General features: G+C 54.0%; 7 protein-coding genes and 1 long non-coding RNA gene across 24 annotated transcripts in view; 2 read left to right on the top strand and 6 right to left on the bottom strand.

Moving 5' to 3' along the window:
* Nucleotides 1-2,272: 2,272 nt before the first annotated feature.
* CDC42BPG (CDC42 binding protein kinase gamma) lies at nt 2,273-21,249 on the bottom strand. 6 transcript variants are annotated; one of them, XM_016157566.2, is made up of 37 exons: nt 20,992-21,248; nt 18,350-18,441; nt 18,186-18,269; nt 17,710-17,805; nt 17,228-17,376; nt 16,621-16,714; nt 16,160-16,360; nt 15,784-16,032; nt 15,309-15,388; nt 14,417-14,514; nt 14,247-14,327; nt 13,850-13,956; nt 13,568-13,747; nt 13,182-13,274; nt 12,919-13,040; nt 12,770-12,842; nt 12,432-12,538; nt 12,232-12,346; nt 11,865-12,013; nt 11,693-11,781; nt 11,336-11,385; nt 11,148-11,243; nt 11,007-11,066; nt 10,662-10,767; nt 10,318-10,451; nt 10,100-10,239; nt 9,917-9,998; nt 8,702-8,918; nt 7,634-7,696; nt 6,911-7,510; nt 5,706-5,803; nt 5,541-5,625; nt 5,319-5,439; nt 5,040-5,157; nt 4,724-4,841; nt 4,521-4,606; nt 2,273-3,481 (listed from the first exon to the last, which is right to left on the bottom strand). In XM_016157566.2, exons 1-37 carry the CDS (start codon nt 21,149-21,151, stop codon nt 3,425-3,427), a joined length of 4,650 nt encoding a protein of 1,549 aa, XP_016013052.2. In that variant the 5' UTR covers nt 21,152-21,248; the 3' UTR covers nt 2,273-3,424. The 6 variants fall into 6 exon arrangements, with proteins under 6 accessions (XP_016013052.2, XP_016013044.2, XP_016013035.2 ...); XM_016157558.2 differs by having other exon boundaries at nt 4,724-4,838; nt 11,148-11,246; XM_016157549.2 differs by having other exon boundaries at nt 11,148-11,246.
* Nucleotides 21,250-21,519: 270 nt separating this feature from the next.
* On the top strand, nt 21,520-26,183 carry LOC118602793. Of its 4 annotated transcripts, XR_004950780.1 has the most exons (4): nt 21,520-21,763; nt 22,570-22,801; nt 23,117-23,350; nt 25,402-26,183. It is a non-coding gene; the product is annotated as an uncharacterized LOC118602793 (long non-coding RNA). The 4 variants fall into 4 exon arrangements; XR_004950778.1 differs by lacking the exon at nt 22,570-22,801 and having other exon boundaries at nt 21,520-21,815; XR_004950777.1 differs by lacking the exon at nt 22,570-22,801.
* A 1,375-nt stretch (nt 26,184-27,558) lies between these two features.
* EHD1 (EH domain containing 1) lies at nt 27,559-46,239 on the bottom strand. Its single transcript, XM_016157489.2, has 5 exons — nt 45,748-46,239; nt 42,397-42,494; nt 31,453-31,865; nt 28,799-28,963; nt 27,559-28,342 (listed from the first exon to the last, which is right to left on the bottom strand). Exons 1-5 carry the CDS (start codon nt 46,149-46,151, stop codon nt 27,818-27,820), a joined length of 1,605 nt encoding a protein of 534 aa, XP_016012975.1. The 5' UTR covers nt 46,152-46,239; the 3' UTR covers nt 27,559-27,817.
* Nucleotides 46,240-59,344: 13,105 nt separating this feature from the next.
* ATG2A (autophagy related 2A) lies at nt 59,345-78,354 on the bottom strand. Of its 3 annotated transcripts, none has more exons than XM_016157476.2 (41): nt 78,074-78,354; nt 75,852-76,014; nt 75,603-75,755; nt 75,346-75,448; nt 74,862-74,997; nt 74,628-74,726; nt 74,222-74,318; nt 73,967-74,131; nt 73,725-73,865; nt 72,970-73,207; nt 72,742-72,886; nt 72,557-72,649; nt 71,958-72,116; nt 71,610-71,853; nt 71,249-71,345; nt 70,969-71,128; nt 70,158-70,300; nt 69,930-70,069; nt 69,658-69,818; nt 69,090-69,240; nt 68,764-68,963; nt 68,605-68,685; nt 68,354-68,460; nt 68,175-68,267; nt 67,186-67,256; nt 66,877-66,953; nt 66,153-66,323; nt 65,882-66,008; nt 65,582-65,748; nt 64,823-65,031; nt 64,464-64,599; nt 63,094-63,300; nt 62,746-62,847; nt 62,575-62,656; nt 62,357-62,486; nt 62,203-62,275; nt 61,917-61,999; nt 61,556-61,677; nt 61,254-61,408; nt 60,101-60,253; nt 59,345-60,019 (listed from the first exon to the last, which is right to left on the bottom strand). In XM_016157476.2, the coding sequence occupies exons 1-41, from the start codon at nt 78,242-78,244 to the stop codon at nt 59,783-59,785; spliced, it is 5,742 nt and encodes a 1,913-aa protein (XP_016012962.2). In that variant the 5' UTR covers nt 78,245-78,354; the 3' UTR covers nt 59,345-59,782. The 3 variants fall into 3 exon arrangements, with proteins under 3 accessions (XP_016012962.2, XP_016012958.2, XP_016012950.2); XM_016157472.2 differs by having other exon boundaries at nt 65,582-65,796; nt 66,159-66,323; nt 78,074-78,353; XM_016157464.2 differs by having other exon boundaries at nt 65,582-65,796; nt 78,074-78,353.
* Nucleotides 78,355-82,468: 4,114 nt separating this feature from the next.
* On the top strand, nt 82,469-91,195 carry PPP2R5B (protein phosphatase 2 regulatory subunit B'beta). 2 transcript variants are annotated; one of them, XM_016157358.2, is made up of 14 exons: nt 82,469-83,213; nt 83,696-84,145; nt 84,887-85,083; nt 85,696-85,797; nt 85,958-86,050; nt 86,177-86,307; nt 87,485-87,544; nt 87,637-87,745; nt 88,213-88,266; nt 88,355-88,405; nt 88,530-88,649; nt 89,496-89,623; nt 89,894-89,995; nt 90,421-91,195. In XM_016157358.2, the coding sequence occupies exons 2-14, from the start codon at nt 83,947-83,949 to the stop codon at nt 90,566-90,568; spliced, it is 1,494 nt and encodes a 497-aa protein (XP_016012844.1). In that variant the 5' UTR covers nt 82,469-83,213; nt 83,696-83,946; the 3' UTR covers nt 90,569-91,195. The 2 variants fall into 2 exon arrangements, with proteins under 2 accessions (XP_016012844.1, XP_036077108.1); XM_036221215.1 differs by having other exon boundaries at nt 82,472-83,213; nt 84,060-84,145.
* Nucleotides 91,196-91,282: 87 nt separating this feature from the next.
* On the bottom strand, nt 91,283-92,741 carry GPHA2 (glycoprotein hormone subunit alpha 2). 2 transcript variants are annotated; one of them, XM_036221219.1, is made up of 4 exons: nt 92,489-92,741; nt 91,977-92,079; nt 91,638-91,822; nt 91,283-91,526 (listed from the first exon to the last, which is right to left on the bottom strand). In XM_036221219.1, the coding sequence occupies exons 2-4, from the start codon at nt 92,077-92,079 to the stop codon at nt 91,425-91,427; spliced, it is 390 nt and encodes a 129-aa protein (XP_036077112.1). In that variant the 5' UTR covers nt 92,489-92,741; the 3' UTR covers nt 91,283-91,424. The 2 variants fall into 2 exon arrangements, with proteins under 2 accessions (XP_036077112.1, XP_016012929.1); XM_016157443.2 differs by having other exon boundaries at nt 91,283-91,822.
* A 1,643-nt stretch (nt 92,742-94,384) lies between these two features.
* MAJIN (membrane anchored junction protein) lies at nt 94,385-117,926 on the bottom strand. 4 transcript variants are annotated; one of them, XM_036221216.1, is made up of 9 exons: nt 117,060-117,926; nt 111,027-111,141; nt 105,514-105,559; nt 105,143-105,265; nt 101,180-101,310; nt 99,986-100,049; nt 96,369-96,441; nt 95,428-95,545; nt 94,385-94,831 (listed from the first exon to the last, which is right to left on the bottom strand). In XM_036221216.1, the coding sequence occupies exons 2-9, from the start codon at nt 111,125-111,127 to the stop codon at nt 94,786-94,788; spliced, it is 702 nt and encodes a 233-aa protein (XP_036077109.1). In that variant the 5' UTR covers nt 111,128-111,141; nt 117,060-117,926; the 3' UTR covers nt 94,385-94,785. The 4 variants fall into 4 exon arrangements, with proteins under 4 accessions (XP_036077109.1, XP_036077110.1, XP_016012916.2 ...); XM_036221217.1 differs by lacking the exon at nt 117,060-117,926 and having other exon boundaries at nt 105,143-105,262; nt 111,027-115,981; XM_016157430.2 differs by lacking the exons at nt 105,143-105,265; nt 117,060-117,926 and having other exon boundaries at nt 111,027-115,981.
* Nucleotides 117,927-134,141: 16,215 nt separating this feature from the next.
* Nucleotides 134,142-136,218, bottom strand: part of BATF2 (basic leucine zipper ATF-like transcription factor 2) — a 6,228-nt gene continuing 4,151 nt past the window's right edge. Inside the window, exon 3 of one of the 2 annotated variants that reach the window (XM_036221425.1) lies at nt 134,142-136,029. In XM_036221425.1, the coding sequence (XP_036077318.1) occupies nt 135,355-136,029 (675 nt within the window). In that variant the 3' untranslated portion in view covers nt 134,142-135,354. Of the gene's footprint in view, nt 136,033-136,218 lie in introns of both variants that reach the window. The other variant, XM_016157342.2, reaches the window with a different exon arrangement.

The following is a 136,218-nucleotide window of genomic DNA, read 5'->3' on the forward strand; positions in this document are numbered from 1 at the left end:
CCCCTGATCTATGGATGTTGCCGTCTCCCTTTTTAACAACTGGATCCCTGAAGGCGGGGCGTCTCCTCCCACACGCTTGCAGTAGGCACCTAGGGCCTGGTACACCTGGGGTATGGTCCATGGTTCCACTGGGGCGTGAACCCAGGACCTTCTGCATGTAAAGCAGATGGGCTAACCACTACTCTATGGAACCAGTCCAGCCTTCTGGTAATATTCTTGACAAAAAAAGAGTTAAATCTGAATTTAATGAGGAAACAAACAGACAAATGCAAATATCAGGTCATTCTACAAAAGAACTGGCCCAGACCCTTCAAAAATATTAACATGATGAAAGACAACAAAAAGGGTGTGTGTGTGTGTGTGTGTGTGTGTGTGTGTGTGCACGTGTGCGCATTGGGGGAGAATTGTTCCAAATTAGAGACTAAAGAGGCATGGCACCAAACACGTGATCCAGAAGTGGATACTTAACCTTTAAAAAATTCTGTAAGGAACATTTTTGACACAGTTGCACCACAAACTGGGTGGCTTAACAGAATATATTGTCTCACAGCCCTGGAGGCTGGAAGTCTGAGATTGGGGTGTTGGCAGAGCTGGTTCCTCCTGAGGCCGTGAGGAAGAATCTCTTCCAGGGCCCTCCGCCAGCTTCTGGTGGTTTGCTGGTCATCTCTGGCATTCCTTAGCTTTTAGACACATGACCCCGATCTCCGCCTTCATAGTTACATGAACCCCTCCCTGTGCGTGTGTCTAAATTTCCCTTTCTAAAGGACACCAGCCGTACTGGATTAGGGTGCACCCCAATGACCTAACGTTAATTACATCTGCAACGATTCTATTTCCAAATAAGGTCACATACTGCAATATGTGGGGTTAGGATTTCAAGATATGATTTTGGGAGGATCACAGTTAAACCCATAACAGACTGTACATTAGACGATATTGTATCGATGATAAATCTCTCAAGACAGTTGTCCTCTGGTGGCTCCTTATTAAGAGATGCGTGTGAAGGATTTAGGTACAAGATTCGAGATGTCTGCAACTTATTTGCAAAAGGTAGCAGAATCCATGTCATGCACACGTAGGTATGGGTGGATATAAAGCAAGAGCTGCATGGTGAATCTGGGTGAAGAGTACAGGGAGTTCATATTCTTTTGATCTTTCTGTAGGTTTGAGATTTGTCAACATAAAATGTTGGGAGAAAGTTGATTCTTAAAAAATGTAAATAATTGCTGGGTGCTGCGGAAGCAGCTATTCTCCAGTTCGGTGAGGGTGACGGGAGGTCTCGGTTTGCCAGAGGCCTCAGCATCCCTGGACCTCTGCTCTGAGCTTGTGCATCGCAAGAGGCAGAGCAAACATTTCTTGAGTGGGCCGAAGGCGTTTACACTCTTTATCTCACCAAATCTCACCAGAACCACCCACAAGATGGGTTTTATGATCCCCACTTACCAAAGGGGAAACTGAGGCTTAGAGAGGTCAGGTGACTTGCCTATGACTGCACAGCTAGACTAGAATCCAGGTCTGACTCTCGAGATTGGGTCCTAACCAGGCCCTGACATCCCATGGGCACCCTCCACCCCCCATCCCCAACCAGCAGTAGAGCCAGCCACGAGCCTCAGGGCATAGTCATCGGTCTCCCAGGCCTGCCTCGATCCCAGGACAGCCAGCGAAGCACTGGAGACCCCTCCAGGACCTCGGGTCCTCCTCCCCTCTCAGCAGCCTCCCCTGAATGGGGCAGCAGGATGGCGATCTAGATCCACTCCCACCCTTCCCCGCCTAGCTCTGTGGCCCCGAGGCTGCCTTCTAGGACCAGCAGTGAACTGAACTTAGGGTCCTCCGGCTGCTGTTTGGATTTGGACAAAAGGAAGCAGGAAACAGAGGAAGGAGTAGAGTGAGGTGGAGGAATTTATTTCCTGGGCAGCCTCTCTGCTTGGCCACAGCCGGATTCTCCTACTGAGCCACAGCTCCTGTCGGGTCACAGCACTGCCTCTCCCTGGCCAGCCAGCTTGGGCGGCTTGGGCGTGGTAAGAGCTCCCCACCGTGCCCGGCCTTGTGGGGACTGCCACCTCTCGATGAGTTCCCTTAAAGCTGACCGCTTTTGAAAACACCATCCCTTCGCTGTCTAACTCTTACCCCTACTTGAATGTGTCATCTGATGCCTACAAATACGGGGACGGTAACCTGGTCTTTAACTTTCCCTGATAGCCCCCCTCCTTCCTCCTTCTCTGATGCTCCATTTTCTGAACCCTAGGAAGACAGATTCAGGTGGGGAGGCCGATAGCTTACAAAGTTGTCTTTATTGGTTTCTTACTGCCTCGCAGAGTGTCGGAGTTGACCCCTCCCAGAAATAGGGCATTTGAGGAGATAAATACTTAGTTTGCCCCCCACTTCTCAGTAGGGGGAAGTTTAATAAAAATAGTAATATAATAACAATAATAATAACTGTGATCAATAATAAAATGTCCCCTATGATCCCCTAATACATAGTTGGTTGAAGCTTTGAGAAAAGGACCCTACCCCCCCATTTCTGGGAAGGGCCAGAGTATGCCTGGAGACCTCCAGTGGCCCTGTTGGGTACCCATCTCCCACCAAGTAGCCCTTATAAATACCCTCCCCATCCCCTCCCTGTCTAGGAATTATCTTCTCCTCTGGACGGATTGGATGACAATGTCAGTTGGCTCATGGAGCCCCTCCCTGTTCCCAAACGCATCAAGCTCCTCCCCAGAGGGAAAGGACCCACCGGTACATATTTCTCCAGCTCCCTCTCCCCTCCACCCCTCTCCTCTTCATTGTCCCTCCTTTATCCCTCTCTGTCTCCTCTGGAAGGCTTTCTCCGCCTTCCAATCACTATCACCTCCTCCTCCACTTCCTTTCCTCTGACTTGCCTCTCTCACCTCCTTCACCTACATCCTTTCCTCTGCTTCTTTACCTTCCTTCCCTCTGGATCGGAGCCTGACCTTCCCAACCTAACCCTGAGCAGAAACTGGGATATGCCCCAATTGGCCTCGCTGGGGGCTAGACGGTCTGCAGCCAAGATCGCAGACTGCCCCGAGGGACCTGGCGCTTCTTCATCCCTCATCCCAAGTCTCGCTTACAAGCCTCCTGGGGCTTGGCCCTGGAAATGACAGCTTTGGCACAATCGCCCCTGGACACCAGGACAGTGGGGCCCCTAGGGGCAGGAGGGGACCATTCTATTCCCAGCGGCTAGCACACGTTGCGCTAGAGCAGAGGGGAAAGGTGGGACAAGGGCTGGGAGTCGGGTTCCCCTGGGAACCTGGGCCAGCCTCCCAGTGCTGCCCGGCCCAGCCCAGCTTCTCCCTGAGTCCAAATTTCCGCACGTCCCGGACCAGCCGGCATATGGCATTCCTCAAGATCTTCGCTCCCTCATGTCTCTCAGTCCTGGGGTTTGGGTGGGCCCTGCCAGAGGGTGTCAAGGGGAGCTCTCCGATTCAGGGGCTAGGGGGAGGCTCCGGGGCCTTTCTGAGACCTGGAGGGGAAAGAGAAGGAAGTCAGAGTGGAAAGAGGACTCTTTCCCCGCTAGGCCTCCAGAGGCCTGCCCGGGACCCATCGCCTGCTGCGGCAGGGCCCTCAGAGGAGGCCAGATGTGAGGTGGGGGTGGGGGTGCGTGAGGAGAACCTGGGAAACTCCTACTTAACGCCACAGCCCAAATCGACGTCCCTTCGTTCATTCACCCCATTCTTCATTCAATCAACAAACATGCTTTTCTTTGGGCAGAAGACAAACTTGACCCCCATCCATCAAAGGGCCCACAGTACGGGGGGACTGCATCGGAGGAGGACTGGCACCCAGACACCAACCACGGCACGGAAGAACTGACAAAGAATGGGTGCAGAGAGGAGGGCACCGGAGGTGGCGGCAACTGCAGGGGAGCAGCGATCGCCTGACCAGCCCGTCAGGTGGTCTCTGGAGAAGGGGATGTTGGTGCAGAGCCTTGAGGTGGCCTGGGCGTTAATCAGGTGGAGGACAGGAAAGGACATTCAAAGCGGTGGGGACAGCTGACGAGACGGAAGAACGCAGCAAGTGTCTGGGCTCCGAGTGGCCTCGTGTGGCTGGAGTGGGGGTGGTGCTTGGCGACAAGCCTGGATGAGTGGGAGCCTTCCCATCTCCTCTTGGGCCTTCTCCAGGCCCCGCCCACGGCGGATTGCTCCCTCCCGCAGGCTGGGCCTCTGTTAAGAATCCCGCACGCACTGCCCCCATGCGCCAGGCACCATGCTGAGGTATCATCAACTCATGCGGGTCTCACAATAATAACCTCGTTTTACACACACGACGAGTTCAGGGAGGCTGGGCACCTAGCTGGGGGCCACACTGCTGGGACAGTCAGAGCCAAGATACCCTCTTCCAGGCCTCTGCTGGGGCCAGCTGTGGGGTGAGACAGCTAAGAGTCTGAATCTCTCAGGACCCAGGGAAGGGATGGGCTCAGCTTATTCTTTGGCCTCAGGTCCCGAGAAGGGCCTAATACAGGACAGCTTTGAGTGGGGAAGAGAAAAGCCCCCCCGGCTCACCTGTATCAGGGAGGCTGTGGGGCTCAGAGATCCCTGGGGGCAGGACACGGACTCGCTGGACAGAGAGGTCCAAGGCTTCCTCTTCACTGTGCCAGGAGCAGGATGAGAGGACAAAAATTCAAGGTCAGATTTCAGGGGTCCAAAGTGGGTGGAAACTTGGGGGAGGCACATGGAAGTACTGTGGGCAGTGGGGCCATCCTTACTGGGGTCCGCGTTCCCGTCGCTGCCCGTGGAGGCTGGGCGCCGCGAGGCCTCTGAGAAGCTGTGGGGCCGCTGTGGGCCAGAGCCGCGGGCACCTCGGCCTTTCACTTCAGAAGCCTGCTGGGGGACAGTGTGAAGGGCTCGAGCAGGCGCAACACAGCAGGTTACAACTAACCACGGCCAGCCGCCAGCCCTGGACGCGCTGAGGGCCAGGGTCCCAGGTAAGCAGAGATCTCCGATTAGCTCAAACGCACTGGAGAGGCCAGTGATTGGCTCAGCCTCACCCAGGAGGCTTGTGATTAGCTCCAGAGGACTCACCGGGGGCTGGTCCCTGGCATTGGGCCTCTTGTCCTTAGGGCCCACGTGCACCAGGTGGTTGAAGTTTGTGGGCGGTGAGATGAGCTTGGAGCGCACAATGGGGTCCTTCAGCATCTCCCTGCAGGCAGAGAGGGTGTAGCAAGGGAGGTGGCGAAAGTGACGCATCCCCACGTTCTCTGCGGAAGGAAGCTGACTCCCTGTCCCCCGCCTCCGTGCGCCTGTGCTGTGCCCCGCCCCCAAGAACGCGAGGCCCGCCCAGCCGATGCACGGCGCACGCACCTGCGCTGCTGCTGCCGCTGCTCCTCCGACACGCGGAAAAAGAAGTGGCGCTTGCTCTTGGTGCGGAAGAGCTGGCGCCGGCTGTTGTCGGTGAGGTCGGGGATGTTGAACTCGTCCTTCTCTGTGGGAGAAGCAGAGAGCTGGGCCGTGCGCACAAGTCCCCCATACGTGTGCACCGGTGAGCGCACACACGCACATACACGTGCACACACACTGCCTCACCTGCCAGCGGGTTCCTGAGGTAGGTCAGGCGGATCTTCTCGGTGCCATAGAGGAATAGGGAGCCCTCTGGATTCAGGGGTCGCACCTGAGGCAGCGGGCACAGAGGTCATGCCATGCTACCCCACCCCAACCCAGTCCAGCCCCAGGGTCTGGACAGCCCCTCACCTTCTTGAGTGGTACCGTCTGGACCCATTCTGCTTTCCTCACATCAAACACATCGATGGAGTTCTCACTGAACACTGTCAGGTAGGGAGCTGTATACCCTGCAGGATGGGGAACGGCCTGTGTGTGCCGTGCAGCCCTGGGCAAGTCAAGCCCTTCCCTGGGCTTGTTCCCTCCTCAGTACCTCGGGGAACACCCTGCGCCCTGCCACACCGCAAACTTCCCCGCCCACCAAAGGCCCTTCTTCTGAAGACTCTCCTGGCCGCCCCACCCGGCCTCTGAAGCAAATCTGAGCTCAAACTGTGGAGCGCCACTCTGCGCCATGTCAGGCATAGTTCTAGCCACTTCGCATAGTTTTTCCTCCTTTAATTCTCCCAACAACTGTGGGCAGGTAGTATTATCACCCTACCTTGCAGATGAGGGACCAGAAACCCCAGAGCTAAGTAATGGGCAAGGCCACCTAATGGTGAGTGAGAGCTGGGAACTGGCCCCGGGCTGTCTGGGCCCAACTCCTACATGCTGAATGTCTGCGCCACACCCAACCCACAGGTCCCACCCCAGAAGGGCCACTGCTCATGACGGGGGCTCTGTCCCTTTCTTTAAGCCTGAACTCCATTACGCCAGTTACCTATGAATGTGCCACACTCCCTCCTTCATTCACTCATTCATTCAGTCGTTCATTCATTTCTCCAAACGGTCAGAGCCCCTGGGGTGTGCTGCCCCGGACGGGCGCTGAATGTGATGAAGAAATCAGCCCCAGCCCATACGCAGGCGTGGTGTGCCACACCAGTCATTGCAAGCAGGTGCTAAGAAGCAAGGCAGAGAGGTGGGGGAGCAAAAAGGAGCAAAGGACCAACCATGGGGGAGGAAAGGCAGGGAGCCTGAAAGCATAATGACAATGACAGCAATCATGCCGGTCATTTATGGAGGGCCTACCAGCTCCAGGCCCTGCGCAGACATTGGCTGGACCTGGTTAAGAGTTTGCCAGGTACAAAAAAGGAGAGCAGTTCAGGCAAGGGAAGGATGTGAGTGAAGGCAGAGGAAGAGCCCCTGCTGGCCACCCAGGGGAGCAGGGCGTGGTCAGGCAGGGTGGTACACACTGGCTTCCAGCGCCAAGCTCAGGAGTTGGGGCGGGACCCTGTCTTCTTCTGACGTGAGATCCACCGCAGGTTCCTGGCTCCACCCAGCCTGCTCTCCATCCGCCTTACCCCAGCCGGTGGGCACTGCGGGCCATAGCAGCTCGTGGATGCGAGACTTGCGGCCAGTGCTGTCCACGTAGACTCCGGCAGCGGTGAAGAGCAGCAGGAACTCGCTGAGGCTGAGCTCCACGGCACCCAGTGCCTCTCCCAGGCCCCCTCGGGATGGTGGCAGCTCTTCAGGCACCAGACCGGCTCCCAGCGCTAAGGGCACGGCCTCGTTGAGCAGCGGGTAGAGCACGAAGGCGCCGGCTGCACCCACGCATAGCCGATCGCCTAGCAGCTCCAGGCTCTGCACGGCCGCTGGTGCCTGCAGCTCACGGATGCGGTGCTGCCAGGGCCCCGGGCCTGGGCCCAGCTGGTAGCAGAGCACTTGGCGTTTGACAGCAATACAGAGCACAGGGGTGCGGGCCTGCAGGATGCGTCCGGCTGTCAGTGCCTGGCAGCCCCGAGACTCGGTGATCTTGGCGCCTGCCACCTCCGCGTTCTCCAGCTCGGCCAGCGCGAAGAGGCGCACGCTGGGGCCACGCCCACACAGCGCGGCCAGGAGGCCCGCAGTGGGGCTCACGGCCAGCCGCTGCACCCGCCGGCACTCGCCCACCTGGAAGATGTCTGCGGGGTGGGTGAGGGAGAGTGTCACCATCGGATGGGTAAGGAGCAGCCCAGGGCCCATCCTCCTCTGTCCCCCAGGGCTGAGCCCCACCCATGCCAGGCCTGGTCCTGACAGGCAAGTACCATTGCTGTGTAGGTGGATCACAAACAGCCCCTCCTCGGTGCCCAGAGCAAGCCGGTCTTGGTCTGGGAGAAGGAAGGAGAGGGTCAGGGGTCAGAGAGCCCGACCGGAGGCGGAGACTGGGCAGTGTGCCTGCCCTCGCTGAGCCTCAGTTTCTGCTGAGGACATGAAGATGGCGATCCCACTGTCCCTGTGTCACTGAACCCCTCTGTCCCAGAGTCCAGGCTGGAGCTAATGGGTAAGGGCTATGGGGCAGGTGAGAAGATTCCCCTCACCCCAAGCTGTGGGATTTTGGATAAGTCATATCACATCTCAGAGCCTCAATTTCCCCTAATGTAAAGTGGGGACAGTAATGGTACCTGTCTCATAGAGCTGCTGTGAGGCTGTGGAGATGAAGCGATATAAAATGAGTGTTAAGCTCATGGCAACCCCTGCTTGATAAATGTCCCTGTGTCCCCGATTCCCGACTGACACAGGGGACCTGCAGGACCCACACAGTCTTCCCCATGGCTCTCGCCCTGAGTGACTACGAGGAGAGCGCCCAGCTCGCCAGGGCAGGGGCTGGCTCAGGGCCCCGGCCGCCGGGCGGACCCAGCAAGCACTGCTTCCTCGCCTCCCGCCCAGCTGTCTGCCACGGAGGCCCTGGCTCCTGGCTGAACACGGCAGCCCCACAGGAGACGATGTGAGGCTCCGGTGTACCCAGACTCCCCGTGGTCACCCAGCTGCTGGTAAGAGAGCAGGGAGCAAAACCCTTATTTCTCTCTTACTAAAGCCTTTGCTCTGTTCGCTTGGTTGAGATTCTTTTGGGAAAAGCAGAAATGAGGCATGGAGGAGTGGAGCAGTGGAAGCCGGCCCCCCACCCTCTAGCCGGGGCTCCTCACACAGCCAGGCTCAGGGGACAGTCAAGGATGACACGTGGGCAAGGCAGAGAGCCCACAGCTCATGGCTGCAGAGACGGGGCAGCGACAGCAGCCCTCATGACTGTGGCTGGGCCTGCACATCCCTACGGGCCCGGACTCCTCCCCCGAGGCTGCCCTGGGCGGGCGACGCCTCCTCAGCACGAGGCTTACCAATGATGGCGGCGCAGAGCGTGTGGGGCAGCAGCGGCAGCCCGTTGTCGTAGGCCTCCTTGAGCGTGTACACGGGCCGGGGCCTTGGCCGCGCATCTAGCAGCAGCCGCTGCAGCTCGCCCAGCACCTGCAGCCAGCGCTCCCGCTCGCCCTCGCTCTCTGCCAGCAGCAGCACCTTGCACGTGACAGGCGGCACTGTCAGCTGGGAGGCCGTCACCTGTGAGCAGAGACCCAGGCTGGAAGGACTCAGGCTGGAGGACCACAGGCTGATCGCCAGCCGTCCTTTCTCCCTTCTCTCGTTCCAGCAGTTGAGGCTCATTAGCCCTGACGTGCGCTTGCAAGGCACAAAGCTAGGTGCTGCCTTTCGACAGGCGATGAGCCGGACAGGGTGGTCAGACAAGCACATGGACAGAGCCCCGACCCATGTCACCGTAGGAAAGAATGGAGTCTTGTGGGAACATAGGGCAGGGCCCCCGACCCCAGCTAAGCGGGGAAGGACGCCCTCCCGCGGGAAGAGGCATCTCTTTTGGAGCCTGGGGAACAAGTGGAATGACCGGGAACGGTCGAGGTGGGAGAAAGGCTGGGGGCCGGCGGGGGGCCGACCGGAAGGAACAGATGTGAAGGGGTCCACGGCCACAGGGCACTTTTGGAACTGGTCAGAGCAGAGGCTCGAGGGAGAGGCCAGGGAGGCCTGCGGGGTCAGAATTTTGGGGCCTCAAGGCCGCAATCAGGAGCACGTGGAGGGAGCATGATCAGGGAGCCACAGAAGAGTCCTGAACGAGGCAGGACGTAGCCAGCTTCACGCATGGAAAATTCAGTGCGCTGCAGCGGCGGTCCCCAACCTTTCTGGCACCAGGGACTGCTGCTCCCATGAGAGCTAACGCCTGACGACCTGAGGCGGGGGTGCCGGCACCGGGGAGCGGCTGCAAATACAGAAGATGCAGCTTCGCTCGCTCGCCTGCCGCTCACCTCCTGCTGTGTGGCCTGGTTCCGAACCGGCCACGAACCAGTAGTGGTCCACGCCTGGGGGTTGGGCAACCCTGCACTGCTGGATGGAGCGTGGGTACATGGACCAGAACGGAAGCTGGGTGGCTATCCATTGGAGGGGAGGGGAGAGGGATGAAGGGGGCAGCCGTGGAGAGGGAGAAATGTGGCTGGAAGGGGGTCAGCGTGGAGGCGGATGATGGCCCGGGCCATCCCACCCTAGGTGCTTACCCTGAAGATGCGTGGTAGGTCCTTGGACTGGGCGTGGATAACATCGGAGGCCAGGACAGGGGTGGCTGAGAACTGGGGATCCCTGGGGGGTTCATGGAACAGGTCAGAGGTCGCACTGCCACTGGCGGCTCCCCACCCACCCACCTGTCCCTTGTCTCATGCCACTCATTGCCCAGCACCCACCTCAGATCCAGTGCCTGCAGGAGGGCCCCACAGGCCGGGCTGGGCCGAGGGTCTGGAGCATCAAACAGCAGCAGGCGAGAGTCACTGAGGGCGGCAAACACCCGCTGCCAGCCCCGCCGGACGCCCGAGGGCCGCGGCACCTGGGGAAGGCAGGCATGGGAGGGCCCGCCAGGCCAAAGCCACCCACACCCATCTCTCCCTCTCTGGCCCCAGCTCACCGACAGGAAGCCCTCGTAGGCAGTGCCTGTGCCTGTTTCGGGGTGCACTCCCAGGGCTGTGCAGAGGAGGTCAGGGGGCGCAGGGCAGGGTGGGGCCTGTGAGGCACAAGTTGAGTGACAGTAGTAGCCACAGGCTGTGGGGAAAGCAGGAGACGGTGTGAAGAGGTGTGGGGACAGCCCGGAGCCAGGACTCTGGGCATTCCCAGCCCTAGCTTCCCTGAGGCCGTGGTGGCCTCTGAGCCGGCATCAGCTGGGGTCGCTTTTGTTCCAGACACTTAGGGGCTGGGGCGGGTGCCCGGGAGGCAGGTGAATGGGTGTGTGTGTGTGTGGGGGGGTGGTCTCACCGTCACAGCCCAGGCCCTGGCGGCTCAGGCCCAGCATCAGCGAGGTGCAGCGCGGGCACTTGGTGGGGGTTGGGAAGCTCCGGGGGCGCAACACGTGTGAGCCGGGCTGGGGATCGGGGGGACATGGCCATTACTCACGTCTGACCGCAGCCTCCCAGGGCCCCAGGCCCCACCCCCGAGGCCACCTGGAAGTGACAGGTGGAACCAGGGAATGAGCGTTGCCACCACTGCCACCCCCAGTGTGGTCTGCCAGCCACAATGCACGTGGAGGAGCCAAGAGGGCCCTTGGAAACCAAGCAGGATGGCATGGCGCCCCCGCCCCGCGCCGCCCTGCTAGGCACTGACCTTTGCAGGAGGACCTTCTGCAGGGGCTGTGGGAGCAGCAGGTGCTCTGGGGAACACAGCCTGCAGGGGAGGGCGAGCGAACAGGTAAGAAGCACGTGGGCAGAGGGTGCCCCCAGCGGCAGGTCTCCCACGGGTCCTTACCCCCAGGCGCAGGCTGCGGCGGCCCTCTGGCCTCAGCTGTGGCTCCACCCCAGGCCTCGGGGCCTCTCCTGAGATGCCGGGGTCCTTGGAGGAATCCTTCTGGGGACCAGGCTGGGGAGTAAAGACAAGGCCCCTGTGCTTCTCCCCAGAATTCCCCCCCCCAAACAGCCCCTGTACCCAGTTCTTACCTCTAAGCTCCGGAGGGACAGGAAGGGAATCAGAGAGTTTGAGGGCTTGTCTGCAAACAGAGCGCATGGGTCACTGGGGTTGGCGTCCCTGGCCTGGTCCTAACACTTATTCCTGAGGCACCGAGGAGCTTTAGTTTCCATCTCAGTAAAACAGAGCAATGACTGCAGTGTTTGGTGGGTGGGGGGGACGTGGCATGCAGCAGGTGCTCAGCAGCGCCGGCTAACAGATGGCGAAGTAAGTGGCAGTCTGGAACGAACTCCTGTCTCCACCGCCCTGCGAGGCTGCGTGCTACCCTCTTGGTAACTGAGGCTGGACTGGGGGTCCGCTCCCGGACAGGCATGCAGACAGCCACTCACCTCCTGGCCCACGGGCCCGCAGCTCCTCCCGAAGTGCAGCCAGCTCCTGCCGCAGGCCCTGATTCTGCTTCTCGGCCTCCTGCAGACGGCTGGGAGAGAACCAGGTGAGGGCCTGCTGCAGGCCTCTGCACAGGTCCCGGATCCCCACTGCAGCACCTGCTCCTGGTCTCACCTCTCAGCCTGCAGCTGGGCCTCCTGCACCTGCGTCAACTGCTCCTGCAGTCCCTGCTTGGCCCGGATCTCGGCCTCCAGTGCCGACTGAAGCTCCAGCCTGGCTGAGGCCTCCATCTTCTGCAGACGCCTTGCCTTCCACTGGTGGTCCTGGTGGCCAGTGGGCACCTAGGTAAGACGGCCCCTCCCACCGGAGCGCTCCCCTACCCACGCCACCTGCCCAGGCTCAAAGCCCCAGCTCTGCCACTGTCCCACTGTGAGCTTTGGTAAGTCACTCATCTTCTGTGAGCTGTGTCCTCCCTCACCTGCGGAGTGAGGCTACTGGCACCGCCCCCACCCCCGCCCCCACCGTGGGGATCTGGGCTCACCAGTGGCCGGGCAGGGAGCATTTGGGTGCCCGCGTTCCTCAAGGACTCTAGCTCTTCGGCCATCTTGGTGGCCAGGGCCTGCAGGTAGCCTCTGGAGACCTTCTCATCATTTACCCTGATTGGGAAGGGGCCTCAGAGTCATGGGCTGGGCCCTCGGTGCTACGTGGGCCCCTTCCGGCCCCCGGCCCATCAGCGCCCACCAGCTGAGGATGTCGGTTATCTGGGCCTCCCAGTTGCCTTCCGTCTCGTGCCGCTCGCCTTCCAGCTGCTGCCTGCTCTGCTGCTCCCGCTCCAGCTCTTCCAGCAGCTGGGGGCCGGGTGGGAGGCGGGGTCAGTCCCCAGGCGCTCCAGCACCCGGAACCCTTCCTGTGTCCACCCTTGCTCGTCCGCTACAGCTTGCCTGCCTGCTGCGAGCGCTGCAGAGTCAGGGAGACAGCCAGCCCCAGGGCCTGGCCGTCCCGCCCGGCCGCCCTGCCGTCCCCCCTGCTCTGTCCCGCTGCCTGGCCATCTGTCCTGCCCTCCTGTCCGCCCTGCTCACCCGCTCTTGCTCTCGGCTCAGCCGCCGGTTCTCCTCCTGGAGCCGGCACAGGGCCTCCTCCTTCCCACTGAGCCTAGGGAGAAGAGGGTGGCTCAGTGACTCCTGGCTTGGGCCCTCACCCTGTCCCCCACCCGAGCTGCCCAGCTCACCCGTGGCCACGGGCCTGCTCCAGCTGTACACGCAGGGCAGCCACCTCCTTCCTCAGCTGGGCTTCCTGAGGCCCACCCTCAGGCAATCCTGTACCATTGGTCTCAGAGGCAGAGTGGACGGTCTTGGGGACATGGAGAGGGGTCATGCAGGAGTCCGAAAAGCCATGGCCCGCCCTACCCCTGGGACACAAGCCTGGACCTGAGGGCCCTGGGTGGGGTCAGGCCGAAGGATGTGCCACTTGGCAGGGGGTAGACCTCACTACCTTGGCCCAGGGAGACTCTTTCTTGAGGTTTTGCTCCTGCTGTCTCTGAAGCTGTGTCACCTCCTGGCTCAGGGTGGCCACCTGGCTCTCCAGCTGTGATGGCGTACAGAGGCAGCCAGTGTTGACTTCATTCACCCCAACCCTCTCCCTGGCCTTCCTGCAGACTCCTGGGCTGTCGGCCACAGGAGGAATGGAGGCAGTGAGCCCCTCAGCCCGCCCCGCCCTAACCATCATCCTGCTGCTCAGGCCTCTGCCAACTGCAGTGGGGGGCACAAAGGCATGTGGTGTTCCCAGAACTCTTAATTGAGCTCCCTGGAATCCCTCTAGCCATGCCAGGGTTCATGTGCCGGGCCCTATTGCTGTCCCCACCTACCCCCATCACTCACCTCCCTCTGGGCAGCCTGGGCTTCTTCCAGCTGGGAGCTCAGGGCCTGGGTCTGGCTGGCTGTGGCCACCTCCCTCTCCTGGGCCTCCTGCAGCCTTTGGAGCAGCTCCTCCTGCCGCCCCTGGACTCTGTGTAGCTCCTTCTCCTGAGCCTGCAGCCCTGCCTGAGCCTCAGCCAGCTCCTGGGGGTCGGGGTGGGAGTAGGGAGGACAAGGCCAAAAGTCAGGGCAAGGACCTCTTTCGCATTGAGCCCTGGGCCACCCACCACCTCACCAGGCCCTCACCTGGAGGAGTCGGTCTCTCTCCTGTTGTAGATCACTGTCCTGGCCTGGGCTACCAGCAGGAGGGCCATCCGTCTGGGACAATGGGGCCTTGCTGTCCATCAGCGCCTCTGCCAGGAATTGTCACTGAGACCCACACATACTGACTGCCCCAGCCTCCTCAGCCAGGCACTGCACGAGCAGTGTCTCACAAAACCCTCATCGCAGCCTGAGAGGTGGGTCTCCCGGGTCCGTTTTCTACGTGCAGGCTCAGAGTTTAAGACAATTCCCTAAGCTCGCACAGCATGTGTACAGCAGGAGCAGGACTGGAACCCAGGCTGGACTCAGGTGTGCTGGGAAGGCAGGCCGGCCTCCAAGGTGAGGGCAGCGGGAAGATGTGGGGCAGGGTGGGTGGGGATACCTGACAGCCTGTCCTGTAGAGTCTGCACTTCCTTCTGCAGCTGCTCCAGCTCCCGACGGTCTGAGGAGATCTGCAGGGCCTCTGCAGTGGGGGGACCCACACGTGAGCAGTTAGTCCTGAGGCAGCAGCCCCTGGGTCGGACGCGCCCTGGCCCAGCTGGCTCTCCTTACCTTGAAGCTTTCGGTTCAAGTCCATCTTCTCCTGCTCTAGACAACGGAGCTTCCGCTCCAGGGCGGCCAGCTGCTCAGAGCTGCTTTCAGGGCCCGGACTGGGGAAAGCAGGTCAACGCAGGTTGGCAGAGACCCCACCCCCAAAGCCACCTCCATTGTCCTGCATCTAAGCATTCAGTCACCCAAGAAACGCCCACTGTGTGCCGGCTCTGTCCCCAGCCCTGGGCTCCGTGTTGAGAAGGGAAACAAATCAGACCAGACAGGGCCCCTGGAAGGCCCCAGGCTGGTACCAAGGGCAGCTACCCAGGGTTCTCCAGGCCCAGGTTTGAGCACCAGCCCTGGCCCTTACAAGCTGTGTGACCATGAACAGTCACCTGACATATCTGAGCCTCAGTTTCATCACAGGAAAATGGAGGTGACAACAGGCCCTGCTGGCCCCCCACCCAGTGGGCAGTCCTGAGTGCTGGTCAGATGTGTTTGCCTGTACTTCAGAGCGCCTCCCCTCAGGACCTCGCTGCATTTCAGGCCAGCCCCACAGGTGGAACTGGATCATGCCGCGCACTTTACAGAGGCACAAGGTGAAGCTCAGGGAGCAGCAGGAGCCCTTTCAGGCTAGTCTCTGGCTCCGAGTCCAGTGCACTCCCAGCCTGCCACAGAGGCTCCTATGAGGGCCAAAGTCTGGGGTGGGACCCAAAGGGGGCATGGGTGTGGCATTACTAGGACACTGAGGACGTGGGGAGCTGTCCTTAGAGCTCAGAGCATACTTCCTGAGCACCTGCCACATGTGGGGATCAGATGGGATCCCAGGGTCCTTCCTGCAGGTTACATCTCCAGCACCCTCCAGGCCAGGCAGCCCCTAGCTTCCTACCAGGTGTGTGAGGACTAGACTTACCTGCCAGAGGTGTAGGTGAAGCCCACAAATGGCAGGTGGTGGCCTGAGAAAGTCCCGTGGCAGGGTGGTGGCAGGGTTCCCTGCAGGAGGGAAGGAGAGTCAGAGTCAACAGGCGTGGGACCCAGGAGACGCTCTGGGACGGAGAGTGCCAGCCTCCTCCTGCTCAGTGGGAACCCAGGTGGGTAACGTGGCCCTCACCGACCTGGGCGTTTCCCATGAGTCCTTGAGGTTATGGCCTCCCAGGCACCGCTGGGAGTCCTCTTCCTCATACGACTCTGGTTAATAGGATGATACGAGGGCAAAGGACCCTTGCTTGGTACAACCCACCTCTGGACAGGTGAACCACAACTCCAACAAGACTCTAGGGTTTGAAGACCTCACCCCTAGTCCAGTAACTACTTTGGGGAACTTCTCGGGAGCAACTTCCCACAGCCAGGGGGTGCCAAGGAAGCTTTCCTACTGCAGTGGGACGCACCGGATGGTTGAGGGTGTCATCGTCCACGTCAAAGTTGGAGGTGTCCAGGGGCCCGCGAAGCTCAGGGATATAGGGGGCGGTACTGGTCGCCAGCCGCTCCCAGTCCACGCCCTCGAAGAAGGGGTGGTTCCGGAAGTCGTCCAGCCCCCCGCGACCCAGCCGCTCCTCCTGGCGGCACAGCAGCTGGCGGATCAGGTCCTGGGCGCTGGCTGGCACATCAGGCACATCTGGGGGGAACTGCAGGTGGTCCTGCAGGCCCGGGGGAGGGGTGCAGGTGGGTATCCGGGATCCCGCCGCCCCACCTTCAGGCATCATCAACCTCTCGGGCTCAGGAGTCCTGCTCCCCTCCCAGAACCCTGGATCCGGGCGGCCAGACCTCATGGTTCATGATCTTGCCGTAGGTTTCCACCAGGGATTCAGCGTAGAAGGGGGTCTCCCCGAAGAGCAGCTCATAGGCACAGACACCTAGCGACCACCAGTCACACTGCGGGCCATAGTGGCCCTTGCCCTCCTCCATGGCCTGTAGGATCTCGGGGGAGATGTAGTCGGGCGTCCCCACTGCCACCGACGAGTCCACCTGTGGGTGGTGGTATTGATGACGCCATGAGGACAGCCTCGGACCTCGCTGGGCCTGCTGCTAGCCCATCGCCAGAGCCTGGGTCCGGGCCTGGCACCCCCACTCCCGAGGGCTTGGCTGGCCTGGAGTTCCCACCTGGGGCCTGGGCTTACTCTTTACTTTCTCTGGGAGCTGATGCACTAGGCCCGGTGCCTTCCAGGTTTCCGGGAGCCATCCTGGCTCAGTGTCCCCTGCCCCCATCCTGGGGTGGGAGTCCTTACCATGCCGCTGTTGTTGAGACGTAGACAGGAGCCAAAGTCAGCCAGGCGGATGTGCCCGTTCATGTCTAGCAGGACATTATCTGGCTTGACATCCCTGGGGGGGGGGGACAGGGAACGTGAGGGGTCTGGCTCGTGCACATGGATGTGGTTGGGGCACATGCCTAGGTGTGTGTGCATGAGCATGTGCACGCACAAGCAATACGTGTGCATGCGTGTGGGAGGGGGAAGTCTGGTGGCCAGGAAGGAAGAAGGTGGTTAGACTGGGGAGAGGGATCCATGAGGACAACCTTTGGAGGCAGCAGGGTGTGCTGTGGGGGATGCAAGAGTCAGCCTTCCCTAGTGCAAACCATGGCTCAGCCACCCACCAGCCGTCACCTTGAGCCAGGCAGGTGCTTACCTGTGCTAAGCCCTGACTTCCTCATCTGCAAAATGGGACTATATCAGCCCCCATCACATAAGGTTTTTGGTGTGAGGATTCAAAGGCATCATCATGCATATGAAGCACTCAGGACAGGCCTGGCACATGGTGAGTGCTCAGCAAATGTCGACTGTGCCCAGAGCTGTCAGCAGGGGCTAGTCGGGGCAGAGGGGGCTTTGCAGGCCGCACCTGTGGACGTAACCCAGCTGGTGCAGAGAGTGGATGGCCAGCACCATCTCGGCCAGGTAGAACTGGGCCAGCTCGGGCGGGAGGCGGTCTTCAAAGCGGCTCAGGAGAGTGAGGAGGTCCCCACCGGCGTAGTAGTCCATCACCAGGTACTGGACGGTGGTGGGTGGGGGTAAGAATTAGACGGAAAAGCGGGGCACCTGCCCCAGGGCCCCACCTCCCAGTGGTCCCTCAGGGTTTGGGGAGGCAGCAGGGTCGTGCCTCCCTGCAGCTCCCAGCCAGAGATCGAGCAGGAGGCTCCAGGCCCTCGAGCCAGTGGGGAGGGCAAGCCTATTGGTCCCAGGAGAGATCTCTCTCTCTCTCTCTCTCTCTCTCTCTCTCTCTCTCCCCCCTCACTCTCTCTCCTTGGACTCAAGGCCTCTGGCACCCAAGGGCTTTTTCTGTGTCCCCAGGCAACCCCCTCCAACCTGGCCCAGGATCCTCACCAGGTACTCCTCATCCTGGAAGGCGTAATGCAGAGCGGTGACCCAGCGGCTGTCCCCCTTCACCAGAACGTCCCGCTCCTCCCGGAAACAGGCTGTCTATAGCAGGTTTGGGGAGCAGAGGGTGGGGGTGGGATTGGAGCCCAGGAAAGCCCCCACACCGGCTCCGGGCCTGGAGTGCGACTCTGTAAGTCTAGAAGCTCGGATCGTGTGAGCTCAGACCTGTGTGACGCCGAGCCCATGCTTTATGGCTCTGGGCCTCAGTATGATCACAAGAAAGATGGGAAAAACTCTGCGTGCTTCTAAGAAAGGCTTATTGCGAGGAAGGGATGGGGGGAGCGGGCGGCTACTGAGCGCGGATCCTCTGCCTGTCCGGCAACCACGCCAGTCCCTTCTTCTGCATGCCCTACAGCCTCACAGGCAACAACCCCCCTTGCCCATGAGTAGGGTGCCGAAGTCCCACCGGGCCCCAAACTGACCTCGGCCCTCTTCAGCATCTCCCATTTGTGTAGCATTTTCATGGCAAAAATCTGCCCACTGTCCCTCTGCCTCACGACGGCAACCTGCGGCCACAGGGGAAACTGCGGTCAGCCCGCCTGGGTGTGAACATCCTCCTCCCACCTACCCCAGGGCCTCTGCTCACCTCCCCGAAGGCCCCTCGGCCGATCACCTTCAAGATCTCAAAGTCATCTCTCTGCAGCCGCAGTTCTTTCACTTTTGTGACGAAGGGGCTGGCTGAGGGGACACAGAGTGGGGCTCAGGGAACCTGCGAGGCGGGCCCCCGCTTCTTCTCACCTGGGAAAGCCAGGAGCTGCAACTCCCACGATGCCAAGGATGGCCTCCCCAGGGACGGTCTCTGGCCAAAGGCTTGACAGGCACTGCAGCCCATTCAGCCATGATCAGGAAGCATGCAAGGTGGATTCCTGATTCTGCTGACCACCTTGTCCCTGGACCTCCCTGGACTCCTGTCTCCAGACTCCAGGCAGCCTAGATCCCAGGTGCTGATGGAACTTGTAGTCCTCCCCAGCCTGAGGGCTGACCCTGGCTGGCCAGGTCACCCTGGGGCCTATGGGGATACCATTTCCACCCCCAGCTCACAGTTCTTGGCCACCTAGCAAGACCAGGCCAGGGCCTGTCTTGGGAAACTGGACAGGCAACATTCCTTGTCCCCAGAGAGGCTTCTCTGCCATTGAGGAGCTATGGGCCCTGGTCCTGGGACCCTGTAGGCACAGAGGTACCTGGCTGGAGGTGAGGCCTGGGGCCGCCCTAGAAGACAGGTAGGACGATGGTTCTGCAGGGCCCTGTGTGGAGCCTCCTCTTTGGCAGGCATAGGTAGGTCTGCCCAGGTTCTCACAAGACTCAAAAACAGGGCCAAAAAGCCTTTCCCTGGCGCCTGACGCTGGCACCAGAGCGTGTGAGCGCTTGGGACCTCCTCCAGGCCTGACCAGCCCTACAACTCCGAGCCCTGCCTTCCTCTCTGGACTTGGCCTTCACCGGGCCAAGAACCTCCTCCCTCCTCACAGTGCCTCATACTTTCATGAGGGGCATCTCTAGCCACTCCCAGGCCCTTTGCAGGCCTGAAGGAGAAAATCGGGGCCTGGAAACTTAGGGAGGCAAGAGTGACCCGTAGGGGTTGGGGGTGGCTGCAATCTGGCTCCCTGCCTCAGTTTCCCCCACCAGGAGGTAAACTCCCTGCCAGCTGGGCAGGTCTGTGGGTGGGACGGAGAGCTGTTCCACAGGTTTATCAGGCAGAACCCCCACAGCAGGGGTGGAAACCTTATTACAGAAATTAATTGTCTTTCCCAGGTCTGTGTGTGCGGCTGAGAGGAGCAGCCACAGGCTTCCAAAGGGGGACTGAGGCTAAGGCAGCTGCCCATCAGCCAGGCAGCAGCCAAACCTAGGGCCCCCGGCTGGAGGATCCAGAGCCCCAGGACAGGTGGGCCAGTCCCCTCACCCTGCCCCAGGGGACGGGGACTCTGGGCAGGAGTGGGGACAAGTTGGGGCAGGGAGTGAGTCAACGCCCTGCAAGTTACCTCGGGAGATGTCAACAGACAGGCCCCCACGCTGGGGTCCCAGGCAAAGGTGCCGGAGGAAGGCAGGGAGGCACACGTGTGTGCAAACACTCACACGTGGGTGTGGGTGTCACAGGGGGTGATGACAACACAGTCAGATACACACACAGGGTGCAGGAGTCCGGGGAGATGGGCTGGCAGCAGAGGCAGGGGCCTCTGACTGCCCTCACTGTGGAAAGAAGGGCTGGGGCTGGGGGCCAACTCACTGGCATGTCTCAGGTGCCCAACTGTGCCAGGCTGGGCCTTGCGCCTGCCCAGAGCTCAGGAGTGCCAGGAACGCTAGTCGCCCACTGGGCAAACACCTGCCTCACCCACCCTCCAGGCCAGGCCCCGTGCCTTTCCTCCATGGCCTGGCCGGGTGTGACCAGGGAGCCCTGGGGCTGGCGCCAGTGCCCACACTGAATTCAGGGTCACCCCGGGCCAGCCACTCCCAGTGACTCAGATGAGTCAACCAGGAAGGGGTGCAGACCCACCTCCAGCCAGGCCCCCCTCCCTGGCCCTGGGAACAGCCCTCAGGAAGCCCGGCCAGTAGCCTGCATAAAGGGGCTGAGTTTGGTTCCTATATCCAACCTGGGGGGGTCTTAGATGCAGGGAAATGGAAGTGTGTGTGTGTGGGGGGAAGTGTGCAATAATTACAGATACGTGAGTGGAAACAGATGAGCGTGTAACAGCGGTGTGTTTGGGGTGGTCTGCAGGGTGAAGTGTGGGGCTCCCCGGGAATCTCCATGAGTTGTATATTAGTGTCTCAGTGCATCGGTGTGGTATGTGGGAGACTGAGAAAGCATGTGTGTCAGTGTGTGACATGCATGGGAGTCTGCGTGTGTGAGAGTGTGTTCTCATGTGTCACGAGGTGTGTGATGTGTGAGCAAGGAATCCTGGACGTGACTTTGTGTGGAGCATGTATTGTGTACCTGTTTCTGGGATCTGTACCTGGGACCAAGTTTCCGTGAGTCTGTGTGAGATGTGTGTTGCGTACACGTGCCAGGGTCTGCGAGTGGGAAGGAGAGGAGCGTGTGTGTGAATCTGAGTGGGGGTAAGGTGTGCAGGTGACTGAGAGGCCCGCGGGGTCCGGTGGCACATCAGGGTCATTTCAAGGCGTTTGGGGGGTGTGGCTCCGGATGGAGGGTCTGTGGGCGTGAAGCACAGAGGGACAGGGTCCAGGGGGGTGTCCTTCAGTTAGTCCCCCTCCCTCGGTCCTGTCGGAGTCACTCACCCCAGCTCAGGAACTGCGCCACGTTGCGCTCTCGCCGCAGGGGGGCGCAGCTGAGCTCGTGGTGCAGCCCCAGCAGCAGATCCAGGAGGCCGTCGAGTCCCGGGCCGCCGCCGGCCTCGCCCCGCGCCAGCCGCTCCAGCGCACGCAGCCGCTGCTCCATGGCTGCGGCCGGAGCCTCGCGCCTGGGCTAGAGCCAGGCTGCCCGCATGCCCACCTGTCGGTCTGTTCGTCTGTCGGTCCGCCAGTCCTCCGCGCGTCCTCCCCCCACCCTCCCGCCCTCCCCGCTGTCACCTTTCTCCGCCGCCGCCTGCACGCCCTCACCTGGGCGCTACGCCACGCCCCCCACTCCCCGCCCTCGACGGACGGGCAGGTGCGTGCCGGCCAATGGGAGACGCGACTGTAGGTGAGGGTGGGAGGGCGGAGACGTGCAGGGGCGGGGCCAACCCTCAGCCAGGAAGTGGGGGGGCGGGCCCCGAACGACACTAACTCCTGAGCAGGGCGGGGCAAGGGGTGGGGTCCCAAGGGGACCGGAAAGACCACCTAGATCCCCGCGCAGCCCTAAATTCAGCCCTACCCGGGTCCTGGCCGGCCCCTAACCTAGATGGGGATGCCCGGGGTACTGCAGCTTCCCTCGCCCCCTGGGTCAGCGGCGCTTCTCCCTCAGTTCAGGAAGAGGGGCTGAGTACGCCCGCGGCCCCGGAGCCGGATGGGAGTTGTAGTCCTCTCCCTCCCCGCGAAGCCGACCGTTCTTGGCACCCTCCTCAAAAAACAAGTTAGTTTCTGATTTCATTTTATTTGTATGTTACAGCCGACCTGGGAGACAGGTAGGTGAGGCGGGGATGGTTACACCCATTTGGCCGCTGCATACACTGAGAACTGGGGAGGACAAAGGTGAATTAGGGGGCTGAGGGTGAGGAAGCCGTGCAGCTGGACCCTGCATTGGTGCTGGCTGTTAACTCCACCACAGGCTTTTAACGCCTAGGCGGGAGCAGGGCCTGCAGCCGGCCTGGAACATAAAGGCGGAGGAGAGGTCCGAGCCGGGCTGGAGAAGGTCGGGGGAGGGGAGGGGCTGGCCCTGTCCAGTGTTATTTATGATCTGCCCAGCTGTCTCCAGCTGGACTGGACCAGACGCCATGAGACTGTGGATCTGCCCAAAAAAAGAGCTCAAAGGGTGGGGTTTTTAGTAACTTTAGACAACAAATTCTTCCATTAAATAAGATTTCTTTGGGGTTTGCCCCCTCCCTCAGGCGGGGACCTCCTTGAGTCCCAACAGGGTCAGGTTGTCGGCCCTGAGGGAGGAGGCGCTCTATAAGTGTCCGTGAAGCTGAACTGAGCAGCCCTGACAGCCCTGGGGCTCGCCCAGGGGCCTTGCATGTGATCCCCTCTGAGACTTGCCTGGGGTCTGTGACATGGGGAAACCGAGATAGGCCGTCTCACCCACATAAGGTGGGGGAAGGGAGTCAGGCTCCAAACTCAAATCTGGGGATCCCGTCACTGCCTCTGTGTCTTCTGGGAGGGAGCTGGGATGTTGTGGTTGGGCTCTCGAAGTTCTCACCTGAAGAAGGTCCCTCCTTTTAGGGGCGGGGCAGGAGTAGAGCCCACAGGACTGTTCGAGCTCTCGGAGGCCACAGGGGGGCGCCAGAGACCAGAGGAGGACGGGGTGCTCAGCTCAGGCCCAAGTTCCCATCTCCCGGGAAAGTAGGAGGGAAAGGCTGCTGGGTGAGATGGGCCGTTTCTCCTGCCCCTTTTGGACACGCTGATCCCCCGCACACACCACGGCCCCAAGGGGTCAGCAGTCAGGGATCAACTGGTGAGATCTTTAGGTCCTGGCTCACTCCCTATGCGACATTGGGCAAGTCCCTTACTTAGCTTCTCTGAATTCTGAGTTCTCAGACAAGTCAATACCCCTGCACTTCAGGCTCCATCCTCACATAGTACAGCAGAGGGGGAACTGAGTCCCAGGTAGCAAAAACGGACCCACCGAGGTCTGCATGGGACAGAGCTGGGACTGGCAGTTGGCATTTCCTACCCATCTGGTACTTGTATTTGTTTTGTCATATCCCGTTTCAAGCCTCAGTTTCCTTATCTCTAAAAAGGGGTCGGCTCCCTGTCTACTCCTTTGCAGGGTCAGAAAGCCCCTCACAACTCAGTCTGTGCCTGAGCCCTGCTTCAGCCTCAACAAGCAGCCAGCCCTCCAGCCCTGTGGTCAGAAACAACAGCTCCTGCACTTGGCCCTGCTCCGTGCCCAGCAGATCTGTTCTCTGCTGCTGTGTGAGCCAGATGGCCAGAGATGCACAGGCCTCGCCCCAGGGAGCCTTGGTGTGGCAGACCCTGGCCCAGCCCAGTGGGTGTTCAGCAGGTGAGTGAGTCTAAGTAGACGTCCACCACCCACTCTCCCGTGGCCTTCTCATTCACAGCTGCACCTGTGGCTCCCCTGCCCCACGGTGGAGATTCAGCCCCAATGCCTGAGGTGAGCCTCTCGCAGTCCTGCCTCGGGAAGCCACTCAGCAGAGGAGCCTCAGAGCTGCTTAGAATGGCAGGCTGCCCTGGCCCTTGGCTACACCAGGGAGCCAGGGAGCAAGGAGAGGCTGGCCGTGGGGCCCTACAGCACTGCCTGCTGCGCACAATAGAGAACTGCCCCAGCTCAGGTGTGAGGGGCAAAAGGTGCGCGGAATGGCCACCAGTGGTCACTGGAGCTGTTTCCAGGAAGAGCGAGTGGTTGGAGGGCGGGGGAGTCGCATTGCTGCCCAGGCTCCAGGTCTTATTTAAATGCGTATCTATTGGGGTGGCTTTTGGGGAGGGGCTGGTGGAGATGATGGGGTCGAGGGTCCCCACTCCCTGAGCTAGGCCTGGGTAGCCATACTCCCCCACTCCCCCACCCGCATCAGCACACCGGCGAGGGGCGGGGGGGTATCCGTCGAAAAGTCCAAAGCCCCAAATGGGTGGACATATGGTGATTTCATCACCCTGGTTTTTCATCCAAAAACCTTCTCTGTGCTGTTCCAACACGCCGTAGGGCTCCCACACTCCACAGAGGCTGCCGCTCCATGTGGTTTTATAATTAGCAATCCCTCTGGGCTCACAGGAAGCCAGGCCCAAGCCCCCTCTGCCACCACCCCTCTGGCCCATGGATGCCACCAAGTCTGTGAGCTGCTGCAGGGAAGGGTGGGTCCTGCCTGCTTTGTTCTAGGAGCAGGGTGGGGTGCTGGACTCCTGGCACTGACCCTTACCCCCATCCTGGCTGGCCGCCCTGGGGTGCTCTGCAAAGGTGGCCACTCGAGTCTGGCACCCTAGGGGCCCGGTCCCTATGAGGCAGGGGTTCCTGCCTGCACTTGGCGAGGAAAGAAACACTCAGGAGGAGCGAGGACAGCAGTCCCAGTGAGTGACGGAGTTGGAGTTTGAACCCCCGCCTGTCTACCTGAGGCCCGTCCTCTGTCTGTGTGCTTTGAATGCTGAGAGGCAGACCTGGTGGCTGGGTGTCCTAACCCGTCACAGCCTGGTTGCCTTGGGTAGGTTCAGTGACCACCCCATTGGAATAAGAACAGGACAGGGGGTCGGATGTGTGGTAACATTTTTGTTTCCTAAGTAGCAAAAGAAATGTTTATTCCGATGAGATCTCACATGGAGCCTCGGTGATAAAACAGGGCTGCCCTGTGAGGGCCGCCTTGCTTCCTGGGTCCTGGGCTCTGAGAAGACGCTTAGGCAGATGGCCTCGAGGGCCTCTTACTGCACAAATTCTGGGTGCTGGGTTTAGAATCAGCCCTTCTGTGCCCAGCCTCTGAAGGGGGTGCCTTTTACCCAGGATCCTGGCCAGCTAGGGTGCTGGGGAAGAGGTAGGAACAGGTGCTCCCTGCCCCCAAGGGTGGCCACACCTTTGTGCACACACACACTGGCCCGCCCTGAATTCTCATTACAGCTGGGAGACCACGAACTATAAAACTCAAACCAGGGGCCTGAGCTCTGGGGCAGCACCGGCCGGAGGGGGCAGACACCTGCCCTCAGCCGCTCGCTTCTTCCGGTCTCAGGTCAACCCTTGCTTTCTGGGACAGACTTAGGGGGTTCACCCCACACTCCCCGCCATCTCATGCCGGTGGGCGGTGCAGAGAGTGCGGGATGTTCTAGAAAGCCCCCAGGGGGAAGGCTCATCAAAAGGGGTGGCGTGGGCCGGGCTGCGCTTCCCTCTCATTCCAGAACTTGGAGTTCTGTGTTTTCTCTACGCTCCAACAGCTTGAACGAGCATGTTCCACCACTCGGGTGACCCCTGGAAATGGAGGGGCTGCACCGAGCCTTCGGGGCCCTGTGCTGGAGGGACAGCACTTAATCTTCCATGTGGGTTTCTCAAATCTGAGTCTATACCACAAACTTCGGTGGGCGAGGTGTGAGCTGGAAACTTCGTTTTTCCTTTGAAAGGATCCTCTGGATTCGAGACCCAGCAGGGCTCACAGCCTGGCCGGGCAGACCGGATGCGAACCTCATCCTGTGTACCTGCTCTTCCTGTCTCGGGTTCTTGGCTGTGAAATGGGAAGAGCACCAACCTTCTCGGTCATGAGGGTCAAGGTGAACCCAGCACCAGGCACCAGAGTGGTGCCAGGAGGGGTGGCGATCAGGGACTGGCCTTCAGACCAGAGGCTGGCACGCACACCCCGGCCCTCGGAGCCCGCGGGCACCTGCCTGCCTGTTCATATACTGTCTTTTGCCATAAGTGCCTGGAGCACGCTCCACCCCGATTACACAAGTCTAAATCCTTCCATGGCACTGCAGTTCCCAATTCGTCACCCTTCCCTCTGTGTGCTGGTACACACAGTCCCCCACCCCCATCTGTGGCATGACTGGCCCCACCCTCAGTAATTGTATTTTTGTCAGTCCATCTGCTCATCCGAGTACCAGCTTCACTGTAACTCACCCTGGGGCCAGCACTCCTTTGTCTGCCTGACCCCTCCCAGTGCCAAGAGCCCCGTAGGCGCCCACATGTCTGTCCCCAGTGAGGGCAGGGCCCGGGCTGGAGATACTGTTAAGGTGTCGGGTGCCTACTCCCTGACCCCAGGGCAGGAGCCCCGTCCTGTCATCAGAGGTTCTCCCAACGTCTTCACCCCATCCCCTCTGCACACTACTGCTCAGCTCCCACCGAGCACGAGCCCCGCTTGCAGGCCTCACTCTGTTACGTGGAGGTGGTAGCTGCCACAGAGTGTGGCTGGGTAGGGTCCGCCACCTCACCCTGGCCGTCTTGCCAATCCGTTCCTGCAGGCGCTGTGGGGAACAGCCTCCTGGGAGAGACAACAAGGGACCGGAGCCAACTTTGGCACAATTAAACTTTTTAATGTAAGAAAAAAAGTCTCGTTTTAGTTGCTTTTTCTTCCCATAGGTTAAGCGTGGATAAGCCACTGCACCTGATACTGAATTCTTGTCGACGCGTCTCCATCCTCGCTTGATACCATATGGAACGTTGGGCCGAGGCTGGCTGGACGGGACCAGGCCAGTTCCTGGCCACCCAGATCCAGTCGAGAGAGGCCTGGAGACAGCACTGGGAGGTACGTGGGGGTTCAAGAGGTCAGCAGAGGAGTCCCTGCCACAGTGGCTCTGTGACGACTCCAGGCCTCGGCAGTAACCACTGGCCAGCAAGTACGCCCAGGCCCGAGGCTGCGCTTGGACAGCTTGGCTGAGGCAAAACTGAGGCGGCCTGAGCTGGCTGCTTGCTGGCTCGTGTTTATCGCTCTGCTTGGGGAGGGGGTTGTTCCAAGGACAGCCAAGTCACATGCTGCCCTTTGCTCAACAGGAGGAAAGCAGGAGAGGGCTTCCATGGGAAATGGGGGGATGACAGAGGGAGGCGGCTGGGTTGTCCCTGGTCTCCGTCTGGCTACTAGGCTGGGCCTGGAGCACCACGCCATACCAGGTTCATGAGGACCTCCTGCCCACTCAAAGGTGGGGCAGAGATGCACCAGAATGTTCCAGGAAAGTGAGGGGGTGCGGCAGGAAACACCACCTCTGGGGTCCCCGGCTGGGTGAGCTCTGCATGCACCCATGTCTAACGGCTCCTGGGTAGAGCTGCCCTTTGGGTGGAGTGTGGGAAGAGAGACAAAAATCACAGCTTCAGAAGAAGTGGTAGGGAAGTTACTGGAAAATTCGGTCAAGTATAAAAGGTGTCACTTTACAGAACCAAAACTAGCTTATATATTTTTCTGGAAGATGTTCTCTCGCACCCGCGCACCCCCCTAAACCACCCCGAAACAGGTAGCTGGGCCTTGCTTCTGTGACTGCCGAATGAGGGCCGGGGGACGTGAGAGCGGAGCAGGGCCTGTGTGCAGGGCCCAGGGCAGGGGAGGCACAAGAACCAGCTGGCTCTGGGAGCACGGGGAGGAAGCCCCTGGCCCGGTGGAGCGACTCGGCTTACAAACATACGTGGCCAGGCGTTCCCGTCCGCACGGCCCCAGGGCCTGGCAGCTGCCAGGAGGGGCGAGCCAGGAGTGGTCACGGTGGCAGGATGTGCTGCACAGAGCGGGGCAAGGACAGAGGACAGAGGCTGTGTGCGTGTGGGCGAGGGGCCACCAGACGGAGGAGGAGGCAAGAAAGAAGGCTGCCTCTAACGTTATATATTAAAAATATCCATAGTTCTTGTGCATAAAATTCCATCATTCACATATGAGCATTACCCCTGCCTCCCTTACTGGGCCCAGGAACAGCCTTAAAAGAAAGATGGTGGTTTTCCTTTTCAAGAACTGAGGAAACAGCCACTCAGTCTTTATGGACCTTGAGAACTGGTGACCCTTCCCCTCCCCCCAGTCTCTGCCTGGCTGGGCACTGAGATGGCTGGGCAGGTGGGGGCTGGTGGTCACTCGAGCCTCCGCTTCGAGGGCGGGATCAGGTGTGGGGGCAGGTCGGTGGGCAGCTCGTGGCCCTCCAGCTTGACTTTGATGAGGTGGTTGGCCAGGGCAAACTCCTCATCGTCCAGCAGCCCGTCCTTGTCCACATCGGCCAGCTTCCAGATCTTCCCCAGAACCGTGTTGGGCAGCTTGGACTTCACCATCTCCTTCTTGGCATTGGCACCCGTGATCTTGCCGTTGACAGGTGACAGCGTGTAGAAGATCTCGTCATAGGTGGGCTTGTCCTTGCCCACCACCCACTCGATGTCATCGATGCCTTCGCCGGCCCCCTCGCCGTAGCCATGCCCAAAGGGCCCGTTCATGGTGCCATCAAAGGCGCCACCCTTCACGGCCTGGGAGGGCATCAGGGACTCCTCCTGACGAACCATCACCATCAGCCGGGCGATGTCATTGGCCAGCATGTCATCCACCGTGTCCAGCAGCTTGGGTTTCAAGGCCTGGAACTTGCTGAAGTCCTGGGTCTGCAGCAGTTCCTGTGGTGGGTGGAGAGGAAGAAGGGTAGGTCTTCCTCCTAGGAGACCGGAGAGCATGGGGTTTCCCTCCCAGACTCCGGGAGGGGTAGGCAAAGCAAGGGTTCTCGTGAGAGCGCGTTCTGAGTCACTGCCCCAACCACTAAGCAGCTTGGGTGACTTGTTAACCGCTCTGGGCCTTGCTCCCCGGTCTGTAAATTGGGAGGTAAAAACGGTCCCTTCCTCAGAAGGCTGTGGCGAGGATTAATTGGGATGAGGCCAGAGGCCCTGGCACGGCCTCTCCCCACCGCCCAGGCTGAGTCACCACATTCCCCTCTCAGCGTCAGGACATGGGTCAACATCTCTGATTTGGGTGGAGTGCTGGTGATTAACCCAGCAGCTTCCATTTTGGGAGGCCCCACCCCACGGAAAACCACTCCTGACTGCCGCCAGCCAGCGGAGGGCGCCGGACGGCTGTACCTGCATCTTCCGGAGGCTTGGGAAGTCTCCGGCGGAGATCTGATGCTCCCGCTCGATCTTCGCGTAGATCTCTCCCAGGTTGTTCACCAGCTCTTTCTTTTTGCTCTCTTTACCGAAGACGTTGGGCATCTCCTTCTTGAGGGAGCTGATGATGTAGGCGTGGACCTGTGCAGACGGGGACAGAGCGGACGTCAGGGGCCACCTGGACACCTTGTCAGGAGCAAGGCCTGTGCCTGGGCTCACCCAGAAAGCTGCGATCATAACCCAGGAGGCCGAAAGCCACCCAAAGCCCACGTTCCTTGCTTCTCCACGCAGCCCCTTCCACGTGGCAGAGGAGCAGGGCTCCACCATCCTGCGTATGCAAACATGTGGACGCTGATGTTGAGGCCACAGAACTCCAACACGGCCTGAGTTATACTACATTTTATTATCATGACAGCCTCAGGGATGACTAAGGGCTAGAAAAATCCTACAAGGTTTTCCCCAGATGTTCCAAGCTGTATCTTAGCTTCAATACCTTGCTCAGAAGTTTTCCAATTCAGGGGCAGCACACCCTTCATTTCCCCACATCGGGCTGAAAATGCTGGCACCCTCCAAGGGCATCGGCCCTCCGGTCTTGCCCCTCTTCCCCCAGACTCGGGCCTATCCAGTCCCCTCCACTGGCCTGACTCCGTCTGCCCTGGGCCAGAAGCCCGGCTGAGAATGGCTCGAGGAGAGAAGGCCTGTCAGAGTCGCAGTCACTGCTCTGCCAGCACAGGCCAGCGCAAGCTGGCGCAGAGAGAGCTACTCACTCCAGGAAAAGGAAATGGTCTTGGACCAGCAGGCGGGGGACAAGATGGGAGAGCAAGGGGTTTCCCAGGCATGGTGACTCAATGAGCCCGCAGGCCAGACGATTACACACCATTTCTGTAAATGAACGGGCACGGACAGAGGTCCACCCGTTGTTCTGTCCTGGAAGGGGGCCGGGCCAGAGCACGGCAGCCCTGCTGGGAGGGGGGTGGGCAGGGAGAAGGGGGCGCTGCCCTTCCCTGCGGCCTGAGCAGAGGGCAGGACCCGTTTCTTCTCTATTCGCTGCCTGTCCCCCTTCGGCTCAGGATGTGCCCCAGTCCTCTGAGGCCAGGAGCCAGTTACTCAGGTTTTCTCATGGGATCTTTTCTTAGAACCAGCTTCACTCACCAGGAAGGTTCTAGAAGTGAGATACCTAGAAAAACGTGAAGCCCTGTTTGCTCCAGAGCAGGCTTCTGCAACTTCACTATGCCCACGATCGCCAGGGGATTATGTTCAAATGCAGACTCTGGTTTAGCGGGGCAGAGGTGGGGCCTGAGAACCTCCCTTCTAGCAAGCTCCAATCTGCTGGTCCAGGAGCATGCTGGGTAACCAGGGTGGAGACACAGCCCAGTGGTCAAAGATGAAGGGTCAGTTCTTATTACTAAGGCTAAGCACTGTAGGACTCCGGGCCTCAAGACAGTGTGGGGCGCCCTGGGCCACTGTGTTCTGTCCACAGCATTCTCAACGCCTCAAGGCTACACACAGGCAGCCAGCTCCCTGGAGGAATGGCTCTTGGGGCTCCTCCTGGGTGTCCCAGGACAGAGACTGCTGCCTGAAGAGAAGTGCCTGCCGTTCCTCAGTCCTGTGACACTCGGGAGCCCAGGGTGATTATTTCACTGGCCACAGGACTGCCTCTGCTGAAGCCGTAACCCCGACACAATGCCTTCCCACTCCTCTGCACACCACCCCTGCTCTCCAGTGGCCACTTTGCCACTAGATAGGTGACGCACGAGGGCCTCTGCCAGCCACCATGACCGTCCGGCCCAGGCTGGCGGCTGAGCTCTGTGCCATGAGGGTCTGTGACCCTCACATGTGCACTGACCTGCGCTGAAGACTTACCCCAGCAGGCTCAGACTCAGGAGTATTTAAAATCAGGTGTCCTGTTCTGTTCCTGTGTCTGAAGGGTCCACTGGTGGCATTAAGCTTCGTTTTCCAGCCCCAGGCACCCCAGGGTCTCACTGAAGTACATAGCGAGGCACTGAGATCCCAAACTCTTAAGCAATTCAGACGCTGCCGGCAGGTGCCAGCAGGACCCGAGCTTCCACAGAGGGCTAGGGACGGGTTTACGAGGCCTCTGGGGACTGAAGCCACCCAGCGTTCTCTCTGGGCCCACAGGCTCACACCACGTCTCTCCACTAGCTCCCTCCTGTCCTGGCTTAAGCTTCAGCTCCCACCGGAAGCCCCCCCGGCCTGGCCCGCCCCACCCGGATAGCTCCCCAGTCGTCTGCTTCTGCGGCAGCTCGTGCTCACCTTACAACAATACAAATAAATCGTGCGGTATTTTCCTTACGTGTTCTGCTCTTCCCCACACGGCCACCAGTGCTCAACAGAACTGGGAATGAGCCCGCGAGGCCTCGGGCCACACTCCACCCACTTCCACTCCCCAGGCTGCACACGGGTTGGGTGGTACCTTCCGCTTTGAGGTTTATGTGCATTAAGAAGAATCTCAGTTAAAGGCCGCACCCATGGGTGCAGACAGAGGACTGGTTCATACATCGTGCAATGCGGGAACGGCCAGGAGTCTGCAGGGTGGATTCTGCACATCCCAATCCCGAGGCCCCAGTGGCAGACCCAGCAACCCCCCCGCGCCCCACCCACCATTCTACCTTGGCCAGACGCGCCCTCTTGATCAGGTCATTGAGCTTCCTAAGGGCGGCGTTCCGGGGCAGAGACTGGATGTCTTTGAAGAGGTCCTGCTCCTCGGCCTCAAAGAGCTTGCGGTTGTCGGGGATCAGGAGCGGGTGTGACCAGAAGGAGCCGATGTAGACCCGGACCACCTCGGGAGTGTTGATGATCTTCCCCAGGGACCACATGAGGGCCCCGTACACCCGCATCAGCTGCTGGGTTTCGATCTGGTCAGCCTTGTTCAGCACCACACGGATCTTGTCCTCGTGGTTCTTGAGGGCCTTGATGACTTCCGAGAACTCATCGGAGATGTCCAGCTTGTGGGCGTCAAAGAGCAGGATGATGCGGTCCACCCGCTCGGCGAACCACTCCAGGACGGCCGCGAAGTCGTACCCTGTGGGACGGGAAGGGTGAGCTCAGGGGCCCCAGGGGCCAGGCGGCCCTGACTTGGCCTGGTACCTCTCCACATGGAGGCATTTCCATTTCCAGAATGTACTCACAAGGGCGGCAGGGTCACCGGGTCCCCCCATTTCTGTGCCCTCACTCACGCAGCGCCTGGCATTAGAGAGGCGCTTAGAAAACAAACGATGCGAAAGAAGTCACAAAGCCCAAGCTCTGAGCCGGGTCGGACCAGGGCAGGAGCGAGAAGACCCAGCGGCAAGGCTCAGCACCGCGCGGCGAGGACGGGCCTCGGCGCCGGCAGCCGCCACCGGGGTGCCCCGGCACAGCGGTGACAAGGAATACTGCGACACCACCTGCGGCTGCTACGGCTCCAGGCTCCCCGTTCTGTAGGAATCTCATCTATTCTCTATGACAGGCTGGCAAACTACAGCTCGGGGGCCAAATCTGACCCGCCACCTGCTTCCATAAATAAAGTTACACCGGCCCGCCGCCGCCGCCCCCGGCTGTACCGCCTGGAGCTGCTTTTGTCTACAATGGCAGAGTTCAGTTGTTGCGACAGAGACCGTAGGGCTTGCAAAGCCAAAAATGTTAACTCTCTGGCCCCCACAGAAAGTCTGCTGACCTCTGCTCCACAACGAGCCCATGAAGTTCAGCAAACCACTTCTCCCCTCTAGGTCTCAAAAACTTCTCTGAAGCGAAGCAGCTGCACGGAACTCCAGCTCTTTGCTCCCCTCGCTGCTGGTTCCCACCAGCCAATTAAGGCCCACCGGTGGCGGAGACTGCTAAAGGAATGCTTCCTTTCACAACACACCTGCCTGGTTTCAGCTCAATTCACGACCCCCCAGCTTTTTGGTAGCAGAAACGAACAAGGAGTATGAGCCCTCTGTCCGTTCTCTTCCTGAAGGATGCGCGCGTGCTGACAAGGGCTGGGGCGGCCACCTCGGGCTCAGAGATGAAGCCGGCCCGTCCGAGGTGGCCGTGGACTGTTATTTTTCACAGAAACCACCTGATGTCTTATTTAAGCCAGTAGAGTTTGAGGATTCTGTTTTGGTGGGTTAATTTGTATCCTATTTTACAATTATGCTTCTTCGAAATGTTTCCAGTTCTTCCACTGCCCCCAAAGAAGTGAAAACTGTTCCTTACCTTTTAGGATTCCTAAGAAGAGGGTAAGAACCCACCGCCTGAGAGTCCCTGGGCCTCGAGCCTAGGTCCCGGCCCCTGTGCTGCCGTCTCCTCTCTGTGTGATTCTGGGCAAGGCTCCCCGTCTCCTCGGTTTCCGCCTGCCAGCCCCCCGCCAGCCACCCGCCAGCCGCCCGCCTGCCACCCGCCTGCCACCCACCAGCCACCCACCAGCCACCCGCCAGCTACCCAAACGTAGCCGACCCTCTAAAGAACCACTAAGTGCTTGCCAGAGGGCAGTCCAGCCCCCGAGAATAAGCCAAAGAAGCCACTCCAGAAAGAAGAGCCAGGGATCCAGGAACTGGCCAAACTGACCTTGCCTACACTCCCCACCCTGGCCAGGGGTCCCCAACACCTGGCCTGTTAGGAACCGGGCCGCACAGCAGGAGGTGAGCAGCAGGTGAGCGAGCAAAGCCCCCTGTTTGCAGCCGCTCCCCAGCGCCAGCATCACCCCTCAGTTCCGCCTCAGATAAACAGGCATTAGATTCTCCTAAGAGCCCCGGTCCCTGGTGCCAAAGAGGTTGGGGACCACTGCTTTAGACTGTGGGAACAGAAAAGTAGGTGGAGATGGAGACCAAGGAAAAGGACAAACTGTAAAGAGAAAGCCCGGGGCAACCTATGGTGCCTGGAGGAGGGGAGGGCAGCCCGCTCGACCCTCTCAAAAGGAGCCTGCAGAGCACTTCACACAGTGGGACTCGCCTGGGCTGCTCCTCAGCCCACCCCGGGGCTGAATGCAAGTCCACAGTCCTCTGCTTCCTCCATCTCCCATCCCTGGCCCCTCACCAGGGCTTTAAGGTAAACAGTTAACGATGTGGGACGTGCCTGGGGCAAAGCCCTGCCTAGTTATATAAACGTTCTGGCTGCCAGGCCCCCCATGTTCAAGTGTGCTTCAGAGTTGCCTGAGTGCCTGAAGCCACAGGGTTCTCAGCCTCTCCCCGCCCTTGGGCACTCAAAGAACACAGGCTTTTAAATAAGATAGCTCTGGATTCAACTCCTGGCTCCAGCCACTGACTCTGTGACCTTAAGTGCTTAACTTCTGAGTTACACATTCCTCATCTATAAAATTTAAAAACCAGTCCCTCCCCATAAGATCGTGGGAGGGTCTAACGAGGTGACACGCAGACTCCCAGCACAGGGCAGGGCACTGCAATGACTCCCGTGAGTGGGACAGGCACAGGCGAGTGGAGAAGTGACAGGGCCCACTGGAACAAGGGACAAATGTTGGGCCTGGCTCTCAGGCCAGAGGCAAGACCCAGAAACTTAAGAACACCCTAAATCCACTGCTCTGTCCGCTTGGCATGGCAGCCTCTCCAGGGCAGCAATGAGCAACCCTCTCCCACCCACCACACTGGGGAAGCAGCCCTCGGACCAGCCAGGGTCTCTGAGCGGGGTGGAGGCGAGGTGGAGCTGCAGGAAGCAAAGCCTCTGCGACTCTGAACTTCAGCCTGAGCAAAGAGCAATCGGCCTTCCGGAGGTCGGGGCAGCTGTTTGGAAATGGCCGGCTACCCGGTTCCCCACGCTCAGTGTGGCAGGGCAAGAGCAAGTGCCAGGCCATTCCTGTGACAGTCACCAGCCACCCTCACAAGCTGCTGGTTCTGAAGTACAAGCCCCCGAGGCCCCTGGACACCATGCAGCTGGCTCCTAGAGCCCCAAAGAGACCACCCAGGACAAAGCCATCATCGGGACACCAGAAAGGAGGGCTGAGGAGCAGGCTGAGGGAAGAAGGGCAGGGCGCGGTGGCCCGTGCCTGGCTTCGCGGTCTGCAGGGCCTGGCAGGGCCTGCCGGGGGCCACCCCGCCTCTGCCTTTTATGGCCGGCTCTAGGAACGGCAGGTCAGCGCTGAAAAAGCGATGACTCAGACGGAACGGCGACGGCTCCCTCTCAGCAAAAACGAAGCCCAACATCTCGTCAAACTGTTCGTCCTCAGACTGACAAAAGTTCAAATGACCACAGAGTCACACAGCTGGAGAGGCAGCGATGCCAAACCAAGGCGCTGGGAACCGGGGCGCCCCGATGGGCTGGGCTCGAGCCCAAGTTAGCTTTGGCCCAGGAGCGAGGACAACGTGGGGAGCTGAGGTCGCCCCGCCCAGCATGGCCTCGCTCCCCCCTCGCCCAGTGGTGGGGGCCAAGAGCACCACGGGGAAAGCGGAATGTGGCCCAGAGTCACTGCCTGCAGCGCCCCAGGCCCCAGCCAGAGCCCGGTGCCCCCACCCCTCCCGCACACTCAGTCAGTCACTCGCCAACACCTCAACTCCGAGCCAATAGAGCTAAGGCCTTTTTTTTTTTTTTTTGCAGGTGAATGAAATTTCCTGTTTATTAGGGAAAACGCTCACACTTTTGGTGAAGGAGACACAATGGCTGGCCAAGTCCACCCACAGGTCACGAAAAAGGTCCCCAACACTCAGGCATGTGTGATATCATTGTAGGTGTGTGACCATGTACAACTAGGCGGCAGTAGCCACCGCCAGGCCCACCCACTGTCCTAACCCATCAATGCCTCGTTCGGCCTGAGAGATGGTCTCTCAACAGGCACCAAAGGCTAGACCCACAGCTGCAGCAGCGAGAGCATCGATCAAGTCCACGCAGGCAGCCACAGGCACCATTCAGCCTGGAGCTCTGCGGCAGGTGACAGACAAGTACAGGGACGAGCTTGCCAACCCCCCGCCCCCTAGCCCCCAGTGCTGCCCAAGGCAGTGAACCTTCAGGCTTTGGAACGCACGAGAGGTCAGCCTCAGTGACAGGTGCACTTAGCCACGGAGTCAGGTATCGGACACCCCACCTAACGCACAGCAGTTCTGCAGAAGTGGGAAGTCACGGTGTCCTTGGCGAAAAAGAAAATTGTGCCCCCACCCAGAGGTGGGAGTGTCGAGCGGTAGCTTCGTCCGCCTCGGGCTGGGTGGTAGTGAGCACTGGCGTGGTCACGCATGAAGGACACAGGCGACGGGGTGAGGGGTCAGCTGGAAAGACGAGGCTGGCCCTGCAGTGCGAGTGCACGCCAGGCCATCTCTGATAAGGAACAAGCCCTGGCTGAGAAAGCTCTGGGACCTTGAAGATATTAGGAAAAAATGAAAATGAGCCAGTCTCAAAGGACATTTAAATACTGCAGGATTCCACTTACAGGAGGTCCCTAGACAAGTCGAATCCACAGAGAGAGAAAGCAGAATGGGGGGTCATCAGAGGCTGGACGACGGGGAACGGGAGGTCACCAGTGTTCCACGGGGACAGAGTTTCAGTTTGGGAAGACGGAACCGGCTGTGGAGATGGACGGTAGTGATCACTGTACAATGTGACGCACTTAATGCTACAGAAACGCACACTTAAAATGGTCGAGTCTTACGTGCATTGGACACACGCCCCCCGCCCCCCACCTCTGCCACACACAGCCCCGGGCTGCGGGGAGACAGCAGGAGGCTGAGCCCATCAGGCTGTGCTCAGCCCCTGGGAAGCGAGCGCGGCAAGGCCAAGCGAGCCTCCCACACTGGCTCCGCGGGCTCCCTTTCCGAGCCCCTCTGGGCGCCTTCTGCCTCTCAGGTGCTGCCTCACGGGGTCTGGCTTCCTGCCACCCGGCACCGAGGTGCAGAGGCAGCAGGTACGATGCCTCCTCGCCCTACCCTAGCATCCTGCAGACACAGGTAGTTCCGCCAGCTGGGGGGAAAGCTGCTTCATACTTTCCAAATGTTTCTAGAACACGAACAATAGAGGGTTTGTCTCCAATCGACTTCTGTTTCCTGCCATTCAAGCTGTGTGGGCCCGGGTATTTCTTGCCATAGTTCTCCATCGCATGCGCTTCCAGCTCATACTGGGCCCAGGCGGGCAAAGCCGAGGTCGGAGAGCTGAGAATGGACACCGTGAGGACTCGCTCCGAGCAACCTTCAGCTAAAGTTCTTAGGGAAGGGAAGGCTCCCCCGCGCAGCACGGCGGTTAGAGGAAGGGGGTCCTGACGCCCCGGTGTTTGTCCCGGAGACATTAAGAAATCAAATTTGCACTGTACAAAAACGTTTATAGCAGCTTTACTCAAAACTGCCCAAAGTGGAACCCCAAACATCCTCCAACAGGTGAACGGATAACAAATGATGCATCCACAGGACGGGAGAGCGCAGCCACTAAAGGAACGAACCAATGACACTCTCAGTACGTGATGAACCGCGAAAGCACAAGCTACGGGAAAACGGGCACAACAGGCTCGCACTGTGGTTCCATCCGGGACGCTCTGACGAAGGCGAAACTTTAGGGACAAGTATCAGATCCACGGGTCGTCTGGGACCAGGAGTGACTACCAGGGGGTGCAGGGAACTCTCCCGGGTGATGGAAAGACACTGTATCTTGGCTGTGGAGGTGGTCACATGACTGCTTCAGAGCGCTGCACACTGGAAAAGGTGAGTTTCACTACACATCACTAGACCTCAATAAATCTGACCTAAGGAGCAACGAAACAAAGGGCAGGAGGGCCCACAGAGAAGACAGATGGCTTCTGGACTCAGGCTCCCATTTAAATCCTCAACCTACTCAACAAGCAGCGGTGTGACCCTGGCAAGCCACGTGCCCTCTCTGAGCCTGTTTCTTCCTCACAGAGCTGCCACGAGCATCAAGTAAGCACCTGGCACTCTGTGAGCACTGGGTGAACGTTAACTAGTATTTACGCACAAGATCTGTAGTCTGGACTCAAGAAGCTCAGATTCGGATGGGCATGTAGGCAACGACCACTTCTAACGGGTGAAGAATGCATCGTACCCCAAATTAAACCAAACATTTGCAGGCGCTTGGGCCAGCTGCTACCCAGCTGGCCGCCGGGAAACAGGTGCCAAGCACCCGCACCAGCTGGTACCAACTCTCCGAGGGAGGAGCCGCCCACGCCCCTCGGCATAGCTGGCAGCCCTCCCATGAGGGAGCTGCTGGCTGGACTGGGGGGCGGAGCGGGGGGCAGCAGAGGGCGGTGGTGAGAGGAAGGCTTTCGGGAGGTGGCTATGCCCACAGGAGGAGCTGGAATCCGAAGGGAAACCCCGGCTGCTGAGTCAGTGCTTCCCCATCCTCCAGCTCCTTGGGATGCTATTTAGAAAAAGGTCTTCCTCATTAAAGTCTGGGAATTCCTGGATTTTCCAGTGTCTTCATTTTCGGTCAGCTGACGTTTGCAGAATACTTAACTGTGCACCAGGCGCCGGGGCAAGAGCTTTCCACATGGCACCCCGTGACCCTTGGCAAGAACAGGAGGATGTCCCGCCACCCTGTTTGACCGGTGTGGCTCCTGAGGGCTGCAGCAGTTCCTGAGGGCCCCCGGCCCCTAAAGTGCTGGCCTGGAACTGGGAACTTCCGCCATTAGCTGAGCTCTGGATGCTGGGAAGCCAGGAGGCACACAGCACTCAGCCTGCGCAAGGCTTTCGGGCAACCTCACCGAGCATTCTATGGGCTGAATAACCCTGGTGAAACACTGGCCTGGAGACTTTTATGCATGGGGCATTTCAGGAGGTGGTCAGCATAAGGATCAGCCAGAAGGGACACCCCTAGGTCAGAGGGGTCCTGGTCTGGGCCAGGGATGCCCTGCCTCTTAGAGATCAGGCCAGCACCTGGTCCTCAGTGGAGCCTAGGAACCCGGGACAGTCAGCTGCAGGGCGAGTGAGAACCCACGAGACCAGCCAGCCTTGGCCAGGGCCCCCAGTACCTCTCCCTGGACAGCCGGAGGGGCAGATTCTGTCTGGAAGCAGAGAACAAGGAAAAGGAAGAAGATCCCAGCATTGTTCAAAGCCCCAGACCTCGGTCCATTTCTGAGCTCTGGCCAACAGAGAAGCATTCCAGAAAAGCTGAGAAGCCCTGCACAGTAATGGCTACGACTTGTCTGACCCGAGGCCTCGGGGGCTCCTTCACCCCAGGGCGCCCTCGCGCAGCACAGTGCGGTCTGAGTGCTGCCCCTTCTGGGCGCTAACCCTAGTGCCAGCACGTGCTCGCCCGCCTGTGTCATCTTGGGCTAATCGCTTAACTTTGCTAAGCCTCTACTTCCTCATCTGAAAAGCAGTAGCTTCCTCGGGGGTGCAGCTGCTGTGACAATGACATGGAGCGGGTTCCGATGGCACTGGTCAGAAGCAAGCCAGGCACGAGGCTGGCCGGGCTCCAGTCTCCTCGTCCAAGTTTAAAGGACCCTTCCCTGCTGCCGTGACTTCCAAGGGAGAAACAGACACAAAAGTTCCAGCTCGGCTCACACAGGGTCACTGGCCGGGCTCCTGCCTCCCGGGCTGGGGCTTCCGCCTGAGTGCGCCTCCTGTCGCGGCTGCTGAGGACTCGGCATGGAAGACCCTGACGTGACAGTGTAGGCAGCCAGCAGCCTGTGAGCCCGGGGCACCAGACCTGCCGGCCCCAGATGCCCTTTGGATCACCCTTTGTCACACAGGTGGCACCCAGGAATGAACGCTGCATGCGCAAGTCACTTCCTCTGCTGACGCAGGAGAACTGTTATCTTTAAAGTCACTTGGGAGATTAGCACAACAGGGAAGTGCAGCCCGAGACCCCTGCAGTGATTCCCAGGGGTCTCTGGCGGGGAGGGGGGGGGGGCTTCACAGGTCCTTCCTTATCTTTCCTGCATGCATTAGGGACAGTGGCATTAGGGACAGTGGGGAAAAAGTAGGAGGGGCCAGGCCTGCGGGGGTGGGGAGTGGGGGTGGGGTGGGTGGTGGACCGATGTAATTAGCAACTCTAATGCACATGCGCCTCCAGAGGCGGCTGCGGGGACCCAGGGACCCGGGGAACTGGGGACCCATGGTTTCTGATGGCTCCGTCTCTCCGAGAGGGAAACACCTGCTTTCCACATGGTCAGTAAAGGGCGTGGAGAGAAGTGGCGGGGAGCCTGGAACGTACTGCCCTGCTCCGACTTCCGGTGCTGGACAGGGAGACATGGGACCTTGGCAGTGACAGATGGGTGGGACCTCGAGGAGGACAAGTCCACTCCTTTTCCATATACCCCGCAGCCACCACCCTTGGAGCCCACGCCCAGCACAGCTGACGGGAACCTCATGACGGCCTTCCTACTGCTGATAACACACTAATACCAAACATATTCCACAGCGAGTCCCGACTCGGTAACTTAGTAAAATGCTTTAAACCTATTCCTCTGGGGATATGGAGGGGAAGAAATGATCTGGTAAAATCAGTCTGATGTCTCGCTGTCTCACAGGAGGAAAACCCTTCTCTATTTAGAACACCTGGCTTACCTTTAAGCCCCCCTCCTTCTTCCTGCCCATGGGGGGCGGGGGTGAGGGGAGGCTTTCTGTGGCTGCCCAGGGACCCAGAGGGGCCACACCTTGCACCTGGGGAGGCACAGGCAGGAGCCACAAGGCGGAGCCGGGCGGAGCACTAGCGAGCCCGTGTCTCCAGCAGGCTTCCTCTCTCAGGTAACTGCCATCTGCTCAGGCATCTTGAAGACTGGGACTGCCTTGCACGCTGTGTCCTCCTCGGCCCTGTCAAATGACTGGAAGGCACGCTGAGACCCTGATCTGGTGACTGTCCCAGAGAGAGCAAGTTGGGACACCACTGCCCACCTCTTAGCTGATGCAGAAAGGAAACAGAGAGAAGGAGAGAGGCAGGGGAGGGCGACATCCCAGTGGGCAGTGCCAGGGCACCTCGTGTCTCAAGACATGTATGCCCACCTTCTCAGCTGGCTGAACTCCTCGGAGGTGCCCAGCACGAGAACCTTCCAGCCTGGTGGAAACCAGCTGCTTCTGAGTTCCCGTTTACGTGACAACAGAGGCCACAAGAACCCCGAACCATTTCTCTCAAATAGCTTGAATCTCAGCTCTGAAGGCCGTACTGAGCCCGCGTTCCTGGAAGATAAGCTGCTTTTTGTAAGCGAATGTCCCTTATCTGAACAAGTGTACACATCCACTGGGGCTGGGAGCATAGCGTGAAGCCCAGAGTTGGCCTCCAGAGGCAGCCTTCCTGCCTATTCCTCCAGGTCATTCAAAAGGCAGCTCTACAGAGCCTCAAAGAAAGTCCCTCTAGGACAGCTTGGCCCTGGAGGTAGACTGAGAATCCCCCTTTGTGGGTCTTTCCCTTTAAGAGAAAACAATTCAAATTTTCTAGCCTGGCTCTGGCAAACAACAATTTGCTCATCAGGCATTTTCTTAAAACCAGGTAGGAATAATAACAGCAGTAAGAAAGAAAAAACTGGCCCTCAGTCTTTCAGAAAGGGTCCCTAAATTTCCTCCTTTGAACTCCTGAGAGTGTCACTATCTGGTGGAAAACCTAAAAATTTAAGGCAGATTTGGAGACGGAGCAGGCTCGGTGCGCTCTAATGCAAGTCGACATGGGCAGGGGACCCCGGGTCTGAAAAGCAAGGTTTGACAGCACTGAGAACAGGTCTCCCCACCACGACCACCTCACAGCCACAGCAAAGACACACTACCCCCCACATCTCAGGTTGCTGGCTTCATCTGCAAAGCTCACAAACGCTGAGCTGCCCGGAGGGAGAGGGGTGCGGGAAAGATCTAGATCTACAAGCTGACTTTAACCGTCACTTGTCTTCAACTGTCTCTGTGTCTGATCTCGTTTCATTTGCACTTTTGCAGCTGCAGGCACCACTCCTGGCCGGCCAGATGTCACTGCCCTTGCCCTCCTGCTCCTCCAGGACCCGAGGCTCCCCTCCCTTCTACAAAAGGGGGTGGGCAGGAGAAACAGGATCTGGTTCGGGCACATTCTGAACCAAAGCCTGGCAGAATCCAGCCAGTTTACACAATTGGAATGGGCCTGGTGCTAATACTCCATAGGAAAACCTGCCCCTCCTCGCACAGCACCCAGGGCGGCCACTGCTTACCAACATTTACGCAAATTTAAACACATTTCCCCAACATTTACGCAAATTTAAACACATTTCCACTAGCTCGTAAATAGTTAACAAATTCTTGCCAGCAACTCCTTATGGGGCTTGTTCAAGTCAAACTGTTCTCCCCTAAGCTGCTGGACTTACTAGGAATGTATGTGGCTTTGGGAGGCAAAGGTTTTAAACACAAACTAAGGTGAGTGAGCCCCAGGGAGCCAGGGGCTCATTCGCAGTCAGCAGTGCCGGCTGAGGTGCCTTGCAGCCCACATACTGAGCAATTTCCTGTGGCCTCACAGCCAGTCCTGTCCCTTCAAGCATGCCCTAGCAGCTGAAAAGCATGACAGTCACACAACTTCGGCTGTTTGCAACCTTAGCAAAGGGAACCAAGGAAGAAAGCAGCTTCTGCCTCTCAGGGCTTGGAGCACTGATGCCAGACAAGGTTGATGGGAAATGGGTTCTCACTCGGCGCCATCTGGTCTGCGTCACCAACAACATCCTAGTCTGACCACCCCAGGAGCCCTCGGCAGTGTCGCAGCCTGTTTACCTCTGCTGATTCGCTGTTTCTCCCCAGACAGGATCCCAGGAGTGTCGATGATGCTTATGCTGTCCAAGACCGGGCTGGGCAGCTGGGCGCACATGAACCTGCGTAGGAGCGAGAGCCAGGGAGAGAGGTCAAGGTTCAGTGATCGCTGCCCTGGAGGGCACGGCAGCACCTTCTGCCACCTCCGCTTCCTTCCCAGAAATGAGGAACTTAAAAGAGGTTTCCTATCACCTTAGTTTCCCAGGGGTGGCCAGCAGACTACGTAGTCTCCTCATGGGCATCCAACCAGCAGGCTCCACCGACCATCGGCACTTCCCTCAACTGACCGTGGGGTACTTCCCTCGCATTAGCTTTTCCCCCAGAGTTCAAAAGTTCAGCTTTCAAGTTGCTGATGTGTTAGTGAAAACTGCACGAGCCTAGGTCACCATCACAATCCAGAAGAGAAGCAGAAGCGTGACAATGAAACCTTGGGATTCTACAGTAAAATTTTCAACCACTTGGTGACATTGCCGCACGTAGAAGAGAGATGGTTCTTTCCTGCTGGGGCTGGGCCCAGCGCTCCCCTTCCACCCAGCTGCTCGGGGAGAGGGGCTGAGTGGGCAGCCAGTAAAAGCTGGGGGACCACACAGGCTAGGTGGTGGGGCAGGGAGGTCCTGACACCATTCTCTGAAAGTCAAATCTGGTCCAGGAAGACTGAAGCCACAAAGAGGCTGGCAACGTAGTGAGGGCTTAGCTGTGCGTGCCTGAGTTCCTGCTGGACTGAGAACAGCCCAGGACAGCAAGGGGCTTTCCCAGCTGAGAGCAGAGGTTCTTGATGGCACAGAGTAAAGGAGCCTTTGAAAACGTCTCTGAAAAAGGTATTGTGAGCAAAGAAAATACTGACCCATTGTCCATAGGACACAGGCTTAAAGCTGCCTGTCCGACCGTGGGGAGAGAAATCTGAGCTGCTCAGCTTTCCCGCTGGCACCACCCCCCAGCTGACCAGTGGCCCACAGGCCGGGGCGGCTGGCCAGAGGTGAGAGGTGCTGCCTGCAACACAACACAGCAAAACCAGCTGACCCACGGGCCGAGCAAACCTTGGACCTCATCCTCCCCGCAGAGCCCGAGTGCTGTAAATAAGTGTGAGTCGCTGGGGTTCCTGCTCGGGAAAGGAGTCACTTGAGAGACAAACTAAAAGGATTTGAAGCAGAATGGGCTCTGGGAATAACATACATGATAAGGCCTGTGAATGAGCCTGGTGAACAGTCAACATCTGGAGGACTCAAATGACTGCTCTGCAAAGCCCAGGCATGTGGTGGGAACCGAGAGGCCCGGGCGGGTTTCACCTCGCACTGCAAGTGGGCGGTACTGGTTAGGCAATGAGGATACCCTGACTGTGCCCTGCCTCGCTCAGCTTGCTCCATCGGATTTCAGTCTCAGAGCGGCCACTTAGGGGGCAAAAGCTGGAAAGTCAAGTTCATGACTCAATGAGTCTCTTTAAGAGCGCTGGGAGAGGCTGTGTCCGCCAGAGAAGCGCCCCCTTTGTGTGCCCTGGCTAGAGGGGAGGCACAAGCTGACACCGCTCGGGGCGCGGGGGGCGGGGGGGGGCCCTCTGCAAAAGTGCAAACCCCTGGCCTTTCCCTTCCCCACCATCCTCGGCTGATAAGGCCTCTTTCGACAGGGATATTAGCGTTTGGGGACTCTCTGGAGATGAGATGGTGGCAAGAAAGAAACAAGTGTGGTTGTCACATCCTGTGGCACCAACATCATCAAAGCGCCCGTCTGGGACCCGGCACTCCTGAATTGCTCTTTGTGTGGTAAAAGCAATAGAACAGTAACTGGCTACACAGTCGGCGTTGCATCCACACACTGGGTGAGCTCCACAAATCGACCTGGCTCAGGCTGCAGTTTCTTGAACCAATGAGGTGAGGTTGCCTAGATGTCTAAGGTCTGCTCTCACAAGCTGAAGTGGAGACCCAAGGACAGCCGAGATACCTTTGTTCTAGCTTCCCAAAGTTCTGCGTGAAAGTAGACACCTAATGATGCTTGGAATTCCCAGCATAGCAGCGAAACTTTCCATAAGATCACACTGCGCCCACCAGCTAACAGTGGGAGCCAATCCCCTATCTATAGGCACAATAATTCTAAAACACTAGCATACTCCAGAGGAAGGCTTCAGGTTAAGAGGGGCCGTGCCTCTTCAGGAGTCTCACCAAAGGGCCCTAATGCGCAAATAGTATAAAAAAATAAGAGAACAGGCTTAAAGCCCTGAAAAGAGCAAAAAGACAAGAGTAGCCTGCCTGTCTTCTCTGTTAAAGGTCAGCTCTGTTCCTGGAGGTAAGGCCTGTCCCTGAGCTTGGACTAGGGGCAAGCTGGTCCACCCTGTGGGGCTGGACAGTGTCTGGAAAGGAATGTGATCACACAGGGCGGAGACCTGGAAGGCAAGAGTCAAGGATTCTTTCCTAGGCTCTTACTCAGATCCAGACTTCAAAAGGCATGTGCAGTCAGTCACTCCTTGAATGGAGGGTAGCAGGGAGGGCAGATCTGTGTACATGCCATGGGGGTGGGGGTAGAGATTTTAAGAACACTGACTAGCACCTCCGAGTTCCTTTAGGGAAAAGTGAGCTTAGTGGCTGCACTGCTTAGAAGAGGTGACTGCCTTTCACTCATAGCATCATAGTTAGAATCTTATCCTCATAAGAAGGCAGGTTTTGCCCATTTAACTAGAGAAAAAGAGGCCCAAGTAGGTTAAGGAACCTCCCAGAAAATCTATATAGGGACTCAGGGCCCGAATTTCATTCCAGGGCTCCCAGGGCTACGGCCTGAGGCTCCTTGCTGAAACTCCTTAACACAGCACAGTCCCTGGGAGGAGTGTTCTAACCTCAGCTGTCTACTGCCCCAAACTCACCAGACCACAGCAGATCCTCCCTGTACCTCCTACACAAAACCACTGGCCCCAGGGGAGGCACAACACATCACACTAGCTAAGGGAATGGCTAATTCTCCCACACACTTAAAAAACAGACCATTGAAGGAAGGGGGGTGGTGGTGGTGGTTTGAATGAATTAGGTGCGTCCAGTCTGGGTGAAGAAGGTGGAGACAAGACCAACTCCTGGTTCTGGGAGAAGTGGGGTTAGGACCTTTGGGAGTTAAACTGATATCCTAGAAAATTCTAGGGTAGCCAACGACGCCCACTCCCAGACCCATGGGTGGGATTTCTGTGCGAAGCGGCAGGGGACCCTGTCCCAAAGACTGGTCGCTGAGGGATCTCGCCCGGGCCTCGTAGACAAAGGACGGCGGGGCGGCGGCCGCGGGAGGGTCGGGACCCGCGCCCGGGTCGTCCCCCCCAAGACCCCCAAGGCAAGGGACGGGTACCTGTTGAGGAAGGCGTTACCGAAGGCGTTGAGCTTCCGGAAGGGGCGCCGCGGGTCGACGACCAGCGCGTTGCCAGGCACCATGCCCTCGGTGGGGCCGTGCATGACCGCGATGAAGGAGTCGGTGGTGGGCTCGGGCCCGATGCGCATCCCAGGGAAGTCCTGCTCGATCAAGTGCCGGATGAAGGTGGTCTTGCCCGTGCTGTACTGGCCCACAAGCAGCACCATGGGCTTGTTGTCGAAGTCAGCGTCCTCCAGCGCCGGCGAGTGGAACTCGTGGAAGCGGTAGTGCTCCTCCAGGGGCAGCAGCTTCTGCGCGTACAGCTGCCGCAGTCCCTCTGCCACCGTCTGGAAGAGCTCCGGCTCCTTCTTGCGGCGGGCATCCTTGCTGACCCAGCTGAACATGCTGCCGGAGACGCGGCTGGCTGCTGCGGGGCAGAGCGGCGGCTGAGAGCTGGGCGACGGCGCGCAGCCGAGGCGGGGCCGGGCCGGCAGGCGGAGGGGCGGAGGGGCGGAGGGGCAGGGGGCGGGCAGCGGCCCGCACTGCGCACGCGCACGGCACGGCCCGCGAAGCGCCCTCCGCGGAGTGGAGCGCGCGCCTCGTTGAGAGCCCTTTATAAGGCCCGGCTCCTCCGTCCGGGCACGCGCGCGCGCCGCCGCCGCGGGGACGCAGGGGATTGGGAGGGGGAAGAGCCCCGCCTGTGGACTCCGTGCCACGTCTTCCCTCCCCCGCCTCCCATTGGCCGATTCCAAATCTCGCGAGCGCACTTGCTCCGTTCCCCGCCCCTGGCCCGGGTGCCGTGGCAACCACGCCTGTTTGGCCTCGCCCCAGTGGGCCGGCTCGCGGAAGTGCTGCGGTTCGGGAGGCGGGAATCGGGACACGGGCGTGAGGAGGTCTCGGGGCCTGCGTGCCGTCCAGCCTCCGCGAGACGCCCAGTTAGAAACCCCAGCTTCTTGAATTCGCGTCCCACTCGCAGTTCCGTCACGAACAGTCTTCCTCCCACGGGCTCCGAATCTCTGGAAGCTTAGGAGGACCCTGGGGGCCTTGTGCCCCCCATCAGCACTGCCTTTCCTTGTCTCCTGTGGCCCCTGCTTCCCAGACACTCCCTCTGATCCCCGCATCTTTGTCTGCTCTGGGAGAGGGAGAGGCAAGAAATAGGAGGTAGAGGAAGCTGAACATCCAAGGAGGGGCTGTGACTGGGGAAAGAAAAATGAGGAGGGAGAGGAGACCAATTGGGAAAGTCTGGCCAGCAGCAAGGGGTGAGCTGCCCTCAGGCCAGAGGGGCTGGGAATTGGGAGATGGACACAAGCAGTGGAGGACGCTTTTGCCATATGGCTTGGGGGAGAAAAGATGGCCTCGGTAAAGAGACCGTATCTGTGGGAGGGTGGGAAGGGGTAAAGAGGAAGTTGAGACCCTTTGGCCACATGAGTTTTGAGGAAGTGAAATAGGAAATTCCCTCTGTAGAAGGAGGGGACATGTGAGGCAACAGTGAAATTTTGTGGGAAATTAGAGGGAATTAAAAAACCCAAATACTTCCGCTTCCTCTCGGGGTCACCACCAGTTACCAGTTATTTACTCTGACCTGTCCCCCTGCCCTCCTTACCAGTTCCTGGCTGTTCCATTTGGCTTATTCACCCGCCATCATCCTGGGCCACATGTAGGTCCCCTGGGCTGTCCAGGCCGGTGAGAATCTTCAGTGAGTGATGTCAGAGCTTTGGGAACTGTGATTGTTATGTAACCAGTACTAGACACTGAAGCGTGGGAGGGGGGTCCCAGGAGGCTCCTGGACAGATCTAAAATGTATTTGGAAACTTGGAGGTCTCATGTCCAGCTGTTTGGCTTCTGGGAGGTGTGAGAGCCTGGAGGGCTGGATACCTACATCAGGGAAGAAAGCAGGCTAAGAGGACAGAGGCAAGAACTGAGATCTGAGAACAAGCAGAATATTAGGGAAGCTGAGTCAACTGGGAGCCAGAGGGCAAGATGGCAGCTTTGGTCTCCCACCCCTCGTAGCGTCAGGCCTCAGTGCCTCCTGAGGGAATAAGTAAAGTTAAATCGATTGCCTTCTCTCGCTCTCTAAGCATTGGAGAGCTCAGCCTTCAGTCTTAGGTCCCTGATTTACTGCTTTTGTTTGGATTTTATTAGCATTCTTTTCATCAATCACAGTAAAATATGTGAAAAGAAGCCATGAGACTCTTTGGCATTCTCAAAAGAGGATATTGAGGCTGTCACCATAGGCCATGTGCCAGCTGGTGACCAGAAGCCTCCCAGAGGCTCCAGACTTCCTGGGCCAGCCTTCCAGCCAAAGGACTTGCTTCCTACGTGGTGCTTTGAGGGGTCCACCCCGGAGACGCAACTTCTGGGCTGTTCCAGGGTAGGGCCCCAGGCTGAGGATTCTGAAAGAGGTGGTTGTTCAGTGGCCTGAATGCGATTTTGAAGAGTTAGGTCTCTAGCAACTCTCATACTGACCCGCCATGGGCCATGGTTTGCGCATCTCCCCAGAGCCCTGTGTGCTGGGAAAACTTAGCCTTATAAAACTGAAAACAACAAAATGTTCCTGGGTTATTTATAAATGAACCCCAGCCCTCGTTGGTTCTGTACGGCTGTTTGACTTTCTCCAAGGAGCCCAAAGGACTAGAAGAGGGGATCTTTCTTCCTCATGGGGCTCAAGCGGGCAGATGTTAGTTTCCCCCATTTCACAGCGTTGGTGCCCAAGTCCTGGGCAGCCTCCTTGTCTAGTGTTTCCCCAGACTGAGAAAATGCCCCAACATCCTTTCCTTTTGTTTTTTGAATAGCTTTTGTTTTGTGAAATGTGAATGAACCATTTCACTTTTGGTTTCTTCCCTGTTTCACTTTCTTTCTGTCTTTGCCAAGGTCCCCGGGAAAAGAGTGAGAGGGAGGGATCAGATGTTTCCTGTTATCTCGGAAATGATGTCCATCCCTCACTCCCAGTTTCTTTCAAATTTACAAATACAGAACTGCCCAGCCCAGCCCCGGGGGATTGCTAGGGCTCCCCAGAGACTGTGCCCAGCCAGCGGAAAGGGGCCACCTGCTTCCCCTCAGAGCAGTCTGCCTAGTCCCCTGATAGCCTGGTCTAGAGAAGTGTCTACAGGGCCCCTAAAAACAACAACTCGGTGGTGACACAGTGTTAGGGCTGCCCAGGAGCTCTGCTTCCAAATGTCATGAGCAGACACGGGAGGCCCAGGGATATTGAGTGGCTTCCTCGAAGACACCTGGAGAGAATGAGAAGCTGGACCTTTGGAATGTTAACACTGTGCTCTTTCCAGGCTCAAACCCTTTGAAGTCTGAATTCTCAAGGTCAGGCTGGAGGCAAAGCAGAGGAGGAGGGTTTCAAGAGCTGCTTAGGTACAGGCTGGGGTAAACTCTGCTCTCAAGCGGCAGCCCCTGCTTTCAGCCTGGAAGCCCAGCCTGCGATTAACCTGGGTGCTGTGGACATGCAACCACACCGTGCTTTGCAGAGCTGAGCTGCACAGACCTCTGAGCATTTTTGATAAAAACTATATGCCGGACTGGAGGAGGCCGCCCACTGCCTGGCTTACAAATAGTGTCTCTGTCCCGGTGGCCTCCGGCACCGTCTAGTAGCGGCTGTGGCAGCGGGAGCTGCAGCTGAGCGCAGGGTGCAGAGTTTAACCCAAACTCCCTGCAGAACGCACGCACCACCCCAGCCCCGCCCTCCAGGCCTTTGCTGTGGACACGCAGCATTTGGGGATTCCACAGGAAGTTGTTTATCATTTGGCACAGGAGAATTCTGTCTTCTACAGTGACACCACCAGGGATCCCGTGGCAGGGTCTTGGGGGTCCTCTTATCCTACGCTGATGGAAATGGGTGTAACCCTCATGTCCCATGCTCTTGGCAGCCTGAGAGTACACGAGTGTGTGGATGTAGCTCCCTGAGTGGTGGCCATCTCAGCCCCACCTGTGCGAGAGCAGCCGCTGGCCCTCGTCGGGTCCCCTCCGAGCGTGTTCTCCCTCATTATGGCTTCTTGTCTCCTATTCCTCCATGGTTGGGAAACAGCCTGAGCCTCACCATGGACCTCACAGGCTGGAGGCTGGAGACTAATTCTGTCACATTTGGTCTACATGGCACAGAGCCCAGCTTATCTTTAATGAGCCCTTCCTCTGGCCTCTGACCCAGTCTCTCACATCCACACCTCAGTGAGGGTCCCACGACATGCCCAAAGCCACACTCCAGTCCCCCTCCACTGGCTTAACCCCTCCCTCCTCCCCCCAAATCAGTCTCCACACGGCGGCACCCTGAGCTGGTGGTGCATGCGGAAGTCCCAGCCAGCCTCTCACACCTCCTCTCCGCCCAGCTGGAACATTCCTACGACCTTTGTCTTCTCTGTCCTTCTCTTAAGTACAGGCTGTGGGGGTGGGTCATCTGAAAAGGGACTGGAAACCGAGGAGACCAGAGGGCCAGCCACGTGTGCCTAAGCTCTGTGTTTGCCCCCTAGAAGTCCATGTAGGGACTTCTCCAAGGGCAGGAATGCAGCAAGGCCCTTCCAGAGCTGGCGTCAAGCCTCTGTCTGCTCCTCTGTCTGCTCCTCTGGCCTCCTGCCCCTTGGTTCCAAGAGCCCTCCACCCCGAAACACCCCTCCTACCCTTTGGTAATTTTTGGCAGGCAGAATTCTACGAGGTGTACCCTAGTGTACACACCTGGTATAATGCCTGGGACTGTGAATCTGATAGGTCACATTCAATGGCAGACTCGACTTTAGAGAGGGGATTATCCTAGTGACCTGACCTCATCACAGGAACTCTGAAAGTAGAGAGTTTACTTGTGCTGGTGGCAGAAGGAGGAAGTCAGAGATTCAAAGCACGAGGAAGATCCAAGGTGCTCTTGTCGGCTGAAAGATGGAGGGGTGACGTGAAGAGGAACGTGTGTGGCCTCGGGGAGCAGAAAGCAGCCGCCAGCTGACAACCAGCAAGGAAGTGGGGGTCTCAGTCCTACAACTGCAAGGACCCGATTCTGCCAACCCTGGCCAACCAACAATCAGAACGGATGTGGAAGCAGGTTCCTCCCGGAGCCCCCGACGAGAGCTGAGCCTGGCCCACACCCCATTTCAGCACCTGAGACTCTGGACTTCTGACCTACAGACCAGACAGAGAGCTGATAAATGGCCATTGTTTCAAGCCATTAAGTTTGTGGTACAGGCACCTCTCCCACATGCACACACACTTTTTGAAAGTTCTCATTATGTAACTTCCCGTTTACAAAAGACCCATTTTCGTTAACCAAAAGAAATCCGAAGAGAACGTTCACCTTCACGAAAAAAGGTGATAATAGCGTTCGGTGCTTGTTTCTCAGGAAGCCCTTACAGAGGCAGCGAGCATGGCACTCCTGCGACTGCGTGTCCGCGTGAGTTTAGGTGTCGGGTGTTATTTGGTATTATTGTTAGGTTATTCTGGGGGTCTGGGAACTGCTCAAAAACTTTTTCATAGAAATTAATGGTAATTGCTGCTTCCCTTTACGCCATTTCGGCGTGTGAAAAGTTTCACAGGAATGCTACTTTCAGCTAGCGGAGGGAACCTACAATTTGTTGCACAGCAAAAGGTAACTATAGCCATGGATTTGTCCTTTTGTCAATCAACAATTTTCTTGATTGGCAACACCTGGCAGACATTCACCAGGCGACGAGAAAGAGATGGAAGGGAACTGAGGTGGTCGTGGTATAGGGATACTGGGAAAGCGGATTTCAAAACTGAATGCAATGTGACCTGGCTTGATACGCGCACACGCACACACAAGGGGTTCCCAACCGGAGGTGATTTTGCTCCCCAGGGATCATTTGTCATTCTCGGTGGTCACGACTTGGGGGGTGCTGCGGGCCTCTAGTGGGTAGAGCCCAAGGATGCTGCTAACATCCTACAGTGCTCAGGACAGTCCCCACAACCAAGAATTGTCCAGCCGAACAGTAAGGGTGCACACACACACACACACACACACACTACCAGCCACGATCAAGAGGCAGTGCAACATAAGGGCCATCACACAGTCAGGTTCAGGGCCCAAGGACTGCATCATCGTTAGCAAGAATCTGGGACCAGCTGCGAAATGGGATAAGCACAGCCCCTAGCATGCAGGATGACAGGCACACGGAGCGCACAGAACAGAGAAGTCGCCTAACTCGAGCGTTTACAGGAAATGTCTACAGGGCGCTATCCTTGTGTCATAGGAGCTGACGCAATTTTTGTTGACTTGCCTGTATTGTCCAAATTTTACATTACGGACATATTCGAAGAAAGCTGAGTGAGATTCTACACAACAACCAGCCTGTACTCTTCCAAAGTGTCCAGGTCTTGGAAAGGGCTGAGGGTGGTTCAGATTGAAGAAGACCGAAGAGACCTGCCCACCAAATACGAGGCGTCATCCCAGTTTACCAGGACAACCAGAGACTTCCGGAAGTGGGCGGCATATCAGATGACGGTGTTGCGACAGTGTGACTATGCCGAAACATGGTAACTATTGTGGTTGTGTAAGAGACGTCATTTTTCTTAGGAGCGACATGTTTATTTAAGTGTGAAGGGTTATGACCTATGTAACTTACTCTCAAATGATTCAGAAAAAAACTTGCGTGCGTGTGTTTATACACACATGAGAGAGAGTAGAGTGAGAGCAAATATGGCAAAATGTTAACTATTGGTGAATCTGAAGGAAGGGTATATGTGAGTGTTCATTGTACTTTTCTTGTGAGTATTCTGAAGCTTCCATTGTCAAAAACAAAAAGAAAAAGGCTACGAACAAGATATCCCTTTCTCAGACACCACGTGGCCTGGCCCGATATTACATTCATGGCCTCATGACCCGGCAGTACCGAAGTCCATGCGTAGTAAGTGGATAGATCCATGGTATTCTGTTCATACAGTGGAACACCGCGGGGCAGCAGTGAGTGACCGTGGACAGCTGTGGGCTCCAGCAGCCAGGAGACAGCGGGACACAGCAGCAGGGTTCATTCACATAATGAACAAACAGCAGCCACCCAGGCAGCGCCAAAACACTGTTTTGGGCTGCGAACGCGGGCGGTTGCCCGCAGAGACAGGCAAGGAAGTGGTTACCGCAAAGGTGGACGTCGTGCTTACCTGGGGTGGGGTCACCTGGACTCATTTTATAAATAATCCCACAAATATACAGTGTACCTTTTGTGTTTTACACACATGGCAGCTGTAAACATCCTACCAGGATTCCCACTCTGTGTGAGGTGAGCACTGAGTGTCTGGGCCCCGCCCCTGTGTGTGGCACTGACAGTGTCCAGGCCGCCTGGAAGGGCCTGGGGGTCTGTTAGGGGAAGGGCTGGGGAGCGGTGGGGAGGGAAAATGGGGAAGACGCCCTCATAGCTTCGCGAGATCGGCCTGGGGCGCCCTCTGGTGGTGGCCGCCGGGAGTAAGGCTGGCAGAAGTGCAGGCTCTCCCCGGCTCACCGGTGCCTCCTTCCGCTTTCTACATCTCCGACCCTGTCGTTCATGCTTCCTCCAATGCTCACGACCTCTTCCTGGGCTTCGCCTCAGTAAAAGCTGAACACAGACTCCCGTCTCTCAGGGAGGCTTTCCCCATCAAGGCCGCCCACCTCTGACCGCTCCCCCCATTGGCCTTTCTTTGCAGTTGGAACACAGTTAATCAGTACATACTCTCGGTCAGCGTCAGGTTGTTTCACGTGTGTGGTGACGGTGATGGTGACGAAGAGCGATGGCCGCCATTTACAAGGGCCTCTTACCTGCTGGCACTGTGCTACTGGCTCCAGGCGACTGATACTTCCCCCCCCCCACCCCCCACCTAAGCACTTCATTCATGTATGTGGTCGGTCCTTCAGCAGGCATTTATTTATGCATTTATCTATATTCTAATATCACCTTCCTCTCTTTGCCCCTGCGGCTCTAAGGACTCATTGGTGCCCAATGTCCTTGAATAGACCCCTCTCTGAAATGCCTGGAGTGGTTGCGGATTGTCTGTTAAGCCATCATAAGCAGGTAGCATGATTGGACAAAAGGTGTTGAGGAAACTGATCGACTATTATGTAAATTGTAGGAAGATTTCAACAGCACGCGGCATAATAACGAATTGTAACGTCACTTTCCTGACGCCATTCCAGTTAGTCCTCTGTTTTAAGGGCTCTTTCACCAGTCCACGCATCCCGAGGAGAGACAGAGGACCCCCTCACGTCCTTACCTTCAACTCTCTCGTCAGATCCGGCTGCCCAGCATTCCTCTCTCTAACCCCTCACAAGCGCTCCTTCCTTGACTCCTCCTCAACCACCTTATTGTGTTTCCCAGAAACTGAAAACGGTGCCCTCGCTGGCCCGTCACGGGACTCGCTCTCCCACAATCCATCTCCAAATGCGCCCCAGCATGTGTCATCTGGATACTCTTCTGCTTAAACTTCCTAGGGATTCTCTGTGGCATAGAGAACAAGGACGTATTCTGGAACGTGAGATGGAAACGCCCCAGATACGGTCCCTGCCGCGCGCTCTCTCTCAGATGAGAAAGGGAGTAGAGTACATGTCCCATAAATCAGACGCCACCCACCAGGCCGGAGGCAGACGCCGCCATTCCAACATGTTTATATTCCTGTGGCGACGTGTACGTCAAAAGACAACGTAGTAAGAGTTATAGATCAGTTCCCGTCGGGTGAGGTCCAACATGCATTTATTAAGCACCTGCCCTGGGTCAGTCTCCGAGGCAACGGGAAACAAAGTCAGTGGCTGCTGCTCCCAGGGGTTCACGGGTGATGGGGAATGGCCGGGTGTGGTGTGTAGGGACTCTAAGTGAGGTCGCAGAGCATCATGGGAGTCAGTGGGTCGGGGAGGGGTCTCGAGAGGGAGTGGGAGCAGGATCCAATCTAGGCAAGAAGTACACAGGCCCAGGGCCCACTAGGAAAAGGTCAGGGAAGATCAAAGAGCCGGTCAGAGGGAGAGGAGTTGGCCTTGCTCGTGAGTTGTGACACAGCCTGTGAGACCCATCAGAGGCTCCGCAGGGGCAGACGGAGGAGGAAACCCAGGCAGGGCGGCTGCCTGCCACCCCCTCCACCTCGAGCCAGCACTCTGGGGCCTGACAACCCCAAGAGAGTCTGAGTTCAGGTCCCTGCCATTCAGCCAGCATATCCTGCTATGTGGATCTGGGAGGATGAGTGACTCATGGACTTTACCCTCAAGGAGTTTAGGACCAGCCTGAGGATAAGATAAGCAGAGAGCCTGGCTCGTGCTGGCTCTCTCTCCTTTGGGAATGAGATAAGAGGCCGGTAGGAGAGGTCCAGAGCGGCTGCCGGTAGAGGTGGGGGAGCAGATGCTTCAGAATCATAGGAGGGGCATCTGGGCCGGTTCTCAGCAGCTGGGCAAAGCTGCATGTGGGAAGGGACAAGTGAGAATGCTGTAGGGACTAGAGCAGCAGGCAGGAGGCTCGTCAGCTGCATAGAGTCCTCAGAGAGAGAAGGCCTGACTTACACCGTGACTTTAGCAAAACGCTCACCCCCTCGGAGCCTGAATCCTCATCTCCCAAACAGGTCCGCAAGAGTTACCTTGCAAGGTGGCCAGGATGATTCCAGGCGACTGATGTATGCCAGTGCCCGGCACGCAGAAAGGGCTCGAGGACCATTTCCTGTGATGAAGCGATCTGGACTTTATTCCTAGGTCCATGTTTCCAATTTAAAAGTTTTTATTTCTTTTCGCAGCAGAAACCTCTTTGTTCAGGGGAAATTTCCCCCAGAATGGCACTGTCTAAAAGCCCAGCAGGAGTGAGGCCCCCGTGGGGCCACGGTCTCGTGCACTCGGCTGCCGCCCCCACCACCACCAACCAGAACTGGGCCGGGGGACCCGGGAGTCGGGGAACAAGACTGACAGGAGAGAGGGCCGAGGGGCGAGCAGAGCGGGAGGCTGGCTCAGGCTCCCTGTGTTGGGCAGGGAGCCTCCGGCACAGACCGGGGCCAGACTCCTTGGCCGCACTGGATGTTGGTGGCGCTTTCTCAGAGTGGAAGATGGAGGCTGAGCATCTGGTTGAACATTCATTGAGCACACACACCTGGGCTTCGCCTGGGCTGGGGCTGAGCTCGCAGCGGGTGGGGAGGACGGAAACCCTGGGTGACTGCAGCGCTCGGGGGAAGCACAGGGTGCTAGGGGTGCCCGGGCAGGCACTTAGGATCAAGTGGGCTTCCAGAAGCCTTCCTGGAGGTCGTAAAGGCTTAGATAAAGCTTGGAATGGTTAGTAAGCGTGAGCCTGGCGGAAAAGCTGGGAAGGGTGTTCCAGGCAGAGGGAACAGCATGGGCAAAGCACAGAGGCTTGCGGCAGCGCAGTCAGTACAGGTGGGACCTAACGATGGGGAATGGAAAGGCAGGAATGAGATAGGCGGGCGTCGGGCCTTGAGCGATACACTGGGGTAGCCACTCCTCATTGCCCACGGGACACCCCCCAATGCCGGCCTTCCCCAACAGGTCCTGGTGGCTGGCATTGAGGCGACATACCTGTGACCTATGGAATTGGCAGCCAGAGGGGAGACGAGAGCACTGGCTGTCAACTCATAGGTCAGAGCCCTGTGCACTCGGTCTCGGCAGGCTGCCCACGGCCCACCACCCGTCGCCATCCTGAGCCTGGGAGCACGGCCGGGGAGGTTGCTGCTGGCCTGCTGGGCGGCGGCTGCCTCTGCTTCTCCGTGGGGACTGGCCCGCACCCCAGATAACAGCAGCCCCACTGGAATGAGTGGGCACTTCCACATGGAGTTGCTGTTACAGGGGGTGGGAGCCATTTGGAGGCCTGGGCCCTGCCCACCTGGTCTCTCCCTTCGGGCAGAGGTCTAGGGAGTACTTCGTGCCCAGCCACCTGGGCCTCATGGCCCCGGGTCCGTGGGCTTTTTATTGAGACTCCTTATCATCCAGAGCCCACTCCTCCTGTGGGCGAAGTCCAGCCGCAACCCCCATGAGCTCATAAAGCCGGGAGTGGCTCTCATTTACAGCTCCGGGGCAGCCTTTGCCCCATCTGACACCCACACCCTTTGTCCCCAAGTTCCTGGTTTCCTCCTTTCTTTCCCAACCAGAGCCAGGCTCCAGTTACAGTTTTGGCTGCTGCGGCCTCCGTCCTCTGCCCTTTGCCCATCCTTCCTGCCGCAGCCCCAGGGCAGAGGGACAGAGAGGGACGGCAGGGCTCCTGCTGTCTCCAGGGACCTCCGAATGCCCAGAGTCCTGAGGATGGCCCCATAGAAGATGAGACTGAGAGAGAAGGGTGGGGGCGCAGGGGAGACAGAGAAAGGGGGAGACTGGGGCAGAGAGGCCAAAAGAGAAGCAGATGGGAAGGGCGGGTGGAAAACCGGAAAGGGGCAGAGCAGACAGAGAAGGGCGAGGTGGAGGGAAACCGGGGGAACAGGGGACTTGAGAAGATGCGGATGCACAGACCTGTGCGCAGAACGCTAGGAACAGGGCTGGAAGTAGCCACCCGTCCGGAAGAGCACTCAGCACCTCGTGACCTGAAAGCTGGGTGACCTTGAGCATGTGGCTTAACCTCTCTGAGCTGCTGCTGTTGGTTCCTCATATGGACATTAGGGTTTGTGATGCCACCATCCTACTGGCCTAGGTTGGTGGGAAGCCACCCTCACGTCGACCTTTGGGTCTGTCCCTGCTGTGGAGAGAGCGGGGAGCTGCTGGCTGGGGTCCGTGAGCTGGCCCAAGGCCCCTGGGAGCAGACCTTTTCTCCTGCAAAGTGTGTCCTCATACCCCCAGACAGGCGCTGGCCCAAAAAGATTCAGTGACAGGTTCCAGTGCTGGTCCTGCCAAAGGGACATTTCAGAAAGAGGAGCTTTTAGAGTGGACGTGGGCCATGGCCCCCTCCCTTTCCTGGCAGTGGACACACTGGCTCAGAGAGGCACAGTAGGCTGCCCAAGGTCACAGAGCGGGGCTTCGAGGTCTGTCCCGCCTGGTAACCTCCCTGAAGTGACGTCCTCCCAGGACGCAGTCAAGGTGGGATGGTGGGGGGACCCTGGGCAGTAGTCCTCCACCTGGGAGGACAGGCCTGTGAATGAAGACACCAGAGCTGGTGACGCCCCCTCCCCCAATCCCAAAGCCCAGCAGGTCCTCCCGAGGATGCCCAGGTGAGAACGAGTGCTCGTCCTGGCAGAGGCAGTGGTACGGGGATGCCATGGCCCATCAGGAGTCCTGCTCCCTCGTCCCGAGGTGGAAACTGAGGCCCAGGCCACGGGTCGCCCAGTGGTTGCCTAGGCACCTTCCTTTTTTCCTCAGAAAGGCTGGGGACCCTGGCAGAGAGGCAGCTGGGCTCAGGAGTACCTGGGGCAGCGGGGTGGCAGGGGTCTGGCCGCCTGGGCAGGCTCTTACCTGGATTCCTGGCTGGCCCTCGGGCACAAGGAGGAAGTGAGGACGCCCTGCGCCCAGCGCCTTTTGAGCCGTTGGCCCAGCCCCTGGCGGCAGTTAATGATTATCCTGCCGTCTGTCAATATCGATCACAAGTGCGGTTCGAAGGGCAGGAAGCCCTGGACTGTGCCCGGGCAGGGTGGGGCGGCTCCAGGAAGCATCAGGCTGAGTTCCTGTCTGGCTTTCCCGGGGGCATCAAACCCCAGCCTTCCAGAGTCTGTCGCCTTCCTGGCCCTTTTCCCCTCAGCTCAACCTGCTGCCCCCATGACCTCAGGGAAAGTGAGGACCCCAGGTCCACCAGCTTAAAACTTCTGCCTTCTTCCCTCAGTGCCCAAATCCCTTACTGAGGATGGGACACACCAGGGACACAATGGGCTCACCGCAGAGGGGTCTGCAGATGGCCGAGCAAAGCAAGGGTTCTCTAAGTCTGTTCCTCAGTTTCTCCGCGGGCCCAGCGGCCTTGGTGCGGTGCTCCTGGGGTGCAGGGCAGGGCGGGACACCACCTGAGCGGCCCTTCTTCCTTGTTCTCAGCCAGGCGCGTGTGTGGAGTGAGTGGGACAATGGGCATTTTCCTGATCCCGTATAATTCTGTGCAAATGCCACTGTCAGGACCCCTTTTAGTCACAGCATGACCCCCCTCCAGTGCCCTGGATCTAGGACCTCAGGGCAGAGGCTCTGTCACCTGCAAGGCCTTCTGCTAGCGATGGTGCACACACCTCCAGAGGGCCCGGCTTTCCAGGAAGGGCCCGGGGCACCCTGGTCCCCGTCAGTTGGGCAGGGATCATCAGGAGGGATCTGAGACTCAGATGCCAAGGGTGTAGCCTCAGGTCACACAGTCAGGGTCTGAGACTCGCTAGGGTACCCCACGGCCCCACCCTTCGCTCTGGTCCAGCATTCTCACAGCCATCACATCACACCTGGTGCCAGGTAAGGCTCTTGCAGGAATAGAACCAAGAAACGTAGTCTGGGCAAGTGCTGGGCAAGAGCCATTCCTCCTCCCCACTCCACTCGGCTCCTGCCACATCAGAAGTGAGGCCAGGGTGGGGGCCCCACTGGGAGGGTGGCGAGAAGGAGCCCAGGGCGTCGGCAGGACAGCCAAGGGAGGGAGTTCAGGGATGGACAGGTGACAGGCTGAGGCTAGGGCCCAGGACCCCGTCCTGCTGGGCGCCATGGGTGTGGCGACCCCTGGTGGTGACTCGGGAGGCACCAGGGCAGTCCAGGTACACAGGAAGACGGGGCTGGCGGTGGGCAGTTTATTCCACTTCATGCAGACACCGACCCACACATTCGGGAGCTTAAAAATAATACACTGAACCACACGGCGTCTGTCCCCCACCTCCTCCAGAGACACAGAAAGACACTTGGCTGAGTGGGGTCGGGGGTCTGAGGGTCCAAAGCCTCCATCCTGGGGCGAGGCAGTAGTGTGGGCCCAGGTGTGGGGGCGGCGTCCTTTCGCCCCAGAGAAAAAGTGCAGAGACAGGGCCGAGGCCCCAGCAGGGCGGCCCCACTCCCACGGCGACTGGCCGCAGGCGGCTGCGCAGGGTCCTCCCAGTCCTTCCCGAGGGCCTGGCCCGCCCAGCTGGGGGCCACAGCCCTGGGGCTTCCAGGAGCCGAGGTGGCCCTGGGCTGCTGGGCGTGGTGGGCAGGCGGCGCCCTGGAGTCCTGGGCACTTGGTGCTCAGTCCTGGGCCTCATCCGAACGCCACTTGAGCGTGTGGTCCTTGTGAGCATCGGGGAGGATCTGGTTGCGCATGCCCCCGAGCAGGTTGGACGTGGCCTCTGTGGCCAGGATGAGGGGCTTCACCACCGTTGGGGGCAGCTGGCGGATCACGCCCCCCACAGCACCCGTCAGCCCCTTCTGCTCATGGCCCCGGGACGCCACATCGCAGATGGTCTGGGCCGTGTCCAGAAGGCCCTGTGGAGGACAGAGGTCAGCGCGGGGGTCTGGTGGGGAGGCAGGTGTAGGGTGATGGGCAGCAAGGCCGGGGGACGTTACCTCTCGAACCGTGTCGTAGGCCTTGGCCACGCCCTCCCGCAGGTCAGCAGGCTGCTGGCCTTTGCGCGACCTTCGCACAGAGCGCTTGTCCTGCAGGGAGCGGGAGATGGGTGCCGCCGGGGACAGGATGTCATACACCGTCTCAGCTGTGGCCTGGGGAGCACGGGGAGCAGCGTGTGAGGAGCGCTGGCCCAGGCCACAGCCCGGGGCGCCCCTGCCCCACAGCCGTGCTTTCCTGGGGTCCTGACAAGGCTCCTGCCAGCCAGACCAGGGGGCCTCAGGGGGACTGCACGCCTCCTCAGGGGCTGCTTCCAACATCTTCCGGACCCGAACCCCTCGTTCCTGACCACCACGACCGTGTGCCCTGTGCCATGGGTACCCCAAAGCAGCTTGCCCGAGCTGGGCACATGGCCTCCTCCACACTGCGCCTTGCCTGGCCTCGTCAGCCCTTCGGGGCAGCCCTGCAGACTGGGGGTTTCCCCTTTGCACACCCCCATGGCTCAGTGAGTCCGTCACGGAGTCTGACCTGCCTTCTGTCCGAGGCTCCTCTATCCTCTACCCTCACGCTTGCCCAGCGGCATTCCCTCCCACCCAACCTCCTCACCTGGCAGTGCCACACCCCCGCTTAACACCCTTGGGGCGCCCTCAGATGCTTGCTTATCCCTCCTGCCTCTTCCCTAGAGACCTGCACCCGCCTCCATGGCGCTGAGCTTGCAGGGGAAAGTACCATGTTCCCCACGAGTCTGCATGCTCGCCCCACACCAGCTATGACCGCCCACAAACGCCCACCCATTCCATCACCCCACTGCAGGACAACTCCCTGGGGGTCCGCCTGGGCCAGGCAGAGCTCAGGGCCTCAATGAACCAGGGCCTGCCTCAGCCTGGTTCCTGTCTGTAAACAAAGACCCCCCCTCTTCAAAACAGGGTCATGGGCGGAGACCCAGTGAAGCCTGGGGGCACTCGCCCACCGCAAGGGAGCCACTGTGCGCCCCAGGGCCGCCCCTTGGCCTTTCCTCTCCATGACTTTCCTGATAAAATGTTTGGCAGATTCAGACTACCCACCCTCAGAGCTTTGGGGATGGCAATGCGGTGCCATGGCGGACCGGCCCTGTCCGCCCTGCCCTGCACGGCTGGACGCCAGGCCCTCCCTCACCTGGATGGCCTGCACCAGCCGGTTGCTGAGTTCCAGGGCAGCAGAGGCTGTGGATGAGCCGAAGGAGGCGGCCCCCCGCTGCAGCCCCCGCATGAGGCGCCCATCCTTCCTGTACTGCTCGATGGGCAGCCACAGCAGGTCCCGGAACCCTTGGACTGCGGGAATGGGGTTGTGAGAGGTGCCCAAGGCTGTTCTGCCCCCACCGCCCTGCTTTAGGACCTCCCCTACCTATTCCCAATGGCAGCTTCTAGGCTGCCCTAGAGAACGGGCAGTTTCAAGGGCCCCCAAAGTCAGACACTCACAGAGCTGGACAACTGAGTGCATGGGGCCCACGCCTCCCAACAGGCCAGGCAGCTGGTTCTTGCGGATGTCCTGCAGCCACTCGTTGAGAGCATAGCCCAGCACCTTGTCCACACCCAGGAGCCTGGGAAGAGGAAGGGAAGGGTGGGGTGGAGCCACACGCTGAGCTGTCATAGGGCCAGGAGAACCTGAGGCACCCCAACACCCCCCACAGCCCCACCCGGCCCGGTGCAGAGAGGTGACTGCACCCATTTCACAGAGGCGAAACTGAGGCCCCAGGGGGGGTGACGTCTTGGCCGGGGCCACGCAGCGGCCAGGGACAGGGTGGAGGGCCGACCAGGGCCCGGGGCGCGGAGGGCTCACCCGTGCCGGCAGCACAGCCGCTTTAGCTTCAGCTCGGAGCAGTTGAGCTGGGCCAGGCCGATGAGGAGGCCGGCGAACGTGCCCTGGGGCAGGAAAGGGAATGTGGGTTTACGTGATGGGCACAGGGACCAGCTCAGCCGCTGGGAGCCACTGGAGGCCAACGCAGCTGCCGGTGGCGCCCGGAGGCAAGCCCTGGCCTCCTGGCCCCCACAGACCAGGCCACGCCTGAGCAGATTGGGGAGCTCAGAGGCTCTGGCTCGCGGGGCCACCCTGTGGCCCCACTTACCACTTGGTCCATGGTGACGTGCTTGCCGTGGTAATCCAGCCAGATGGGCACCTCAGATGTGAAGCGGAACTCCCTGGGGGTAAGGAGGAGGGGGCCTTTAGACCCTGACCTGGGCCCTGCAGCCTGGCCCAGGGCCCCCCGCCTGAGGCCCTACCTGAAGTAGATGGGTTGCTGCTCCGAGGGGCCTTGTCCACCGCCTGCAGCCTCCTGGGTGCCACTTGTCTCTACGCCCTCAGCCTGCCCTTCCTGGGGGCTGCCGGGCTGGACTTGGGCCTCAGGGTGAGCTGGGGATAGGGACAGACCAGAGATGGGCTCAGGGGTGGCTGGGAGGCAGGAGGCCAAGACCTTCCCCTCCCTGGCCCAGACTCTCACCCTCCGTGGTCTCTGCTGGGACCATGGGGTTGATGCCAGCTGCCAGGCTGGTAAAGAAGTCCTTGAGGAAGAGCAGGGCATCCTGTAGGGGGAAGGTGCAGGGGTGTAGGTCGGCTTGGGGGCTCAAGCTGCTCAGCTCGCCTCAGGCCTGCCCTGGCCCAGCTCACTCACCTGGTCTACGTTGAGCCGCAGGGGCATCAGTGAGACCCGGAGACAGCACTCAGGCCCGCCCAGGTTGGTCGTGGGGGCCACGTGCAGAGCTTTGATGGTAAGCTAAAGGCAGAGGGCAAGCTCTGGGTCCCTGCCCCCACCTCCCACCCCCAACCCCTTGCCCGGTCAATCCTGTACCTACTCAGGCTGTTCCCTCAGCTAAACTGGCCCAAGCTCCTCCGTCCTCCCCGGCCCCTTGGCGCCAGGACCCGGGCTCGCCAAAGACCCAGGGGCGTGTGTGCGTGTGAGCGCGTGCGTGGCATGTGAGCCCGCCCCCTGACCGGGCGGCCGGCGGCACCGCCTCAGTACCATGTTGGAGTGCGCGCGCCGCGGCATGCGCTCGCTCGTGTGCAGGTACAGGAACTTGTTGATCCGGGACGAGGCGAGCCGGTCGCGGATCTCAAGCTCCTGCACGATGAACACCTGGCGGGACAGCGGCTGCTCCTCCAGCTCCTCTCCTGGGGCAACGGGGCCTGGGGCTGGCTCCACTGGGTACACCTCGTGCTGGAAGCTCACCTTTGGGATGGACGGAGGCCTGAGCCAGGGAGGCGGGGCCCAGACAGGAAGGGCGGGGCTCACTCCAGCCCCTTCCTCTTCCAGCCACCCTGCTGGCCCCAACCCCATCTCAGAGCCACTCACCCCAAGCGCAAACCCTCGTGCGGCCCTCGCCCTACAGTCTCTCCGTCCCCGGAGCTGCTGGTTTTGTTTCCTCAAAATGTCTCTGACATCTCTCTGCACTTCCGTTATCTCCACAGCTGCCATCTTCTCCCTCCTCCCTGGATGGCCCCCTTGCTTGTCCCCTCTGACCCCCACACACCCGGAGGGCTCTGCCCTGGCTCCCCTCTCCGGTCTCAGAGGGGCGCCCGCGCTAAGTTCTCAGCACAGCAGCCCTGCGAGCCGAGGGCTGGGTCCGGGCCGGCTCGCTCAGCACGCGGCACCGCCACCCGCCACTGCCCAGGGCAGCCTGGCCGGCGCTACCCACTGCACCCCCCCCCCCCCCCGCAGCCCCGCCTGCATTCCTCCCACACCAAAATCTCTCCAGAATCTGACTACCGTCGCACGCTCTGCTGCTGCCACCCTGCACGGCCACTGTCTCACGCCACCTGCATCTCACTCCAGTGAAAAGCAAAGCCATGCCTTGGTCTGCAGGGCCCTGCGCAGCCTGGTCCCAGCTGGAGCTCTGGCCGTGTCCCCTGCTCCTCTCTCTGCTCAGCCTCAGTCTCACTGGCCTCCTTGGTGCCCCTGGAACACGCCCGGAGGCTCCCGGCTTGCAGCCTTCTCACCGCCCCCTCTGCCTGAAACCTCCTCCCGGCTCACCTCCTCTTTGCGCAAAGGGCATCTTTTCATGAGGACTTTCCTGTTCCTCCCAGCACATCCCGCCTTTCCTCTCTGCTCTAATTCCTCGGAGCATTTATCGCATTGAACACTCTGTATGTATCTTCCTTGCCTCCCTCCACGACCAGACAAGGGACAGGAAAGCAGGGCTTCCGTCTGCTTCGCTCAGCGCCACATCCAGCATCTAGAACGGTACCTGGTGTGCAGCCCGGCAGCCGTTCCGTGAACACTAGGGCCGCAGGAAGCTCCCACGCACTGAAGTGCTGGCTGAGAAGCAGGAATGGGAAGGCCTGCTGCTGTCCCCCACCCCGGCTGGCCTTCTGCACCCCGTGTCCCCAGCTCACCTTGCTGAGCTGGATCTCCATGAGGACATGGTGCTGCCTCCCGCTGCCTCCCTGTGTACGCCAGGAGTTCTGGGGCCGGTTGGGGCCAGAGCAGCGGGAAGGGGAGCCCCTGGGGCCCGCGAGGCCAACTCTTGCCCTGGGAAGAGGGACAGGGGACAAGCTGACTCAGGGAAATCCCCTTCCCTCGCACCCTCCCTTCACAGCACGCCTCTCAGTCTGGGGCAGGAGATCTCCAGGAAGGCGGATGGGGCAAGAGAGGAGGAACTGAGGACCGAGCTCAAGGTTACCGGCCCAGGCCCCATCTCCTGGGTGGGTGAGCCCCGTTGCCACAGCCGCCACCTGCACTCTCTCCTCCTCACCGGTGGCCTGGGTGGGGGCCAAAGTCTCGGCCCCCGTAGAGGTGCCAGATGAGGGAGACCTCGCGCAGCACCACCCGAGTGCTGGGCACCGGGAAGTGGGCGGGTGCCCGCAGCAGGTCCGTGCTGCCCAGCGGCCGTGAGAAGTGTCCGTCCTGCACGATGATGGGACCTGGATGCAGCTGCGTGACCACGGGCTCCCCGTCGCGGGGCTGCAGGGAGGGGGTCAAGTGAACGGGCGGCGCAGACGCTGTCGCCAGTCCGCACCGTTTCCCTGTCCTCACATCTTCCCGTTTTTGACATAAGATGACCCTCGTGGGTCACTGTCCCTGCGACCTGTGTCTGAGTGTTCTGCGCAGGAGGGTGCTGAGTGCCCCTTGCTCCTGCCGGCTTTGTCTCCCTAGGACCTGACTCTTGCGTGCATGTGACACTCTCACTGGCACTTGGGGGCCAGGGGGCCAGCAGCCTTGCAGCCAAATGGTTCTCCTCGCCCCTCCCCCGCTAACCACCTGCTTCTCTTCCTCCCTGCTCTGATGCCAGTCCCCCTGCCCAGGATGCCGTGCCTTCTCGCTTCCTGGGGAAACCCACGTGCTCCTTCGAAGCCCAGAGTCAGGGCTGCCTCCCGAGGGGGACCCTCCCAGCCCCAGCCCCAGGGACAGAGACCGCCTCCCACCTCTCTCACAGTAGGAACTCCAGAAGGGCCGGGGACTGAGCTCCCCCTCCCACCGCTCCCTGTCCCTGCCCAGCCTGCCCCCCACATACTGGGATGCCGAGGCCAGGAGCGTCAAGGATGCAGAATTCGTCACTATCTAGAGTGTCTCCATCCCCCTCCTCTTCCTTTTCATCTTCCTTGGCCTCTGAGCAGGACCCCAAGCTGCCATCAGGGGCCCCAACAGGGGGCGAGGGAGGCTGGGCCCCACTCCGTTCACCTGGGAATAGGTAGACCGACACGGGCGAGGCCTGAGGGAGGGGGCCACCTGTGGGAGAGAGAGGCTGGTTTAGGGGGAATGTGGGATGTGGGTGCTGATAGTGTCGGCTGGCCCCTAAGCCCCTGGACCCTACCTGAAGGCTGGGCCAGCTCCCGCAGGCTGCGCTCCGTGTCCAGGAGGGCGTCGGTCAGGTCCCGCTGGTTGATGAGGGCCGTCTCCACTGGGGGGCATGAGGGCAGGGAGGCGGGGCTCTCGGAGAGCTGGGCCAGGCAGGGGAGGAGTGGTGAATGAGTGACAGGAGGGAGGGGCGGGCCCTAGGGCTCCCCAGTGGCCAGGCCGCTGGGGGCCATGGCAGGAGAGGGAGCTGGGGCGGAGCTCTGGTAGCCTGCGCGGCCTGGCCTCACCTGTACCTTCTGGCCGGCGATCTCCGTGGGGCTGGGGGGCCGGGGAGGGGGGTGCAGGTCGCCTGCGCTCGTTATGTACTGCAGCAGGTTGACCAGTAGGGCGCAGGAGTCGGCGCAGGTGTGCATGTGCACCACGTTGTTGGAGCAGCGCAGCTCGAACAGCGGCTGGCTCTGCGGGGGCGGGGGACGCCATCAGCCCCAGCCCCACCAGGCCACGCGTAGGTAGGCCCGGCTGCATCTTCCCTGGGGTGGTCAGCCTGCCCGCCAACCCCGAAAACTCCCGCCGAGTGGATGAGTACACTGAGTTCCGAGAGCAGAGCGGAAGGGGCTTGGCCCTGGGCCACCTGAGGAAGCACAGCGCTGTCTCCCAAGTAAAGGGCTCCTTTTGCCCCGTCTCCTTTTCCCCTGACCTTGGCCCAGCCAGACCGGGCCCACGACCTCCATTTTACAGATGAGGAAGCTGACTCCCGAGGCCCTGCTTTTTCCCTGGCCGCAGCTCCTCTCTAGTGGCAGGGCTCAGGCAGAGGGTCACCCACAGTAGGCCTGGCTCTGCCCAATCACCACAGCCCAGCAGGGCAAGGGCAGGCAGTGCCCATGCCCGTGCCCTGAGCCTGGGCAGCAGCAGCAAGGCGATGGTGCGCGGGGCAAGGGTGAGTCCTCTGCAGGCTCCCCTGGCCCCTGCTCTGCTCTGGCTCCGGGGACCCTGGGCAGCAGCCACACTCACCAGTTTGCCCTCGGTGCTCCCCTTCCAGGTTTTGATCACGAGCTCCAGGAGGTCAACATCCAAGACACAGACATAATCTGAAGCAGAGAGCAGGAGACACTCCTATGGCTCCCGCACACCCAGCCCTGGGCCCCCCACCAGCGGGGACGACCAGCGTCCATTTGTCTGGGTGCAGCCACCATGTGCACGCACACACGTGTGGGTGCGGAGAACCCAGCCAGCAGCTAGAGGAGGACGCTGGCTGCGCTGGCAGTGGCCCGGGGCCGTGCTCCCTCAGAGGTGAGGGAACCCGATCAGGGCCCTGCCCACCTCGCCGCAGATCTAGGGTCTCCACTTCACACTTGTCGGACAGGTACAGGGCCGAGTCGTCGAGGATGAACCTGGCAGGGAACAGGGCTGAGAAGGGCCCGGAGCTGCTGCAGGCGGCAGCCGCACGGGAGCCAGCAGGGGCGGGGCACCCACGGCAGGTCCCAAGCCCACAGGACACTAGCACTGGGCCCTCTCTGGCCTCGGTGTTCTTGTCTGTACAATGGGGAAAACGCTGCCGCAAGCCCGGGTTTGTGGTTTTGCAAGTACTTCCTGCTCCTCCGCCTCACTCGGGCCTCACAGCAGCCCAATAGGAGGGGTCCTATTTTCCCCACCAGCATTCACTCTTCTAAAACGTCCTTACTTTAATGGCAACATAACACAAGCTCCTGTAAGAGATCTTAAAACATGGCAATGAAAAAAAAACGATTCCTAATCGTAACCCCTGACCCTAAATTTTATATCCATCTCCTTCCAGTCTTTTCTATAAAGCCAGAGGTGTACATAAACACCTCTTTGCCAGTCTTTGTTTTAAACATATATAGTTTTATATCTTACTTTTTTTCGGTAAACGTTCTATAGCGCTTCCCCACCTTTTTTGATGTTGTTTTCGACTTGACTTCAAAGGTTGGGTGGGCCGTGTTTACTGACTCAGGTTATAATTTGGGAGCATTTGAATTATTTGCAAGTTCCGACTGTTATAAAGTGTACTACAGAGGCGTTGTGTTCCACCTGCCTTATCCTATATGCTAAGACAACCACCAGAAGTGGTTATCATCGGGTCTGAGATCACAGGCTGTATGGCTCTCATTCTGAAGCCTGACTGCCTTCCAGGAAGGAGGAATCAATTGTGAGAGAAGCTTCATTACCTGAATGTACAGAAAGGCTCAGAGAGTGGCCTGAGGGGACACGGCAGGCAGGTAGCACCCTGGAGGGGTGTCAGCTGCAGCCCAGCTTGGGCGGGAAGGACGTGAGGGGAGGGGGCTGCATACCTAAGCAGGAAGGTGGAGGTGTCCATGATGATGTTACTGGAGAGGGTGAAGGTCTCGGCGGTGACGAGGACACGCACAGGGAGGTACAGGGGCCTGGGAGTCACAATCGGGCTGGGCCAGGCTCCTTACGGAGGAAAGCCTGCCCGCCGCCCTGGCCCTGGCCTGCCCAGCCTGGGTACCTGTAGTCCACGGCGCAGGAAAACAGGTGTGTGTGTAGGATGGTAATGACCGTAGGGGGCAGGTAGCCCAGTACGGGGTCATCCAGCACGTCTAAGAACTCCAGCAGCTTTGGGGGCAGAGCGGGAGAGGCGGTGAGGATAAGGTGCTTCTTCCTTCCTCCAGCCTCCCGCCCCAGCCCCGCCCAGCTATGCCCCTGGCCTTGGCCTCCTCCCAGCCTAGAGATCTGCCCATCCACACCACCTTCACTCACCTGCGAGTGCCAGCTCTGTTCTGGTAGAGTTATGTAGTGGCGCAGGGTGGCTCTATGCAGCCGTAGTGTCACTAGGAACTCCTGGGGGTGGGACAGAGTCAGCACCAGGCAGGCAGTCACCCGGGCCAAGGAGCTGGGCAGAAGCAGGCGTGGCTATACCTTGACATTCTTGTGGGGGTCCAGGTGGATGCGCACAGCGGTGGACAGCATGTGTGAGCTCTGGCCTTGGCCTTTGCGTCCTGAGGCTCCCCGCTCTGTCATTCCTTCCTCTGATGGGTAGATGGTTGGGACCAGCTGGGCTGGAGGAGCAAAGCTGGGCAGCTCCAGGTGACTGGGCAGCAGGTAGTCATCCACGGCCGCTGAGGAGGCATCTGGTGAGCCCCCTGCCAAGCCCACTCCAGCCAGGCCCGTGTCCCTCCAAGAAGCCCCAGCCCCTGTCCGTGGACCCTAGAGACCCCTCAGTGACTGGCCCCCAGCCCTCACACCTCGGTGGTAGAGTGTTGCCTTTTCGGCCTCCAGGCAAAAGTAGCCGAGTCCCGGCTGGCCTCGGTACTGGGAGACACTGAAGATGGTGCCTTGCTCCACGTCCAACACCAACTCCCCGTGCACGGCCTCTGGCTGCTTCCCAGCCTCGTCCTGCGGACAGAGCATGTGGCTTGGCCTCACCAGCTGCAGCCAGCAGTCTCCACGCCCACAGAAACACTGGGCAGACTAGGATCAGCCCCAGCGTCTACCCAGACTCCGCTGGAGCCCTGGGGCCACACTCGTCTCTTTTATCAGAAGGGAACCTCCGTCCTGTCTGCTTCTTAGCAAAAGACGGTGCCCATTTCAGACTGTTAGCACGGTGCCTTACACACAGCAGGTGCTAGGAAGTGGCTGACAGGGTGTGATGGGACGGGTGGGGTGGCAGGTGGGTGTTGTTGGCTGGATGGGCCACACTCGGCCCTCACCGGGGCCTGTTCTCCACATTCCCTACTTGGCACTGCCCGCCCTGGTCCTGTCCTGCTGTGGGGGCTCTGAAGGCGGGGGCTCACCTCCCCCGGCTGCCCTCACCTTAGTCTCACAGAGGGCCGTGATCCGACCCTTCAGCACCGTCACCAGTGTAGAGAAGGTACTCTGGGAGTGAGGGCTCGGGGACTCGGGGGCGGGGGCCTGGGGGGCACTTGATGCCCCCACCGAGAAGAAGCGGGCATCCTCATCGTCTGAGTCTGAGTCTGGGGTGAGATCAAGGAGCCGAGTGGGAAGCAGACCTGGGGTGGCTGCCCCAGCCCTGCCCAGCTCTGGGGGCTCCGGGGCCCTGGGACCCCGCCGGGTGCTCCTCCTACCCAGCTTGAAGGCTGACTTGCACATCTTGAAGTTGTCATGCCAGAAGCCCGAGGGGCCCGGGAAGCCAGGGGGCTGAGCGGCAGGGGTGGGGGCGGGAAGCAGGTCCGCGGGCTCCCACAGGAGCAGGCCGTTGTTGATCCTAAGACAGGCGGATGGGTAAATGGTGGCAGGAGGGAGGCCGAGCCCAGCCCCTTGCCACCCCGCCACCAGCCTGCCCGCATCGCCACCTGTTATAGAGGCTCTCGTAGACCTCCTTGCTGGGCAGGAAGACGTGGGCACTGGGCAGGACCACCTCCAGGCTGCAGCGTGACAGGGCCAGGGCCCGGCTCTGGAAGGTCCTCATCTCTTCAGGGTCTCCAGGAATCACCATCTGGATGGCAGGGAGGGGGGCAGGGGGGGGGCAGGGAAAGGCCTCTGAGAGATGTTGGGACCTGCCGCTGGCTCGGGTCCGCATCCCAACCTCCCATCATTCATTCACATGAGCACTTCTCGGCCAGGCTGTATGACAGCGAGTTCGTGCGAAGCACGTGCCAACCCCGCTCTGAGGACCTCGTATATGTCAACTCCTTTGTCCTCGTGACAGGCCTATGAGACAGGTCGCCATGCCCACTTTCCAGAGAACACTCATCTGTCTGTAACTCTCCAAGAAATTAGGCAACAACCTGAGATGACGTGGCCATTGAGAAGCAGAGCCTGGATTCAAACCAGAGTGTTCGGCCCAGAGGCCAGGCCCTCAACTGCCTCCTACTCAACCCTCATCGCCTTCAGAGAAGAGGATCCCAAGGCCCAGATATTACTTACTGCCAGCAAATATATACTGCCAGCCCCCCACCCCCCCGCCACGGGGCCTGCCCTGGCCAGTGCCCTCACTCCTGGGCCCCATGACCTGGGGTGCTCCCAACTCCCCACTGACACGAGATGGGAGGGACGGAATTCTCGCTGGTGCTGGGTCACATTACCTGGCGCCCCAAGCAGTCCTTTCCCCACGGCCCGCAGCCGCCAAGGGGCTTCCACAGACGCCCGGGTCCCAGGCCTCACCTCCTCCGTCTCGTACATGGTCCTCTTGGAGGAGAAGGGCGAGGGCTCCGGCTCCCGCAGTTCGCACGGACTCTCGACCGACAGCTCCAGATCCTCCCCCTTCTCTGGTGCCACCTCCCACTGTGCGCTGCTGCTCTGGGGGTTCAGGGTCACCACTACCCTGCCGGGGCACGGGCCTGTCACCGGCCTGCAGGGGCCCCCGGCCCCTGGTCCCAAGTGGCCTCCTAATGCCTTCAGTAGCGAAGCCCTCCCCTCCTGCCCTTTCCAGAGCCCCGCTTACTGGGGCAAGAAGTGTCTGCGCCCGGGGCTCCTGGGATCCAGGGCTTTGGAGACCCGCAGGCAGGGGACGGGTGGCTTTTCACCATCTTCGAAGGTGCCTGGAGAGGATCGGGGAGGGGTGGGGGTGGTCACTGCTGCCCTTCCCCACTTCTTCCCAACTGCCAGGTGGAGTCCGTCCTCTGCCGTTCAGACCTGCACCCTCTCTTGTGCCCACGGTCTGATAAAGAGTCCACTTTGCCCGCTGCTCAGAGCTGGGGAGGCCTAGGCCCGGGTTTGCCCCCACTGGGACCCACCCAGCCCCAAGCCCACCTCTCCCAGAGGCCTAGTCCCTGCCCCAGGCTCCACCTTTTGGGGGCTCTCACCATGTAGGTCGGAGCAGGTGAGTTCCAAGCGGGTGGGGGCTGGGGGACCAGGCCCGCTGCTCAACTCTGACCTGAACTGGGGCTCGCTCAGCTCCAGCCGCAGCTGCTCGGCCCGCACAGCCCTGCCGGCCCAGGGGTCTCGCTCGGGCCGCAGGTCGGCGATGGGGAAGAGCAGCCGCAGCGTGGCCTGAGGTGCCGACAGCCGCACCACGGTCTGCTGCTCGGCAGCTGGCGGGGGCTCCATCTGCGGGAGGGTGTGGGGGTCACGGCTGCAGCCAGGGCCCCTGCCACTGTGATCACGAGCCAGAGGACCTGTGCCCCACTCCCAGCCCTGGCGAGGCGCCTTACCAGCAAGCCGGAGGGCGGCTCGGGAGGGGGTACGGTGGCCAGGCGCAGCAGGGCAGTGAGCCGGTCCAGGGCCCCCAGCTCCACGTCTGCCTGGAAGTCGGCCAGGTCCAGGGCCAGCTCTGAGTGGCAATGGCAGGTAGCTGGGTGCCGGGACCGGCTCTAAGGATGCGAGTATTCAGGTCAGTGAGGACTGTGGTGGGCGGGAAGCGAGGGAAGGATGGAAAGGGCAAATCTAGAGCACAGAGGCCTCCTGGGTAGCGATGAGCAAAGCTTGGGCAGGGAACCAGGAGGCCCTCACCACCTGGCCCGAGGCAGACGGCCACGGCTGTTTAATAAAAGCCACCTAACACGTGCCACTTCCGGCCCATGGCCAGCGGGGGAGGCCATGATGAACCCGGGAAGGGCAACCAGGCTAAGACAGCAGCACGTACAGGCCCAGACATGTTCAAGGGCCCCCAGACGGGAGGCGGGCTCTGCGTGGAGCACAGGGTGGCGGGTGGGAGAGGGGAGGCACCAAGGGAGGCTGGGGTAGAAGGGGTGGTGTCGATACACCGTGGGAAGCAGCCAAGGGCCGTCAGGCCTAGAGTAGGGTGGGTTACCTTGGGTACACGGCGCAGGGTCTGTGTGAGGCGCAGGTGGGCACAGGGACGAGCTGAGGCCTGGGAGCCCGGGCTGCTGGGGAAGCTCAGGATCTGGGATGGGACACAGGTGAGAGGGTCAGCCTGAACCCCTACACCCACCCGACCTCCAGGCCTGACTGCACACACTCGTCCTTGGCCCTCACCTCTGTGTACTCAGGCTCTGATGCGCCCCTGGGCCACAGACACTCCAGCACCTCGAGCAGCCCGAAGCGTACTTCCGAGCTGGTAGTCCACCGGCCCCTGCCTGTCCGCAGCTCCCAGGACAGCTGCACAGCCGCACCGGTGAGCCTGCGGGGAAGAAGCTGGGCATGAGATGGGGGGTTTGGCGGACTCAGCAGGTCACTCCTCGGGCCCCCGCCTTGGGCTTGTACCGGACATGGCTACAGGGACAGGCCCTCTGGAAGCGCGGTCGGAGATGGTGGAAGTCACGAGAGCCGAAGGGCCCATCCTTGGCAGCATCAAACTCAGCAAAAAAGTGGGTGGTGAGGTCAGGCGGTCCGGAAGACGGGGCAGATGTCTGAAGCAAGGTCAGGGTCATGCCCCCCAAGGTCATCTTCAGCAGTGAGTCAGGGCGTAAGGTGTCCGGGAGGGGTGTGGGGGCCGTCTTGCCTAAGGGGACAGAGGCTTCACCAGGGGCTCTCCAGAGCTCACAGGCACCCTAGGTAGGGTGATGGTCAGACATGAGGCTGGGGGCTGGGAGAAGCCCTAGCCCAGGTGGACTGTGGCTCTGGTAGGAGGCTTGGCCAGGCGGGAGTGACACAGAGCTTTGTAATGCCAGGCACTAAGCCCAGGCTCAATTCAACGCTCAAGGGAGGTGACAAAGCACTCAGCCCAGTACCCAACACACAAGCTCTCAATAAGCATCAATTAAAACACACAGTCCGGGAAGGTCGGAGCCTATTACTCCCATCTAATGGAAGGGAAAATCGAGTCTTGGGGAGCTGAAGTGCTCACCCAAGATCACTAACTCTGAAACCCAGGCTCTCTCCATTGCACCACCAGCCTCCCCAGGGAACCAAGTCACCCACGGTGGACTTCTAGGTGTCACTGGAGGCCTCCCATGTACCCGCGACATGACACCAGCACCGAGGCCCCATCCAGTTCTTCCCGATCCCCAAGCACTCACCAGCGGGGTGGCCCTGGACAGAGAGCCGGCGGGGGTTCCTGTCACAGTGCACAGACGAGCCCAGGTCTACGTCCGACAGAGAGAGCTCAGAGACGCCTGAGGCCACACTGCTCGTGAGGCCCGCCATGGAGAAGAAGAGGTCTGTGGGCCAGGGCAGGGGGTCAGGGATAGCCGGGCTCAGCCCCAACTGCTGCACACACACGAGCCACGCCGCCAACCGCCGGGTCTGGCCCCGCACCCACCAGTGCTGTCCAAGTTGACAAGGGGGTTGGTAAGGGAGTCTGGGCTGGTAGGTTCGGCCACAGCCCCTGCCTGCAGCTGCTGGTTCAGGTCCTGCTCAATCAGCCACAGGTCTTCAGCACCTAGTGGGCGGCTCTTGTTCAGCTTGTCGATCAAGCCCTTGGAGTCTACAGGAGAGGATATACTTCCTTGTGTCAGTCTAGCCTGGCCGGCCCCTCCCCAGCCATCCTACCCCCTGGACCACGCAGAGGCCTCACCTGAAAGGCTCATGGCACTGAGCAGTTCCTGAAGCTGCTGGAGCTGCCGTGGGGTCAGGAGTAGGTGCAGGGAGCCCAGCTGTCCAGCCACTTCCAGCTGGGATGAGAGGGGGCAACCGTGGAGCCTACTATACCAGCCACCTGGGCCCCCAGGGAGCCACTACCTGCCTGCCGTCACCCTGAGGAAGTAAGATGCTAGTTGCCAAGCTAAGCCCTCTCACCAACCAGCTCTGTGACCCTGGCTACAACTTGACCTCTCTAAGCCTCAGTTTCTCCACTTGCCAAGAAGGCAGTCATTTCCCCTAGTCGACAACCCCGCTTTGTCCCAGGAAGATAAGCATTGCTGAAGATTCTGAGAAGGCACACACTCCCCACTGCCCAGGGGCCCAGGGACCCGCAGACCCACCTTGGGACCTGGGAAGGCCTCATTCTGCTTCAATTTCACTGTCAGCTCCATGTACCCTGAGCAGCTGCCGATCTGCAAGGGAGGCTTTGGGGGTTCTTCCTGGGAGGCGAGAAGATACAGGAGGAGAGGGGTCAAGAAGATGACACCGGAGATGGCCAGGGACAGAGTGGGGCAGAGGCGTCAAGGGCCAGGGGGGCAGGGGTTGGAAGTGACTGGGGATCCGCGTCGGCCCACCTGTGGGGGGAGCTCTTCGAAGCGCAGGCGGACGCCCGCCAGCTGCAGCAGCTTGTGCAGGAAGGCAGGAGGCTGGTGCACATCCACGGGGGGCGCCTGGCTCGGGTCCCGCACTGCCTCGTCACAGTATTCCAGTCTGGGGGTGGAGGGTCAGCCATTGCCCCGGGCCCACAGGCCTGGAGCCCTCTCCCCGCACAGCAGTCCGTCCTAGCCAGGCCAGCCTGGACCTCCAGAGCCAGGCCTTGCTCCTCAGACCCTCAGCATGTGACCTGATCCTTGGGATCCCCTGCCACTCCAAGTCTGCACCCTGGTCCCTGGATACTACTCTAGGCCCACAGCATATCCCGCCTCCTTCTTGCTGTGGCCACCGCCATGCCACTTCCCAGGAGTCTGGGCTGGGGGTAAGGACAGTGCCAGGGCCATGTGACTGCCCCTCATTCCCCCTCTCCCTCATGCCAGCCCAGCCTGCCCGGCCTGCCCCTACCTCTGTACATCGATTTCCACAGCCACGCCGTGCTCCCCGCCACCCGGAGAGTGCTCCACCCTCACAACAGTGTCCAGGAAGGTCACCTTGATCCTTCGCAGCACTGTGAGGTGAGAAGGGGTCTCAAGTCAGGCAGAGATGCAGGGACAGGCGAATTCCCCAGCAGGGTAACAGGGTGACCATGCTGCTGTCTAGGGTCCCTGTCCTGTGGCCCACAGAGGGGTGGGGGGCAGGGTGGCCAGGAGGGGTCTGTGTACCAGTCTCGATGGTCTGGGCAAACATCTCCAGGCCCTCCAGGGGCTGCGGCGGCTCAGAGGGCTCAGGCAGCCCATCCCGCAGGCACTCCTGAGCCAGCTGCAGGCTCGTGGTCATGCATGAGGTCCAGGTCTGAGAGTCGGCAGTCCCCAGCCCTGTGGGTAGGAAGAAGGTCTCGAGGTAGGCAGGCCCAGTCAGCTCCGGGGTGCCCAGGCCCGCTCTCCCCCACCACATCCTTACCCTGCCCTCACCTGGGCCCTGGCGGGGCTGCAGGGTGAGCTGGAGGCCTGACACACGCACGGTGCAGTGGTCGGTGAGCAGCGCAGCCCAGGGCACGGCCACCTCGATGGAACCCACAAAGCCTTCCACTAGCTCCAGTGGTGAATCCATGGACTCCAGCACCTCGTTCACAGACTGTGAGCAGGCAGGGGACAAAGTTGGCTCGGGGAAACCCCGAACCCAGCTGTCTCCCCGGCTGCCGCGCCCCTCATCTGTGTGCTCCACCTTGCAGAGTACCCTCGCTCTCCCCGATCCAACCTCTGCTCACGCTGCTCACTACACTTGGCTGTGATGCCCCATCACTGCATCACTCAGATGTGCCCAGTCTTTCAGGCCAGAGGAACAGAGAGCTGAAGGATGAAGAGGAGGAGGCCAGGTGGAGGTGATGGAAGGTGGTGTGTCCCCGGCACGCGAACAGCACATGCAAAGGCCCGGCAGAGGGTGCAGCAGCACCCCACATTCGCTCTGGGCAAGCAGAGTTCATGGCGAGTATCCAGGAGTGGCAGCCAGGGGCTTGGCCTGAGCCGGAGGGGAGCCCCCCAACTCCAAACACTTGGTGTAGCTGTGTACCCTCTCTCTGAGGCACACTGTTGACCCTCCGGTTACAGATGGGGGGAGATCACCCCCACCAGCCAGGGAGCTCCTTGAGGGTAGGAGCCCACCTTTCTCCATGTGACCACAGGAGCTCTGTGTGGCGCCGCCCAGACAGGGCCTCAGTAAACACTTGTTGGATCCATGAATAAACAAACACATGGCAGAACTAGAAGGTTCACAGAGATCAAGTCCAAATTCCTCACCCAGAGGTCCACAGACAGGGAAACTGAGGCCTAGAGAGGAGAAGGGACTGGTCTACAGTGTACAGGAACCCAGTCCTCTCTCCTCACTCCATCCCATGGTCCTGAGGCGCTCAGCTTCTTCTGGGGTCCTTGAGGTAGGGGCTATAGGCCGAGCAGCTGGGAGGTGGCGGGGCTATATGGAAAGCACCTGCATCCCACCAGGGCCCTGCTCCTCCCTGGAGGCCATTCCAAAGCAGCCTAACTGGGAGTCAATTCAATCCCAACAGAAGAACAGGTCCGGGAGGGGTAGGGACGTGTCCTGGGACTGGAGGTAAGAAGCAGCAGCCTAAAAGGCTGAAAAGGCTTCCTGCACTGGAGCCCACAGGCAAGAGGCTACTCCTAGGAGGTGACCCCAATTCTGGGCTCAGGGGTCTCCCCTTACCTCACGTTTGCTCAGGAAGTTCTGGCCTACCCCTAATGCCCAATTTTTCCTGCCCAGATTGCACTGAGGCCAGGCACGCCGTCTTCCCAGAAAACTGAGAAGCCCCTGCCCCTATGCCCACCTCTGCTGCTTTGGACTAGAGGGTTGACCCACTGCCAGCCCTGGGCTGGTGCCCCTAATTGGTGGCTCCTTTGCAACTTTCCAGGTCAGCTGTGCTGTGAGTCACCACCCCTCACCATCCCAAGCCACAGGTCTGATCTAGACCTTACGTCTCTCAGCCTTCCCAGCATCTCCCCCAACTTCTCCCTGCCTGAGGCCAGACCTCTCAGCCCTTCTCCCAGAGCTTCCCTCCAGGTGGGGATGATGACCTCAAGTCCCTCCCCAAACTGCCTGTTTGGTTCATCCCACTCTCCCAAAAGCAGGAAGTAAGCAACAGCAGCCACACAAGGTGTTGATCAACACGGGTGCTGACGCGGTTGTTGACATCCACATCCGGAGGCGAACCTCACCCACTGGGCCCAAGATCAGAGGGTCAGGAGGTCAGGACGCCTTTCCCACAGGTGCCCTCACCAGGGTTCCGGACCCCTACCTGCCTTGCCTGACCAGCTGCATGACCGGAACCCTATAACTGCCCTGGCCTGGTCCTACTGGAACCCCCTAGTTTCTGTTCCCTCCTCACCCTCTCCTTAGCCCGTTCATGCCACGCTCCTCAACTCAGGCCCCAAACTCAATGAGCTTATTCTGGCATTCTCCAGACGAGTGTCATCCCCCTCCCCAGCCTCAGTTTCTCCTCCTGTGAAGTGGAGGCTGGCTCTGGAGGCGATCAGCTGGGTCCCTCTGACTCTAGGAAAGGGTTGGACATCCACGGCCTCAACACGCCCGGTATCTGGTCTCTTGGCCCGACCCTTTCGCCGGGAGCCTCAGGTCGCAGTGGCCCCGTCCCCTTCCCGGTTCGGACTCGGGCCCAGTTCCTCACCCATATCTCCAGGTGGATATCCCGCAGGGCAACGCTGCCCTTGTACAAATCGAGGCTGAGCTGGTCCAGGCTGAGGTGCTCCTGGAAGAAGTGACCCAAGTAGTGGTGCAGCAAGTAGCGGCAGACCCGCTCTTTCACACATTTCGACCATGGCCATAGCCATCGTGACATCTCGGAGACCGCCGGGCCGGGCCGCCTCCGCTCGCCGCCCGCCGGCGATCCCCGCCCGGTTGCGCGGTTCACTAGAGCCCCCGGCTCGCCCCGCCGCTTCTCCCAGTTCCAGGCCGCGCCCCCGGCGCTCAGCCACGCCCCTACGCTTACTGCCATTGGTCATTGCAAAGGGCGAGGCCTACTGATTGGCCAAGGGGGCGGGGCCTTCAGGCACGAAAAAGGGACCGGGCTCTCTGCATGATATAATGCTCCCAGTCTTGATTTACGCTTGCGTATAAATTCTGTGTGGGAGGACCTTTAACCTCCCTTCTAGAGGCTCTGGAAAGGCTGTTGCTTGAGGTGCTAGCCCCGCAAAAGAACGCGCATGTGCTGACTCGTCCAATTACTTGAAGTAGTTGGAGAAGACTTAAAGGGACAGTGTCTCACAAAACTTCGTAGAAAGCTCCCCAGAGGAATAAAGTCGGTATGTGAGCCCCAGCACGCATCTGTAGAAAGAAGTGAATAAATATTTGCATTTTACAAAAACGCTTTGCCATCCTTTATCTTTTTCAACCCTCACAACAATAGTCTAAGCTACAGCTTATCGTCAACATTTTACAGATAAGAAAACAGATTTATAAAGGTGGCTGTGACTGTATCACCAAGGTCTTTTTTTTTTTTTTTTTCCACTCCTCGCCTGGAAAGCTTGGCAGATTTACTGACCTTTCCTTGTCTCCTCACTTGGTTAGGCCTCCAGCCCTTCTCTGGAATAATAATAATAGTTTTTTCATATTTCTAACTCTAAAATTAATAAAGAATGGATTCTAACTCCCTTGAGTAGGGGTCTATTGTTTTTGTATAGCCAGTGAGCTAAGAATGGTTTTTAGATTTTTAAATAGTTGGAAAAAATCAAAAGAAGAATAAGATTTCATGACATGTGAAAAGCATATGAAATTCACATGTCAGTATCCAAAAATAAGGTTTTAGTGGAACGCAGCCACACTCATTTATCAAGTACTGTCTACGGCTGCTTTCTTGCTGCAGCAGCAGAATTGAGTACCTGAGACAGAGGCCTGCAAAGCCTAAAAAATTTATTTTCTGGCCTTTTGCAGAAAAAGTTTGCCAACTCCTGTTCTTCAGGGTTGGTTGCATGAGCCCTGTTAGATCACAGGTGACTTAAGAGATGCCTACAGGCAATTATAATTTTTTTTTTTAGTCTTGCTAGGGAGATGGACTCAACTACAGTCTAAAGGCAAAAGGCAGTTTGAAGCAAGGGCAACTGTCCTGGCCAAGGGGCAGATACCTAGATATCAGTCCGAGCTCTGTGTGGCCTCAGACAAGTCACTGCTCCTCTGTGAGCTTGCGAGCCTGTTTTATCCCCCTATAATGAAGAGGTGGGGGGTTGAGTTAGTAGGCAGGACCACTCATTTACTTGGAAGGGATTAAGGAATGGCCTCTGGGAGGATTTTGGTTGACTCTGGGAAGGCAGGCTAGTAGGATGGCCACTCCGAAAATGCTATGGAATGAATCAAGAGATCTGCCTCTCCCCCAGGGCAGGCCAGGGGCACTATTGTGTTCATCAATTTTTTATTAAATTAATAAAAATATTAGACATTATGAATCGAGCCTGTGTGACGTCCTAGGTCCTGGGCTTGTCGCTTTACTTGCATTACCTCATCTGCTCTTCACCACTGCTCATAGGGAGACACTGTTAATACCCCCGTTTCGTGGCAGAGGAAAAACTTGGGCTATGTGCCCAAGTGCCTGTGGAGTGAGTGAACGAACAAGCATCACGTCTCCCAGAGGCAGTGAGAATAGAAGGGTTTATCCTGGAGACTAGGAAATGTTGTCTTTGTATCCAGTATAGGAGGGGGTGACCATCCCCCGCAGTGTGAATACAGCGTACCCTGTGCAAAGGTTGGGGACACAGGGCCATTCCCAACATTCAGGCCCCCAATCTGCAGAGGCTGCTTCCAGACATGAGTGCAGCTTCTCTCCAATGAGGCTGCACTCATGTCTGTCTCTCATTGTAACTTGACTGGGAGCCACGTCTGTCTCTTAGGAATGGGTGCCAGTGAGTCCACCTCTGAGTCTGATCTCTCTGTATCCGGGATGCAGTGCAGCGTCTGCACCATAGCAGAGGACTAGACAGGACTCAGAGGGGCATGGAGACCCTCTTGCCACCTCCACCAGACAAAGCACTGTGAACTCCGTAGAAATCCGACTCCAAGACACAGTCATCTCATAGTCCGGCCCGAGCCTACAGCAGGAGCTGAACAAGAGAATGAAAAATACAGGGTAAAGGGGATGATATTCTCTTAGTAGGAAAGGTGGCATTGGGGACCCCATAAGGATGTTTCTGGGATGAAGTCCCAGGCCCTACTTTAAGTTCAGCAGCCCCAACAAATACGCTGGCTCTGGACACTGTGTTAGAGAGATTTTACTGGACAACCGGATCCCAGAGAACTCAAGGTGTCTGGCAAAAGATAAGGCTGGGGTTTCTCCCCATAGAAAGAAAAGGGGAAGGTTCAGGCTTTGTGGGGTTCCTTAGGGACCTTCCCACATTAGGTTAGGTGGGAACTCATCAGACAAAACAAGAGTTCTAGGCCTCTCCCTTCCCCAGGGATGGGCCACCTAGAAGAAGCCCCTCTGAGAATTCCCTAGATGGGGTCAGGATGGGTGTGGAAGAGATCACAGAAGACAGCCAGGGGCTGTGGCTTTTGACTTGGTCCAAGGTGGAGGGCCTGAATTTTGCATTTTATTTAAATTATGATAAAATACACATAACAAACATTTTACCATCTTAATCATTTCGAAGTATACAATTCAGTAGTACTGAGTATATTCACATTGCTGTGCGACCAATCTCTAGAACTTCTTCATCTTGCAAAACTGACACTCTATACCCATTAAACAACAACCAAATGGGTGAATTTTATAGAAAATAAATGATATCTCAAAAAACATGATACAGGATTTTCATCTGTATCTCCCAGGTGACATTTTGTCTATCCTGAGACCCAGTTCAAACGCCACTTCTCACAGGAAGTCTTAAGTCTGCCCTCCACTCTTCAGTCCTCCAGTCCCCCAATCCTGAGCACCCAATTTGTACAAAGCACCAACTCACTGACTCTCCACTGCCAGCCTGGTCTTGAGACCTTTGGAGTCGGAGCACGAGCCCCCAGGGTTCCTGGAGTTGGTATTCTCCTGAGTTAGGCTGAGAGCTGGGGGTCTGACCCCTGTTTCTAGCTTTTGATGGTATTCTGTGGGACTTTGGGCAAAACTTTGTCCTCTCTGGGCCTTGGGATCCTCACCTGGCTGTAGGTGGCTCCACGGACCTGCCCTTCCCCAGTTTTTCTGCAGGGGCATGGGAGGGACTTTATCTCCTGAGCCTGGGAGGTGGGCAAGGAGGTGATTATGGGTTTCCATTGACAGATGAGGACACCAAGGACCAAATGAACAAGGAAGGCGTGGTGAAGATTTCTGAGCAAGGGAATTGCTTTCCAGTAGTATGGTCCTGGATCCCAACCTGGCTCACCTAGGGCACCTTTGGGCACCCAGGCTCTCTCTGCAACAGGAAGAATGGCAGGGTAGTTCCTCTGTAGCACTGAGTAGCCACCAAGGCCCAAAGCATGGAGGGGAAGACTCTAAAACGGGCTCCAGCCCCCAGCCCACTCCCTGACCTCTTTGTCTGGTCTCATTGCCCACTCCTCCTGCTCACGTGGACCAGTTGTTCATCCAGGCAAAACCTCTAGGTGGAGATTTCACAGTGTAGGGTAGGGGGATAGAGATCAGAGGTATAATGGGTGTTGGGGTCCAGGGTCCTAGGAAGGGGCCTAGGGAACTACAAGCCAGGAACTTCTGGCTGGAATGCCCACCTCCTGGACTCCCAACTGTGCCTTGGATACTCCGCATAGGTTTTGAACAAGCACATCTACCCCTCTAGCACATCTTAGGGCCCAGAGGGGCTGGGAAGTCCGTCCAAGGAGGCCAGCTGGCCCGGAGTGGGGGAGGTGGCAGTGCCAGGGAGCACCTCCTGCTCTGATGCTTTGCCACTCCAAGACTGGCCCTTTAAACCCAGCCCATGACGTCACCTTAGACAGCAAGAGATGGGAGGGGGACTGCAGGCTTGAGAACGGACTGCATTTCCCAGCAGCCTCCGGTGCACCACACCCCTCCCAGCAGGCACTGGCTCACCGCAAGCTATTAACCAGCCCAGTGCCGGTTTCCAAGGGGATTCTAAAGTGTCCAGCCACTCTGGGGTGAGGGTAGGGTTCCCATGGGAGTGGAATAGCTGGGGCGCGGACGAAGCAGTCCAACTCTTAGGGCCTGGTATAGGATCGAGCCTCTTTCTGCCAGTGTCCTGGCATCGCCCCCGCTTCGTGGTGCAAACTCCTGAGTCCTGTTTGCTCTCCTTTCCAGAACCTAGGCGCCCAGCACCATTCGGACCCCATCCCGCTCTGTTTCGGCCTTGGCCCTGGGCGCCTGCAGGGGTTTCCACTTCGGTCTGGCGGTCAGCCCCCTTTAAGCGGTGCGGGGACTACATCTCCCAGCGGCACCGGGAACTTCCTGACGCAGCCCCCACACCCCCAACACCCCTCCTCGCCGCCAGCCCGCGGGGAGGTGCGGGGCTGGAGGGGGGAGGTGACTTGATGTCATCCTGAGCAGCTGGGCGGCGGGTGCCGGTGCGCACAGAGCCGGGGCTCCCGCCGCGCCGCGCTGCGCGGGGTCGCATCCCAAGACTTGAGGAGAGGTCTGCGCGCTGCCCAGGCCAGCCCAGAGCCCGCCGGGCGCCCGCACCCCGACCCGGGTCTGAGCTTGGGGTATGCTCCAGCCCCCCCCACCCCGGGGCCCGAGAGAGAACCCAGGAGCGCCGCCGCCCAGCTCCAGCGCCCGGAGCGTTACCGCTGTGAAAGAGCCCTGACCAGCCACCCCCTTCCCCCCACCGGCAGCTCCCGGGTCCGGGGACCAAAGTCTGGGCTTCTGAGAAGTGAGTGTCCCCACTACCGGGAGGCAGATGAGATTTGGGGGGTGATAAGAAGGAGCTGAGTGAGGTAGGAGAGTGTGCCAGGTTCTAGGAGGAGGGTGGCATGGGGACAGGGCCCCCATTCTTAGGGCTAAGTTCCTGGTGGCTCAGATTAGTGGGGCATAAAGGGGACCCTATTCTGTTAGGGGCCAGGGATGAGGACCAGGGGCTCCATTCTAGGTAGGGGCTGGCTTGGGGGATAGGCCCTGTTCTGAGAAGAGTTATTCTGGAGCTGGGCCCTTTCAGGCTGGGAGAAGGGAGGAGCATGTGTCCTATGTGAGGGGGGCTGCACCTCAATTTAGGGTCAGGGCCAGGGTAGGAGGGAAGAGAGGACTTGGGCACTCGGCAGCGGCCCCACATGCTGTCTCTCCCAGGAGAACTGACAGGCTCTCTCGCTCTCTCTCTCTCTCTCACCAACCTCTCTGCCCTAACTTCATTTTCAAAAGAGCCAGGGTGGGAACCCTAAGGACTCCTCGTGATCCCTGAGAAGGACCTGAAGCCTGAGCTATCCTCCTCTCTACCCTGCCTGCCCCCCAGGACTGGGCAGTTGCCGGAGGCCCTGGGGGGGGCCAGGACTATGGTTGTGCCCCCCCCCTTCCAGGATGGGCCCAAGTTAGTCAGCCCAGCCTCGCTCAGCATCCCCCAGGCCCAGAAGGAACTCCAAGGTCTCTGAAGCCTTGACCACTGCCTAGCCATCATGGAGACGAAGCTGCCCCCGGCAAGCACCCCCACCAGCCCCTCTTCTCCAGGGCTGTCGCCTGTGCCCCCACCCGACAAGGTGGATGGTTTCTCCCGCCGTTCCCTCCGCAGGGCCCGGCCCAGGCGCTCCCATAGTTCCTCTCAGTTCCGCTATCAGAGCAACCAGCAGGAGCTCACTCCACTGCCCCTGCTCAAAGGTGAGCCCGGCTGCTGGCTGTGAGGGTACCCGGGTCCCAGAGTGGGCACGCTGGGCATCAGGGGGTGGCGAGAAGCAACTGGCAGCTGTGATCAGACAGAGTTTGGACAGCCCCTTCCAGGAGAGGGACTCCACCATCAGAGCTGACCCCCACCCCCAGCCCTCTCTGCTGACGCATGGCCTGACTGGCCTGTCATCCTTGGAGGTGGGGCATCTGGAGGTGGCGCCACCCTGGGGGGCAGACCAGGGCCAAGGGTGGGGCCTACAGCCTGGGTGCCAGGAGGCCACTAGCAGCCCAGCCGCTGCCAGGGTCTTGGAGCAGGTGTTTGGCATGGCTCCCTGCAGTCACCCTACCTCTGGGCCACAGGGCATGACCGGCTGGGCCAGACGCACCCCAGAGATTCTCAGCTCTGACCCTCTTCCTCACTTCTGCTCTTAGAACAGAGTGCCACCAATGAGGGGGAGCCAGTGGCAGTTTTGGGCACCTGTGGAAAGCCCAGGCGTCCAGGGTCTTGATTTAAATCAGGCCGTTGTGCCCTCTGAGTCTGCTAGAGGGAAGAGACGAAGCTCCCTTACTCCGCAGAATGGAGAATGAGACAGGAATCCTCTGCTCTCTGCAAGGAGTAGTAGCGATGCCACAGGAGCATGGGGTCTGGGGCCTGGGGAGGCTGCCCTGGATTTCGGCGGGTCCCCACAGCTGTGGCAGCCGGGGCCCAGGCTCAAGCCCCTCCCTCCTTCCCAGATGTGCCAGCTTCTGAGCTGCATGAGCTGCTGAGCAGGAAGCTGGCCCAGTGCGGGGTGATGTTTGACTTCTTGGACTGTGTGGCCGACCTTAAGGGGAAGGAGGTGAAGCGGGCAGCCCTCAATGAGCTAGTGGAGTGCGTGGGGAGCACCCGCGGGGTCCTCATTGAGCCCGTCTACCCAGACATCATCCGCATGGTGAGCACTTGGCACCCAGCCTCGGGGGGAGGGCTTGGAGGGCATGGGACCCTTACTGACTTGCTCACATTCTTCTGCTGGGCCCCAAGTCCCAGAGCTTCCTTCCCCACTCTGCCCTCGAGCCCCACTGCTGCCCGCCCCTGGCCAGAGTAGGTAACTCAGCGCCCCCCAGGCCTGTGCCATTCTTTCGTTTATGCTCCTCGGAGGCCTGCTGTGCACGACCTTCCCACCCTCAGCCCCAAGTCCCTTACTGCCCTCGTCTGGCTCAGGAGCTGCTTCTTCCAGGAAGCCTCTGTCAATCCCCAAGCTAGAAATCTCCCTCCGGCTGCCTAGAATGTCTGTAGACCTTACTGCTTTCCATTTTGTCTTCCCCACTGGACAGCACCTTTTAGAGGGCAGGGATGTATCTTATCCATCCCTGGGTCCCCGGCCCCTGGCCAGGGCTTCTGGGAAATGAGTGTTCAGGTAATGATTGCCAAGGAGTAAATTGCTTGCTGGTGCAGGTGCTGTGGCACATTAGAACTTTGGATGAGACGTTCCCTCCCACACCCCCTGCCCCCGGCTTCTGCCTTCCAGGGCTCTTTCTTAAAGAACCCTGGCTCTGTCCCTCAGATCTCAGTGAATATCTTCCGGACCCTGCCACCCAGTGAGAACCCTGAATTTGACCCTGAAGAGGATGAGCCCAACCTCGAGCCTTCGTGGCCACATCTGCAGGTATGAGGGGTGGGGAAGGCATGGATCTGAGTTTCAGAAGAGATCCGAGGAGAGGGGAGGGGGTCTCCTTAAGTCCTGGACTGATGGATGAAGGCCAGAGGGAGGAGTGTGTGGGGGAGGCTGTTTCTGAACTCACCTTTTTGTCTGTCCCCTCCCTCAGCTGGTATATGAGTTTTTCCTGCGTTTCTTGGAGAGCCCAGACTTCCAGCCCTCCGTGGCCAAGAGATATGTGGATCAAAAGTTTGTCCTGATGGTGAAGTGGGGAGCCGAGGCTGGGTGGTACCATGGGGTAGGGGCAGACTCACTGAGGGGCGCGGGGATAGGATGGAAGCAACCTGGGTTTGGCCTGTCGCCTGACCTCTGACCCTGGGTCCCACAGCTTCTGGAGCTGTTTGATAGTGAGGACCCCCGGGAGCGTGAGTACCTCAAGACCATCCTGCACCGGGTCTATGGCAAGTTCCTGGGGCTCCGGGCCTATATCCGCAAACAGTGCAGCCACATCTTTCTCAGGTAGGTGCCTGCTTCCTGCTCAGCCGAGACCTGGGAGGTAAGGAGCAGGGAGAGCTGTGGGGAGAAGGCTGAGGCAGAGGCTCCCCTGCTAGGGGGCCCTGTGGAAGTCTGGTTTACTGAGTTCAGTCTTGGCAACATAGTACAGAATATTGATTATTCAAAGCCCGTGAGGTTAGCAGAACAGAGGGTATTTATTTCCATTTTACAGATAAGGAACTAAGAGGCCAAGAGAGACCAAGTGGTTTGCAGGGACTACGTCATTCTTGGGGGCCTAGAATCTAAATCTTGTGATCACTATGGTGCCGAGCCATAAAGACCCAAAGAAAGATTCTTTCTGCAAATGTGTGTTGAGCACCAATGCCCACTGGGTATTAGGGGCCCATATGTTCTTGTAGGTGAGACTGGCTCACGTTGGACAGCCTGTATTTGAGTTTGGTTCAAATAATTGGGTACTCATGGGAAAATTGTTTAAGCTCTCTCCTAGTGGCCTCATCTCTAAAATGGGAATGATCGCTACACCATGGATAGCCATCGAGATAAAATGAGGCAAAGCCTCTGATGTACTCAGTGCAGCGCCTGGACTGAGGCCGGGACTCTGAAATATTAGCTCTTATCATTATTAGCTGCAAAATGAGACATGATCCGTGTCCTCTAGGAGCTCAGAGTCCATCAGATCTCCTGCTTATTAACTTTGGGACAAGTTTCGTTGAACCACCGAGCCTCGACTTTTTCATCTGTATAATATATCTAATAAGCCCTGGCTCCGGGATAATTTTGAGAACTACATGAAACAGAGTAGATACTCAAAGTATTTGTCATTCTTTTGGTTGACAGGCGTGAGGAGTAATGGATGCAGGCTAGGTGCCCGTTGACTGGATGGGGACCAGGCAGTGAGGGTTAGAGTCTGGGGGAAGAGAGGAGTTGGAATGCTTTATAGAAGAGAGGTTTGAGCTGCTGCCCAGAGTGGCACTGGTGGCTGGACTGAGAAGGGCGATTCAGCGGTGGGTGTGGGTGTCCGTGAGGCCTGGTTTAGGGTACTGGGAAGGGAGCACAGCCTCTGGGTTGGGAGAGGGCTGGGAGAGCGCGCAGGGTTGGGGTGAGCAGGCAGGATGGCTGAGAGGGGGCTGGGCCGGCTCAGATTGCTGACCCCTTCTGCATCCCGCTCTCCCTCCCACAGGTTCATCTATGAACTCGAGCACTTCAATGGCGTGGCTGAGCTACTGGAGATCTTAGGGAGGTGAGAGCCTCGGCTAGAGCATCGGCAGTCTGGGAGGGAGGACGGAGGCCCAGTCGTCTGAGCCCTCCTCCTCTCTTCCTCCCGCTCCACAGCATCATCAATGGCTTTGCGCTGCCCCTGAAGACTGAGCACAAGCAGTTCCTGGTCCGGGTCCTGATTCCCCTGCACTCTGTCAAGTCACTGTCTGTCTTTCATGCCCAGGTAAGGCGTAGGCCTGGCCCTGCCACAGTCAGGGCAGCCATCTGGGTCAGCCCGACACTCTGGCTTCAGCCACCCTCAGTTACCAACTCACAGGGTCCTCCCTCACCTTCTTTTCCTTTACAAATTCTGTGCCATCTACCTTACAGAGTCCCCATGACCCTTTCAGGCTGATCTCAGACGACTGCTTCCCTCTTGACCTGCCCGCAGATTCAACTCTCCTATATTCCCGTAGATCGTGATGCAGATTTCAATTATGGGAACTTCTGTAAAATTTATAAGGACTAGTTTGTTGAATGTTTTCTCTGTGAGATCGCTGTGTCCCCGCACAGCAAGCGTGGTGCCTGGTACATCCTAAGGAGTCAGTAAATGCCTAGTGAATGAGAAAGGGCACACAGGAAGTGAGCACACGTCTGGTGTCCTGTGCTGGTCCCCTCCTGACTCGTCCTCTTTCTCTCCGACCTGCGCAGCTGGCGTACTGCGTGGTGCAGTTCCTGGAGAAGGATGCCACCTTGACAGAGCATGTGGGTACCTCTGTGGGGAGAGGCGGGTCTCCCCCTACCCCCCCACCCCCGCTGCAGGCCTGACTCCTTTCTGCCTCAACTCCCACAGGTCATCCGGGGGCTGCTCAAATACTGGCCAAAAACCTGCACCCAGAAGGAGGTACGAAGGAGGGCTTGGATGACCACCAGGGGGACGCTGGGAGGGCTTAGCCTCTGGAGGGCGGTCAGGTGTGTGTCGGGAGATGGAACTGCTGCCCCTTGTGTCCCTACCCCCACCCCCCCAGGTGATGTTTCTGGGGGAGATGGAAGAGATCCTTGATGTCATTGAGCCCTCCCAGTTTGTGAAGATCCAGGAGCCCCTCTTTAAGCAGGTGGCTCGCTGTGTGTCTAGCCCCCATTTCCAGGTATGGGGCGGGGATGGGTAAGGGTGGGAGCTGGGTATGGACGAGGAAGGTTGGCCAGTTGACCTGACACAGCTCTCTCTGCCTTCAGTTTCTCCTCTGGATCCTCCCGGGTCTGAGAGTGGAGAGACAGTGGACTTAAGCGTTAGGAGACCTAGGATTAGGCATCGGATCTGCCTCCCACTGGCTGAGGAGCCTTGGGGAAACCGCTTTGCCCCTCTGAGTCTGATTAAGCCTCCTTATCTGTAATGTGGGCCGACAGCGATCTCTTCACAGGACCGAGTGATGAGGACTGAGGAGATCGTAGTGTAAAGATATTTGGTCATCTGAAATGTGCTCCAGATGGGTTAACACTTCTCTCCTTTTCTTAGTGGTTTTCAATTTCATTAGTCCTACCTCAGGGCCCAGCCGACTTCCCACATCATCAGGCCGGCTGTAACTGTTCTCTTACGTGTGTGTAGACTTTATTCCATTCTAACCTGGTGGAAGTCAGTTCTTCCTCACAGTGACTATGGTACTTCAGTCTATTAAATAGCTCATTTGAGTCTTACAGGAGTCCTGGGGAGGTAGCTATTATTAGCCCCAATTTACGGATGAGAAAACTGAGTCCAAGAGCTTAAATGCCTTACCCAAGGTCATGTGGCCAGTGTGTAGCGGAGCTAGGATTCAAGCTTGAGGGCCGGACTCCAAATCCAGTGCTCTTTCCTCCTTCCAGTGGGTCACATGAGCCCGAGGATGGGGTGTGTGGAGGGCAGGGCACCCTGGGCTTTGGGGTGGGGCTGGATACCAGCCCTCGCACACACGAGGAAGCCACTGCCAGACACTCACTCTGCCATCTCGCTGCCCCAGGTTGCAGAGCGGGCTCTGTATTTCTGGAACAATGAGTATATCCTGAGCCTCATTGAGGACAACTGCCACACTGTGCTGCCTGCTGTCTTTGGGACCCTCTACCAAGTCTCCAAGGAGCACTGGAATCAGTGAGTGCCCAGGCCTTGACCTAACCCACAGAAGTTGGGTCCAGGGCGGGACAGTCCAGACCTGGGGTCACACCTAGCGAGAGAGGATCAGGGAAGGCATCCAGGAGGGCGGAGGGTGGCGAAAGGGGCAGGAAGAGCAGCTTGCGTTCATGGCTGCACACTGCGTCGGGGGGCGGGGAGAGGCAGAGCGCCGGAGAGGGGTGCGGGGCCGAACTGAAGCTGCTCTCCTCTCCTCTCCTCTCCTCACCCGCCCTCCCCTGGCCTGCCAAGAACCATCGTATCTCTGATCTACAACGTGCTCAAGACCTTCATGGAGATGAATGGGAAGCTGTTCGATGAGCTCACAGCCTCCTACAAGCTGGAAAAGCAGCAGTGAGTGTTGGGGGCTGGGCATGGAGGGAGGGAGATGGGAGAAAAGCAGAAAGGAATCAGTTCCTCATGGTCGGAGGGAACCTAAGAGGGTGACCCCACATCCCATCCGATCAGCTATTTGAAGTCTCTCCCCACGTTCCTGGCAAGGGCTGGGCCGCTCGTGCCCAACGCCCCTGTATCCTCCGATCATCCTCCCAAGTGCTTCTTCCAGGGATGGGGCCTCGCCTCCCTGGAGCTTCCTCCCCTTCAGCCAGGCCTCTCGGAGCCGGGCTAATCCATGTGCTCCATGACCAGTCTCCCCTCAGTGCTCTCTTCCCGAAGGGGAAGGTTCCCATGGAGTCCTTTTGCAGATGCATCGGTGGTGAGGGCGGCTGGACTATAGGTGGGGGCCTAGGTCGGGGCGCTGCCTCACCCTCTCTCCCCAGGGAGCAGCAAAAGGCCCAGGAACGTCAGGAGCTGTGGCAAGGCCTGGAGGAGCTACGGCTACGCCGGTTACAGGGGACCCAGGGAGCCAAAGAGGCCCCCCTCCAGCGCCTTACACCCCCAGTGGCCGCCAGTGGGGGTCAGAGCTAGAGATGCCCCAGGAAGGGAAGAGCTAAACCCAGAGCTATCAGTCCCTCCATCCCCTCTCCTGCCCAGGGGCCCAGAGAGACACACACCTCCCCCTGGCCCTGCCAGAGTGGGCTCTGAGGGCTCCCTGCCTGGCCCAGTGCGGGCAGCTTTCGCTGTGGGGAGAGGAGGAGAGGAGGTGGCGTTCCTGGCAACAGAACTGTCAGGCCCTTGTGGCAGGACTTGACCAGGGCAAGCTTGACCGGGAGGCTGCCATCGGGGATCTGCCCCTGCCCCACAAAGCTGGGCTCCAGACCAGAGGCGGGATCCCACCCCCTGCTCCCGGCCTAGGGCAAGGGGCCTCAGCTCCTTGCTCGCCCCACCTCGTGCCAGCGCGAGGTCCTTCTTCACCCACCATGGGATCCATGGTCTATTTATTCTCCTCTGCTCACCCCAACACAGACACTGTCCTGGGCCCGGGGCACCCTCCTTCCCTCCCCTCGCTCATCCTGTACTTCCTTGTCCCTTTTTATTTATTGGGCAGGGGGAGGGCACAGGCAGAAGACATTCCCCGTTGTCCTGGGGCAAGGTTATCACGGTCTGTCCCCTTCCCCCTGGCCGGGGCTAGACTTAATAAAGACAGAAACTCGAGGCTGGCTTGCTTTATTAAGGGGTAGGGACAAAGAGGGAAGTGAAATGATGAAAAGTTGGCTAGGCGGCCAGGCAGAGGCTGGAAAGAGGCAGAAACTCCCCTCTCCTCCAGAGGTGATGATTACAGAATCTTAAGGTCGGAGCTCCTCAGGGAGGCCCGGGCCAGACAGGATGTACTCCATCCAGCTCAGACCCTCTGGGCAAGGGGAGGGAGGCGGGGAGGGATGGGCTAGTAGCGGGAGAGGCGACACATGTCACACTGGCAGGCCCTGGCTGTGAAGATCTCCAGCTCCTCCCTCCGGTCCCCCCCACAGTGCAGCTGCACTTTCACCTGTGGGAGAGGGGGTTCCAGGTTGCAATCCCCTTCCTCAGGCCATCTTAGACCCCCTCTGCTCTGTCTCCCCCGACCCCCAATGAGCCACCAGGGGGCCGGGCCCCTCACCTTCCTCAGGCCGGTGATGGTGCAGCACTGAGAGACGGAGGTGATGTTGTGTCGATAGCCACTGGCCAGCAGCACAGAGTACCGGGAAGGGAAGGCGCTGGACTCGCAATGGCCCACACAAGCCTGTGCCACATGGGAGCCCTGGCAGGTGCCTTGGCGGTCACTTCTCACTGTCACGTTGAAGGCTAGAAGGAGACAGGCGAGTGGTAGATGGTGCCTTTGAGGAGGCTTCCCCAGCTCCTTTTTCCTGTCCCCTCGGTATTGGGACCATGAAGGTGCCCCTGCGCCTTGATCCAGCTCTTTGCTCCCACCCAGCTCTCTGCTCCCAGGGTTACTCACGGTGCAAGTGACAACCTGGGGTGGCCCCCTGCCGACCCCAGCCTTCAGTGACTGCCAGGACCAGCAGGCAGAGGAGCAAGGTTTGGGGGGACGCCATGGGCATCTGAAACACAGTGGGTAGACAGATGTCTCTAGATGGGCGTGCAGATGGGACGGGGAGTTCTTTAAATACCACGTGCTTCCAGGGGAATGAGCCATAGCGAGGTCGGCCTCTCTAATGGGTGAGGCAAGCCTGTGAGTTGGGCTGTCTTCTCCCCGTGTCTGCCTCTGTGTGTGTGTGTGTGTGTGTCTGCCTGTGAATGTCTCTGGATGGATGTGAGTCTGAGCAGCTGTCACCGCATGTGACTTATATGTCAGCGCCCTGCAGTGATTTCCCCCTGGCATTTCTTCCATCTGTGGCACGAACATCTGCCTCCCTCCATCTGCCCCATCTTGGCCTGCAGGACCCCACCTGCAGGACCCCACCTGCAGCCCCCAGGCCCTCCCAAGGCTCCTCCTGCACTGGGGCTTACCGCTTCGAGGCCCAGGAACTGAGGGGCTTGCTGGGTGGCTGGCTCCTCGTGCCTGCTGCTGGTCTTCAGGCTGTGCTGGCTCCCTGGAATTTTATATTTGCCAGCATTTGGGAGCCACGCCCTCCTCGAGATCCGTTTTCAGTGCCGCCCTGGCCCTGCCAGAGGCCTTGAGCAACCCCACCTGGGAGATCCAGCTCATCTCCGAGGTGTGGTCCTCTGAGAGCAGATCCTGCTGCCTTCTGCTTCCCTTCTATCCAAGAGCTGCTGGAGGTCCAGGGCTGGGGGAAGTCTGGTGTGGAGAAAAGCCCAGGAGCCAGTGGAGTGGACGGCTTGCGTGCAGTTGGAGAGAGGAGGCTCAAGTCTGGGCTGAGTTGTGGCCACCTGGGTTCTTTTTGCTCCATGGCCTCGGGCAGGACACTCTCCTGGTCAGGGCCTCACCACCCCAACCTTAAAACTACTAAGGGCAGCCCCGTCAGTCTCCTTTATCCACCGCAGAGGAAAGGGCCGAGGAGGAGATTCTTAAGGACAAGGGAAATGACACGAGTGGCAGTCTCCTGAGGTGTGCTTGGTGGCAGAGCCAGGAGCAGATGAGGGGGTGGGGTTCTAGGTCTGTTTCAGAGCTACATTTCCACTGTCATGTGGATGACTTCTCATCCTGCGTGTCAGCTACAGAGTGGGGATCCCCTAGTTCCTGGAACAACAGGGACTTGACTCCTAGAAGAGCCTGAAGCTGTTGACCCCAGCAAATCCCATCGTTTAGTCTTGCTCTGGCTCTGGTTTTACAGGTGAGGCAGCCGAGGCTCAGAGAAGGAACATAACTGAAGATCACACAGTTAATCTCAGGGCTGATTTGGAACCCAAATCTGCTCTCCATGCCTGCCACTAAATTACACTTGAGACAAGAATGTGGCAAACTGGAAAAAGACCCCTAGTCAGCAGGGGCTGTGGGGGCTGGGCGGGGTGGAGATCGGAAGGAAACCTGTAGTGATTTGGCCCCCACGCCCCGGGGTCACTGCCTCTCTGACCTGCTCAGAAGGGCAGAGCCAGCCACACCACTGCCAGAGCTGGAAGGCACTTGAGAGCTCATCAAATCCCACCCCTTCATTTTTCAGACGAGAAAATAAGAACCAGAGAGAAAAGCAACTTTGCCAAGGCTTCCTTGTAAGCTCGTCAGCCAGATGGCACTCGGATCTCCAGATTCTGGAGTTGGGCCCTTCAGCAGCTTTGTAAAGCAGGCCACGTTTGGGACAGCATGGCAAAGGCTGTAAACGCGGCCTGTCCTCACTCCTCCAGTCCTGACACGCAATGGCTTCCCCTTTGGCCCTCTTCCCTCAGGTCCTGGCCCTTTCGCAGCAGCCCGCCTGTTCTCTTCTCCCTACCCAAGGGAGAGGCAGCGAAACAAGGGGTCTCGGCAGTCTAGCCCCAACTCTACCACTCACGAGAACCTCCCAGCATCTGACAGATAAATCAGCTGCTTAAAGACCAGAGGTGACAAGTCATTACCTCAGGTCCATTCTAATACTGAACATCTCTAACAGTACAAAAGTGATCCCTCTGTCCTGAGCTAAAATGGGTTTCCCTAAGTTCCCATCTATTATTTTGATCCTCTGTAGCCCTGTGACACAAGTCTCATCTGCCTGTCTGGGGTTGGCTCTTGCGTTACGTGAAGACAGAGTGTGGATGCCTTAACCTGGACTGACTCCTCAGTAATGTGACGAACCTAAGTGGGTGGAAAACATTTATCTACTGAGAGGCTGCACTTTGGGACCAAACGGGGTGAACTGGGAGAGATGATTTCTTGAGGGTCAGCAGGGCTCAGGATAGTGAGTCTTGTAAGACCCCACCCATTCCCTAACCCAAAGGTCTGAGATCAGGTGCAGACCCCACCCACACAAAGCATCCTGTCAACAATAACCAGGTAGACCCAGGGGAGGTTTCAGGCATTGTTTGTATCTTGAGAGAAGAGTTTGATCTCACATTCTACTTCACGACATTCAGTCAATATCTCTTCATAAATAATTTATTGTCATTAGGATCCTAAGTGCTGGAGATGAGAGACCTAAACTGGACCTCAAAGTAGTACAATTCTCAGACTACAGCATTTAAAAAAGTTCCATTCTTAGTGTTTTAAATTGGAAAAAAAAATTCCCTTGTAAAGGGGCAAAGGACAGGACAAACCTATGAGAGGACTCAAAGAGTTTGGGGCCCTCATTCCCCTTGACTGAATGTCAGAAGCAGAGAATGGGGTTGGGGGAGTCACAGAGAGAGGACACTTCCCAGCACTGTGTTTGGAAGGCTCACTGGCTGTTCTTTCTGAAGAAATACCGAAACGGGAAGAGAGAGCTGCAGGAAAGAAAGCAGAACGGAGTGAGACTCAAGAAGTCCCTTTCCCTCCTCCTGGGTCCCATTAGGGCTCCATTGGCTATGGTATTTTGGGGAACCACTGAATGGAAATTCCAGTTTGGAATGGCATTTGAAAGGTACCCAAATTAGATTATAGTCAGTCGGGGGAATGAGAACTGCAATGGGATGGCTGAGCACTAGGTACATAAAGGGATTTGCTAACTTTCCTCTGCAAAAAGGACTCTGAAGACACAGCCTAGATTCAGAAGGGAGAATGGAAGCATTCTGGTAACCAAATCACGTGAACGACCCATGTACAATGACAGTAGTCTGTCCAAGCAGTATTTATGGAAACAGGCCCAACGCTGGGCACACTGGGTGGGGCAGGTGGTATAGAAACGATCAAGACATAGTTTTTATTAAACTCACAGGGCCCTTGTGCTCAAACTCATTTCTATTATTTCTTCTGGACAAAATAGAGATTATGCAGGTAATATGCTTTCTTCTCTAATTTCCCCAAGAGACTCAATGAGGCAGACTCTGGAGCTATTTCACCCTGGGTCTCAGTGTGATGGCAGGAGAGAAGTCTGTCCTACCTTAGAAACCCAAAGAAGCCACTGGTCCCCAGCTCTGTGGGTCCTTTAGGAGAAGGTGGATTGTTTTGCTGCAATGGTGGGATAATCTGCCCTGCTAGGCTGTCTTCCCACTTAGAATCTGCACGAAAAACACTCAGGCAGGGAAAGGTGTTAGTCTGTCGGCTGCTTTCATGTGAGTGAAAGGCAGGACACCCAGCCTGAGCCAAGGGCAGCTTCACACCACGAGTTTTTAAGCTAGACGAATTGTTTGTTTTGACCTTCCCAGCTAGGCCTAGTAAGATGCTATTCTGACCTCTAAGTATTTTCAAAGTCAAGCCCCTGAGATTTTTATACTGCTCAAGTCCCAGCCACTCACCACAGCTGGTATGTCTTCACACGGAGTGACAACTTGTTGAAGAACTCACTTGCCTACATCCCTGCATCTGTGATAACTGCAGTCTACACTAAACCCCCATGCTGGGTAGAAGATCAGCAGTCTGGAGAGGCAACACCTCCATATGCATTCCCAGCCCTTGCCAAGCATCCGTGGCACCTTCAAGAGTAACACTAATTCCCTGAAAGGAAGAGAAGAAACAGCTTCCCAGAGCTTGTCCTCCAACAGGACAGAAGAGTGAAACACTCCCAACTTTTCTGTAAAAGTTATCACCCTGCATGGAAATGCTTTGAAATAATAGGAACATCAGTTTCGCTCTCAGAAACACAGTGAGAACATACACTGCCTCCCTTCATTCCTCTTGGGAACTGGGTGAGGGGAGAGGATGTGGCTTCTATTACTCACGGGCAGGCCCCCAGACTGGAAGATGGTCACAGGCAGCTCCATGGGAGCGGGGCACATCACCCACCGAGCATGCCCAGACTCAGAGCTCTGTGCTCCTCTGCTCATCAGAGAACTAAAAGTGATAAAATGATTATTAAAGAAAAATAAATATGAATTTCCCTACCCTGTTCCTGGACATCAGTGATATCAAACGCTGGGGTCTCCTGACATTCCTGCTCGGTTTTTCTTTCACTGTTCTGATAAAAAGAGGAACAAGAAACTTTGAATTTTCCTTCTATACAGTTTGGTCATCTGAAGGCTATTTACTGGTGAACTGATTTCACATCAGCACTGGGGCCTGCCTTCTGACTGCCCAGGCAGGCTCTATATTCCTTCTCTATGACTGTCTTTTTGCCATTTCAGCTTCCTAACCACTGTTCGCCTAAGATTAAGAGCTGAGAACAAACCAAGCCAGGTTTAATTTACCATTCCATATCACCGAGTGCTATTAATAAGGACAGAATATTGATGTTTCAGAAATCAAGAGGACCTTAACTTTATCGTGGAGAAATGTATAATCTATGTGATACAACCGACACACAGACTAAGTATTATAAGACAGTGTGATAAGACTACCCCACAAGTCTACACGGAGCGCTGTGGCTGATGAGGAGGACATGACTAGAACAGGGGGCAGTTAGTCAAGGAAGACTTCACGGGGGAAATACTATTTGAACAGAGCTTTGATGGATGAATAGGGTTTTGTCATAATGGAGGTGCGGAGACGGTCAGAAAGGAAGGGCATTTCAGACAAAGACACAATATGCAGAGGCTCAGTGGCATTAACGAGTAAGTATCATCAGCATGGCTCGAGCTGGGCAGCAGAAACGTGACCACAGCATAAGCTGCCAGCACACTATAATGCAATCTTATTATTTCTCCCTGTGCTATTCTTTCATAGAGCTTCCTTTGTACTTTTAAGGGGACATCCCACAACCTGGGTCCAAGCCCACATTTCCAGTCGATGCCTTGGTAGCCAGAAACATGGTTCATGTATTTTCTTTGGGAATCTCTGCCAACTGGCCATTCCCGCAGAACAAGAGGGCCCGACTTCCCAGCCATGCTGGGAGTTCTTTGAGCCATTTTGCTGGTGAAGAATTTTATAGCAAGGGGCTGAAGACTATCGAGGTGGGTCTTGGAGACAGAGGCATGGCAAGCCCCTAGGGAAGTTAGGACATAGTCCCCATCCTAAGCATAAGCTGATATTTCTGATGAGCTTTCCCACCAACTATCAAATTCTAGACCACATACACAGGCCACCTAAGTCACATTCCTATAAAAGTGAAACAGAATTCTGGGAAGGAAGGAGACCATCTCTTACCTCTTCCAGACAGAGTGGGGAGGACATATAGAGTGCCCAGCTCTGAATTCTACCTTGAGGAAATGATTCTTACAAATTTAATGAAACTATGGTTTGGGGCCTAAGTCCTGCTGCATTGGCCCTGACGAAAGCACCTAGTAAGGCTGGTAGTGGGAGCCAGAGGGGCGAAAGCTGCGGGACAGAGGCAAAGCCGACCTCTGAACCAGGGGAGAGTACCCTCATAGGACAGTTTAGCTTTTGTGCTCTCCTGAAATCTTGAGTGAGGTCTTCTCAGGCAAATGTTATAAGAGAAAAAACAAACAAACAAACAATATAGCCTGAAATAAGACTGAGGGTACCATCTGGGACATCCAACAGGACATAATACCCTCAAAACTGGACACAGGTTGTCCTCTGTAAGTCTGGGGCCTAGGGTAACAAAGGGAATGGGTCTGCCCCTCCTTCCCATTCTCCCCCAAACAGCTTTTATGAGAGACCTTATTCAGATACATGCTGTATTCTTCTAAGCTTTCCTCACGTAGGCTCCCCATGTGTTCAGACGTGCATAATCCACACTGACTGTGCTCCCACACCCTAACTTCCCTCGAAGGGGGAGAAAATATTAAGCATTGGGCCATAGGAGCAAATGCAATTTTTCCAGCTCAAGTGAGTTATACTGAGAGTCACTGTGATCACTTTAATTTAGGAGAAATTCTCTCCCTGGGCACAGGGTCTACAATGGGGACCATCTTTGGGCTTTGAGTCAAAATCAATAAACATGTTCCTTTTGTTTTGTTTTCTCAGTTTTTTCTAAACCCAGTATCAGGTTGAAAAGGTAATTATGTTGAGTAAGAAACTGTGGGTACTGTTCTTGAGAGAGATGATTTGTCAAACTAAGAATAGGAAGGTACGAAGGATAGAGAATGAAAGAAATGTTCCTTTATTAGTAATTATCTGGGTTGTATAAAGCGCCTTTGTTCTCCAGAGTTTCCTGTACTCACCCCTCTTGTACTTTTTCATTTCTTCTTCTCCCCTTTCTAAAGGATGGGAGTATAGAAGAGGGGAACCATCTGCCTAAAATCACTCCACAGGTCAGCTGGCCAAGGCACAAGGGGCCCTATAGCCCGCAATTGCCCACACCTGCCCACACAGGCAGAAATTTAAGTCCCAAAGGATTCACTCTTCCTCCAACTAAACCATAAATCCTAGTAAGAAAGCAGATTTTCCATGTTTGGGTGCACCCTTGCACCCAACACAATACCTTGCAAACAGGAGACAGGATAATCATTTATGAATGACGATCATTTTGCTTTTCTTCTTTAAAATGTTTGGGGGGAATTTCTATAACCTTGAAGGCAGCAGTAAAGCCTTTCATGATCCAGCCCATGCTGACCTCTCCAGTAACATTTCTCAGCACTGCACCCCTAGGTGCACTGGCTTGCAGTCACCAAATACACTGTACTCTCTCCTCTTGGCCTTAAGGCTTTGAGCTATGCAGAGCTACTACAGAAACTCCCCTGACATCCCCCTGATCTAGGTGAGGTTCTCTGCAGTCTCCTTGTTCCTTATGCTTCCTTTATTACTGCAGAGAGCACTTCTATCAGTAATTGTCTGCCTCACTTTACACTGTTGGCATTTTTAGGAGAGAGTGTGATATCCCTAGTAGTTGGCACAGAGTAGACACAGTAGAAGTTTGTGGAATGAACAGATATGTAAATGTTTGCTTGATAACTGATTGTGTTGTGGGTCCTGGGAAGGAGAGGGAGGTGAGTTGTAAGTGTTTGGATATTTAAGGTCAGAGCTACTTGGAAAGACAGAAGAGAAGTTAAGAAAAAGGCATAAATAACAGCTATTTAAAGAGTGGAGGAAAAAAGAACACTATTGTAGAGACAACTATGGAAAGAAGCTGTGAAATGGAGGAGTAGCAGGTATATGAATATCTAAATGGGGACTAGACCTCAAAAATGGAATCAAATACTATTGGGGCCACCCCCATTCTGCTCTACATGAAGTTCTCTCTTTCCAGTGTCCTGTGCTGATATATGCCTAGCTCGTCTGTAAAAACTAAATGTTCCTAGGTTTAGAACTCAATGTAGATGGAGGCAAGAAGGTTTCTAAAGAGAAAATTCTATATTGGATCCTGTCTTGATTCACCAGACCTATTTTCTTATTTCAACTGCAGAGTACAGAAGCAGCTTTTGAAGCTGAGCAGAGAACAACTTTTGACAAAGGATTCGTTGATGTGTGCAGTGTTATGCAGCCACTTTTGGGACAGGTTGTGGCAAGGGTGAAATGATTGAATGTTCTGCAGATGGTGAAACCTGAGAATGAGTTCAGTCAATTCAGTCTGTGCTTAGGACCAAGCTGTGCTGGTAACAGGAATCCTGACTTGTAACAGTACAGACAGCCAAGAGCCTTAAAGCCTCCATTTTGGTACTTACCCTCCTGGTTTCCAAAGGGGGTTTCTTTTTGCTAGGGCTTTGGCTGGAAGCCCCCATCTGGGCCCTGAGGTAGGGAGAGAAACCCAGGAAATGTTACTGGCAGCAGCAACATCACTCCATTCAAGCAAACGTGGCTCAAATGAATATTTCAGCAGGTTGTCTATTTTTATACCACTCCTGGCCTGCAGAATAAATTGTGTGGCCAAATTCTCTTTGGGTGCTGCTTTAATTCACAGTAGGATCCCAATTTGAGACATTTAGGAATCTAGGGGTTGAGAAAGGGAAAATGTGATTGATGGCAAGTATCAGCTTTTGAAATACTTGATCATGCATCAAAACCCAGAATAAGGGAAGATGTGATGCTTCATCTCCAAGGAAAATTTAGTCAAATGGAACTGAGCAAAATGTCACAACTCCAAGTACCTTCCACATTGAACCTGGCTTGAAAAGGAATTTCCTAACTCTTCACCAACATGTGCTTTTGGAGGGTGTAGGGGTCAGATCCCTCATGTTCTACCTTCCCTGTTCCTGGATGTCTTGGAGCCACACATTATCAGGAAAAGAGCAGCTGCTCTCTGTGAGCCTGGGCTGGAAGCACTTTGGACTGGGGAGCAAACTCCACTTTGGGTTATCCCAGCATCCCTCTCTGGGTGCTAATAAGAACCGAATTGTCCCCGCCAGAGAATTAAAAGAAACTAAGTAGCTACCACAATAGCAACTTCATCATGTTAGAGATGGGATCAACATTCTCCCTAATAGCGCAGCGCCTCACCCAACAACTGGACTAACTTTGAAGGTAGAGTTCTGAAGCTTACTGCTCACAAGGTAAAACAGAATCACTGCTTCTTTGTTCTTAATCTTTGAAGGGTCTATGTTCTGTACAACGTTCTGGGATTAGTTTAGTCCTGTGCCTCTGACTGGTTTCCAGCAGTAGGATCACAGTAAGGACTCGCCAAATGTGCTCGACTCAACTGTATAGTTCTAACTGCATTTCTCCTCAGCCTTCTTCTTAATGAAGAGAAGAATCTGACTTTGCTGAGGAAGGCACTATGTTCAAATTACATTACAAATATCAACTTGCCTCTTTCCCTTAGTCCACCTACTGGAATAAGCAGTTACCAATGAAGCCTTGAGAAAGAAAGTGACTCGCCCAAGAACATGATCAACCAGCAGCAACAGCTGGTGAATGCTAACCAGGATGTAGGGGTTAGACTCTCTCCCAACACCACTGATCTGCCCAGCCCTGGCCTGCTGGGGGAGCTCGGCGCTTCAATGCATTTTCGCTTCTTCATCATGGCTCCTGCTTCTTTCCTCTCTGCTTGGACCTTTGGAAAGAAACCAAATGCCTGTGACTCCTCTTTTTGCAGAGTTACTCACGGTTCATGAGGCCACAGTGGACTCCCCATCATTCAGTTGCCAAAGGCAACTTCGTCAGCTTTGCAAGTAAGGGTAGATATTCTGTTAGGGAGTCTCAAAAATCTAGCCAAGGGGGAAAAGGTGGTCTTATGCATACAATTATTATTGGACCTGGGCAGCAACCAAGGTGCAAAATAAGAGGAAGAGACTAGAGCAGGTCTAAAGACAACATGAAGTCAATTTTCATTTTATACTGAAAAGGCAAACTTACCAATGTAAGAGGACTGCTGTTTATTGGTTTCCCTACAACAGGAAATTTAAATGTCATAATGGATCAAAACTCTGTTTCATCTAGATTTCTAGCTACCATTTATTTGAGCTGGTCCTAGACAAAACCTCCATGAATGCCCTTCTCTCTTCTGCATGGTACCGCTTTTCCTAGAACTACAGAGTCTTTGAAATCTCTCCTCCCCTATTTTAGAACTATTGTCATCTACAAGCTGAAAACTCAAGGTTTGATTCACACTATATTCTAATGGTATGCCACTTAAAAGGGAGTCCCTACTATGAAACAAAAAAGGTGGAACTTCAGGCATCGGTGACAAATTAATTGGGGAGATATTCTGAGGCAAGGCCTCTGCACTCTTTTTCAAATTAAACTGGCAGGTATCTACTTGTCTCTCTATGGGTAAAAACAATGATGGCCCTTAGAGATTAAAAATTGGGAGCTACCACTTTAAGATACCCCCAAAGTGAAAGTCACTGAATACTCTAAAATGGAAGGAAGTATTTATATAACAGGCCTCTTTCACTGATTAGTCTAAGTCAGACTTTGTGCTTCCATCTACCAGTATTAATATATTTAATCCTTTTAACAACTCAGCAAGATAGGTACTGTTACTATTCTTCACCATTTCACAAAGGAGGCATACAAGATTTAAAAAATTATCTAAGGTCACACAGCTATTAAGTGGCAAAGCCACCAGGATTTGAATGGAGCAGTCTGGTTTGGAGCACTCGCTCCTGACCTCTACACTGTCCGGCTGACCATTTTGCCATAGTTAGCTCATGCTGCTAACCTCATGGACATTTGACCTTCCCCTTTTTCTTCTCTGCCACCCGCACTTCCATCATTCCACTTACCAGGTGACAGGTTTTCATGAACCCATTTTGTCTCCACATATAGAGTGAAAACAAATGGATATGGGACCAAGACGAGTTCCCCATGTTTGAATTTCAGGTGAGACACTCTCTCCCACTTGCTTTTATCTGGGACATGGTGCTAAGGATTGAGGAAAGAAGTCAGTACAAATCCCTGAGTACTGTTTTAGGGATAAGACACTTTCTTTCCCTGACCTATCCTCCAAACTGTGTTTGGGTTTGCTGCTTCCAAACACAGTTATAGCTTATTCCTACCCTGAAATGAAAGGATACAGGGAAATACAATGAAATGTTCTGTAGCAAAAGGCTGCAGATTGTCCAAGTTTCCCAAGACCACACGAATAGAATCCTGAAAAAATATTTAAAATGACTTTAATCCTGTTTAGTCTCAGCCAATCTTTCCATTTATATTTGTCACTGTTTTTCATATATCCTATATTCTTCTATTAAAGCTGAACTATTTACTGTTCCCTGAACATGCCTTCATCTCTATTTCTATGTTCTTGCATAGTTTGTTCCCTCTGCCTGAAACTCCCTTTCCACCCATTAACATATTCTACCTATCCTGTAAGGAGGAGTTTCCAACCCCTGGACTACGGACTGTCTTGGTACCAGTCTGTGGCCTATTAGGGACCAGGCCGCAGAGCAGGAGCTGAGTGAAGTCTCATCTGTATTTGCAGCCATTCCCCAGTGCATCACTGCCTCAGCTCCACTTCGGATCATCAGGCATTAGATTCTCATTTGGCTAGTTTCTGGTGCCAAAAATTTGGGGACCACTGTTGTAAGGTATAGTTCAAAAGCCATCTCCTCCAGAAAAATTTCTTTGATTCTCCAAGTTGTAATTAACAGTGAGTCTCAACTTCACAGTGTTAGCTTTGAGCCTTCACTACATTCCACATACATGAGTTGTGAAGTTTTATTTTCCTTACTGCAAAAGCTCCTTGAAGTAGAATATATATCTTTTTTATTTTAGTATCCCTTCTATGGTGTCTACCGTAATGGATGATGCATAATAGGTCTCCAAGAAACATATATGGAATGAATAATACTGGTATTTACTGGTAGCTATTTTGCCTTTTCATAAATCAAACTTTTTCTTCTACTCTTTTTAAATCTAAATTGATTAATCTCTAATTAACTTATGCTTATTAGTATATACTAATTAAATGATTTGGTATCATAACAAGACTATTGGATTTCTATGGGAAAAAATCAGAATTTCAATCCTAGCATTGTCATTTCAGCTAAGCCTCATTGTCCTAATATTTAGGCTCAATGAAGACAATAACTGTGTCTGTTTATCTTTGTATTCTCTGTACTAGCATAGTATCTAGTTTATAATTTTAATAGCTAATATTTATTGAGTAATCACTACGACAAGAACTATTGTTTTGATACATGTTAATTAATTTAACACTCACAAAAACCCTGAGATCAACACTGCTATTATCCATCTTACAGATGAGGAAACTGAAACAAAGAAAGGTGAAATGACTTCTTCAAGGTTACATAGCTAGTAATGGTGAAGCCAAGATATGAACCCAGGCAGTGGGGTTCCAGAGCTGACACTCTTAACAATTAGGCTATATCGCCCATCAAAAAATGTTTTATTTTTTTAACATTTATTTTTTACCCCTCCCCTCTGATAACCAAAAAATGTTTCATAAATGAAAGAGGATAACAACTGCCTCAAAAATAATGAAAGAGAAAGAACATATAAAAAGCACTTTGAAAACTTCAGTATGATTATAAATATATATAAATGCTCTCTAGCTACCATTTATTGAGCTACTGTGTGGCAAGCATTGCACACATCTATTTCTAATACTCACCTCTGTCTTCAAACACAGGCATTATTTATCAACCTCACTGATAGGTAAAGAAACACTCAGAGAAGGCAGGTCACTTGCCCAAAGCCATATCGTGAAGGCAGAACGAGAATTCAAATCCAAGTTTGACTGGCCTTAAAGTCTATGCTCTCTCTGCTTTACTATGCTGCCTTGAGCTTTTCTCTCCCCAAATTAACTGAAGCGAAGTAAAATAAATTTTGCTCTACTCACAAATAAGCAGAAAATTATCATGATCCTATATTGTTATTTACAATGATATCCCTGCAAGATCCTAATGTACCTTTCAACACTTAGCCAAAGAGCCACAGGTACCCTTAGGGATATGATTCAAATTTTTGGTTTCATAGTTTTGTGTTTGTGTATTTAATTGTATTTGAATTCTTTGAAGTGTGGCAGCATTATGTCTTCATAAATCACAACAGTCATAAATCACTGAGTTGTGAAGTTCGAAGAGAATAAGCTAGTTTGACACTTATTTATGAACGAGGCAATTAAGACCCAGAGAAATAAATGATTTGCTGAAGGTCACACAGCTAATTAGTGGCTCAGGCAGGACTGGAATCCAGAGCTGGTACCCAGAACTCTAATCCCTCGCCTAGTGCTTTTACGGATTTACAAAAACATCCACCTGCTCAGTTTTCTTTCTGTGAGAAGACCTAAAACTAGAGGAGCTGGGTAGAAAAGGAATGAAAATGAAGTGGGAAGAAAGCAATTGCACATGTTTCCAATTAAAATGAAAACAGCAGCCTTGTCTGTGTATTTACAATTGAGTTTCCTGAACATCAAGTACCAGGCAGTGGTTGAAGTGATGAGGTTTCCCAGAGCCTTGGAGAGCAGCAGTCCCCCCAGTTCTCCGGAAGCTTTCTCCATGCCAGCTGCCACAGAAGATTACTTCCCATGGCTGGGAACTCTGCTAGAAACAAAATAACTCTCAGCCTCAAAGGTGCTGACACTCCAACTAGGAAAACTGAGAAAGGATACAAGCTTTAATTTCCCTGGAAAACTGGTAAAATTTATTTGCAGAGGAAATGTGGCAGGGAAAAGCCAAGTAATCAAATGGACGTTGTGACTCAGTTGGTGAGAAATAGTTAAAATGTGGATGTGGATGCATCTTTGGCTTAAAGAATAACTTTCCCAGAAGTTGTCAGCTTCTTTCCCTACCTCCAGCTCCTGGACAATGACTTCCTTATCTTCTGTATCTTCCCCCCTAGAAGGTAGGTATATAGACAAGAGATAAGTAAGCCAAGGAGGAAAGCTCTGGAGACAGCTGACTCAACTGGTAAGAGACAGCAGACAGCAGAGCAAAAATGACACTTCCACTGAGCTAAAGAAACATGACTAAATAACAATTATGTGTGCCAACCCAGTGCTCAATGAAGGAAGTGATCACCTAGGTGGTGTGGTCTGAGAATTGGTACAAGGCTACATATCAAAATATCTTCTCCACTAACTTGCCAGGAACTGAAATTCCCACTGTGAAAGTTAATAATTTGTTAGACCATTTGTACTCAAGTGTAGTCTGATGACCCCTAGGGGTGCTCTAGACCCTTTAAAGGGGTCTCCAAGGGCAAAACTATTTTCATAATAATACTAAGATGTTACTTGCCTTTTTCACATTTGTGTTAACGTTTGTAATCATTAGTGCAAAACATTTGTAACATTAGTGCAAAAACAATGGTGGGCAAAACTGCTGGTGTCTTAGCACAAATCTACCCAGTTGCACTAAATCGTACTAGCAGTTGTAGTGATCTTTACCACACAGGAAAAAAAAATCCAACTTCATTTAATATCCTTGAGGAAACAGTAAAAAATTAATAATTTTATAAAATCTTGACACTTGAATACATGTCTTTTATTATGTGATAAAATGGGAAATGTGCATCAAGCACTTCTGCTGCATATCAAAATAAAACAGTGTCTCAGAAAAAAGCACGTGTGGGACTGTTTAAGCTGCAAACTGAACTAGCTGCTCTTCTCAGGGAATAGCGTTTTATTTAAATAATCAGTTGACACACAAACCATGGTTGTTAATCAGAGTTGGTAATGTGACATTTTCTCAAAAAATGAACAGTGAGCTTATCAATTCAAGTATTTGTTGTCCATTGACAATAACTGATAGTATTTGTTGTCAATGACAAATTTGGGGATTTCAAGCAAAATTTTGTATTTTGGAAAACTCCTGTCCCTCACTGTGAGGCTGACAAGTTCCAAATACTTAAACACTTTCTGATAAGACTGGTAGTGATATTAGCCAATGTGATTTTTTAATATTGTACAGGCATACCTTATTTTATTGTGTTTCACAGATGTTGCCTTTTTTTACAAATTGAAAGCAAAACTCTCCATAAGCAAAAAGATTATAACTCACTTAACTCACTTCACTGTGATGATCTGAAACAGAACCTGCAATATCTCTGAGCTATGCCTGTATAATGAAATGTGTTGACATTTGGATGATCTAGCTAAGTCAGTGAACCAAACTTTCCCAAATATACAATGAAATGCATTATGTTTCAAAATCATCCTATGTAGGATTCATTCAAAGAATAAGATAGACCAATGGATTTTAATGTAGCAGAGTTCTAAAGAGTTCACTGATACAATTTCAGATTCCACATTGCAACTAACCTTTAGAAAACTGCCACTAAAAAAAAAATACCAAACAACTACCACTTGTCAAGTTTTGATGTAGGATCAAAGAATCATATCCACAATGTTCTGATTAGGACATTACTATATTCCTACCTCTCTCAACTACAAATCCATGTGAGGTTAGATTTTTTTTTTTTTAAGCCTACTGTACTTTGTCTTCCTAGGTGATCTCCCATTCAAGTACTAATCAGGCCTGACTCTGCTTAGCTTCTGAGATCAGATGAAATCGGGCATGTTCAGGGTGGCATGGCCATAGACAAGGCTAGATTTTTAAAATATAATTCAACCTCCCAAAAAATCACAACAGACTGAATGCAAAACCAGCTATAATAATCTAGCAATCTTCTATTAAACCAGACATTAATGAGATTTGTAGAAATTTAAAATGAAGCCGATCTTCTCATTAATTTTTTGTTTTGGAAAATATAGTTATTTTTAATAAAAATGTACCAACACTTAATGGATACATCATTTTAAAATTAATACATTTTAAAATTGTGGGAAAATATAGCCCAAAATTTGCCTTTTTAACCATTTTAAGGTATACACCTCAGTGGTATTAATTACATTCACAACCATGGTGTGCGACCATCACCACTTTATATTTCCAAAGCTTATCTCCCCAAACAGAAACACTGTATTTATTAAACAATAACTCCCCATTCTCCTTCACCCAGCCCCTACTTTGTCTCTTTGAGTTTTCCTATTCTAATGTTTCATATGTGTAATCATACTATATTTGTCCTTCGGTTACTGGCTTGTTTCCTCTGCATAATATTTTCAAAGTTCATCCATGTTGTACATGTATCAGAATTTGATTCTTTTTTGTAATTTTTTTATGGCTGAATAATATTCCATTGTGTATATGTATATACCACATATATAACCACATTTTATTCATCCGTTCACCTCCTAATGGACACTTAGGTTGTTTCCACTTTCTGGCTATTGTGAGTAATGCTGCTATGAACAGTGTTGAACAAGCATCTGTTTAAGTCCCTGTTTTCAATTCCTTCGGCTATATACCTAGGAGTGAAACTGCTGGGTCATATAGTAATTCTATGCTTATCTTTTTGAGTAACTGCCAAACTATTTTCCATAGTGGCTGCACCATTTTATGCTCCTATCAGTGATGTATGAGGGTTCAAATTTCTCCATATCCTTGCCAACAACTGCTTTTTCATTAAAAAAAAAAATTATAGTCATTCTAGTAGGTGTAAAGTGGTATCTCATTGTGGTTTTGATTTGCCTTTCTCTTGTGACCGATGTTATTGAGCATGTTTTCATGTGCTTACTGACCACTCATATATATTATTTGGAGAAATGTCTATTAAAGTCCGTTGCCCATTTTTTAAATGGGTTGTTTGTCTTTTTACTGATGAGTTGTAGTTCTTTATATGGTCTGGATATTAAACTCTTTCAGACATGATTTGCAAATATCTTCTCACATTTGTGGGTTGCCTTTTCATTCTGTTGATAGTTTCCTTTGATGCAAAATTCTAAAAAATTAGTAAGTCCAATTTATCTAATTTCTTTTGCTGCCTGTGCCTTGGCATTGTATTTAATAAACTACTGTCAATTCCAAAGTCATGAAGATTTGCCCCTATGTTTTCTTCAAAGAGTTTTATACTTTTAGCTCTTAAATTTAGGTCATTGATCCATTTTCAGTTAATTTTTGTATACTATATACAAAAAATGAGGGTCTAACTTCATTCTTCTGCATGTGGATATCAAATCTTCTTAGACCATTTGTTAAAGAGATTGTTCTTCAATGCCTCCAATAAGGGCCTAATACTCAAAACATACAATCACACTTGTTAGAATGGCCATCATCAACAAGACAAGTAATAACAAGTGCTGAAGAGGTTGGGGAGAAAAAGGAACCCTTATACATTGCTGATAGGAATGTAAATTGGGACAGCCACTATGGAAAACAGTATGGAGCTTCCTCACAAAATTAAGAATAGAATTACCATATGACCCAGCAATTCGTCTTCTGGGTATTTACCCACAAAATTTAAAAACATTATCCACAAAGATATGTTCACCCCAATGTTCATAGTAGCATTATTCATGGTGGCCAAGACATGGAAACAACCGAAGTGTCCTTAAATAGATAACTGCATAAAGAAGATGTGGTACATATATACTATGGAATATTACTCAGTCATAAAGAAAGATGAAATACTGCCATTTGCGACAACATGGATGGATCTTCAGATTATCATGCTAAGCGAAATATGTCAGGCAGGAAAAGTTGAGAACTGTATTCATTTATATGTGAAATATAAAACTGAAAGCAACAAACATGACAAACAGAGACTCATAGACATGGACAGAGGATTAGTGGTTACCAAAGGAAAGGCGGGGTGGGGAGGGTAGGTAGGGGTAAAGGGGGTCAAATATGTAGTGATGAAAGGAAATTTAACTTTGGGTGGTGAACACACAATGCAACATATATATGACATATTATTGAACTGTATTCTTGAAACCTATATGATGTTATTAACCAATGTGACCAATATTTAAATTAAATATTAATTTAAAAAAGGGACTGTTCTTTCTCCATTGAATGTTCTTGGCATTCTAGTGAAAAATAAATTGACTATAGATGTGAAGGTTTATTTCTGGGCCCTCGATTCTATTCTATTGGTCTATATCTCTGTCCTTGAAAATTTTTCATATTTATTTATTTACTTACATTCTTCACACCTATATTTCAAGTTTAGAAATGCATATTTATAAGCATTAATACAAAATATTCATGAAGGCATAATCTCTGAAAATTATGAAAACATCCCTGCTACTAATACATTTCTAAATACAAAACTATCATATTGTTACTCTGTGTAGTAAGAGTTCATTTTCAAGATAAAATTCAGTATGTAGATGTGCAGGGTATATATGAGTTGTGTTTTTTTTTTTTAATTTATTAGTCATTTGGGATCCTTCAGTATGTAAAACCTCAAAGAGGAGGGTCCACAAAGGCACCAGGGTTGTTTTATGGCATCTTGTTAAGCCAGAGCTGGGACTGCCTCTGGGTCATCTATGTCAGAAGCAGAAGCACTTGTCAGTCCTACTACCACAGTTTGGATATCCAACACACCCATGGCTACCTCTCTTCTCCTGCCATCATGTCTTGAGTAGCAAAGGTCTCCAAAACTGATCTCCAGCTGAGACAATATAAGATCACGTTACCTGCAAATAGATAGTTTCTCTTCTTCCTTTCCAATTTGTATGCATTTTATTTCTTTTTCTTGACTAACTGCTCTGGCTAGAACTCCAAAACTATGTTGAAAGTGGACATCCTTGTCTTGTTTCTGATCTTAAGGAAAAAGCTTTAAGTTTTTCACCATTTGAGTATGATCTTAGCTGTGGGTTTTCAATATATGGCCTTTATAAAGCTAAGGAAGTTACCCTCTATTCCTAGTGTATTGAGTGTTTTTATCATGAAAGGGTGCTAGATTTGGTCAAATATTTTTTCTGCAGCTATTGAGACAATCACATATTTTTTTCCTCTTCATTCTATTAATGTGGTATATTATAGTGATTAGTTTTTGTATGTTGAACCATCCTTGCATTCTGGAATAAATCCCAGGAATGTAAACAATACCACATTTCTTAATTGTTTAAAATGTAGTTATTTTAAATAAGATGTTATTTGTTAACATTTAATGATATATTATTTTTTAATTGTTATATTAACTTTTCTGGCTTAATTTTTATATGATAAATATTGACAGGTATAACCTATATAATAAAAAACTTTGGGATACTCAATAATTTCAAAACCACAAAGGGGTCCACTGCCTCAATGGGGTCCACTGCCCCAAAGGTATGCATTGCTAATTTAGAAACTTACATGAATGATAATATATGGAATATAAAATAACTGGAGAAAAAAGTCCCACAGTATACTACTTCAGCCAGTCTCGTGGACTAGGTGAAGGAAGAGAAGGGATGACTGTAGGAATTCATTAATCTGTGTTTTCAAAGGTCACCCCTCCCAGCTTTAAAATTACCTGATGCTTTTGCCATATCTGATTTTGAATTTATACACACTGGATCCTGCATGAAGAAATCTCGTCTCTGGAAATGGATAGGTGAAGGGTTTTAAACTCATTGCTCCCAAACACCCTAAATAAAGTAGAAATAGCAGAGAATTATTAAAAAGCTAAAAATGACTCATGTGTATGAGAAAGAAAGCTTGCCTAATCTCAATTGTCGCAATAAGCCTATGAGATAATATAAATCTGATAGATGAAGAAACTGAGGCACTGACAGATGAAATAACTTTCCTATAGCTTTGAATGTTAGAAATAGGATTAAAACTAAGGAAGTATAAATCCAGACTTGATGCTCTTAATCACTTTTCTACCCTGCTTCCTGGGGTTATTAGGAAGAAAAGACAAAATAATATAAAATCATTTCGTAAGTACTAAAATATTACACACACATAAAGGTCTATTTTCATTATTCTCTCCTCCATGTTACCCTGATACCATTTCTACTCAGCAGTGAAAACTCTTGTATGATGGAGTCAGAAGATCTATGTGCTCAAAGAATGGAATTTCCCGTAATTTCCAAAGTTCAAGGCTGGGGCTGCCAGTAAAGAGATATCCTAGTGTCTGATCTTGGTTGCCCAGGATTAGGATGACAGGAGGTTGGAGCCAGAGTCCAGGAGACTATTTAGACTAGAATTGCAGTCAAAAGTGAAAAGAAAAGTTGGTGCCAACTGCAAAGTTAACAGAGGGGAAATACTGTTCATATCCTAAGAAAAATCTTGCTAATTCCTAATGCCCAAGGCATAGAAAGAACCCAGGCTAGATTTGATGGTATTTTCGGTGCTAGATGACTTTTAGACAAGGAGTACACCTGGTTAAGACTTAGGCTGTTGACACAAAAATTTAGCTCTCAATAATTCAGAGGGTTCTTCTAAAATACAGTCATTACTCCCCAGAGACTGAGGGTTGGGGGCAACACAGCAAAGGAAATGAAGGACATTTGCTGATAATCCAGAGAGGAAATTTCACGTGCTGCGCTACAGCTCACTGTTTGAAGAAGTTAAAACAGCCCACTTCTAGATGGGACCTGTTCCTGTTAATTGCTGACTGCCCACTTTAGAAACAAACATCACACCCTAATTGCCTCATTTGAAAATAGGAATTAGACAGACTAACCCAAAATAACCAAATAGTAGTAGTGGTTCAAAGATTTCACAAGGTTATTTTCCAACATGAGTACTACAGTCATGGTATGTCCCTGTAACTATTATTAAGTTGATGGGACTTGCAGATAAAGGGTCAGACTCTCAACTCATTTTTAGATGATTACAAAATATGATGGCTATAAAATATAAGAAGGAAAGTTATAGGGAATATCGAATATTCCCTATACATAAGACATAAGATTTGGAACTGGAGGACCAAGGCTTAAGTCCTAGCTCTGTCTTTTATTAATCATTAGACCCTGAACAAATCACTTAGCCTGTTCATTTCTCAGTTTTACATCCATGAATGAAGATCCCACCTACCTGGGAATTGTTGTGGGCATTAAATGAGATAATACTACAAAGAGTACTTTATAAATTCTAGAGTATTATATAAACATTAGCTGTCTTGATATATTTGAAGAGTTCCTCTCAATGTTTCACTAGAAAAGTAAATTCAAGAGAAGAAAAGTGATTAGTTTTAATCTCAGTGCAAAATCTGACAAATCTCAATCAAGAATCTTTCCTTGGGTGGCTCTGTAGTGTAGTGGTTAGCACGTCTGCTTTACACACAGAAGGTCCTGGGTTCATGCACCAGGTGGAGCCACGAACCATACCCTGGGTGTACCAGGCCCTGGGTGCACCAGGAGTGCCAGGCCCTGGGGGTGCACCACTAGTATGTGTGAGAAGATGCCCCCCACCTTCAGAGATTCAGTTCTTAAGGGGAGACGTCAACATCCGTAGGTCAGGGTGTAAGTGTGTGTGTGGGGGGGGGAATTAAAAGGGGAGGGGGGAATCTTTCCTTGAAAATCCCCAATAATTAAACTTAAATAACACATTGGCATTGATGGTTTTAGCAATTTGTTTCACATAAAGAAACATCTGTGCATAGAATCTGAAGCAGGGATTAATGCTACTGAGGATAATGATATTGACTATTGAGATGTAAGGAGATAAGGAACTACTGTCACTAAATATACCTGGTGTTATTTGATGGGGAAATTCTCCACAGTGTTAAATAAAAGAGCTTCCATAAGCATTTATTCAAAATACCTTTACTGAGGAGAACATGACAAGCTCTGTGACCACTAAATGAATGTGGGCAACAAAATAAGGAAATCCCCCTGATGCAATAAGAATCCAACACCCAAGTTTTAGAACTGAGATTGAAGACAGATGACCAGCTTCTCCTCCCACTTTCATAAGTCCTTGGCTTATGAAAGGAGGTCTGCCCACCTTTGCTGAAGTAGATTCAAACTCTCCGAAAGTGTATTTCCAACTAGAGATCTATGGTTGCCTATAGCTAGAAGTGCCCTTTGTTTTAGAGGGGACAAGAGAGAAGTGACTTCGCTAAAGAAAATAACTTCCACAAGGTCACATAACTCAGTATGGAACCAAGATTAGCCCCCAAAAGACGAATTCCTTTGGCCCATACATATTCTGTTACAATACCTCACCCAGTCAGTGATTTAATTAAAATGTAACAAAAATCAAAAGGTCACTCTCATAACTTTGGATGACTCAAGGCAAACTCAATCTGGGTACAAAGGCATTATATCAAAATGTAAAAATTTCTGATTAAAGGTTCTTAGAATTATATCTTGGGGTATAAAGGGTTATGTTCAGATTTGTCTTTAAGCTCTATTTTCAAAAGGAACTATTCTGTTTCTCACCTTGCTGGGTGATTACTATGGTTAAAATAATGCATGTATAATTGCTTATTGTAGTGCTCTACACATAGGTTACTCAATAAAGAATAGCCTTTTTAAAAACAAAGTGTTAAAAGGTGGGACAGGAAGAGACTGATCTGATCTAAGACTACATGCTTATTGATGTCATTCTCTTTCTCATTAGGTTTCTTCCTACTCTTTCTGGAAAGACATAATCTTTAAAATGCTATTGGCATTTATTCAGGAATAGATCTGCCCTTGGAACTGTGTCAAATTTTGTTTTGTTTTGTTTGGGAGGGGAAGAGTAACTAAACCTCCTAACAGAGAGGTAGCAAGATGCCCTGAAATGAAATCAAAAGGCCTTAATAGACAACTCTATAGACCCAGAAAAGTGTCTAAGTCAACCTCTTAAGTTACTCTTTGCACCTAAGTGCTTCTTCCACTTCCATCTTAGCCATCCTAAAAGCTAATGGAGAAACTACTTTGGTCAATAGGTCCGGGACTGTGCTTCTTATTATGGGAAAGCAACAGAATAGTATATTATCTTACCACGCTGCCCAGTAGTTGTGGCTTGTTACATGATCCATTTATTTGCAGTCACATTACACTGAATTCACGACAGCACTCTAAAAATCTTACTAACCCCAGGAAACCAAAAAGCATTTGGATGTAAAACTGTAGGCAATGAGGAATATTTTATTTTTCGGTTACACCTTTGGGTGAATTGCCCTGAAGCAGTACATGTAAGGAAGAAGATTAAAAAAACAAAAAGCTTGAGTAGTTTCAGAAGGGCAAAAGGTAGAATATCCTGAGCTAGAGAGAAAAGAATATCTTTTACAATTTTGAGCTATGAACTCTGAGTTCTTGATGTACATATCTCAAGGGTCTTAGTGATAGAAGACAGATACAAAAAGTGTGAAAAGAAGGCTTCTAAAATATATAGCCTTGTTCTTGGCATGAAACAATGGCAGATTCTGAAGAAATTAAGTTAATAAGAAAACTTAATTACTTTTTATTTTAAAAAAAGCAAATTTCATACAAGAAATCTGAAATATTTTACTAACTTTAATTCAGTTCTGGTGAGATATTGGGGAAATAAGAATTTTATTCATGAGGTTCACAAAAAGATTTACCTGACTAGAGATAATTTAATTTGGCTAAGGCCACACATCAAGGGCAAGACTAAAAAACTCAGATGTATTGCTAAAGCAAGAAAATCTGGCTGAATGAAGGGTGTCAAGAATGTAGTTACCTTATAAACCAGTCTAGACTCAGTATTAGCCTCAATTTTTTATTTTGCCACTTAAGCATAGCTCTAAAATAACAGAATTAGGCAATGTTGCTTAGTATAAAACACTGTACTTTGAAAGACTATCAAACCATAGAGATCTGAGGGTGAAGAGGCCTTAGCAAAAAAAGGAGGAAGGAGGAAGAGGAGGAGGGGAAGAACTCATATTTATAATAAAGCATTTTTAATTAATACAATGCTTTACTATCCTTATCTCACAAGATCCAAAAACTTCTATTAAAGTAGGCAGGGCAGATTCAGCTAACTTTACGCTCCATGCTAACTGCTCTTTAAATATTTACCTAGTTTGATTCTCTCAAAATTGTGTTCATTCAACATTCATTCATTCATTCAGTTCACAAATATTTGCATGTCTACTATGTTCCAGAAACTAAGTGCTAGAAATAAAGCAGAGAAGAATAAAAACTTGGTCCCTGCCTACAAAGAAATTACAAATAATTTTAAGTGTGACAACTGCTACAATAAAGGATAGGGGTAATATGGGACATGTTACATTGAATCCTAACCTAGGATGGAATTCAGAGAAGCCCACTCTAAGTAAGTGATTCCTATCTGAAGGATGAGTATGAGTTAGGGACGCCCAAATGGAGAGTGAGTGTGGGATCTAGGGTGGGTACAGGACATAGCAGACGTGAAAGTCCTTAGTTGGGAGCAGCACTTCACTTTCAAGAGAGGGAAGTACAGTAACCTGGAAATAGTGCACAATAAGAACAGTTCTATGAGATAAGACTATAAGTGAGTGAGTTAGCACACATTTGAGAGCCTACTGTGCATCAGGCACTGTTCTGAGTACTGACGGAGTGGGTAAAAAGATATAATCCCGTCTTTAAAGGCTTACACTTCGGGAGGCATGGAGAGCAACAATAAACACAGAAGTAAATAAATGTAATTTGAAATACTCTAAGTACTATGTAGAAAATAAAATAGGGTTTTGTAGTAGTGAATGGGAGAGGCTGCCTTAGCAAGGGTGGCCAGCAAAGGCCTTTCAGAAATCAAAACTGAGTTGAGGCCTTATGAAAGTGAAACAATCGTGCAAAGTCAAGTGGAAAAGAATTCCAAGCAGAAAAAGACAGCAAGCACAGATGCCCTATGATGGGTAGATTAAGAGACAGAAAGGTCAGTGTGACTGGAACACAGAGAATGAAGACAGAATAGTGGGAGATGAAGTCAGAGATAAGCAGGAGCCAGATCACATAAGGCTTGTAGACCATTGTAAACAGTTCAGATTTTATGCTGAGAGTTTTATAAAGAGGGATGAAATGATTTATACTTTAGGAATATCACTCTGACTGATAAGAGGAAGATGAACTGTAAGAGGACAAGGGTAGAAGCTGAAAAACCAGTTAGGAAGCTTTTGTAGTAGTCTAGGAGAAAAATGCTGCTGATTTGGGCTTTGTAGTCTTAGTGAATAGCTGAATTTTAGACTGATGGACTAGATGTGAGAATCAAAAATGTTGCTTGACTTCAACCTTTGCTGTTAGGTGGATATTGGTACATACCCTTTACCGAAATGAGGAAGGATGCTAGGGAAAAAGACTTGTGAAGAAAAATCAATAGTTTTGGTTAAGTCTGAGAAGCCTATTAAGACATCCCCATGGATATGCTGAGGGGGTGGTCTCTTAATGTGCAAAGAATGGAAACTAGGATGGAAATATAAATGAGTCATCGGTGTTCAGATGGCATTTGAAGCTATTGGGATGGATAAGACCATCTAGGGAGAAAGCATAGAGAAGGGATGAGGACCTTCCTTACAGGCTAGGCTATGGATTGTGAAGTCTATCCTAAGAGCAATAGAAAGGCACTGAATGGTATAATAAAGAAATGATATGATCACATAGTTGTGAGTTAGGAAAAAAAACAAACCAACCTCTGGTTGTAATGTGGGAAATAATCGGGAACAAGAGCACATGGAAGAGAACCAGGTAGGAGACTCCTGTGGTTCCAGGCAGAAGCTGATAATAGCCTGGTCTACAGTGATGAAAACAGGAGACAAAAAGAAATGGACTGGTTTGGAAAATGCCTAGAAAGATGTCTACTCTTAATCTGGTGACTTGATGGGGCAAGGGACAGACAAGGATGATTCCTAGTTGCTTGAAATAGGATAAAAAAAACGAACGTGCTACTTCCTGAAAAAGGGAGCCTTGAAAAGTAAGTTTTTGAGGCAAAGATGTTGAGTCCTTGTTTGGACATGCTCAATTTTGAGGTGCCTATGAGAGATCCAAAGAGAGCGTCTACACAGGCTGTGGGATATTGCGGTAGACATGTACTACCTGCAAATATGCAGAGGAAGGCATTAAAGTCAGCAAAGTATACCTGCTTGAACCTTTCTGTCCACGTTCCCAGATGCCGAGATTTGAGCACCTGAGGCGCTGAGCAGGTATCCCACTGAGCGCCATGATTCCAATATTTACTCCTAAGATTAAATCAGGCATCTGAAAGCCAGAGACTCATTCCAGTCATTAAGACATGATGTGACAAGAAATGCTTCAATAGAAGAAGTCTTGTTTTACTGGCAACTGCTAGGCCTGGGTTAGATAGAGGGTGGGTGTAGATCGGAACGAACACTTTTGTTATCGAGAAAAGTTTTGTTCTGTTTTGTTTTTTTAAAGAAGGTGGGGAGTGGGGCGCTGGGAGCCTTGGAAGGCTGGAGCTCTGCCACACGCAGCACTGCGCTCTGGGTGCGACGTGGCGGAAAGCCCGGGTCCCGACAGACGCGCTTCTCCACCTCCACGCTGCTCACTGGCCCGCGGAGGGGCGTCCGTAGCCGGCTCGGCCCAGGCCGTGCGCCGGGCTGAGGCCCACGGGCGCCGCTGGCCTCCATTCCCGCCTCGGCTCGCCCTCGAGACTAGGCCGCCGCCGCGCCCACGACGCCGCGCGGTGGACACGCCCCGGCACGCGCTGCGCTGGGCGTCCAGGGGCCCCAGGGCTGCGAACGTTACGTCAGGGGACAGCTGCGGCCTGGGACGCCTGAGCGGGAAATACCCCCCGGGGGCGGGGGGGGGGTGAAGCAAGGAAAAGCCAACCTCGCCGGACACTAGGCCGCCGGGGGCCGTTACCTCACACCCAAGGACCTCCCAGGCGCCGACACGCTCTTTCTCACACACTAAGGGTTCTTCGCGCTTCCTAAACAAGGCCTCGTTGGGAGCAGTTCCTAAAGAACGCTCTCAGAAAAAGGCGGGCGCCGACCTCGAACGGCGTCCGGCCACGGGACTCACTCAGCCGCCGGCCCTCGCCCTCCGCTCGCGACGCGAGCCCGCCAGGCCTCCTGCGCACGCGCACTGCGCCCGGCCCCGCCCGCCGGGCGCGCGCTCCCTGGCTCGGCCGCGGTCTGCGCGTGCGCGCCGCCGCCACGCTGTCCAGGGGTCGCGCGAGGCCGAGGCCGAGGCCGAGAGCCGCCACCACCCACCGGAACGCAGGCGCTGGGTGCCTTTCCGTAGTTCCCGGGGAGTGTCCACCAAGCGTTCATTTTGTGCCTCCTGTGCCCTTGGCGTGGTCGGGTGCGTGGGGAACTATCGTGTGCGGAGCCCCTACTGTGTGCAGGCACTTTCCATGAATACGCTCTCCTTCAATCCTCACCGCGAGGTTGCAAAGCAGTTATGAATACCCCAATTTTAAAGAGGCCCGGGATTGGGAGCGAATTGTGGAGACACAAGGACTTAAACCTGGGTGTATGTGATTCCAACTCACAGCACCTTCCTTTCCCCTTCCTGCTGATCAAATTCTGACTCTGTTGTGAATTATCAAACAACTTGGCTCCACATCTGCTGAGAAGGGCTGGGGTGTGACCTAGGGGCCTGTCTTCCTGATAATGGACCTGCCCACCTGGGAGATACCCAGGAGGGGGCAACTCTTAGTTTAGCTGCTCATGCTGTTCCTTCTGCATGCAATGCCTCCCCCACCAGTAAACTCTACTCCATACTCTGCGGAGAGAAAAGGGGTTCTAGGGAAAGTAACCTCATAGGGTGATCTGATCATAAATTCCTAACAGAAAAAGTGGTCAGCAGTCATGCTCAGGCATATAACATTTTTAGTAAAAGGTTTATCTTTGCCTTAAACAAGCCCTGTCCATTGTTTTTGTGCATCTATATTAGCTCATCTTTGAAATCAGCGGAACCATCCTCAAGGAAGCACATAATCTTGTTAATTAACTATCCTGTAATCCAATCCCTGCCTCGCCTTCTCCGCCCTCTGGTAAATCTCACTTTCGTGCCTTCTTTAACCTCAAATGCAGAAAAGAAACTGCCAAACTGTTATTCTCCAAAGCATTTGAGATCTTATTCCCCTAGCAATTGTCATCTGAGATCTTATTCCCTAGCAATTGTCTTCAATTTGACTGAAATAACCTCATAATTTTCCACAGGTTTGGATGTTCTCAAATCACCAATGCCCAGATAATAAACTCCTTGAAGGCTGAGTCATGTATATCTTTTCATACTCAGGCAACTAAATGCCTGCTATTGGATAGTACTCACAGAGTCTTGGAAAAGCAAGGCAGGAAAAGAAAGGAAAGAAGTGGAAAAGAGAGGAAACTGGATCTCAGGAGGACATATGCCCCGTCTAAAGAGGGCATCTGCTATACGGTCCCTGACTGAAGGAAGGGCTGTGGGAAGTGTGATCTTGTCATGCTGGATCTCATTTTCGTGGGCACTCTCCCAATTTAAAAGTGTTGGCAACTAATTGAAAAACTTAAATACAGTATGTGGACTAAAGCTAATACATTTGTGAGCAGGTGCAACTCCTGAGCCACACATTTGTGACCCTGACCTTGCTTGAGTAAAAGTTGTCCAAGTTAATACGACTTGAGTTCCCATGCAGGACTTCCTCTAGCTGCTTTTGGGTACACATCCCTTGCGCTCTCCATGCCTGAGAACCAAGAGAATGACGCTTCTTCTTTGGGTGGGGTGAGGATGGGGTCAATGTAGGATTAAGAAATCAGGCTTCTCTTGAGGCTGGAGAAAGCTGTTCTGTTCGCTTGCAATCTACCTACCTGGATATTATTTATACCTAACATTGTGGTACAGGAAGTCGTGAGTCTTAAATGGTTACCTGTATGATGTACATGATGATTTCCTGTGGAGGAAGGACCTTAGCCAGGTGTAAAGGACAGAAGAATAACCACTATTTGGACACAAACAGCCTTTTGTTTCGACCAGCCTAGAGGGAAATAGTCAGAAATCCAGGAGATTCCAACCAAAGGGCTTTATTACAATCCTAAGTGACTAAATATTCCACATGAACTATGGAGCATCAAATGAAATAAAAGGAACACAAACACTTCAAGTGAGCGAGTGAAATTAAACTAAAGTACCTCCTGGCAGAGACAAATAACACTGCCATTGAGGAAAGGGAGTAGTATCTGGTGAGCCCGAGGTAGCTTCTCAGTCCATGTGGCCCACTGGCATTTTCTTCCTGCTTGCAGAGAGCAGCAGCCCCCTGTTGGGCACCATTGTTTGTGATGAAGCCAGGGCTGTTTCTACTGGGTCTCTGGCTGAGGGGCCATTATGGGATGTGTCAAGTGGGAGAGGGAAGGATTCTCACCTGAGACATTAGGACACCCTAGAGCCAGAGGAGAAGCAGAGCCAACACCTGAGCAGGAATGTTAAATGTCAAAATTGTAAGAGAGGAGTTAAAGTGACGTTACTGGAAAAGTGAGGCAGAGGTGAGTATTTAAGCTAAGTGAGTAGATTCAGGAATTTGGAGGCAGTGAGACAAAGAGATAAAAAATATTTAATTAATCAACAAATATTCCTTGAACTACTGTTATAATGATATTCCTTCCCATGATTTTCGCTTCTCCTTCCTCTGAGTCTAGCCTAGTTTTTCTTATGATATGTTTTGCATAGAGAGATTAAACAAATGAAATAAAATGTACCCTTATCCAACACCTTTAACTAGATAGGAAACCATTCTGTCTTTCCATATTCTGTCTCAATACAGGTTAGATGTCAGTACAGTCAAGGGCTGAAGCATGCTCATTTCTTTCAAAGCAACTCAGAGCTTTTCATGATCCACACAGTCAAAGGCTTTACTGTAGTCTATAAATATAGACTAACCTTCTTCTGAAATCCTCTGAAGCACTCCAGTATCCAACAAGTGTTCGCAATTGGATTTCAAGTGCCTCTTCCTTTTCTGAATCCAGCTTGAACATCCAACATTTCCTGCTCATATAAGGTGGAACCCTTTGTTGCATCACCTCGAGCATCACTTTACTTGGGAAGTTAGAGCAATGGTCCTGTAGTTACTATACTCCTTGGCATCCCCTTTCTTCAAGATTGGGATGTATATTGAATGTTTCCAGTCTGTAGACCATCATTTTGTTTCCATATTCGTTGACATATTCTCATTAGGATTTGAATATCTGAGCATCAAGAAGACAAAAATCACAATGACAGAAGAAATACACAACTTAACATAAAAAATGAAGACATCAAAATTGTTAAAGATTTTGCTTAGCTTGGTTCAGTCATCAATTCAAAAGGAGACTGCAGCCAAGAAATCAAAAGAAGGCTGAGACTTGGAAGGGTGGCAATGGACAAATTAGGAAAGATCATCAAGAGTAAAGATGTATCATTAGAGACCAAGGGTAAGGTAATCCACACCCTCATAGTCCCAGTTACCATGTACAGATGTGAAAGTTGGACAATGAAAAAGGCTGACAGGAAAAAAAAATTGATTTACTTGAAACATGGAATTGGAGAAGAGCTCTATGGATACCCTGGACCACCAGAAAGACAAACAAGTGGGTTCCAGAGCAAATTAAGCCTGAAACATTGCTCAAGGCAGAAATAACAAAACTGAAGCTATTCTACTTTGGGCACATTTTGAGAAGGTAGGAAAAGACAATAATAATGGGAAAAATAGAAGACAGCAGGAAAAGAAGAAAACCAAATATGAGATGGATTGGCTACATAAAGGAAAGCATAGGATAAGTCTATAGGAGCTGAGCAGTGCTGTTGAGTACAAGACATTGTAGATGTCACTCAGTCACAGGGTTAACAAGAGTTGGAGCTGAGGCGATATTGAGATCAAACTAGATGGGAGAATTGTTTAGGGATGTGTTCAATCCTGTGACCTCGTCTGGCACATCAGGCAGACTTGGAGCTTGCTTTAGTGAGCCACCCAGGAGGATTGTATGGGCTGACTAGAGGTGGGACAGGCACTAACCACCACAGATAAGATCATGGGAATGGGTGCCATCTCTGGTGACTGCCTTGTGCCTTAGGATTCTGTTTCTTAAAACTGGCACTGAACATATATATTTTTTTAATTTACATGTAATACAATTCACTGTTTTTGGTATATAGGTCTATAATTTTTAACATACATATAGATTAAAGGATAGGTTAGGATAGAGAAAAATTTAATCACTCTAAAAAATTCCCTCAAGTCGTGCCTGTGTAGTCAAACCCTCTTCCCACCCTAACTCCTAAAAAAAAAATAATAATAAGTTTTACCTTTTGCGGAGGTCATATAAACTGAGTCATACAGTCTGTACCCTTTTGGAATTGGATTCTTTCTCTTAGCGTAGTGCATTTATGTTTATCCGTGTTGTTGCATATACCGGTAGTTCGTTCCTCTTTATTAGTGAGTAGTATTTTTTTATGGATAGACAACCACTTCTTTATCATTTTTCTATTAATGGATATTTGGGTTGTTTCCAATTTGGGGCAATTTTAAATAGTGCTTATACGAGCATGCACATACTAGTTGTTGTATGAACTTTGGTCTTCCTATTTCTCCAGTCGTACCTGGAGGTAAGCTTACTGGATTATAGGATAAGAGTCTGTTTAACTTTATAAGACACTACCAACCGGTTTTCCAGAGTGGCTGTACTATTTTGCACCCCTACTGGCAGCACATGAGAGTTCTACTTGCTCTGCATCCTCACCAGCACTTGGAATTTTCAGTTTTTAAACTTTTTGCCATTCTAATGGATGTTAATGGTATCTACTTGTAGATCTAATTTGCATCTGCCTAATAACTAATGATGTTGAGCATTTTTCACTTGCCCATGGGATTCTTGAGAATTAAATAAACCTGTACCCCAACTCTGAAACCAAGTTACAATGCTAAAGAGTCTTATCTGGAGTCACACTCAGCCTGACTGGAACATTTTAACAGCAGCACTCTGCAGATGACAACTGGATTCAAAGCACATGTGCTAGATCTGTCAAACCAGCAAGCAGGCAGCAAGAGGCTCCTGGCTGCTAAGCTGTCTCCTCTGTTCCAGGTTTTATGTAGAGAAAAACATGTTGTGCCTTTGCCTGGGGATGTACTCCCTGTCAGAGTTGTTGTTGTTTCGTGGACCTCCTATTGAACATTCTCCCTTTTTTTCCTTCGCCAAATAAGTATTTATCAAAAGCCTACTGCATGGCAGGCTCTGTGCTAGGCCCTAGCATTGCAAAGTCGAAGAAGACGTCTACTCACAAGAATTTCACACTCTAATGGGGAGATTAACATAAAGCAGATTTTTAAATACAATGCAGTGAGGTCACTGATGCTCGTATTCAGGGTTTTGGAAGACCTAAAGGATGATACTTAACCAGGCAGGAATCAGGAGGGCTTCCTGGAGGGGGAAACACCTGAAATGAGCCCTGAAGGATGGGTAGGCATTGGGCTAAGAGACACAGAGAGGGTGTTCCAGGCAGAAGGGACAGCATGAGCAGAGGCCTGGCAACAAGAAATAGCATGTTGTATGTGAGTCTATGAGAAGTTCACTTTTACTCAAATATATGAATAAAGGTGTGAAGTGGAAAAGATGAGCTGATGAAGGAGAGAGGGGCTAGATCATAGAAAAACTTAGGCTGAGGCACTTACCTTTATCCCAAAAGCAATAAGGTGCTTTTAAAAGTTAGATTTTGGTTTTAGAAGAATGAAGAATGTTTCCATTGCCTTCCTTTTCTGCTTGTTGAGTCTACCTCTCCCTTCAAGGCATAGCTCAGAGGCCACCTCCTCTAGGAAGCCCTCTAAATCCTCCTAGCCCGAAAAACTGGCTCCTTCCCGGGGCTCTTTGTTCTACCTTGGACTTACTGGTCAGTCTGCCTGGAGGGTAAGGACTATAATGTATCTATCTCACTCTGGGCTCCTCATGAGGCTCAACACAGGGTCTAGCACATAGAAGGTGTCAATAAATATCTGATTAATGTGAATGAATTTATGAAAAAGGATATTTTCCTCTCCTGTCAGATTATAGCAGTGAGTCTCCAACTTGAGTGTGCATCAGAATCACCTAGACGGCTTATGGATCGTTGGGCTCAGCCACCAAGTTGCTGATTCACAGGTCTGAGGAATAGGGGGAGCCTGAGAATTTGCATGTTGAACATGCACTGTAAGTTCCCAGGTGCTGCTGCTGCTGCTACTGGTGACCACACTCAGAGAACCTTGGGTGTGGCTATGGTTGCAATTCAGGTGCTTCTCGTGGCCAACCGCCATGCGGGGCATTGTCCAGGGGCTGGCACTGCTGCAGTTTGTCACAACCATCTGACCACCTGGCCCCTCGAGGGATTTCCTTGGTGTTGACGCTTGTCTCACCGGCTTTGAGTTAGAGCTGGCGGTTACCATACCCTCTCCTGCTCCTTCTCTCCCAGGGACTCCATAGGGCTTCTCAGAGGGGTGCTGGCCACACAGAGTTATTAACTGGCTTCTTTCCCACTGAGTGGTTCCACTGGGGAGCCCCAAAGGGCTGGACAAATCCTGACCATGACCCATGAAGAAGCCTGGGATGCAGAAGGAAGAGTAGGGAGTGCTGGGAAAGCGGAGTCCCCGACAGCTCTTAGGGCAGACCTGCTGTCTCCCCATGAGGACCATAATGGGATCTCATCTCCTTTAAGAGCACTACTCCCATCTCCTAGGCCTTGGGAAGGAGCCACTTAATCAACAGCTCCATTTCCTGCAGCACCTGGGGCTCCCCTTCCCTTGAGCCCCCACCGCCTCCCTTTGGGTTTCGTAGACCAATCTGTCTGCCAGCCAACGGTCCTCAGCCCTCAGTTCAGGGAGGCTGGAGGCCAGAGACTGGCCTCACAGGACAGCAGGGAGAACAGACCCAGCTCAGAAAGGCAGTCCTGTGGGTGGGAGGAGCAAGGGAATCTCCTGAGGGTGGAGGCTGTCATTCGGTTGACCAGTTGTCTCTCTGCCTGTGTCTGTTGGGTATCTGGGTCATGCTAAGTCTGTGAAACCTGGTGACTACCCAGGTGTGAGCCTTGTAGAGTTCAGGGAGGCGATGGGTTAGGCTAGGGATGCTCAAAGAGGCCTCAGAATCCTTGTGGGCTCAGTTTAGACCTCAGAGGCTTTTGTGTATTTAGTAATGAGAGCTGATTCCTGCAGGTGGTGGCTGTCGTAGCACAGAAGAAGAGAGCCCCCGGAAGGAGGTGAGAGAGACCCTAAAGAGATCCCTTCAGAAGAGCACTCCTCGGAAAGGTTTTGTGTTTGGATCTAGCTCGGAGACTGAGCCTCTCGAAGGCTCCAGGATCCGCCATGGAGCCTATTCTAGACACTGATGAGGGGTCAGGGCAGCACTCTGCATTTGTACCAAGGATCCCAAGTGACTTTTGTCTTGATTTTTAAAAAAATTACTGAGCTTTGGACTTGACTATATTCACGTGCTGGGAAGGTGGTATACCCCAACTTCACGGAGACAGAAGTTCTTGTGCTCAGGACTCTTCCTGACTTCTCCCTATGTATCTCTTCATCTGGCTGTTGATTTGTATTTTTTATAATAAATTGGTAGTGGTTCCATAGTGTAGCAGTTAGCACATCTGCCATCTGCTTTACATGCAGAATATCCTGGGTTCGCTCCCCAGTGGAGCTACGGTCCATGGTCTATGGCCATGCCACCCTGAACAAGCCCGATGTCAGATCTCAGAGGCTAAGCAGGATCAGGCCTGGTTAGTACTTAGATGGGAGACCACCTAGCAAGATTAGGTGCTGTAGGCATAAATAATAATAATAATAATAATAATAACAAACTAGTAAATATAAGAAAAAAGAGGAAGAAAAAATTTATTATGGAAGTCTTCAAACGTATATCAAACTTGTACACCCACCTCCTAGACTCTGTCATTATGATTTAACTCTACTGTCGTCATCACCTATCCAACCATCTGCCCACCCTCCTGTCCATTCATCAATCCATTATTTGCGAGGTATTTCAAAGAAGTTGCAGGCAGCAGCATACTTCCCCCTCGACACTTCAGCATGTACATGATTAGAGGTCGATATTGATTGACAAGTTTTTTCTCTTGAGATAAAATTTCCATAAAGTGAAATGCCCAGATCTTAAGTGTACGTTTGCTCTGAGTTTTGACAAATGCATGCATATATATATATACCTGTGTAACTCAAACCCCTACCAGGATGTGGACCAACATGCCAGAAAGTTCCCTCGTGCCCCTTCCTAGTCCATCTCTGCCATCACTTCCTCCCCACCCTGGAGGTTTCTTCTGTTCCCAATCTTTCCATCATAGATTGTTTACTTGTTTTAGAACATATAAGTGAAAGCCTATCATGTAGACTATTTTGTGTAAACCTTCTCCCACTCAGCATAATGTTTTTGAGATTTATCCATATTGTTGCTTAAATCCACAGTTTGTTCCTTTTAGTTGCTGTGTAGTGTTCTATTGTATGAATATACAATAGTTTGTTTGTCAGTTTTCCAATTGATAGATACCTGGGATTTATCTGGTTTTTAAATATTATGAAGAGATGTGCTATGAACACTTTACAAGTCTTTTTGTAGGCATATGTGTGCATTTCTTTGAGGTAAATAACTAAAAGTAGAATCTCTGTGTCATCAGATAGATGTATGTTTCATTGCAGAGACCTTTTTCCAAAGTGATTATATCGTTTACACAAGAATGTGCGAGTCCTCACCAATATCTGATATGGTCATTTTTTAAAAATTTTAGTTATTCCGGTAGATGCGTAGTAATGTCATTGACATTAGTCGTTTCATAGTAATGATGTTGAGCATTTTATCATGAGGCTATTGACTATTCATCTATTTTCCTTTGCGAAGTACCTGTTCAAATCTGTTGTTCCCTGCCCTCCCAAAGCAGCTGGGTGGCCCTGGCCCCTAACTCAGGACGGCGACCCACCAATATCTCTCCTTCTGGACACCTGACTTTGCCTCTAAGCTGTCGAAGCTCTGGTATCCAGAGCAAGTCCCGAATACTGTGAGTCAGACAAGCCCACCTTCTTGTCACCACATCCATCCATTCATTTTCCCACTCCCATTTTTGCCCAGGAAGGAAATAAATGGAATAAACAGACACCAAATATGAGTGCGTACCAGGCACTCTACCAGGGGCTCCCCTGCACCTCCCCATTTAGCCGGCACCCAGCCTAGCCAGGTAAACCTTGTCAGGAGTCTTACCTGGATAGAGGAGTAAACAGGCTCTGTTATGTTAAGTAACTTCCTTAAGGCCACACAGTAAGTGACAGAGTCAGAAATGAAACCTAATGTGTCTGACTCTAAGGCCAGTCCTCTCTCTTTCATGTCAGCTACCTCCCATGGTATGTGCCAGTTCTTGATAGAGACGTAGATTTTAACTAAGCCCCTGGCAGCTCCTTCTTCCCTACACTGGCCTCTGGCCTGGGATCCCTGCAGCTTGTGGGAGCTATGTTCGAACTGAAGGACTTCCAGAGTCACTGCCTATGATCGCATAATCGTCCCCTCTTGCCATCTCCGACTAACTGGGATGTTGCTGTAGGTCTGAGTCAAACCCCTTTGTGCTCTGGGGAGGAGGAGGCAGCCCTGCAGCTGGGTGAGGCCTGGCCTCCTCCATCCATCCCCACAAGCATTATTTCTCTGGTTCTTGGGCCTTCTGTATTCAATTTGTTCCCTCCCCCTGCCTTGTGAATCCTCCTCATCGCCTATCCAGATCCTTGTATTATTTATCTATTGCTGTGTAATACTTTTCCCCAAAATTTCATGGCTTAAAATGATAAACAAGTCAGAAATCTAGGAGTGGCTTAGCTGGGTAGTTTTGACCCGAGGTCTCTCACGAGGTTGCAGTCAAGGATGTAGGCTGGGGTGCAGTCACGTGGGCTGGAGAATCTGCTTCTGGAGCACCACAAACACTCCTGGCGAGTTGGTGCTGACTGTTGGCAGGAAGTTTCAGCTTCTGCCCCTCTCCACAGGCCTCCTTGAATGAACTCGCGGTATGACAACCGGCGTCCCTCTTAAAAATAAGCAGGCTAGTTTAATTGTTTTAATTATTTTCTTGGATTTAATATATTTTTTTCTGGAAGTCTAGCCTAAGAAAAGAATTCAAAATGTAAGTTTTGAATGAATACACCATTTCTGCACAGAGATATTCATCACGAGGTTATTTATAGTGGTGGAAAATTGGAAGCAGCCCAAGCGTTCAGCAAGGAATGGATGGTTAAGTAAAAGATGGCGTATCCGTGAAATCGGCCTGTTACACAACTATTGAAATGATTGTTACGTGGAGTAGTTAATGACACAGAGGGTTCCTATGATATTCTATTAAGAGAAAATTTCAGGATACAAAATCTATATGCAACATGATCCTACTTATGTGAAGAAAATAATTCATAGGAAATATGCTACAGTGTTAACAGTGGAGTTTTCTATGCTCTTAAATTCCTTTAAATTTTGAAATAATTGTAGATTCACAAATTGCAAAGGCTGTACAAAGAGGTCCTATACACATTGTCCACTTTCTTTCAATGATTACATCTTATGTGAGTACAATATCAATACCATAAAGTCATCATTGCTGTTAGGTGTGTGTAGGTCCGTGTCATTTTAGTACATGTGTAGAGTTGTGTAACCACCACACACAAGGAACAGAATTATCCTATCACCTCAAGGATGTGACCCTTTATTGTCACACTCATTCCCTCCCACTACCATCTCTAACTCTTTACAACCATTCATCTGTTTTCCATCTCTACAATTTTATCATTTTGAGAATGTTACATAAGTGGAATCATATAGTATGTGATCTTTTAAGATTGGAGCTTTTTTCACTCAGCAAAATACCCTTAAGATCTATCCAGATCCTTGTATTATTACATAATCTATAGTTTATTCTTCTTTATTGTTAAATAGTATTTGATGGTATGGATAATTTTTTCCACTGCTTTTCAAATTTTCTAATGAATATGATATATTTTAATTTTTAGAAAAAATACTGGTGGGGGGCAATGCAGAGAGAAGCAGTTCGTACCTTCAAGGAACTTTCATGTTGATTTATATAATAAAATTTTAGGCTTGGAGTGCCCTCGGCAGACACCTAGATAAGTTCCTCATATTGCAGGAGTCCTCCTTGAAATATCCCGAAAGGTGGTTGTGCAGCCTCTGTGTGGATACTCCCAGTGACAGGGATCTTACTACCAAACAAAGCATCTCGTTAAATTGATACAAAATATGCCTTTCTCCCTGGGGCTCCGGTGGGACTGAGAGATCTTCTGCCACATGTTATTTTTACCCTGCCCGGAGTCTCTTCCCTGTTCCCCTAACCAGATGAATACAAGCCCAAGACAGTGAGAAAAGCCTACGCGAGCTTGGGCAAGCTGTAGGATATAGTTGATCTAGGACTGGCCTCTCTAGGGAGCTTTTGGCATCCACTGGCTCAGAAAAACAGGGGCTGCAGACATTTTAAAGTGGAATGAAATTCTGCATGAACACACACATAGAGATATCCACGGTCCCCTAGGAAGAGCCTCCTTTCTGCATGGTAGTAATGGCCTTCAAAAGGCACTGAACCACTAACTTAAGAGGGAAAGTCTTAGATTCTCTCCTTCCCCGGATCCTCTGTATCAGACCTGAGATCTCTTCCTTTTCCTCCAGCCTTCCTCGAAGGCAGACTCTGATCTGTCCATGGTTCTGATTGTTAATGACTTGTACTTGGGGGCTCAGCACGGCTTCTTTCATTCATTCCTTCTCGAAAGCTAATATTTTTTGAGCATTTACTATGTGTCGGAGACTGTGAGAGGTTCCTTACATTCACCCTCTTTATATTGAAGTATATCATACATAACAGAAAAGAGCATGGATAATAAGAACACACCTCAGCGAATTGTCATACAGTGAATATATTTATGTAATCACCACAGAGATCAAGAAATCGAACATTATCAAAACCCTAGAAGGTCCCTTGTGGCCCCTTCTAGGTGAGGTGCTGACTTCTAATTGTAACCACAACCTTGACTTTTATTTATTTGTTTATTTGTTTTAGAGTCAAAAGGAAAGTTCATTAGAAAAGGGTAACACTCCACAGTGTGGTTTCTTCTGAGAGGCAGAGAGTGAGAAAGACAGTGAGAGGGACCACAACCTTGACTTTTAACAGAGTAGATTAGTTTTGTTTTGTTTTTTTACTTTTAAACTTTATATAAATGAATCATACAAATTGTCTCCTCTTTTGTGTCTGGTTTCTACAGCCTGATATTATGTTTGGGAAGTGTATTCATATTACTCTGGATGGTTGTTGTTTGTTCATTCTCTTTGCCATGTAGCATTACCTTGTGCAAAATATTCTAAAATTTATTCATTTTACTATTGACGAGGCATTTGGTTTGCTTCCAGTTTTCTACGTTTATAAATATTGCTGATATAAACATTCTTGTTCATGTCTTACAGTGAATATATGCCTTTCTATTACACATGTTACATATATTATATATATACTATATATTGATATGTCAACATATACACACATATACATAGGGTGCATTATGGTGGGTACATTTTTCAATTTCCATTTTCAGAAGAGAAAATGGAAATGGCTTGAAAGTTGAGTCAGGAGATAGTAGAGCTGGGACCTGGGCCCAATCCTGTCTGGCACTGGAGGTCGAACTCTCTAACCATCAAGCTTTACTGCCTCCCAATGCATGGGCTGTTTAAAAGTAATCGTGATGTGCCAGACTGGCTGCCGCCATTGAGGGAAATGAGAAGGTACAGTCGCAGAGGAAGGAAAATAATAGATGCTGTTGAAAAGCACACAGGTATGATGAGGGGGTCTGTTTTATCTTGAAAGATCCGTGGAGGCTTCCTGGAGGAAGAAGTATTTGAAGAGAAAGGTTGGGGGGCGAATCCTGGGTGTGCAGGAGTAATAGGGGAAGGAGTACCAGGCTGAGAGAGCTCTAGGGGTACAGGAAGAAGAAGTCTCGTAGAGACAGAGCTGCAAGGACCCTTATAGGTCATCTCGTCCAGTCCCCACTATCCACCTACCTATATCTGCACTGCTGGTTTCCAGATTTATATACCCAGTCTTGACCATTCCTCTGATCTCCAAACTCTTTTTTAATCTAGTTGGAGAACAAATAGGTCTCTTAAATTTAACATGGCCAAAACAAGGTTCCTGATCTCCCACTCCCCTCCCCCGCCCCCGCCGCCACACACTCCGAACTGCTCTGTTCCCAATCTTTCTTGGTCTTTGGCACTGCCAATCACCAATTGCTCAGGCCCCAAATCAAGCAGCATCTTTCTTCCTCCCTCTCCTCGCATCCAATCCATGAGCACATCCCGTCGGCTCTATCCATAAAGCACACCTTGAATATGACCTCTTCTTATCAACTCCCCGTTTGCCCACTAGTCGTGGCCACCATCATCGCTCACCTGGATGACTGCAGCAACCTCCTCCCTGCTCTTCCTGCTTCCATGCTCCTTCTGAGGCCACAGGAGAGGTGACTTCTTGGCCTCTTCCAGCTTCAGGTGGCTCCAGACATTGCTTGCCTTACCGCTGCCTAACTCCAATCTCTGCTTCTGTCTTCACATGGCCTCCTCCTCTGTGTCTTCTCTTCCTATCATTGGTGACCTCATTTGATGGATGAATGGATTTAAAGCCCACCTGGATAATCCAGGCTGATCTCAGCTCGAGACCCTTAATTATATCTGCAAAGGTGCTTTTTCTGAAGAAGATCCCCTTCACAGGTTCTGTGTGGACATATCTTTCAGGAAGCCACCATTCAACTCACTACGGAAGTGAATACCAGGAGGGAAAAAAAGCTTAACGAGTTAAAATTAAGTTTAAACTTTAGTCTTCCAGTGAGTGATTACTTTTTAAAGCCTAGCAGACATTTGGATTACGCATACTGCCTATTTCAGCACTGACTGTCTAGCCAAAGGTCATTCTGAGGAGGGAGCATCTGCATTATGCTTGCTGCAAGGCTAGTTTGAGGCTGCAGAGTCTGTAGCCAGGAGCCTTGCTGCAGCCCCAAACCCCCAGATCCTCTCTGCTCACTGCTGGGGGCATCGCCACTGCTGGAAAAGGGGAAAAATTGTTTCTTTCTGAAAAATGCCCCCAATCCCGAGAAAGCCAACTGCTAGTGCTGATGATAAAAGGAGAGAATAAAAAAGACCTAAGAAAATGCCTCTAAGATAGATAGATGTCCCCTTGACCCCTCCCTCCCTCCTGGTTTTGGGGGCCTGTGTAGTCCTCTCCCTTCAAGTATGGGCTGGATCTAGTGACTTGCCTCTATTGAATAAAATATAGTAAAAGTGATAGGATGTCATTTCTGAAATTAGGCTACAAAAAGACATTTCTGTATTGCTCACATTTTCTCACTCTCTAGCTTGCTCGCTCTGCAGAAAGCCAACAGCCATGTCTAGCTGCCCTGTGGAGAGGCCCACGTGACAAGGAACTAGCATCTCCAACCTACAAGAACCTGAGGTCCTCAGTCCAATAGCCCTCAAGGAACAAAATCCTGCTGAAATCTTAGTGAGAAAGCTTGGAAGCGGACCTTCTGAGGCCTGCAGGTGGTCCTAGGAGTGAGCTCGGAAGCAGGTCCCCCCAGCTGAGCCCTTGGGTGGCTGCAGCCCTGGCCAACACCTTGAAGGGAGCTGAGAGATACCCTGAGCCTGAGATACCCAGCTGAGCCACGCTCAGATTCCTGCCCCATAGAAACAGTGACAGGATAAATGTTTGTTGTTTAAGCCACTAAGTTTTCAAGTCGTTTGTTATGTAGCAATGGATACACTCAGATATAGATTGCTGGGATCTATTTGACCATGTGGAAGGCTCATGCTATAGTAGTGACTATATTTACAAATTGGGGCTGTACAGATATTAGCACATATCTCTTCTCAAGAATCTGCTTCTCCTCCCACTTCTTTGGCTCTGTTTATACTTTTAAACAGGCAGAATATCAAACTACAGTGACAGCTGCACATTCTAGTTTTTCTGTTTAATACGAGGCAAGTGGTTTCTCACCTTATTAAATATTCTTCAAAGCATTCCTCAGTAGACGTCACATGAGTGTCACGGTGTTAATTTAGTCACTCCCCTCTGGTTTGTTTTGGACTTAAGGTAGGGTTTTACCTTCTTGGGTAATGGCCCATCAGGGAGAGCAGGTTGCAGGAGGCAGGATGGCCTGTGGCTCAGTGCTCTTGCTGTGGTATCAAGCCTACGCCATTTTCTAGCTGTGACCTTGGGCTTGTTGTTTAACACCCTGAGCCTCAGTTTCCCCTTCTGAACAGTGAGGATAATAATCACACCCACTTTACGGTGTTGTTAGAGGCGTCCCTGAGTTAACCCAAGTAAAAACACAGCACAGAGCCTGACGAATTTCAGGGTATACGGACTCGAGCCAGACCATGCTCTCTCATCCTGCTGTCGGGTCAGGTCGTTGGTGCCTTAAATCAACTCTTGGTGAAGATTCCAGCCGCCATCTAAGTGACACTCGAGCTTCCCTCCCCGAAGTCTGCTCTCCCTGAAGCTGCTGGTAACCCCAGCTGTGCTGCCACCACAATCCTGTGACCAGCACACCTACTCATGCTGTGTCCCCTAGGCAGCTCCATCCCTTCTCTGGGCCTCTGTCTCCTTATCTGCAGTATGGGGCGGGGGGCGGGGCGCGGTTAGATTAGAAGGCCCATGCAGGAGAGCCCACCTCGAAGATGCTAGACTATTCTGTCTTCTTTCAAAGGCCCTTTGGTTTCAACAGTACAGGGTACAAACAGCTTTAAACAACTAGCCGAAGCAAAAAGGATCGGAAAACACTTAAATTTATTTACCACACCAAGTGCGCTGAGACTTGCGCTCAGCTTCTTAGAGTACGTCAAATACGGGCACAGTGTCTGCTTACACGTGTGTGAAAAATCCAGGCATCTTTTCATCTCGGGCCCTTTACAGTGCTTGTCCTGGGTCTGAATGACAGCCCCCACTTGGAGCAGACCCCGTGGCTGAGCTCTCACCTGGTCCCGGGCCCCTACTCTTCTGGGCGCCATCAGACCAAAAAGCAAGGAGGGTCGCCGATCAGAGGGCCCAAGGGCAATTGGGATGGGAGGGGGGTGCTGCATAGGGTTTGGAGTGGTACTGGAGAGGAAGACACAGGTCTCACTGCTACCAGGTTCAAGTTTAGCACTTGCTTAACCATAACCTTGCACCCGGCTTTTCCCTCTTTCTTTCCTCTGGTTTTTTGTGCACTGATGTGAATGGCCCTCAAGTCCCCCGTGGCCACTGGGGGAGCAGGGAGCTATTTGGGAACAGCCCGGAGAGCTGACCCTGCAGAATCTGTCCCCAAGTCTTGGTGTGGCTATAGGCACCTCGCCTATAGAAATCCCAGGGGAGACTGTTCCAGGCTTCTCCCCGGTTTCCACCCACAGGTTCAGTTCCTGGAACTGAAAACACCACTAGACAAAGTGTCAGCTCCAGGCTCCGACTCAGCCTCTCCCTACCCAGCCTTGGACTCTGGACCTTCTTTAGTTAGGGCGAGGTTTCAGGAACTGCAGAGCTCTGTGGCTCTGGGAATCACAAAACTGAAGGGAGACTCTCTCCCCACACCCAGCACTCACACCCCTCACATTAGCATTCAGTTTCTAGCACTTCAGCCCCTGAGGCGCCTGGGCCAGGATTCTATGGATGGAAGGAGGAGCAGATGGTGGCGTTTCTGGTTCCAAGAAAGGCTGTGTGATCTTGGACAAGCCCCTTGGCTTCTCTGAGCCTCCATCTTCTTTTCTGAAAAAGCGGAGTGATAAGAAGGATTTTGCAGGAGGCTCATAAAGTTGAAATAAGATAGTGGTGGTGACAGGGCCTGGTACAGTGGTAGGCGTGCAGTGATGGCTTCTTTTCCCTGATGAAATACTGGGCCAGCTGGTCAGCCAAGAAAGGCAGTCTCTTGTGGCAATGGAGGAGATGCTTGTGTGATGAGGCTGCTTCCTGAGCCTAAGGAAGGGGCCAGCTCAGCTCCGGTGGGCTGGGTTAGAAGTAGATTTGAACAGAGGAGAGCAGGGGGAAGGCCAGCAGTGGTTGGGGGCTCAGCCCTTGCAGATCGGCCACTGAGGAAGCAGGCTTGTGCTCACTGTCCTGCAGACCAGCCAGCTCCAGAGCATCTGACGGACTGTGGGGTGAGGACCCCAGCTTCTCCCTGGTGGAGTGCTCCGACCCAAGGGATTGTGGAGGGGAAGGTTGGGCTGAGGGGTTAGGGAGAAGGGCACTGAGCTTGGAGGACGGTCTCAGCCTCAGCAGTCTGGAGCCAGAGGGCGAGGCAGATTGGACAGGGCTGGGGGATAGTTGGGCAGGAAGTACCGTGGTCGCAGTATGGCCAAGGGACAATGAGGACAGAGGGGACAGGAGGAGGCTAGTGGAGTCACGAGGCTGTGGATCTGAAGAGAGTTGCTGAGCTGAGGGCATGGAGACTGGGGTCTGAGACAGCCCCGGTTGCTCCTGGCAGCCATGTTGTCCAAGGGGCAAGGGGTTCAGGGGCTGCCCGGCCTGGCCCCAGCAGCCAGAGGGCAAAGGAGCCAAGCAGGAGGCATTGTCCATCAGGCAGAGGCGCTCATGCATGTGCAGAGTCTGACTCCACCAAGCCAGCTCAGCCCGCAGGCCCTCGATCTCCTTCCGCAAGGCATGGTTGTGTTTCTCCAGCAACTCGTGCTGCTGGAGGGAGAAGCAGATGGGTGGGGAGAGGGGTGTCAGTTGGCACCGGAAGCTCAGCATGAGCCCTGTTTCCTCCCAACCCCACCCCACTCCTCAGGGTCCTCAATTTAGGGGAAAGATACCACCACTGTGTGAATGTCCAAGCTGGGGGCCCTCGGCTACTTTTTGGCCAGCCACTCACCAACA

This window comes from Rousettus aegyptiacus, unplaced genomic scaffold (assembly GCF_014176215.1).
Source record: "Rousettus aegyptiacus isolate mRouAeg1 unplaced genomic scaffold, mRouAeg1.p scaffold_m13_p_5, whole genome shotgun sequence".
NCBI lineage: Eukaryota > Metazoa > Chordata > Mammalia > Chiroptera > Pteropodidae > Rousettus > Rousettus aegyptiacus.

What these genes read in the sequence shown, in the direction of transcription:
- CDC42BPG (XM_016157528.2), bottom strand. Translation starts at nt 21,151, where the DNA reads ATGGAGCAGCGGCTGCGTGCGCTGGAGCGGCTGGCGCGGGGCGAGGCC. An exon ending in AGATGCTGAAGAGGGCCGAG is followed by an intron (nt 17,806 to 18,185) that starts GTCAGTTTGGGG and finishes AACCTGCTATAG; the next exon opens with ACAGCCTGTTTCCGGGAGGA. An exon ending in GATCCACCTACACAGCAATG is followed by an intron (nt 7,511 to 7,633) that starts GTACTTGCCTGT and finishes CCCACCCCGCAG; the next exon opens with ACATCTTCCAGGTGGGCGAG.
- GPHA2 (XM_016157443.2), bottom strand. Translation starts at nt 92,079, where the DNA reads ATGCCCATGGCGTCCCCCCAAACCTTGCTCCTCTGCCTGCTGGTCCTG. An exon ending in CCCAGGTTGTCACTTGCACC is followed by an intron (nt 91,823 to 91,976) that starts GTGAGTAACCCT and finishes GTCTCCTTCTAG; the next exon opens with CCTTCAACGTGACAGTGAGA.
- PPP2R5B (XM_016157358.2), top strand. Translation starts at nt 83,947, where the DNA reads ATGGAGACGAAGCTGCCCCCGGCAAGCACCCCCACCAGCCCCTCTTCT. An exon ending in TGTCTGTCTTTCATGCCCAG is followed by an intron (nt 87,746 to 88,212) that starts GTAAGGCGTAGG and finishes CGACCTGCGCAG; the next exon opens with CTGGCGTACTGCGTGGTGCA. An exon ending in TCCAAGGAGCACTGGAATCA is followed by an intron (nt 89,624 to 89,893) that starts GTGAGTGCCCAG and finishes TGGCCTGCCAAG; the next exon opens with AACCATCGTATCTCTGATCT.
- MAJIN (XM_036221216.1), bottom strand. Translation starts at nt 111,127, where the DNA reads ATGAGTTTAAAACCCTTCACCTATCCATTTCCAGAGACGAGATTTCTT. An exon ending in CCCCTTTGGAAACCAGGAGG is followed by an intron (nt 96,442 to 99,985) that starts GTAAGTACCAAA and finishes TCTTTTTATCAG; the next exon opens with AACAGTGAAAGAAAAACCGA. An exon ending in GGCTTCTTTGGGTTTCTAAG is followed by an intron (nt 94,832 to 95,427) that starts GTAGGACAGACT and finishes TCTTTCCTGCAG; the next exon opens with CTCTCTCTTCCCGTTTCGGT.
- EHD1 (XM_016157489.2), bottom strand. Translation starts at nt 46,151, where the DNA reads ATGTTCAGCTGGGTCAGCAAGGATGCCCGCCGCAAGAAGGAGCCGGAG. An exon ending in GGTAACGCCTTCCTCAACAG is followed by an intron (nt 42,495 to 45,747) that starts GTACCCGTCCCT and finishes GCTCCTACGCAG; the next exon opens with GTTCATGTGCGCCCAGCTGC. An exon ending in AGAGGGCGCGTCTGGCCAAG is followed by an intron (nt 28,964 to 31,452) that starts GTAGAATGGTGG and finishes CCGTCTGCACAG; the next exon opens with GTCCACGCCTACATCATCAG.
- ATG2A (XM_016157464.2), bottom strand. Translation starts at nt 78,244, where the DNA reads ATGTCACGATGGCTATGGCCATGGTCGAAATGTGTGAAAGAGCGGGTC. An exon ending in GTGGAAATCGATGTACAGAG is followed by an intron (nt 74,998 to 75,345) that starts GTAGGGGCAGGC and finishes CTCCACCCCCAG; the next exon opens with ACTGGAATACTGTGACGAGG. An exon ending in TGTCAACTTGGACAGCACTG is followed by an intron (nt 73,866 to 73,966) that starts GTGGGTGCGGGG and finishes CCTGGCCCACAG; the next exon opens with ACCTCTTCTTCTCCATGGCG.